Below are 128,662 nucleotides of genomic sequence, written 5' to 3'. Positions count from 1 at the left end.
AAGCAACATGCATTTCCTGAATTAAGTCTGCTGTTTGTTTCCTCTTTGATATAATTTTTATTTGTTAGTATGACACCAACTCATCCAGTTTTTCTTTTATTATTATTAGTTTTTGCGCGCGCTTGTGTGTCTCGTTGAACCTGGCTCTGCGTTCATCTGTTTGAACTTGACGACAATGAAGGAGAGAGTACGGTGTATTCTGTGGAACCACGAAAGTAAATTGCCTGTGACAGCGTACAGCTTAGAATAGAGTATATACGAGATCTTCGAGATGTTAAAGGTTTTCATAGCATGGTGTGCAAAGTTTAAGGAGACTGGTAGTGTTGGTGACATGCCGAGAACACATTGAGACAAATTGAATATTTATTGCACAGTGGTTCGCATCCAACTTTAAACTGTAGGTCTAGTCCTAGTTAGCCTATCTGTCAAACTGAGTATCGTATAGACCAGGGATTCCCAACCTTTTTATGTTCGAGACATCCTTGGGAACAAGATTAAAAACTTGGAGCACCCTTGTTACAATTCTTTTAAAATTTTTAATCTTAAATCGAAGTGGAATATGTTATCAGGAGCAAGTTACATTTATTGTCAAATAAATACCTACTCCAGTACAAATATTATTCATTTATTGAAATATAAGGAACAAACATCAGAATAGAATAGGATCAGAATTTTGCCTACTTCGTATAATAATATTTTTATTCCTTTTTTTTCGTTTGCCCCTAAAATATCTCGCGGCACCCAGGTTGGGAATCACTGGTGTAGACGTTCTCCGTGCAACATGTTGAAGTTTATGAGTAAAATAACGAACTGTGATTTTTTTTAATTAGGGGCAATTAGAATACAGATCTCTGTGCCTAACATAACACAACTTTTTGAGTTTTGATGCCAAGAAAACACATCTCTACGTAGGATACTTTTTATGCAATAAATGTTTGAAATTAGGGAAAGACTTTATGCTCACCTTGTATATATTAAAGTAGCTGTAATAACATAGTCATAATAACATTTATACTTATAACACATATGCTTTTAGAAACTTACCCCAATAACAGCAGCTACTAGAAGCGCGCAGAGATATCTCGAAGCCATTCTTCTTGTTGCTATCTGCGTTACCAAATGAGCACCTATTATCTGCTATTTGAATGTCATCGGCTTTAATTTTAGCAAAAACTACCAACTAGACACAACGTTATTGAGTGTTCATTGTTACCATACAATCATTGTTCAACCTGTTGGCTTTAACTTCAATAAAGAAAGATGTCCATAAAAATAGGTAACGTACTCATTATTTATGCACGGTGGAGAATGTTTCTTGAGTTTTTGTTTTATATCGCGAAGTAGAGCATGTACAAGTGTTTATAGTTGTCTAGTGGCAAGATGACAATGACCAGGCAAGTATCGTTCAATATCTGTTTAATTGGCTACGACATGTGAAACTGCTTATTAAATGTCTCATGACGAAATCCACAAGTTGACACATTGCAGGGAGATGTATTTTGAGACTATGAACACTAAAATCATGCAAGTAAAACATCTATATTGTCCACCTTGCAAAGTGTGAGGTGGCAATAAAGTTTATGTACGGTACAGTGGCAGTACCTTTGTCTTCTTGTTTCAAAAACACACTATCTACGAGTTAGAGCTCAATATTGCATTGTTAGTTAACCTTAAGAAAGTATTGTGTTTGCATTGTAACACGTGCAATTTATACTGATACCATGTGTGTCATCGCGATATTCTTCATGGGTTTCTTGGCCACCAATAACCGGTTTTTTAATGTTCTGACAGACTTACCAAAGCTTTACACCGCATTGATATAAAATCATTTTGCCCTTGCACTCTTCTACGTCACATAATGTACAAGGAGAACATGCATAGAAAACAAAAAATAGCTATTGTACTCGTACGTATATTGAATAAGCGTTAGTTGCCGATATCCATTGTTGATTTGCACTTAAAGTTAAACGGACAGTGGAGTTCATTTATGCGCATTTCGATACGTTATTCTATAAAGAAATCTTACCTCTTTTTAGGTTTTGCCGTACAGTATCATTGACTTATGCAGTCAAATAATTTATATCTTAAAAATATTTCAATACTCACGACACGAAATTCTAGGTATTATATTTAATTTGTTTATCATTTATGGCAGAATGAAATACTTGATCTTGATCAAAATGTTGTCGAAGCTTGCAGAAATATGTACAGCTAAGAGTTCTTCAGTAACTGTCCGTTGAAGCACTGACCCAAAGGATGGAAATAATTATTCAAGACTCGTAAATATCCAGGTCGCCCAAAGAAAATTTAGAAATACTATGGAAAAATGAAGAGAGGGTGATCAATTTGGGATGTTTACAACTGAATTTAGTTTCTGAAGAAAATTAGAATGTGTAAAAATTGCTTCATTGTTCTTTTTTTTTTTGAAGGTATGGGATGTTCTGCTTTCAACTAGGGATGCCCAGATCCGGATCCTAGCGGATCCGAAATCCGGATCCGGTTGGTTCCTAAAATTTTTCGGATCCGGATCCAGAACTTTCGGATCCGGATCCGGTACTTTCGGATCTGGATCCGGTACTTTCGGATCTGGATCCGGTACTTTCGGATCTGGATCCGGTACTTTCGGATCCGGATCCGGTACTTTTGGATCCGGATCCGGATCCGGAATTTTTGGATCCGGATCCGTTTTGCCATCCCACATGCGCTTCTTTGGAAAGTAAGAATGTGCTTATAACATATTGTTACCTGCTAATATACATATATATATAATAAACATACACACATATATATATAGTGTGTGTGCGCGCGTGCGCGATTTGTAATTAATTAATACACTTACAAGGGAGGTCTAAGTCTCCCCCTCCGATTTCCATGAAACTTGCAGGGCCCAAATGAAGAAACGCGTGTTTTTTTGTTTCGGCAAAAAATTTGTTCTAGGGGGCAAACACCTCTCAAATGTCAAGATGAGGACAAATTGAAGTGGGATCTGACTCCTGTGTTCCCCTCCGATTTCCATGAAACGTGGCAGGTGTATAGTAGGGATGGCCAGATCCGGATCCTAGCGGATCCGAAATCCAGATCCAGAACTTTTTTATTTTAATTTGTAGAACTGTAACTGTAGAACAATTGTATAATTTTTGTATAACATTTCTATCTTGTTATATGTGTTAAAGGTTTCATCCTGGAATGGAATGTCTCACATTTATGTGTGTTTTCATTCCCCCCTCTCAAATGTCAAGATGAGGAGAAATTGAAGTGGGGATCTGACCCCGAAACCACGTAAATATGGCATAGAAAGAAACAGGGGGCATACGGCCTCTCTATACACCTATCAAATTTCATGAGAATCGGAGGGGGACACAGGGGTTAGATGATCCTCATGTCAATTTGTCTTCATCGTGACATTTGAGGCGGGTTTTGCCCACTAAAACAGTTTTTTAGCCGAAACAAAAAAAAAACACACATTTCTTCCTTTGGGCCCCTCTATACACCTGCCAAGTTTCATGAAAATCGGAGGGGGACACAGGGGTCAGATCCTTACTTCAATTTGTCCTCATCTTGACATTGAGGGGATTTTGCCCCCTAAAACAGTTTTTAGCTAAAACAAAAAAAACACGTAATTCTTCCTTTGGGCCCCTCTATACACCTGCCAAGTTTTATGGAAATCGGAGGGGGACACATAAGTCAAATGCCCACTAAAATTTGTCCTCATATTGACATTTGAGGGGGGGGGGGGTTGCCCCCTAAAACAGTTTTTTAGCCGAAACAAAAGAAACACGTATTTCTTCATTTGGGCCGGTTTATACACACACCTGCCAAGTATCATGGAAATCGGAGGGGGACACAGGGGTCCGATCCTCACTTCAATTTGTCCTCATCTTGACATTTGAGGGTTTTTTGCCCCCTAAACCCGTTTTTTAGCTGAAACAAAAAACAAGTATTTCTTCCATTGGGCCCCACTATACACCTGCCAAGTTTTATGGAAATCGGAGGGACACAGGGGTCAGATCCTCACTTCAATTTGTCCTCATCTTGACATTTGAGGGGGTTTTGCCCCCTAAAACCGTTTTTTAACTGAAACAAAAAACACGTAATTCTTCCTTTGGGCCCCACTATACTGCCAAGTTTCATGGAAATCGGAGGGGGATACTTAGATAACCTCCCTTGTTAGTCTTACACTTTGTAATTATTTAACACTGCATATATTATAATGTTGTATTTTAATTTGTAGAACTGTAACTGTAGAACAATTGTATAATTTTTGTATAACATTTCTATCTTGTTATATGTGTTAAAGGTTTCATCCTGGAATGGAATGTCTCACATTTATGTGTGTTTTCATTTCCAATACATTCGAATGAATACATATTGGTTTCAATGGCATTTACAAAATCACCTCTAACATTTTATGTTAAACAAGTAAGATTATTTTTGTGCACGAGTGTGTTAGCCGATGCGTAGCAAAGTATTTTAGGAACAACACTTGAAAAAAATTCTTATAGGACTAACGAAAAATTTCTTTGTAATCGAAGATCATAATACCTTTTAAGGTGTGGTAATATTATAATGGGATTGAGATACGAAACTCTCAGATCCGGATCCGGATTTTCGGATCCGGATCCAGATCCGAATCTTTCAGACCCGGATCAGGAACTTTCGGATCCGGATCCAGATCCGAAACCTTCAGACCCGGATCCGGATCCGGATCCGTTTGGCCATCCCTACTTTCAACACTACAGTTTTATATTCGTACTTTGTCTCTCCCCTCTTTCTTGCCTTATGCTTCTCTCTTTCCGTTCTTCCCTCTTTCTTTGTCCTTTCCACTTACCCTCACTCGCTCTCTGTTTGTCTAAGTCCTCTTCCCCTGTTTCTGCCTCTCTTTCTCTCTGTTACCCCTTTTAATATCTTTTTCTGTCCACCATTTGCTTTTATGTCTTTTTCTTTCTTTCTTTCTCACCCTCTCTCTGATTTCCTAGAAGCAAAACCTCAGTTGTGCATTCCGAACTAATTAATGTAACAAACTGAACTTGTAGGAGGAAGCTTGATCATATTTTCTCTCAATTATCGTGTAGTTTCTTTAACATCGGAGGCAAAAAACAAAAAGTGCAAAGTTAATGTGAGGGAAATAAAAGTTTGCATAATGAATATGTAATGAAACAATTTTATACAGACTTTTTTATTCAAGTCCCCAGTATTCTTTAGTAAAATAACTCTTTTTATTGCAGCGCTAGATTTGGTTTATCAGTGTTGCCAATTCTGAGTTCTTCCCCCTTGAATTTAAATACGATTTGTTGCAAAGTATTTCAGTGATTTTGTTGTTGTTATTTTACAATATCTAGAAATGAGGCGCAAAAGTGAAACTTTTTACTTCGTTTCTTGGATCAGAATGTTGATTCACGAGTACATGACCCATGGTCAGTTGAGCACCATCATTGCCGAGGTAGTTTCCTTGACTGACACCAAGGTTCTTTGATGTCGATTGGTGCGTACCACTACTTGTAGGTGTTTGTGTTTTGGTTCTAGTGCACACCAATCGTACCATTGTATTTAATTTTAATTTTACCCGTGGGAGCAAGTCTGTGTACGGTAGGCGTAATGGGGTTATGTATGCGCTTGTTTGCGTAAATACGTCACTAGTATGACGTAATAAGTATGTGCAATTATTGATCTATTTTTTTCTATTCTCCCATTTTTCTCCTACTAGCTCTTCACCTAATTCAGAGCCACCAGACGTCGCTGAAGTATGATTGAAAACTTAGAGGCTACTGCTTGGGGAAAGACACGAGAATGCTCCCATATGTAAGTCTGACAATAATTTATACAAATATTGGTTGGTTGATTGATTTGGTGTTTTAAGTCCACTTTATGCACAGTAAGGTTAATTGGGACTGGACCTACAGTTTAAAGTGGGATCCAATTGATACAAAGACAATCAGAAAGTGCATTACAGTGTTTATGGGTCATGGTAAATCAACCAATAAAAAAATATTTTTGAACCTTCAGGATTCAAATTCTTAACATTTTTTTGTTTTTTCATTGTACCTATAAAGAGGACAAAAACTACCAAATTTTAGATCTTTTGCGCGCATATATGTTTTGAGTTATTGGCTTTAAATAAAGCCAAAATCCCAAAATTTGACGACATTTTGAAATCTTTAAACAGCAGTAGATCAAACACTATTTGACCTAGAGAGCTCAAATTAATGTCATTCTCTTCTTCTTTTAATGAGCTTTAATTTAAAATGAAACATAGCAGTGCTATTTCAATTTTGTAGTTCTTATAAAACTCGAAAAACGTTTTTTCGAAAATCTCAAAAACACCCCTTTTAATATTTTTTTTTTTTTTTTGGAAAAATATATGTTTTGAAGACATCAATTGACTATTTCTGTCAAAATTTCATAATGGGACGACAATGGGTTCCTGTGGAAATTAATTATTTTGTCTTGTAATGCTTGTGAAATTTGCTGACTTCCATGTACCATAACTATAAGCTGGGTGGTTGATGTCAAGGTTCAGACCATTGGTTGATTTGACATGGAATGACCCTTATGGAAAATCTGAAGCATATTGTGTGTGACACACAGAATCAGTTCTATTCGTGCAATTCAAGAATCGATGATTGTAAATATTTCATTGTGTGTGTTCGCTTGGATTGTCCATTGAAAAGGACAATATTCGAAGTTTGTCTTAAATCAATTTTATTCTCAGATGGGCTTCGGCTACTTGGGATTCGACCTACCACGTGCATCAATGCACTGTATTTTTTATATTATCTCAAATTAATATTAATACAAGGCTCTACGACGACAGGAATCCAGGGTTCGAATCTCGGCCGGGCATGGGCGTATTTTGTGAATGTCTCTTCACCAGTTTCTTCATGCCTTTACTCGTCCTTATCGTCGCGATTAGCCAAATGTGGCTTAAAAACGACGCTAAATCATTGTTATTATAATGGCTTGAGTAGTTTGTGAATGATTACTTTCTAGTAGTTATGATGTGCTCAGGTTAGCGTAGTAGTGTTATTTTGTTTATTAGATTGTTGTCTTTGTCAAATCAAAACTTATATTCACTCTGTTACGCTGAAATGAAAAACTCAATATGCTGACCAAGGCAGAAATTTGTAGAATGTTCTAGAACAACTTTCTAATAGTCTGGAGGGGAGTAATGTTTGTGTATATATATCGTCCTGTCTTGTATTGATTCAGTTGTACTTGGTACAGAGTCTGAAGAAGACCTTGCTAGAAGGTTGAAACGTTACGTTTAGTTTATGTTTTATAATAAATTAAATTTCTGCCTTGGTCATCATATTGAGTTTTTTATCTCACGGAAACAAGGCTTAATGGTGTTATAGCTGAAATGAATACCAAAAACTGAAAAGGGAGAAAAAGTAATAATAGTAGTACTGTTAGTTTTATTCTTTCATTGTAATTATTGATAATTACACAAGACAGCACATCAGAAGTTTGAATGTCTTAACCAGTCTCAGCTTTAAATAAACTGGTGCCATTAAAAGGGAAGTTAGTTAATAGTCCAAGATCACCGAGTTGTTTCTTGATGTCGGAGGATATTCTTTCGAAGTAGCTGTTCACTTTCTGCATGGCTTGCTGAACAGGTTGGTCCACCAAACTCTTCTCCAATTGACTGGCGTCCACCGCGTGGTTGAATAGGACCTGCTTCGGTTTGCTCAGCAGAGTCTTCATTTGTTGAGTATCGGAGGTGGCTTTGGTCTGCAACGTGTCCCTCAGACTGGCCAGGCGTTTGCCAACTTTCTGCAGCTTGGGGATGTCCACGCCTGACTTCCTGTTGTGCTTTATCTTGGAGGCTAACTTCCCGAGCAAGGTGTCGGCCGCCCGAGACAGACCGCGCAGTTTGTTGTAGTAGCCGTCGATCGTGGAGTCCCAAGACTTCATATACTTCTCGGACTGGAACACCAGGTAGCCTGCTTCCTTCTCGAACTTGTCCAGTATGTTCGGCACCATGTCCTCAGTCTTGTTGGCGCTCAGCAGAAACCGGCTGGCGCTGGACAGAAGCGTTTCCGAGGCAGAGTGGAAAACATTTCTCGACCTCCTTACAACGTGATCCTTGGTTTCTTGAAACTCCTTCTGCATGCTTTCGAAGAGGGAGTTGGCGTTGTTCTCCCATTTCCAGAAGTCAACGAACAGGTTCGAGTCGAAGGCGCTCAACGCGTTCTTTATCTCTTTGCTGGAGCTGGAGATGTTCTTCTGCAGAATTGTCGTGGTGCTGTTCGCTTTGGATGCTACCGCAATCGCTACGTTTTCTTGCAGGTTGCCTGCCGTGGAGATGGCCGTTGCGCTCTGACCAATCACTCGTCCGAATTCGTCCTTTATCTCATCTACGCCGGCGAACATGGAGCCATTGGTCACGTTCTGGAACGAGGAGAAGGTAAAGCTAAGGCCATGAAAATAGTCCAGTCAAGGTCACACTGCCCATCCGCAGTGTTGTCAATGTAACAATCTCAACCGACGATATCAACCGCACACGTAAAGTCACGGACATTGCCGGCTTGTAACGATTCCATTGAAAGTCAATGTATTCCTTACAAGCCGGCAGTATCCGTGACTGTACAACGCGCGACTGAGCAGCTTAGAAGAAGCGTGACAACACTGGAAGGACAGGGGTGTGGAGGAGGCAAGGGAAGCTCCGACCTTGACTGGTTTATTTTCGTGGAGAGAGCAATAGCTCGTATAATACTACAGTGTCGCTCGAACGAAGCTTATGTAGCTCAGGTGCAGCTAACTACATAGATGAGGCTTTTGAGAACTTGTTTTCCATTTCCACATTAACAATGGAGGAGAGGAAGGCAACCGAGCTAGGGATTGCCAAATCCGGATAAAATTTTATCCGGGTATCGGATACTTGAAATGTTCTGATATTCGGATTATCCGAAATGTCCGGATAGATATGATTTTACAATACCGGACACTTTCCCAATTTCTTTCATATTTCGCATACACACTAATTTAGACCTCTTAATAACGAATCTGCAGTTAAAATTTGTCGCTCAGGTGCGGAACTTGCAAAATAATGTGTAGAAGGTTGCGATTTTACAATACAAAAGAAAGGCATAAGTTTCGTTAATAATTCGAATACTCACTAATTATGGAGTCCTGATGACGTATCTGCAGTTAAGATTTGGTGGTCACGTGTAGAAATTGTAAATTAACGTGTAGAAGGTGTAAAATAACGTTGTGAATAACCACGCTGATTCTCGATACATAAATAACAATGGGAGCCATTTTTCTCATGTGAACAAGTGACGTTCGCAATTCGTTACGTTGTGTTCAGTACCCAAGGTTGTTAAAGTGTTGTGCTATATGCGAGACCTGTTATTCGTTACGTTTCGTTTACACAAGGTTGCTAAAGTGTTGTGCGATAAGTGAGACCCTCAGTTGTTCATGTGAGGAAGATGGCGTCTTTTGAAGGAAGGAAGTAATGTCAATTTTTCCGTAAGTTTTGCTTTGGAATAAGCCATTTTTTAGTTAGTTTCGGTTGGGTAAATATTAATAATACGGAGGAATTCGTTCATATTTCGCATACTCACTAATTTAGGACACTTGATCACGATTATGTGGTTGAAATTTGTCGCTCAAGTGCTACGAAACTGACATTTTTTGACGGTGTCTGGTCGCAATTAGCCTTAAACCCCTCTAACCATGCACGGGTAGCCCCACGAACCATGCACGCGTAGCCCCACAAACCATTTACTGATAGCCCCACAAACCATTCACGGATAGCCCCACGAACCATGCACGGCAAGGTTAGGTTAGGTTAGGTTAGGCAAACATAGTTAAATTTTGGGGTCGTAGTAATATCAGGAATATATATATTTCGTTCTTTAAGTATTCTAAACGCAAAATCTTGCGATAAATAATGAGCAATTGTGCATTGTCGGTTGCGATCACGGACCCCCTTATTTTGCAAGTTCCACACGTGAGCGCCAAATTTTATCTGCAGATTCGTGATTAGGGAGTCCTAACTTATTGAGTATGCGAAATATCAACGAAATTGGGGAAGTGCCGGGAAAGTTTTTCGTTTATGCTATTCACATATTCTTATATTCGTCATGTTCGTATTTCACTGTTAGGATTTTCTACAAATACTTAATCAAATCTGTACTATCTGGATATTTGGGTTTCCGTTGCATCCGAAACGGATATCGGATGTGTGGTCGTCCTATACAACCGACACAGAGGGAACAGATATTTCAGATGACGAGTGGAAAAAGAATTTGCGCCCTTCAATTTCGAATTTTTAAAACGGAATTTACTGAAACTAAATATTTCCACTACAAAATACTAGTTATATTTTATTCAAACTATATGGTTAATTTTTGAGAATAGGATTTGTCTATAGTACAGGTTTCAGAAAATAAAATGAACTGAATTAAGGAGGCTCGTTCTGAGGAAATTGGGGGAAACTTTAAACTATTGAAAATTATATTATTATCAAGCCGTCTACGAGATTCGAACCCACGATAATTAGTTTCGTTCAGATGTGACAACTCTCCGGAGGGCGACCCTCACAGGACAGACCTCACCCTCACCTTCCGGAGATTTGTGAGGGTGAGGGAGGTTGAACAAAAATGACCATCTCTGGTTTCGTTACGGCAACGACTCCACAACAGAGACTCACTCCAATGGATGTGATATCACAAGCAGCCTTCTATTTAATATTCTTCCATACTGTCCCATATCAGCAAGGCCATGGAAGGAATGATCCTCCGTAGACTACAGCCACTGGCAGATGAACATCACATAATTCCAAACTTCCAGCACGGCTTCAGAACTGGACTAAGAGCAACAACGAAACTCACAAGAGTGGTCGACTTGCTCACCAGCCAGCAGAGCCATCGTAAGTTAGCAGTAAAACGCCGCTACCTGACTGCTACATCCATCTACTACAGAGCTACCTAGGCTACCTAGAAGACCGTTCATTTATATCCAGATTCCAAGGAGCAGAAACACATACTGGCCCGGTGTGTGCGGGTGTTCCACAAGGATCCACGCTTGGACCAATCTTATACTTCCTATACACAGCATATGCGCCTGTTGAACCAGCTTGCTTCCCAGCGTACAACGCCGACGACGCAGCATACTTTGTCTCTAGAAGAACCTTCCAATGGAGCTGCAGAGCCTTAAATAAACAACTACAAGGCTTAGGATCCTGGTCGACCAATAGGAGAATCAATATAAATAGCTCCAAGCGCATGGCAGTTCACTTCCAAAGAACGAGAAGATGCAATCGGCAACCGGAACTTACCTAGGTCAACCAGTTCCATTTGTGGGTTCAGCCAGATACCTAGGGCTCACTCTGGACCACAGCCTGACGTTCAGACAACATGTTGAAGAAATCAAACACCGAGGCAACCAACGTCTCCTCGGCCTATACACCATATTTATAAACCTAGGCCTGCCCATGGAAACGAGGCTACAAATATACAAGATGATGATTAGACCCATAATCCTGTATGTCATACCAGCTTAGAACAACATTGCTCCTACCAATCTCAAAAAGCTGCAAGTAATTCAAGATAGAGCTGCAAGAATCATCAGTGGTCACTCTAGAACAGAGGCGTCTCCTGAACGCATGCGTAGCATGCACCTCATGCGTTCAGGAGATGCCTCTGTTCTAGAAGAACAACCAACCTACAGATTCACGAAGACATGGAACTTGAAACTTTACCGTACCTAATAGCAAGAGACGTCCAAAAATTCTGGAGAACGTTACCAACACATATCAAACCTACAGTCGGCGAGATAGGCAGACAACCACTAGGAAGGGCCAACACCAGGTAATACCCAAGACTTTCACCACTTCAAGTAGACCCTTCTAAGGACCACAATGGCGAACTCTTCAGAGACCCACCACTACCACAGCAACGCAGATGTAAACTCCAAGCGACAGAGGCAGGGGTGATAGAGGACATGTCAACAAAAGCATAACGTCAATGGGTTAAATCCTCTTATTACAAATAGAAGCCAGGCTCAATGCGACACTTCACAAATAAACACCTATTATATTTCCTTCCATCCATACTGAGGGGAAAAAAAACTAGGTATGAAGTACACACTATACAGCATTATTGCACTCATAATACTGGAAACATTGATTTAACTACACATTCGAACACACCACCACCAAACTTTTCCGCGACACACATTACAATTTTTCCCAAAGGTCTAATTGATGGTCATTTTGGCACTAAATTCACCTCTACATCACCTAAAATGTAGCTACACCCCATCCTAGATTGAAAATTCAGGAAATGACGCTGATTAGAATTGCATAATTACAGATCTCATACTGCCCCACTGATTAGAATAAAGGCCGGATGGTGTCGTCGCCTTTCAATCAAAGGGTCCCGGGTTCGATACCCGGTGCGGGCTCATGGTGGTTTGGAATCCACTTGAAACTGTATGTCCAGTCCCGATTGGCCTATCTGCGATTAAAGTGGGCTTATAACAAAGACTAATTCGAATAATTAATATAATTTAAGAAGTTTAAATTTATGAAAGAACCGTATCAACTCAGTAATGATTTGGGCCTCCCTGATGGCATAGCGGTAACGTGGTTGCCTAGTAATCAAGGGGTCCCGGGTTCGATACCCGGTGGACTCACATAGTGGTTCGGATTCCACTTTAACCTGTAGGTCCAGTCCCGATTAGCCTATCTGTGCATAAAAGTGGACTTAAACACTCATACCCAGTAATGTTTTACGTATTCTATTGAGTCGAAAATTTAGACACATTTGCACATAGTACTTTCCTTCTCAACATCAATTTGGCCTTTAAAAAAAAACTTAAATTAATGAAGTGCACTGACCTAGTCTTGATTGTAATTTATTGCAAATTTAATTCCGACCTCTAAACATTCTAATATTCTCATGTTTGTTTGTGCGTGTGTGATATATTTCGTCCTTTAATTAATGAAGAACGCAGGTACACGCATTTTTGCGCTTCCGTCACGTGTTTTAATTACTATATTAAATTGAAGAGGTTAACGCAAGAAGGGTCTATCCAACTCTCCGCTGAAAAACCATCTTCGTACTGGAGTTGGAAGCTGGTGCCACCTAGTATCTCTTGTGCAAACTACAAGGTTGTAGATTATGCCCAGTAACCTGTATTGTGTTATCTGCGAGTCACGTATTGTAAGAAATTTCAAAGTACCTTTACTGTTCTTCGTTTGTAAAAGATGTGCGATATAACTTCTTGTATTCCACAGTTGAAAATAGGTACATTCTACTTCGTAAAGTTTCATTATTTTTTAGCGACCCACCCTGACACTCAGAATGTGCATCTTAATAAAGATGAAAAACATCTATTTTTTCAACTTTAATGTGTTACTTCCTTGCAATGCACGGGGCACATACTGAGTTTAGGGATATGGTCTTACACATTCTCAGTGAACCGACGTTCCTGGGTTCGAGTCCGGCCTTGGCATGGGCGTTCTTTGTGGGTGTCCTTTCGTCAGTTCCGTCTTCATCCTCATCGTTGCGATTAGCCAAAATCTGTAAAAAAAAGCGACGTAAAATAATAAGCAAATCAATTCATCGACTTAGGAGTTGATGCGATCAGCACCACTCTCCGGCAGCCGTTACTCCTCCTGGAAGAGCCTGGAAGAACCCGGAACCGCTAAATGCAAGGATATTGTCATTCATCTCGGGAATCGAACCCATGTCTCCTACATGGCAGTCAGACGTATAGTATCAATAGGTTAAACGTAACAAAATCCCCACCGTATTCAAATGCAGGAGCAATTGGCCTGTTGAGGCAAAGCTCATTGCAGATGGCAGCACCTATATTATACCGTGCACTTATGATTATAGCAAGTGTTATCCCATTTAAAAACAGGCATGAGGGAATTCGATAATGGTCGTGAAATTGTTAGGCTATGTTAAACCTGAGAATTCTTAGAACGCCAGTGTAAAAAAACTAGAATTTAAGGTAACAGTATGGTATAGTGAAAACACATTTCACTCGTTTATTTCCTAATTATTTACATTTGTACTTACCTTATATGCATAGCGGAACATTTTTGAGCGAGGGAGTTTGCTTTTTTGATTGAAAAAAGCGTATTTTTTCACATTACAAGCATTTATTGTTCGTTGCTAATTCGCGGGCAAATCTTGACTCACGTTGTCTATCGTCAGCTGATATTCAGTGCTTCCAAACTTATTAACCGAAAAATGCCGCACAAACTATTCACAGAAGGTTTTTAAGCGAAAATTGATCCACAAACCATTCACGGAAGGTTAGGTTAGGTTCAGTTTGGTTAGACAAACAGAAAATTAAATTTGAAAAAAAAAAAAAAACTCACACGTCATCTTGTAAAACTACCGCGTGGTTGCTACACTAACAGGGGGTTACATAATCGAACGCACGGAACATTTGATTCACCTAGTCGACGGTAATGGTGGCAAGAGCTATCGTGCATCGGAGATACATTAATGTCGAAAAATACATGATTTACCGGCCGAATAAGTTGAACGAAGGGAGAAAACACTTCCACGAGCTTCCAAAAGTCTACAGAAACTCAGTTCCGTAAGTAGTTTATCTTGTAAATTTGAAGAAATGTGTTTTCACTACACCATACTGTTACCGAATTTAAAAAGAGAAGCTTGTAAACTACATGGTAGATATAAAATATTTGATTTAATTTGATTTAATTTATCTTCGCTTTTGGTGTTTTCGTGCCACTTTTGGCTAATTTGCGAAGATGGGAATGAGTGATGACATGATGAAATTGATGAATGGACACTCACAAATACCCATGTCCAGGCTAGGATTCGAACCCAGGACCCCTAGCGTCGTAGCGCGATGTGCTAACCACTCCGCGATATAAAATATAAAACTAACGTTAATATTATCATGGTATTTGCTTACGTCATATAAATTTTCACAGTTTGAGTACTTTATTGTTGAGCTCACTGCGTTAAATGATAATATAATTATTTGCTCCGTCTGTGGTTTGGTTTTCATAGACTTTATTTATAATTGGCGTTTTTAAAACCACAAGCTATACCACTTTTCAACACGGGTATGAAAAATGATACTTTTATATGTACATTCCTAAAACACACACACACATCCCATGGATGTCCGGAAAGGGGGGCAAGGAGGGCGACGGTCCACCCTGGAAAACGAATGACAATCTCAATGTTATATATTATTAGTGCGTATTACCCAATATAAGAATGCTGGGTAATACGCACTAGTCAAGTTCACAACTGACTTCCACTAGGCTAGGCAAAACAAAGTTTAACGATTGCTAGTGACAACTGACTTATGGCCCACCCGGTATATACAGTATTTCACTTACATAATTCATTTTAATCACAGTAATTTATGTTAATTACTGTAGGAACATGGCAACTTCAGACAGAATTATTATTATATATATATTTTAAAGAGAGCAACGCTCTTATGGAGGAAAATATGCCTCGTTTGCCCCTTTGGAAAAAAAATACCTTGCTTGTCCCTCCCTGTTAACGTCCATGACACACACACATTTCTTGTCTCGTAAGTCGTAAAACTCGAATGTATTCAAGTTTGAAACCACTGTAAACAGAGAGAAAGGGGGTAGAAAGTACATAAAAATCTACTGACACAAAGAAGGCGATTTTATTATTGGGAAACGGTATAGTGTATGACTCTTAGTACATTTTCTGGATTATTTAGGGGTTCGCTATACCAAAGTTCATAGATGTTCCTGGTTCGAAGGCTTGCGTGTCATTGTGTTTTCCCCATCACCCATTTCCTCATTTCATCATTCTTCCTCGTCGTCGCGATTAAGCCTAGAGGTTGTCACAGTCAGATTTATCGTCGACCTGCATCATTATTATTATTCTAATCCTTGGCCGTGCACATTTTTTTTTCAAGGTGTTGAGTGTTTTTATTTGTATGTATATATATTTGATCTGCCAAGCCAACGGGAGTAAGGGAGGAAGTCGCGAGTCTGACGGACGAGCACCAGAAAGCTCACGTTTTGCATCTGAAACTTAGGAAATTCGGCCTTAACGACAGCCATTCAAATATCTCGGGTTCCAGCAGCCGGACTGAAATGAATTTTTTACCAGCGCAGCAACATGTATGCAAGGACGGATGTGTGTAGATTCGTCGCAATCAAGCAAGAATTACGGATGTCAGATCGAATTGGTTGTAATCGATCAGTTTATGAACACAGATTGCAGTTGAGCCGTTGGCGCGAGGCTGACCCCCACCTAATCCTAACGTACCCTAGCAGAAGCACGCTTTGTCGAGGCTGGGAGACAATGGAGCGAAGAGGAATGACCTCGTGGGAAGCGTACCCTAAACGACTGTGAAGCGTTCTTTTTCGAAATCCTCATAAAACGAAAGGACCTGCCATTTCGACACACACTTTTACCGCGAGTTCTAAGGAGAACACATCCACGCGCTCCGAACGTTGAGACTACCATTGTGCCGACTCGTCGTGTGTTGTTACCTTTTTGGTGTGAGGACGAGCGGAAGTGCGCCAGCCTACTGTAGTCTTCAGAGCGAGTTTGTGAGAAGTGGCCGTAGGCGAGATTTTGTCTTTTTTGTGAAGTGAAACGCCCATAAGGATGGCCGGCTGACAGTAAAAGAGAGGAGGAGGGCCACCATCGGTCCGCCCCGATGCCAGACGAGACGCCCGACGAATGCCTACATCATGCTGAAACCCCGAGCCTATGAGATGCCACAGAGGGAGAGAGAGATGCTGAACGCTGCCATATCGACGTCCCGACGCTTGAGATCGTCCGACGGTGCTGGAGAAGTCGCCGACGACGCCCATGAATGACCCCCTACCGCCCAGATGCGACGTCCGAATGACGCCTGACCACAGAGATGCTCACTGACCCCGAGAGGAAGAAATGCCGAGGCCCCTGACATTTCCCGAGCGACGCCGACGACCCGTCGTCACTGATCCGCCGAGGACCCCGATGCATGAACGCTCTTCATCTTCTCGTCGTCGCGATCGTGGAAGAATAGGAAAACCTTTCGAGTGCATACTAAGTGATTTCAATCGCCCGCGAAGACGCCAGGATGCGCCGTGGAACCAGAGAGATGGTAACGTATTCATCTGTATGATTGTCAACACGTACCGGCTCGATTGATATTTAGAGAATGCCCTAGAAATTCGTCGACGTTTTGCAAACGCCCACACACCTCGAAACTTCGCATCAGACTCCCGTTGCGCTTAATATTTGTATTTAATTGTCTCAGGTCAATTTTACTCACTTCTTGTGATTATTGATGTTCTTAAGTTCACTGTTGTTTGTGCTCCTTTTGTATTGATTGAAGTGCGTACTGCTAGAGTAAAGCGCCGCCCGCTTAATTGTTTAATCAATTTGAGGTTTGTTCATTTTAGTATGTGTCAGCGCTGTGTCGCTGCTAGCTACGTCAGGTCGCGTATGTGATTATTGTTAAAGTATTTGCCTGGTAATATTAATTGATCGTCGCGGCGAAGTGTTGAAGTCCCGCCCGCTTGAGAGTATATGTTTGCGTCACTCAACGGAGGTTATTGTTATGTTTAGGACCACGTGAGGTCGAGTAAAAATGAAAAACGTCCACCCACGTGAGCGTAATTGCTGTTGAGACGCTTTGTTTATTCTGGATAAATAATGTATTGTCACCGCACCGACTTATTTTTAAAGGTAAACTTAACTAAGGGCTGGCTAGTGATTTGAAGTAGCACTGGAGCAATTCATGAATGACCTGATTAAACAAAAGTCAATGTAAAAGTAAATGTGAATGCAATAATTAGGGCTCGTCGTCAAAAACCTGTGCATTTTATGTATTATTTTTGTTGATGTGCCCCGTAAGCTGGATGTGTGAGTGAATGAGAGAATGCAAGAGGAGGAGCTGTATTGAATTGATAGAATATACTTTTTACTTTTTATGTTAATTTGGGCAATATCATTTCATACGTATGTCGCTACCCGTGATTTTCAGGTATGCAGCTAGCCGCTTCCCGGCTATGGGTAAAAGTCTGGTAATTGAACGTATATGTGTTTTTTTCTGATATGGCTAATCGCTATGCACTGTTGGTCACCGTCCCTATACACGAACTCAACCTGGACCGTTAAGCACTTTCACTTGTCCGAGGGAGATTTTGCCGCCTCTATCTCGGTAGTGGTAGTTTTTGTTTTCCCGGGCAAGGGAGGGCGTTTACAAGGTAAGAAACAAGAAAGAACGAATGAAGAATCCCGATGCCCGTGATCGAAATACACACAAATAGTTGTAAACCAGAAAAGAACATAAAAAGCAGAATGAGCCAAATGACACCTAGTTCAATGTTCCTTGATAGCCATACGCTACCTAGAAGGTCGGGAGCTACTCTACCTTTGCGCTTTAATGTATTGCTACACTGCTACACAGCTTCATAAGAATGACACCCTTGGAAACCTGTGACTCGCTACAATTGCGATGAACACTGAAGTGAAAGGGCGGGTGGACAATTGCGATGACATTTTAAATCTTCTATCAAATTGAAGGCGGACTTAACACCCCGTAAATACCTCTTACAAGAGAATTATGTGGAATATTGATATTTCGGCTGGTAATTTGGTTGAATCAAGTTTTTGAACACGGGCTAGAGCCAACAGACACTTTTTGAAGCTACCCGTTTCCTCATGTGTGTGAATACACCTTCCAACTCTCTCGTCGATTTTAATGTCACGGTTCTTCCTTTTCTCACCTTCTAAATTAAGTTCCATCCGCATGTTCTTGATGTTGGTGTCTTCTGATTGGCTCTTGAGGCAGGCCAGAACATCATGATTCTTGAATGCGGTCTTCCAAGCCAACTATTTATTTTGTTGTTCCAACCTTCTACAGCATTATTAGTTCTGTGGCGCCTTTGGTTAGGTTAGGTTAGGTTAGGTCCTGATCGTCGGAATTGTCCTACCATTAATTTGAAAAATGACTTTCATCGTCAAAATCATCGCAATTATTCTTGATTTTAGCTTCATCGCAATTGTCCTAGATTCGGATAATGTACAGCATCGTGAGTCAGTGTAAAAACCATGCTTCATGAAGCGCAAACGAAACATTTAACATTTTCCACCTAAAACACTGCTTCAGTTAAAGTTACCGTGTTCTTGTAACGATTTGTACGTACCAATCTCACTTCAAATGACCAGTCATTTATAATAATTAACACAAATTACTGTGACTGAAATTATGCTGAATTTGTGAAATATAACGGACGCCCGTGCACATGGCAACCAGATGAGAAAGATGGCCTCTTCGGACACAAGAACGCTATCGTTTCCAAAGCAAAGAAAAGGTTTAGCAGTGAACAGTCAACAAGACTGCAGTGCCTGTGGTAGGGGAGGGGTAACAACATTCAACAGTAAGTAGCTTGTGAAACAGATCTATATTTGTGATTTTCTTGAGCGTGCATATATATATATATCTCTCTCTCTATTCAATCTCTTTTATCTCACTTCACTTGTTCTTCCCTTTCCCTCTCTTTCGTTCTTATCTCAATCTATATTTCTCTTTATTTTTACATGTTTCTATCTTCTTATTGTCCGCTTCTCCAAGGAATCATTTTCCATTTCTCTCATTTCTATATTTTTCTGTCTTGACTTATCTTCCGCTTTTCTAAAATATGATTCTCTGTCTCTCTCTCTCTCTCTCTATCTCTCTCTCTCTCTCTCTCTGTGTGTGTGTGTGTGTGTCAGTGTGTCATTTTTTCTGTTTCTTTCCCTCTCCTCCCAGTCACTTGTTTTCTTTCTTTCTCTCTCTCTGTTTTTCTCTTTCACTCTTTCACTTCAACCCTCGAAAGAGTTTCTTTCTAAATCTTACTTTATTTATTATCTCTCTCTGTCTCTCTTTCTCCCCTTACCCCTCTCTCCTTTACTCTTTTCCGTTTAAGGGCATGCGGAACAGTTTTAACGGGGCTCTTCCCAAGCTCTTCCCCCTGTGGCAGTGTTGCCAATTTAGCTCTCTTGGAGCCAGATCTGGCTCTTTCGTGCACTCGTTTGGCTGTGAACTGGGGCACTTGCCCCCGTGCTCCCACTGTGATGCCATCAGTTGTTCCGGCCCATATAGACGAACTTTTGCCATGATTATACATTTTGCACGTGACGTGATATTGTTATATTGGCAGCGTCGCCCCACCCCTTCTTATATCCCCAGTTAACTTTTTTTTATAGCGCCGTGTTGACATGAAATTGACATAATATTGTTATCAGGGAATCCTTTATTTTGGATTTCATACTACCATCGGTGGATTATTGAGATGGGTGATGCTGTCGGATCTTGATGGTGAAAGAATAAATTGTCATCAATTTAGTTCCCCACCCTTCGACAAGTAACATTACTCTAGGAGGCACTTTATCCAACCTTCGTAAATCTAGCTCCTTGAAAGTCAGTTTTAACTCCATTTAAGGTGAAATTTAGCTTTTTTATGAGCATCAGGAGTGCGGCAAAATTTTGTGTAGAGGCTATGAAGACCATGAGAAAGTAATTGCTGATAAAAAAGTTCAAATTTTCACCACCAGGTTCAAATGTGGCACTGAAGTAATAACTAGTAATTTGAATTTATGTCTACGGCAGTGTTCAATATGTAGCGTGTTCCACAAGTTCCAATGTTTCGTACATCTAGTCTCAATTAGGCTATTTGAGCTTAAAGCCGGTTGTAGAGTAATATAATAAATGTGTTATTAAAATTCAAGGTACAATGTTATCTCAGTAAAATGTTACGGACATTATGCAATGCTATCTTGAACTCAAATTACCCAATCCTGTTGTTCTCACAAAAAATGAACGTTATTTTATCATTTGAAGGCAAGGGTTTAAATAAAGTGATAATTGTGCCACAAACTATTCAACTATAACATTAATACGTTATTGCATAGTTGTGGTTTCGGCAATGACACATGGTTTTATTTATTTTGATTGCAATATTATGAAATACAATTATTAATTAATGACATTAATTATTTAAATTTTTATAGCCCATTATTTTATTTATTTAGTTATCTACTACTTTATTTATTTATTTATTTACATAATATTCTCAATTACATATCTACAAATTTATGTGTATTACAGAGTAAGGTATTATTAAGAATTTTAGAGGTTTAATATTTGTTCATTATTAGTTAATTTTCTTTATTTTTTGGCTTTAAATTATGTGATAGATAATAAATATTAGACAATTTATTAATTAAAAATTGTTCTTTACATTTTAGTGTTTCCATTAATAGCTATGTTGTTAAGGGCTCTACCCTAGAAAAGTTGTGTTATTCATCAAATTACTTCACTTGTGCAGGACGTTTGATGAACTAGTTAAAATTTGGTTTCAAACATTTATTACGAGTTGTAACAACTAATAGTTTGGAATAGTTTCTTTTAGCTTTTCCGCTCATTTTAACAAAGTTCAAAATTTGCTCTATCACAACCCATGAAAACAACCAACCAAAGTTACTGTTACTATTTTAATTAGATCTTCACGATGTTGATTTTTAATTTTACAAATAATTGTTATTTTTGTTTAGTGTTATTATTATTTATTAAACTTATTTGAACATGTAATAACATCCTGATATTACATTCAAATGACTGTACATATTATTATTTTCCTTAAGACTTACATTAGTATTTAATTTGTTATTTTAGTGTTCATAATGTATTTTTAATATTGTAATAGAGCAAATTGGGACATATGACATAGGAGGAAGTAACGCTTTTTGTTTACTTTTGAGACCACTTTTTACCAACTCTACATGTACTCTACTTGGACTTTAGTGACGCCAAACGTAAACGTACATAAATAATGTTGTGCTTATTTGCTTTAAGGACGGATCTATAAAGCAATGAATCTAAGACTACTTTTAAGATCAGGACAAAAGTGTGCGAATTAGCAATTTTAAAATTGACAGAGTAATGCACAACATGTGTTTATATCCGACTCATGTGTGCGAATAGGATTAACAGTATAGAACTTCAATACTATTTAAAGAAAAGTACGAAAGTTATCTGTACCACTTATTTTCTTGACTTCTTCGCTCATTTTCATTGCCATATTGTTCAATTGCTTTTTGACATTATATATACTGTCCATGACAGGCTGGTCAAACAAGGTATTCTTGATGATGGTGAAGGAATCCAAATTCTTCTTGAGTAAGATGTGCGAACGTTTCAAAAGATTACCAATGTCGTACGAATCGTAGTTAGCTCTTTGCTTGATCGCTTGACTCAGGTTTTGCAAAATCGGAATGGCTCTTCTCACGTCGTCGTTACCTCGTCTCTTTATCTTCTCGACAAGCCTGTCCGCACCACGGGACAAATTGCGTAAGCTTTCCCCGTAGTTGTCCACCGCCGTACTCATGTGACTCAGCAGGCGATTATTATCTTCCGCTATGCTCTGCGCCTCCTTGTGGAACTTGGTTAAAATGTCGTGTATAATGGATTGCGTTTCGGAAGCGTCGAACGTCTGACGTCGCATCCATTGGTCCATGTCTTCAGATATCCTACTCCTCATGTTGAAAAAGTTGTTCCGTTTTGTAGCGAAAAGGAAGTCTTTAGCCAGAGCCAGGTCCCTGGGTGCAGAGTTTAAAACGTTGTCGAATCTCTCGTCCCACCTCCAGAAGTCGATGAACAAGCCTGGGTCTGCTTTCAACATCTGCTGGACGTCGCGGATTGAACCGTTCGTATTTCCTCGCAGTTCTGTCGTGCTGTTGTCCACCTTTTGCACAACGGCGTAAGCCGTACCGTTCTGCAGTTCCCCGGCATTTGCTATGGCGACTGAACTGGTTCCAATGACCTCCCCAAGTTCGTTCTTGATTTCCTCCACGTGCACGTATACTGGACTCGGAATGGCAGCATTCTGGAAAATAAAAGGTTAATTAACATTCGTTACCTATGTACATTTTCCAAGTTTAATTCATATAATTCAAGATCGGTCAATACAGAACTGGTAAGATATTGTACGAAAAACAACAACACTGAAACGACTTGTGAGAGAAGATCGTTTGCTGAAGAATACTTTGGAAGGTACAGTGGGTGCATAAGTATTACCAAGCATATTGTTCATCACCATGTTTACTCTCTCCGTTCTATGCAATGAGATATTCCAGAATTGGAACCAAACGCCAAACAAGTGGCTAATAACCCTTTCACCAGCACATATAAAAATCCATTCCTTAAATACCCGTAGGATGCAAGAGAAAGAATAATGAAAGTAGTCATGGACAATTTGGCGAGTAATGCTTGTGCATCCCACTGTATGTAGGAAATAAACACAGGAAGAAACAAAATGCTGTTTCAAACAAGGAAGGTTTCTAGCCATATAGAGAAATATACACGGCATGAAAGGGCAACACTGAAGAATTGGTGCCACAGTAATATGCAACACATTGAATAGCACAACAAGACTGTCTCTCTTGAAAATTAAGTATCCATTTTAATAGGTCGGTATTGCTGCTACAACTATTTTTCGTCCTCTTGTTCTTCCAACGCTCCAAAATTCTTCTTTTAGTCTGTGCTAAGAGAACCAAACCCAAGAAGCCTAACCTAACCAGGTGTTTAAGTTGTGTCCGATAAGTGAGACCACCAGCCAATGGCAATGCTTAAAACAGTTGTAGCAGCAATCACTACCGTTTTAATATAATTAGAAGTGTTAAGTTTAACATTTGTTATGTATGTTATTATTTGCAAACAATAGGGTTCTTCTTCACATATATTTTCGAATTGAACTCTATAATAAGTAGATATAGTAATATCTTCCGATTTAAATAATCACTTAGCTAGTGATCATGTAAGAACAGACAATCTCGATATTTTAGTTCCTATTTAACTTATTAAGTAGAAAATGTATTGCCTAGCACAAAAATTAAATTATTTTTACATTAAGAAAGTTATTCAACTTTAAACTCAAGACTTGATTAGTCACTTTTTTGGATTCTTCATTGCATTTTAAGCAAGCGATTTCAGATCGTCATGTATTCCACTCACAGATCTCTAGTTTCAGAGCGGAAATATTGCCCAAATATTTTAGCTTACGCAGCTGGGAGAAATGCGTTGGTGCAACATATGGGAAAGGCAAAGCAAGTGAGTGTCAAGAATCTCCGGTTACCGCACACAATATGGCAACGTTTAACACGCAGTATTGTCGAGTTCACGTACCAACTTTCTCACCAAAAGAAAATAGAACGTTTCCATTTGTGACCTTTACAACAGATATTGATGCCACGTTTGTATCACGTATATTACAGACACAGGCTGAAATCCAGTTGTGAGCAACAATCTGGCAACAGCGCACGTTCTGACAGCCACCTAATCTCCTGTATCCGATTGTAGGTTCTACCTCGTCAAATTTCCTTCTACTATTCCGCGTTTGGTAGAACCTGTCGACAGTTTCGGTGCCAATGAGAAACGAGGAAAAAATCGTCTGCTGGGCAGCGAGGAGCGAATGGAAGCCAGAAGAGAGGCGCTTACGTAGGCGCTGTTGCGACGTTGCGTATTTTAATTGGCTGCCTGGCTTTGACTTTCCCCAGCACGGAAAAAAGCCAGCGATCGCCTAGCGCGGGAACCGGGACAGGTTGTAACAAACGCGGTATAGTGTCTGGTTTCTTTCTATTCATTTGCATTACATGTCATCGTCATCTGTTGGTCACTTTTCCCTGCATACAAATGGTATTTCCGGCCTGGTATTAGATTTTTAAGTTTCCACGTCTTGGATTTGTCTCGTTCATATGAGCAATTATAGTCTATGTTTCGTACATAATATTAATACTTATAAACCATTAATAAAAAATAACCCGAAACTGAATAGCTATTGCGAGCACTTACATCAAAACTTATACAGAAAGAAGAAAAAAGAAATTATTTCATCATTCATCCATTTCTCATTATATTAGTATTCCATACTAATTCAACTTACCATAGATTACAATTGTTAACTATAAATAGAGCAGAAAATCAGAAAAAGCTTTCATGTTTCTTAATCTAGAATCATGTTTATCTCTTAGCAACATTGACAGCAAAAAGTCGAAAATGGTACATTATTGTCAATAATCTTTTCAATTGTTAAAAGTCAATTCCCTATATGTTTCTGTAACAATGATAATATAATTATAATGATAATATAATAAGACTAGCAAGTACGAAACAATGCAAGTACAGAAATAAATATATCACAGAAATCACTGAATAAATTTCCGATAAATTTGACAATTTTTTTGTGTGGATCATATATTCGAGTAGGATATAATTTCTTGATCATATTTCTTAAAAAAGTGATGTGCTGATATAGGGGTTTGTTACATTGTGACATGTGATAAAAAATAGAAATATAAAAATATTGTTATGTAGAATAAAATGTATATATTTTGTAATATTTATAATTTGTAGATCAGATGGCTAGTTATTTCTAATAATCTTCTACTACATATCAAATACACACACTCACAAACACAAACACAAACAAACATACACACGCACATTATTTTGTGGTCCTTTTCAAAGATTTTTCTCTAGACGAGACCTGTTGTAGCTTCGAGCCCCCTAAATCCGAGCCTTAAAAATAGAGGACTTTCTGGACATAAATGACTAAGTAATCAATGATTCAAGCTATTAGGTCCAGAATAAATTAATTAAATCCATACCAAAAGGTAACGTTGATTGATTTGGAAAAAAATAATAAATCAACACTAATTATTGATATTAATTACTTGTATCTAAGCACACCATTTCTATTAGATCTTTCTACACGTCTTTCTACAGTTCTAGTTATGTTACTATAGTATAGTTTAAAAAATATTATGAATGTAAGCTAACGTCTTTACAAAAATCTATAGTTTTGTTGTGACTTACTCTAAACAAACAAGAAAGTTGTTCGGAATTGTGAAATGTTTTTCAAACAGTACAAACCTGTTTAGCTGCATTTTAAAACTATCATTTACTAATAAAGTCCATCTTATGTACTGCATTCTTTGATAATTCAACAAGAGCAAAAATAAGAGAAAATATTTGAAATCACAAACTGAACATCCGTACGCTTGTTTATGTCCACAAAATTTAATACATCAGTTCGAGTCACGTCTGGAATCTAAACGAGTCCCAAGAATGAAGTCAAACTAATTGTGAATAGAAATGTTTAAGTTTATTGTTTCCATTGTGCTTCAGGAATTTACGACGAGGAATACAATGTAATCAAAATGGGCCTTTCTCTCTCTCTCTCAGTTTAGTACAGAATATAATCTATTTCACCGATTTCTCGAATGAACTCAAGCCAAAACAATGGTACTATTTCTTTCCTCATCTTGACAAAAAATAAGAGCTGATAAGTTAGCATCAAAAGACCAAGAATGGTTCTGAAAAACTCCATGACCGCATCAATGTCAGTGATGAAAGAATTGTAGAAACCAACCATATTGTGATATTTTAACTGACCAGTAATTGAAATTTACACGCTCACACACGGTCGAGCAGATTAAATCCACATAAAAATGTACGAAACGGAACATTTTTAATTGGGGTTCAACCGTGAATGACTTCAGTAACGTGGCGAAATAACTTATTGACAACTAGTTCTTTAAAATGTTTAGGAGTGTTTAATCTTAGACTTTCACAACTGTAGTTCGAAAAGTCGTTTTCTTCCATCGTTGTTAGGTTATGACATTTTATTCAGTTTATGTAGAGAAATAGAGTTTAATATTTTCAAATATTTTTTAAGTTATAAACACCAACAATCCTGTATTTCCCTCAAATAATATTAAAATTTTATATGCATTTAGGAACAATTTATTTAAGGATTGTTTTTTTAAATAAACAGTAACACAATTTATTAAAAAATCTTTTATTATTTATTCATTTATACTTTATTTATACCTTCTGTAAAATAATTTACACAAGTTATATGTTTCATGAAATGTATTTATAATATTAATAAGTATATCAAAATTTATTTGGATACTATATTATTTGTTACTATTAAAGCTAAACAAGCAGATATCCTTCCGTCTTAGAAGATATGGCAAAAAGTTAATTATAAAGTTTCTCACTCTTCACAATATTTTTATTGTTTACACTTTCTTACATTTACAATATTAATTAATGTTAAATCAGTTTATAATAAAAATATTTAATTAAAACAATTTATTTTATTTGTTGTACCTCAATAATAATAATAATTTATGGGAATTTTAAACGCATGTATTTTTATCTAATTTATCAAATTTATTTAAAACAATCATTTTGATTTTCATTTCCTTGGAAAATATATCAATTTTATATATTCTTGCAGTGATTTAAGTTTTACAAGCTACTAACGAATTTTACCTTATTATTATGTGCAGTTATCCTCATAATATGGAATTATTGTGTATCAGTGATTATTTATTTTTAATATAAAGACGGCAAGATTTTTCTTGGAAAGTTCAAGAAGTTATTATAATATTGGCCCCAATTCATTTTTATTTAAATTTCGATTTTTTGAGAATTTTTATTTATCAGATATCTTGTGAAGATTTCTCCATTTTTCACTGTTAAATTAGTTATGATTATTAGTTAATTAGCAAAGTATTATTGGGTCATTTTTATCTTTTAAAACGTTTTATAGTTATTCTATATTTATAGAATATGGCCCATGTTTTCTTCGCTCACAACAATCTATGTATAATGAAATATAAACCAATATAAATATACGATCTGCATTATCCATGCTCACGTCATGTTCAGTTTACTCAAGTAAATCATTTCACTTTCTAATGTTCCTAAAAGTGACTCGAACAAAAAAAAGAAACATAATTACGTATTATTTTACTAAATATTGTTAATTTCAATGTTGACAAATATTGACTTAATCTACGTTCTACTACGACTGAATTTTGATTTGATTTGTAATTAGCGCACGTTTCCTTCGCGGAAGACATCAATTAAACTTAAATTTCATTTGAATCAATCACATCTATTCACCTATATTAGTCTATTACTTACGACATCATTCACCTTTTTTTGTCCTCTTTAAAATAATAGCTAAATTGTGGTACCTTGAAATGTTTTCTTGTAGTATCTTGGTTCATAATACCTGAAATAAAAGAACGAAATTTTATTTATATATTAATATGCAAAATATCATATAATTCATATCTCATTCAAAATGACATCCCCTTTATTACAAACAAAACATTATGTAGGAGTTGTGTATAATCATTAATAAAGTATACTTGGTGTTTGCAAATATAGCATTCCAACTTTGTAACTGAGAATAATTTAAGTTTAGTAAGGAATTATGTAAAATATACTAACTTGCGTGAGTTTTCCCTATACCATTTCTTGCAACAGCAACAGAACAGATTCTTCTCTGATTTTTCACAGCACACAATTATTCGCAATCAGAAAACTCGCCGTAGGAAGTATGCGATGGTGAATCAAATTTTGTTTTATCCAACATGGAAGTTCTAAAACTAAACTAAACTAACTTCGTTGGTGCAACAGTCCTTATTTTGAAGGGCAATAGCTACCAGACTTTTTTTTTCTTTTTACATTTGTAAAATTGTGGTGGCTGTTTTACAGATTCACTAAACTTTCCGTTTTGGCTATTCTTAATAAGATCTTATTCGTCGCAGTTGTACGTACCTTCCGTAATTATCCCTCAATATTATTCCTTTCTCGCTTATTCTTTTCGGAATTCTTTTTTAGAGAGTTAAGTTTCACGTCTCTACGCCGAACTCCGTGGCGGAGTGGTTGGCACGACACCAGGGGTCCCAAGTTCGAATCCCGGCTGGGAATGGGTGTTCTTTGTGAGTGTTCCATCCATCAATTTCATTATATCGTCAATCCTCATCATCTTCGTGATTAGCCAAAAGTGACCGAAAAGCAAAGTAAAATAAAACCAATTGAATCTATCATTCAATTCACGCTTCTTCATTGCATTAATTTTTTTCTGCTTAATATTCAACATTTCTTATTCTAACGATTATCCCCTTTTCCTCAATCATTAATTTGATTTTTGTTTTCGCTATAATTATTTTCTTTCGAAGTGTTACACTTTTATTCCATCTAAGTCTGAGATTATGTTTACTATTACTAAAATCTTGTCCTTCTTCGCGCGTAACCTCTATCACATTTATTCCATCTCGTTTATTCCGTCAGAACTCAACTCGTTATGTCGGTGGAGGCACATAGTGGTTCGGATAATCGGATTCCACTTTAAACTGTAGGTCCAGTCCAGATTAGCCTTATTGTGCATAAAGTGGACTTAAAACAGCAAATCAATCAATCAATTAACTCGTTATGTGGTTATTCCGAATTATTCTGCCTTCTTTTCAAACAATACTCGACCACTGTTGCACTTTTGTTGTTGGAGTTCCAGCAGTACAAATCTTCCACCATTCCATCTGATTCCAAAAAAGAAATTCCGAAGGCTTAAAGTATAATTCTAGTGGCAACGGCAGTGTCTTTTTTATTTGTAAAGCAACGACGGTTGATTAGTTTCGGTTCTTGAAGAGAATGGAATGTCTATTGTGATGATTCCTTTATGGCCTTTCCCTCCAACAAACAGAATTGATTGTCCTCCAGAGCATGGCTAATGTGCCTCTTTTTAGTACCCCATTCTACTTTCAACGTCTTCGTGCATGGGATTCAAGTCTGAAAAGTGATATCTTTGTATTATGAGAGAACGTAACAATGCCTATTGTACGTTGAAGAAAAGTCTGATTTGTTGTCCCAGTGGTGGCCCTTGCCCCACAAACCTTTAGATATCTCTTGATCCGTCATTTTTTAACAATACGGTTTAACCCTATTTAACAGTAGAACTGACTGAACTACACATTATGGACTACACGGATTATCTGCAAGCAGTTAACAGTGGATTATCAGACTGCGCATTACTTAATTTTCCTTCCACCCATTCAATCCAACCTTGCACGTATTGTCTCCACTATTATTGTTGCGTTTTTATTACTAACAATTTTATACTACACTAAAGTATAAAGAGTGGAGAACATCTTGGGTTTTCTGTGATGTTCACAGCTACTAGACTGGAGGGTCACATTGTTCCCATTGCACAGTTGGGTAGAAGTAACCATTATTGATATACGTCTACACGTAAACAATACTAGTTTACATTCAGCCAATGTGAACTACGCGTGACATGTAGATAATGTAAGCTATGAATACATGGCGGCACGCTATGGCTTAACAAAGGACGTTCTAGACATTAAATTCAATGGTGCAAAAGCGCGAACTTATATCAAGTTTTGGGAGGGGGCAAGGTTGGCATAAAAATATTTTATGTGTGTAAATATATATAATATCTGTCCCTCTGTGAATTGGGAAGGGGGGAGAAAATGCCTTGTCCCCCTAAAGTCGGCACTTATATCACGTTTGTTAGAACCTGTCCCGCTTCCCGCACTTGCTGATCGCTGGCTTTTCTAGCAGAAACCACGCGGCATTGCGGCTGCATACCGCGTGAACTCCGTGCTGGGGAAAGCCGAAGCCAGGCTGTGAATAAAATACGCGGAAATGCACAAATATACACAATTCCCCTTCCTGAATGTTCCAGCTAAGTTGACACTAAACACAAAAAGGACACAAACAAATATCACCAGAATAAATTACATCCTGAATATTTCAAAACGCATACTAATCAGCACCACGCTTACAAAACAAGCTTCTTTAACAAGACACAAACAAAACACGTGAGTTAGACCGCAACGTGGCAACAGCGTCTACGTAAGCGCCTCTCTTCTTGCTCCCATTCGCTCCCCGCTGACCAGCAGACGACTTTTGCCTAGTTTCTCATTGGCACCGAAACTGTCGAGTGATCGCTAGCGCGGGAAACGGGACAGGTTCTAACAAACGCAGTGCTGCCTTGCATAACGGACGCCTCGCACAACGAACGTGCGCATGGACCGGAAAATGTCCCGCATAACGAACCCGGTACCGCATTACGAACCACAGGCGAATATAGCCACACGATTAACCCCTCAGCAGGCGCGCGCTTCATTATCTTACACGAGTAGGCGCGTGGGGTACTGTACTTTATACACAAGTAGCAACCTGGTAGCAATTCATGTAAAAAACGATTGTTAAAAATGCTCTGAAAGAAATACCGACCAACGCGTCGAAAGCCGAAATAACAATGAACGAGATATTCCGTACTACATAATACTGTTGTGTAGGCTACGTATTTTTTATAACTGTATTGTACGTATTACTGTACTGCATTTTCTATGACTTAAAAATTAATAAATTCCTAGCATTTCCTACATTGGTGTCTTTGATATTCCCTGCAATTTTTCAGGATGTTTCGCGATTTTGGAGCGGCCTCGGCAACGGATTAAAATTATTCGCATAGTAACCTATGGGAAACAGCGTCCCTCATAACGAACGTCGTCCTTGAACGGAGGTGCGAGACACCACTGCAGATTTATAAAGAATTCAATTGTTGAAGAAGTGTTAGAAGTGTCTTGCACTCTTCCTTAAATTTACGAACAAATTTTCACCGAGGAAATAAGCTACATATGAAATATCCTCGTGATTCATGGGAAAATGTTACTTTGTCTCATGACTATCATGTTTTTGTCTACATATTCATTACAGTCAAGGCTTGGAATAGAATGCTTGATTTTGTTTCCTTGTAAATGATTGTTTTCAGCACACAAGATTGAAAAATAGCATTTTTACTTCACTGTGTCAGGATTTCTCAAACCATATGTTAAAGTTACTAAATTTCCAACTATATTTTGCTTTGTAATATGCACAAATGTGAAATTTGTACAGATGGAGACCTCTACGGTAACAGTTCGTTATATCGGAGACACATTTCTTTATTTTTACAGAAGAAACTACTTACGGAAATGAGTTTCTCTAAGGTTTCCAACGTTCGTCGAGGTATTTTCTTTCATCGTGGAATCTATTTCACGGGGAAATGATGTATATTTTTCACGAGAAATATCTCACCGACGCACAAGCGCCATTGCTTTCGCTACGTGAAGCGGATGCTGCATACGTTTGATGACGTAACCCCCTGTCAGTGTTTAAAACCCCTTTTTTTAACTATGCTTGCTAACCTAACCTTATCGGAAATGTTTCGTGGGGCTATCCGTCAGCTACCCGTGCATAATGTACAATTTGCACACGTGACGGACACGATAGTAGGAATTTTTCGGTGAAGAAGGTTGGAAACACTGCATACCTACAAGGCTAGTCAAACTCTGCCCGCTATATTGTGTGTTAAGGAAGCGAAAAAGGGAATAACAAAAACTACTTTCGGTACTACTTTACTATACCTGAGACACCTGGGAATGATCTCTTTCGCACTTTTTGACATTGCTAACGTACTATTATGCATTCCGGAACACTTATTTAGGTGAAATAGTGGAATTTGTTAGGAAAATAATGTACATTTCTTACATTTACGAGTACTTACTGTTCTTGTTTATTTCCACACACAACATGGCGATAGCTTACCGTTGATCGTTCGTTGAGCCAGTGTTTTGTCGATTTGGAGTGTGCATGCAGTGTTGCAAGCTCCTTTACCGAAAAATACCTACTTTCGGGGCGGATTTCAAAGCATGCTCAAATAAAAAAAAATTAAAAATTAAAAAAAAACACGTCAGGAACAAACCATTGACATAATGTTAGGTTAGGTTAGGCAAGCATAGTTTCAACAATTTTTAAAAAATTAAAAAAATAGGAATTTTAAATTAACTTTTTTACTTACTTATATCACTTTTTCAGCTTCATTACAATATAAATCGTGTTTGAAAATTTGGTATACCGAAAATTTATAGTTACATGTACTGTATGGTAGCGGCTTTCTTAAAGAATTCACGCATTCTTCTATTCAGCGGAAAATTACTCTTGAAAATGTACTCAGACAAGTAGCCCGTGAAGTGATATCTTTTGCGTCCAAAAACTGGAATTGAATGTCTTACATTGCGCCAAGCTCTTTCTATGTTCCGAGAGTGAACTGGAATTTCGTCGTTCATCATTCGCTGCTGGTTCTGTTGATGAATGTGTCCACTTGCCGGTGTATCGATGAACTCCACACTATGGTTAACTCTCAGGTGTCTGTAGCCTGCTCCGTGTAAGTTGATATATGCCTTCCAGCAGTCGGAGATTACAGTTGTTCCAGGAAGAATGAACTTCCGGATGACTTCGAGTAAAGTTTCCTCGTTTCGGTTTTGTACAGGAACCATGAAAAAACGTGTAGGGTTTCCCCTCTCGATTCCTCCAAACACCCACTGTCCGTCAAGAGGACGTGCCCTCCTATTAACACATTTCTTTGATTTTCCAAACTTTGCTTCATCTATTTCTACAATCACTCCCTGACCTCCTATCGGTGATGAATTTTCAATTACCCATTCTTCACATACTTGTCTACAGTAGTTAGACCAGTCCACAACTGTTTTTGAGCTCATGTCCAGTTCATATTCTATTAGAGTATTCTTGGGTATGGCAAAAACAGCCACATATTACAGAATTTTACAATTTTCGGAACTGGAAGTTTACTTCCTCCTATAAATGTACCCTTTCTGGCATATTGCTTAAATCCACACGGAATTCTTTTGTATTTTAACTTTCCACGTCCCTGGACTCTCTTCGAACACATGTATATCCAGTCACCATTTTCTGCAATGTGCAGTTTGCATACACTCCCACATTTTCCGCAATCCATTTCTTTCTTCACGATTCCATGTTGAATTAAAAATTCTACCGCATCTTCCACACCTGGCAACATCTTCACGGCGCATCCTCGACACGTCATCTTGTAGAGATAACACCGCGTGGCTTGAAACACTGACTACGGGGCCGTGCTACGAGGATTACGCGTACGACGCATTGTACTCTCGTCCACAAAGCAAATGGCCGCGCAGCAATAGCGCGTACAGTGCTCTCGTGTAAAAAAGCAATGGCGGGAGCAGGAATAGCACGTCGGAGAGAGATTTTCGTATAAAACCACATGGATTCGCATTAAAATGGACCAAAACTACATTCCGGAACATCTACAACGCTTCAGAAAATGATTTCCGTAAGTACTTTCTCCTGTAAATTTGAAGGAATCCGTCTCAGGTATAGTAAAGTGTTACCCTACTCTCTATGTAAAAACTTGTGTTTGTTTTCGTGTAAAAAGCATAATGACACCTTGAACTATGTACCGCAATACACAATTGGTAAGTACAAACCATGCAAAACACAAATATCCGATTTAAATTGACTGCCACCGTGTAACTGAAAATGTATCTCTTCTGGGCCAATCCGATTTTCTTGTTACTGACCGACTGTGAATGAAATATGTATGCATAATATCTCAATACAATTGAAATTAAGCCCATTGTTGAGGTTTTTGTGGTGTGTATGCATTTCTATACACGCGGCGTAGGTTTTTAATTTGACGTTGTATGCCATGTGTATATGATTTCATACACGTAATTATTCGCTTTGTGTTACCACATTTTGTCTTGTTCTTTCCGAATATCACGCTGTTTTAAAATTTTGTGGTGATCAGACTACTGGAGCACTAGTGTTTTGTTTGATTTTCCTCTTCCCCGAAGTATAATGAGTAGAAACAGATTTGAACTGCTTCTACGAATGTGGCATTTTGCAGACAATTCACGTGCTGTCCCTAATGATAGATTACATAAAATTACGAACATCACCAACAAACTCATTTCACAATTCCATGAAATATACACACCAGGGGAAAAATTGTGTCGACGAAAGTATGATACCATGGCGGGGAAGACTTTCATTTCGGCAGTACATCCCTTCCAAAAAGAATAAATACGGAGTGAAAGTTTTCAAGTTGTGTGCCAGCAGGGGCTATACATGGAACATTATTCTTTATGTTGGAAATATAAACGGCCGGTAACATGTCAGTTCCTGAAACTGTTGTGTTACAGCTTGTAAGAGATCTTCTCGGTGAAGGCCGGCGTCTTTACACAGATAATTATTACACCAGCGTTCCTCTTGCTTACCTTGCCATTGACAATAATACCCATCTGATCGGTACAATTAGGTCTAACCGTAAATATTTACCAGCAGATGTTGTTCAAGATAAATTGAGGAAAAACTCAACCTCATCACTTGATAAACAAAGTATGGGATAATGGAAGAAAGAAGCAAGGACGCTGTGAACATTGCTACAAAATCTATGGCAGAAGTGGAAATTCTGACTCGACAGGGAGGAAGTTTGCCAGGTGGGTGAAGACAGTATTTGACAAATGTCCCAAAAATCCTTTTATGTGCCGGGAGTGTTTCAACAAAAATGATTGAACTTCCAAAGTGTTCGGTATAAAGTATGTCATCCTTATATCTATCTATATATCTACAAGGAACATAAGTTTACAAAAAAATATTATCGTATAACGAATCGTTTTGTAAGAATTATGATGTACTAGCAATGTATTCCATAATGTATAATCGTTTGCTGTGAATTCCAACCAGAAAAAAAATGTATTTACACATTTACCCTTCTCTTTTAGTTGTCAATACATTTGTACGTACTAGTGAAAAGAATACGTAAGCGTAAATAAAGTTTTGAAGATTTTTTTACTCTTGTAAGACATTACAGAAATTAAAATTATTACTGCCCCATCTTAGCTGTACGCACGGCTATTTAACAGTCATATAGTTTTGCTTGAACTGTGTATGCGTTTCCATACACGCGGCCAAAAATCAGGTTCTTGTTTGTGTATGGAGTAGCATACACGTGGCCCAGAAGCAAGAAGCCATGTGTATGACATATCATACACACGGCAGTCAATGTGTTAATGTGTCTCCGATATAACGAACTGTTACCGACATCTACTATATTCGAAGATAGAGCATTCCATGGGGGATATTTTTATGAAATTAATTTGCATTCCATTCGGAGACATGTTTTGAATTGAACCGGTGAGGCCAAGAAGGGAAATATTACACTTTTTGGACAAAATGGGCTGAATACTTTGAATACATATCAGAACTAAAATAAAGGTTTTAAAAACAAACCACTTATGGAATATTGTTACTATGGTTATGATGAATTAGCTTGTAATTGTAAGTTTCTTCATCCGGCTTTTAGTTTTGGTTGCTATGTTGTTGTTTATTATTGTTTGATTTTTTAATTTTTTTTTCCCCCCGAAAGTAAGGTCGAGTGGAATCTTTCCCTTCTTGGTCTTACCGATTCAATTGATCTTCGCAAGCGCCTTAATTGGATAACCACGATTCCGAACTGTAGTTCCATGTTAAGTTGTGAGTACCTTCCAATTTAAGACTGAATCACACGAGGCTACATTTCCTCTTGGGTTGTTGCTTGGACTTACAATTAGACTATAGTATGTGGTACTATCTCATCTGCTGATTTGCGTCTCACACGATACGTACCGCCAGCCCTACAAAAAAAGTCGGGCCGCGATAAGAAGCGGTGTGCAATCAGAACGCAAAACGGCAGAACGTGACCAAATTCTGTCTCCTCGTTGGCTGCCATGTGGCTGGGGGTTTTCTGCGTTGCCACGTTCGCACAAACAGGCGGACAGGCTAATCAGCTGTTGGCAAGCTCGGGAAAAAATAAAACGTCTCGCGAAATTAAGCACGTACGTATCAGTATGCTAATATATGTTATTTCCGTCGTAAAGCGATAAATTAACGAATCTAGAAGTTTGAATCTGAAGTTTCTTGTAGATTAACGTGAACTTCCCGTGTGAATTTTACTTTCTGGCAAGCATGAAACATTTTCTCTTTCTGTTCTACACAGCAACCGAAAACCTTCATTGAAAGAACCTCTGTTGTGTTTTTATTATGGTATGGTATTATATACATTGCAAGCAACAGCTACCGGCATCTTTTTACTTGTGTTGTATCGTATCACAATTACCTACAAAAGAAAATGCTTCTTGTGTTATGAACAACTTTGACAAATCGTTCTCCTTTGATTTCATGCCGCCTCTCTTTGCCTTTGTCACACCGCAGCGTTCGTCTTTTTCGCAACTCAATACCGACCGCAGCTATGCCCGCCTATTGTTTTTGTATACGAAACTCGCCCTTTGTTTTGTAACGACATGGAATTTATTCTTCTGTGACATTGTTGAAGCTTCAGAACGTACAAATGAAATGTATTTCTTGAAAATTAGGGCGAATTACGTATAAACAAATTTCGTCCAACTTGGTTTCGTTAACACGTTTTTAAATTATATTTTGCGGAACCTACAAAAAATTACCTCTAAAACAGAATTTCGCAGAGCTGATTTGCTGTATTACGGAGAAGAATTTATCAAGAACAAATCAATTGTGTGTGAATTGATTGATTGAGTTGGTGTTTTAAAGTCCACTTTATGCACACTACGGCTAATCTGGAATGGACCTACAGTTGGAAGTGGGATCTGAACCACTATGTGCCTCGACAGGGTATCGAACCCAGGACTACTTGATTACAAGGCGACGACGCTTACCCTACCACTGTACCATCGGGGAGGCACATGTGGGTGTGTGAAGTGAGATAATACGGGAAGCTAGCTACATGAGAATACAGGCTATGGTAATACAGAGTTAAATAAAAATTACAACGAAACGCTTGGCAATTGCGATTGGTGATTTCCTTAACATTAATGATACATTTGGTACATGTGTAATTACTGCTTCGAGCTACCTGTATGTAAAAACATAAAAAAATGAATGAAAGAACAGAAGTAGTACAGTGCGTCCATTTCGATCTTCAGCCGAGAGATCGGGAGAAGCGTGGCGGGCGGCGCTGGCGGAGATGCCGACATTTGCGGCCTGTAATGCCCGCTTATTTTTATGGACATATGCAGACATTTATATAAATATTGCAAAACGAGCACTAACCTGTGTTATAATTTATCATCTGTAATTCATCCAAGTTTTGCCCTTATATACACAAAAAAATACGCTTTAAAAAACAATGTAAAGAGCCACAGATAATAAAACATTTTAATCATAGTTTTGACCAGTAACGTCCTGCTTAAGTTTATATCCTTGAAAGAGTTTTGTGTCGATGGGGATCGTTTGGAGGTTTCGAATGTGCAACACTGTATCAAGATTACGCTGTAGACGAAACCGTTAAAAGTCAATGGTGTTCGTGAGCTTCCTTGCAATCCGAAATCTCCGAGCTCCAGTGTTTTGTTCCTTCGCGACAGAGCTGTGAATATAGTGGCGAGCAGATGTAAACCAAGAGCGTGTTAATTTCGTACTGTGCGCAAGAGTGTTATTATTGGTTACTTGCCGTTACTTGTTTGTGTTATTGAAGTGTGTATGTGTGTTGTGTCAGTAAGAGGATTGGAATGCCAGCCGCAAGGTTCACGTTACGAGGGGGACTGATAAGTTCTCGGCCCGACCCAGAAGGACTTTAGCTACAGGCACGAAAGTTTCAGGCTATTCAACGTAATCTCCCCGAAAGTCTACACTTGGCACTTGGTGGATATCAGTTTGGAACAACTCTTATAACACAGGTTAGTGCTCGTTTTGCAATATTTATATAAATGTCTGCATATGTCCATAAAAATAAGCGGGCATTACAGGCCGCAAATGTCGGCATCTCCGTCAGCGCCGCCCGCCAACCTTCTTCCGATCTCTCGGCTGAAGATCGAAATGGACGCACGGTAGTTAAAGAATTAGTTGTTTTTTGCTGAGAATGAGAACAATGGAAGTGTCCCGTTGTTGACTGTTTAACCAGATGTTTAATCCTACACGTGTTCCTGTGGGCTCGCGAAAATCCTGAAGTAGGTCAATCCGGCAACATCGCGTCGCTACCAGAGGGGGTGGTTCCACGCCGGTTGCTAGCGCGTCCCGAGTGTAATTGTTGGTAGACAAGGAAAAAAGATAGACGGGCGAGCGACTTGAAGACGAACGTCGAAGGAGAATAGGCAGTGCTGCTACTTTCCTTACAATTGCCAAAATCAAAGGTTTAAGAAGAAAAAGAAAAGCATGGGCTAGAAATTGTCTCGAAAAAGATGGTAATCAAAATGTACTCAACGTGTTTTTTTTAATGAACTCGGACATATATGAGATTCACAGAATTCTTTCTTACAAAAATGTTCGATAGTAATAATAGACGTCCACGTCTGTCATGTACAAATATCATTGCTATAGATACATTTCTAAATATTAATAAACACGAATGCACCTCATCTTTTTAACGAACAGCGAAAAAAATTTGTACAACCAAAACTCAAAAATCCTTGCCAAACTCTCAGATTAACCTCACATGACCAAACGTTTGCTTTGATTGGTTGCACCTAGCAGAGAAGCAAGTTGCAATTAGAACACGTTCTAGTCGCAAAAACCAGTCTAGCAGCCAGCCTAGTGGCCAGTCCAGCACCAACTAGGGCATTCCAGTAGGAAATTAAGCTACGTGTGATTCAGCCTTTACATAACACATGAATACGCTGAATATTCTTGAACACACACACACACACACAAACGTACAAAATGAATGGATTCATTATTAGCCTTATATATGCACCTTGGTATGCACGACTCGATTTTATCGCTGTTTTCAATAGTACTTCATACTGAGAATATTTACTTCTGTGTTGAATTCAATACCCAATGATTGTATCTATGCGATTATAAACTGGAAAAAACGCTAATCAACTATGAATATATTAATTTGCCATTCGTTTACGAAACATTGAATGGGCGTGCCACTTACATATCCTTCGCTAACAGCTAGCAGTGGAAAAAACAAGAGAAACCAGCCAGATATCATTTTGCTTCCTCTTTTCGGAAAACGTCAGGCAGACAGACACTACTCTAATACATCGACGCCTATCCTTAAACAGTAACAGCTTCTGAAAAGAAGAAATCAAACACTTTGTGCACACTGCCGATTGGTAATAGCGTATCCTTCACATCTGCAATGCAATTTAAGAGCCCAATTATTACTTATTGTTCTTTCTTTCTTGACAAATGAAGCGCACAATTGTAGTTCATCAATATCTTCCACAGTAATGACTCCGGCATGTAAGCTTTGCGAGGTTGCTGCCACAAATTTTATCTTTGATGTCAATATTTGGCTCTGTACCAATGCTGCTCAAGACGAAACATGGAAGAAATGCTGCAACGAAATCGCTGGTAATTAGACAATGCATCTGAAGAAGAATAATCGAAAACAATCAACTGCACTCGAAAGATCAACACGATTCAGCTACGGAATCCTGCACACTGATGTATTCATTTCTGACAACTCATTGCTCGTAATTGATAAATTGTCATCATAAAACGATGTAACAGTTTTTGTCCACTTGACCAACTGTAGAGTTTTATCTGTCTTATGTGAATCAACAGTGTTCTTAATTGAATCACAATTTATACTTCATGTACGTACAACACCGATGAGATGTCCATTAATTTTGTAACACCAATATAACGTTTACATACTTAGAAGATAGAAAACTGTAACCTTTGTCAGAATAGTTACAGGATTGAGTTATTAATTCCCAAACTGTGATATTGTAAAACGCGAATTGGGTGTTATTTAGTCATTTGATATGGGTTGTGAATATGTCCTTGGAAGTGGTTCCGCGTAACCACCACCAGGTGGCAGTGCTGCGCCTAGCAACACACTGTTCGTCCTGTTGGCTCCTTTAGTTGGAGTTACACAAGTGACGTAATGGACACGGATTTGGAGCAGAGAGTTAACCCCTTACTGCATGATTTTTTGTTTTATTGCAAAAAAAAAAAAAACATTTGTTGTGATAAACGTTTCACAAGAACTTAAAATACAACATAAAACTTGAATTTTAAATTTTGCACTTCATGCCATGGAGAATTAAGTGCGTGCCATAAATGGCACAAGGTAAACTTTCATCCAAGTACACATAAAAGAAATTGTGCCATATGTGTCACATCATGCACTAATGTCTACATTTATCTTTCAGTTATCCATTATTATTATATTATTCCTGTATTGTACTAGATTAAATGGCAATAATGGAATGCAAAAATAATGTGAAATATACACAAATACTTATTTCTAAACAGAAATGTTTGAGAAAAAATTCTTATAAATGTGATTTCAGTTAAACCTCATTTTTATTGCATATTTTTACATTGTAATTGTGATTACATACTCTGTAAAATAACATGTTTTGTAAATATTATTCTTTATAATATTTTGATTAGTCTCTGTTGTTTGTATGCTAATTATTTCAACTCTGAATTTGAAATTGTGAATAATATTAGGGCAATATTGCAACCTATTTCTGTTTGACACTTTCTAAAAAAAAATTAACAATTGATATTTTCCTAAATATCTACTGCACTGACTAAAGTGCTTACAATGACCATTACTTATTTGAATTTCAAAAAATCCCTGCATAGTCACTTACATCATTCTAGATGCCGAAAAATAAATGAAATGAGTTCTTGTTTCTTATGGGCATTCTACTGTCTATGAAATCTGAAGAAACAATTTCTGTCTTTGTTTAGACACAAGTTGACTTTACATTTTTGGCACACAATAAAAGATTTGCTGACACACTGAGGAAATTTGCATCGTTGTCTCTCTTCCATCCAAATTGGAAAGTGACCCATGCCATCCAGCCTAACGTCAAGAATTGGGACAGCAACTGTTTTGCCTTTTTTCTTCTTCTCATTCAACTGCTTCTCAACTTCATTGCTGGGTCTCCCACGTTTCCTTAAACTGACTTGTTACTCTTGCACAAAGCATCTGCTAATGACAATTTGAAGTCCACCAGGGGCATCACGTCTCCTGTTTTTCTCCTCCAAAGAAGCCAACTGTTGACGCAAACTAAATCGAATGAGTGAAACATTATTTTATGGTACCACTTCTTGGACCTAATATTTATCCTGTAGTATCCAAGCATTGAGTCCAGAAGATCAACACCCCTCATATAACTGTTATAAACTGAGATAGATTATGGACATGGAACCATCTTGTAGGTCTTCTCTTTTCTGAAATATCTCCGTTTCTCCCCTGTTGGTCTGCTCCCTGCATATGCCGACAAGGTATTTACGACTTTGTTGTACCACGTCACAATTGAAAGTTCGACATCATCCACTATAGCCACTTTTTCCTTCATGGATCCCCGTCCTTCTCGCTTCATTTCAGATTCTGTAGGAATATCGCAATTTGGAATACGAGTTGCACGCACTGTTCCTAGTGATAGGATGCCTTCCTTCTTGAGATAAACTTGTAGTGGTACACTCGTAAACCAATTATCAAAGAATATTTTGTAATTTACATTACGAGGTACACTTTGACACAATCTAACAACAACATTATTACTAGCACCTAAATCTGGTGTACCAGCAGGGACAACATTGCTTTGAGCCCAGAAAATATTTCAAAATCGTAACTATATCCAGAAATACCACTGAGAACAAATGCTTTATAACCCCATTTGTGAGGCTTCTTGGCATTATATTGTTTGATAGATGACCTGCACTTCGTTGGAATGATTTGCTCATCCACTGCCAAAAATTCTTCTTGAGGTACGAGAACTAGACGTTCTCGTATCCGTTCAAGAAGTGGTCTGATTTTGTGAAGTTTGTCATGGCCAGGATGTCCCGCAGGAACAAACGTCGTATTGTCGTTAAAGTGAATAAATCGTTTGATTTCTTCCCACCGATTACAGTCCATCACTTCACTTACACATTGATGACCAAGTCTCCCGCTCCAGTAATGCCTAGTAGCTGGAAGTTGAATCACAGACATATAGAGAGTCATGCCAATAAACTGTTCAAGTTCATTTATGGTTAGACACAATGGTTTTGTTGGTCGAGATTGAGTTGCGTATAGATTGGATTGTTCAACTACATACTGAAGTATCTCATATGTAAAAAAAATACTTGAAATAATCAATAGGTGTTGATAATTGTTGTATTTCTTCAGGTAGATCCTGATGTCCTTCGAACTTTACTTCTTCTTTGGACTTTTCCATATTTCTTTGCCTCCACTTCAATTTTTTTAAATCTCCTAATGATGTAGACCTTTTATCATGAGAGTTGCGAATGAGGCAGAGAGGAACATCATCTGCATCTGAATCTAGTGCATCATCTGAATCTGGTATCACGATCCTTTCAGTAGGACGAGAAACTGAATCTTCATCCGAGTCTGGAACCAAAACAGTTTGTGAACGAAGTGCTGATTCGTCGTCAGATAAATCAGACGCCTCACTGTCATTACCGTTAGGCAGTTCCCTAACACCTACTGACGACGACCCATAAAAAAGCCTTGCATCCATTGCTGTAATAGAATTGAAGAAATACTGCAGTAGTTGTTCACTTTTACACTTCACAAGAAGACAAAAGTACCCGTAAACGCATGGCGTGACACATGTGGCACATACCGTTTTTTTCACATAACTTCAAGACAAACCAACAAAATGATGAATATAAAAGGAACATATATTTTTCATGCACTTACCTTGATTATGATATTTCTTGTTCACCGAAATTGCACTCACTTCATCGGACAAAACAACTTTTTTTTACAACGTAAACTCACTCGTCCACAAAAAGCACATGTCAACTACTTCCCGCTCAATTCAACTCGCAAAACAAACACCAGAGGGCAGAAAAACTGCTTGGTTATACGTCATCACTTCGGCCAGCAGACAAAACACAAACTTGACGTGTTCGATAATTCACTGTTGTTCCGCATCGAAAAAAATAGTATGTTCCATATATGGCACGTGATGCAGTAAGGGGTTAACATTTTGTTTGTTTGAATGGCTCAAGAGATTTCGGGAAGATAGGGTTTCAGTGAAAGACGATCAGGTCAGCCTTCAACAGCAAATACTGCTGAAAATGTGGAACATGTGAGGAACTTACTTCGAGAAAAGCCATGGTGTTACTGTTCATATGCTATCATGTGCGGAAATTGAATAGGGATGTCTGTGATCAAATTTTACTCGTTGATTTAGGGAAACGTAAGTTCCTTTCAAAAATCACCCCTCATCCACTGACAGAGGAATAGAAAAACAATTGCGGTCGAACTGTTGGAAAAGGCCAGAAATTGATGTTCAACATTTTGCCGAAGATGAAAGTGGGTGCTACGAATATGACCCTAAAAGGAAGCGGCAAAGGGTGGAATGTTGAGACCATGGTTCACCAGCCTCGAAGAAAGTGAAGCAATAACCATCAAAATCAAGGACAATGTTGATTGCGTTTATTGACGCAAGAGGTGTTGTCCACCATGAATTTGTGCCTCACGGACAGACGACGAACTATAACTTTTACATTGAGGTGAAACTTTGCGTAAGGCAATTCGGCATCGCGGACCTGACTTGTGAGTAGGGCAATGGATCTTCTTGCATTGTAATGCAAGGCCCCATACTGCTGTATCTGTACAGGAATATCTGCTCAAACGTCATGTCCTCCTTGCTCTTTCACATCTTCCATATCCGCCCGATCTGTCTCCCTTGCGATTTCTTTGCTTTCCCAGAAGAGGTTTCTCAGCTGCCGAGACCTCCAGAGAAGCTGGCAGCTGTGTATAGATAGCGGAGGGGACAAAACCAAGGATTATTAGTTGGTGAGTTGAATATATTATTTTTTACATCAGTGCTGGAACTTTTCAGAAAGATGATTAGGTTAAGCTACTGAAAAAAAAACTCTCCTCGTAAGCAAATTAATTCACTCAAGCGAAGAATATCATATCTACAAACATCATAGGTTCCGTAGAAAAAAAAACTGGCGAAGTTGTTCAAGCGGTTTGATATTTATGGCTTTTGAAGTATTTACTAGAAAAAAATTAAGAGTTTTGCAAAATTGCATAATTATGAAAAATTCAGATCACATGAATTTATGACAGGTTATATAATGCCGTCAGTAAATAGAGCATAAAAAATACAGGTTAATGATTTCACTGTTTGAAATTTTTGAGTTTTACGTTCTGTAAATTTGGTAACATCTCGCAACGCAGCGTGGTAGAGAAGGACAGAGCTATTGGCTATTGGAGAGGGAAGTACTCCAATTACTTCCATACTGACTTTTAAGGTTGAGACACTCTATAGATGAGTCGACAGCTAAACGCGGTCGCGCACCGAGGATGTTTACAGATCAGATCCACCCCTCTGTTGATATGTTCATGATAAATTCATGCAAGGAATGCGAGTGTATTAGATAATATAGCAGTAGTTCGAAAAAGGTTCCTTGCTTAGGAAATTGAACTTGTTCCTTGATTTAAGGGACATATGAACTGGAACGACATTCCTTTTCATTCCGAGGCTTATTGACTACTTAATCTCACATTTTGTACTCTTATGGTAATCGCGAGGGTGAGAATAAATGGATATACTGTATAAGGAAAGACATATACAATCGGAAACGAAAATACATTATTGAATTATTACTTCGTAAAAGGTAAAAAAAAAGTAAAAGGTAAAGTGCTCCCCTGTGCTTAGCACCACGCCATGAAGGCGTATAGGGGGTGTGGGGGTAACGCCCCACACTTTCTTGATCCGGTCGTGAGTGGGGGTGATGTGATCAGCATCACGCCCCTGACCGCCTTTACCCCCCAGGGTTTCCCCCAGGGTTTCCCCCAGGTACCCATGTTATTCGACGCTGGGTGGGCGCCGGGGCCGCTTCCAACGTTAGAAAAGTTCCCGGATTTGAACCGGCCGGGGATCGAACCCGGGATCTTAGCATGGTAGTCAGACGCGTTACCGACTGAGCCACCGCGTTGATATCTTATTTGAACTTTTGACCTTTTGTCCGAGCCCTCTCTCTACCTACAATATATTTTTGGAGCCTTGGTATTAATATTAAATTTTCTTCTACTAATCTGCATTTGAATATAAATGAGTTTTTAACCTTTCAGTTCTAATAAATAACATAACATGTATTATAACAATTTGCTATGTACAAATAAATAAATAAATACTTCATTCTATATAAAATTTTTAATACGTGCAGAAAGTAAAGCATGGGATTTTTTCTGAAGAATAGGGAAATATTGGCCACACGGGAGGGAAATTCTACGATTACGTCATCGGACCACCTGAAAGAGGCTCGCACACTAGCCCGCCCTCACTTTCGTGCTTCGCTGCGAAGAACTCCATGTAGAACAGGTTGATCCGTCGTTTGGCTTCTTTATCTAATCGAATTGCGTATGGGAATTGCACGTCGGCGAAATTAATGTAAGTATCTCTTCTCGAACCTAGCCCATGTTCTTGTTTTTCTTTTAGCGAAAGTTCCTTTATCATTTATGTTGGCAGATATGTTAACAATACGATAGCAAAAGAAATTAACCTTGTGTAACATTCGGCACTCTTTGCTCTTATGGACTTTGTCAAGTGCTTGAGATTACGTATTATTTCTGACTTTTATTCCCGTCGTTGATCGATATAAATGCTGTACATTTAGTACATAAAGTGTTGTACCAATTGAAGCAAACTGGTAGAATTGTGTCTACAAAAATTGTCATTGCGCGAAGTTTGATAGGTCATAATACCCTAACAATTGTAAGCTTGGAAGGCACGGGACGGTGCTGTAAAGGTCACTGTGACATGGTTAGTTCTTAGCCGACACAGACATCAGGTTTCCTGATCCAGCTGATAAAATGCCAGTTTCGAATTTGCGTTATGGTTACGTGGTTTTGTAGAGTTTTCATAGCCCCATTCGCCTCGATAACGTGCAGATGTAGGCTGTCGCGTGAATCGGAAAGTTTTACTCTAAAAAAAAGTGGTTGAATTTGCTTTAAATCGGCAGCTTGTTGGCATGTCTTTGAAGATTTAAAATCTGAAACTGTATGAAAGCAGAATGTCGGGGGGTATCTTTCTCTTTGGGTCCAACTACATAGACCAGCCACCTTCAGTTCTAGGATGTAGATAGAGGTCCGCCTTAACTTTTAAAAAGTTATCACGGCTCTACGACACCAGGGTTCCCGGTTAGAATCCCGACATGGGTGTTCTTTGTGATTGTAACTTCATCAGCTGGATCATATCGCTCATCCACATCTTCGCGATTAGCCAAAACTGGCAGAAAGGCGAAGTAAAATAAGCCGAATCAATCAAGTAGTAAGCAAACACTGAAAATATACCTTAGTCTGAACTTGTTATTTCGTGTCCGATTTCTTAGCTTTTAAAGTATATACTAATTTTTTATACACATATAAAAAAATCATGTAAGTGTCCACCTAAAGTAGTTTTCACGTTCAGAAGACGTTGTGTGGAGAAACCGTACAGTGTTGCCAATACAGCGCTAGCTCATGTCGCCGGGAAATGATGAGCTTCCTTCACAATGAAGGTGTTACATATTTTGTATATATAATGATAATTATAAATAATTATTAATATTATACTGTGAACATTACAGTTCATTAGCATGTCATTTTGCCATTAGATTTAATTTAATACACAGGCACATTTAATATTCATTCGTCTTTCTCTGTAATTATTTTAAAGAATAACATTGAGATATGGTAATGTGTTACATATATATAAATAAATTCATTATTGTCTATGAATTTATGTGTACGTTGGAAACTGAAAGGTGATCTTCATTTCAGTATTAATGTCGACACTAATGTAAACAAAAACAACGTGTATTAGCGACAGCACTAATGTTGCTCACAACATCAGCATTGGAAATAATTCGTCAATTATTAAATTAAAGTAATTGCAATTCTATTATAACAAACTGCATGAAGTTAATATTTTTACTGAATGGAAATAAAATAACAACTCGAAAACTTGGTGGTGATTAGCCGGAATGCTGCGGTGAGTCAGCTCAAGATGGCCAGACAACGTCTCCTTACTTCGCGCGCGGTTCAGGTTAAAAAGAAACTCCAAATGCATGGAAGTAATATTTCTGAGAACCTTTGAGTGGTTATAAAAAATAATTTCATTATTTTCTTCACAACTTTGTCGCTGGAAGTTTTTACTTGGAATTACAGAACAAAAAATGGCCAGCGACGACATTTTCTACTGCACGAATATAAAAAATCTCCACAAACTTTATTTGAATATTTTTTAATGCGAATATGCTTTAAAGTATTGATAAATTCTGAGCCCCACCATCACCTATGACAATTAGAAAACTGTGTCAATTTTTTTCATAATGAATGCTTGAATTTTACGGCAGGTTTCAACGTTAGGAATGAAAAAATGTAAAAATTTTGTTTTCACAGAAAATTTGCGTTTTTAATTTATCTAAAAATATGTAAGCAAGTTACCAGTTTTTTGTGCTCACCATCGTATTCTCTACAAAATTTCCTGCAAAACTGCAGGTACCGATTTTACGTAAGCTAAATTTGTAAATCGAGAAATTTCACAACAGCGCGCTCGTATTTTCCCATAAGAAAAGCATTGTCCATAAGAGCCCATTGTGTCTTCTGAACGTGAAAACGACTTTAGACTTCGTGCACACAAGTGAATTCGATGAACCCAATTTTCGATGACTTTGTGCAATAACTGGCCTAATGATATATATATATATCAAACTGTTCGTGCAATACGTTCATAGTGGCATTAGCAGTGTGACATGTGGCACCGTCTTGTTGGAACCACATGTCCTCCAGATCAATTTCATCTAAATTTGGCTTCGTGAAGAGTAAAAATCCCTTTCAAAGTTTTCAACGATTCGACGAATAGCAAGCACAGAAGGGCGATTATGTGGACCATAGGGTAAATGTTTACTATCCTTCGTACACCTGTGGGGCTATGCGAGAATGGTGTGTGGGGCTACGCATATTTTTTTCGAAACCAATTTTTAACTATTGTAACCTATACGTGACCCTACCTAACCTAACCTTACCGGAAATGGTTCGTGGGGCTATGTACGAAATCTGTCCGAATGATAGTAAACAAGAACCGAATTTCTAACTAAAATAATGTCTATTTCTTACATTTACGAGTACTTACTGTTCTTCCTTTTCTCTGTTCTCTAACACGCAATATGGCGATATCGTACTGGTTCATCGCGTCATGTGGCAAGTGTTTTGTCGATTTGGAGTGTGAATGCAGTGTTTCAACCTTATTCACCGAAAAATACCTAATTTCATGGCCGAATTGGAAATTATGCTAATATCTCGTTAGCCCCACAAACCATCGGCGTTAGCCCCACAAACCATTTCCGGTAAGGTTAGGTTCGGTTAGGTTAGGCAAACATAGTTAAAAAACTCACGACGCATCCAAGAGAAGTCATCTTCTTGCGAAAACACGGCGTGGTTTGCAACACTTATTGGGGGTTATGTCCTCTAAAACACGTGAACATCGTGTTCAAGTGCAGAAAGCAAATGGCAGCAACAGAAATTCCGTGCCGGAGAGATATATTCCCAGAAGAAAACCTGAATTGGCGTTGAAAAGGATAAAAACTACATTCCCGAACCTCAACAACGCTACAGAAAAGGGTTTCGTAAGTACTTTCTTCTGTAAAAAGTAAGAAATCCGTCTCCACTATACGGAAGTGTTACCAGTAATGGAAGAGACTGGATTTCCGCATGTATTATGTGTTGTATAAATCTATGCAAAAAAATCTGAGTTAAGCCCATCCAATGTTTTTCAAAAGTGGGCGCCAATGGGGGTGGGGGTGGCTCGAGAATAGCAGAGACCACAAACGTGACAAACTTTCGGACCAGCGCCTCTCTGTTCTGCATCCCATGCAGATCCAATGAACGTTTTGGAAAAGGTGAATTGCCTAAATCTCTGAATAAAGTTTCCTACATAGGGAACCAAATGGTTCACAGATCAGGAAGGCTAAAATGACACTGGGGAAACTGCTGGGTGGCCTGAATGCTAGAACATCCAAAACCTACCTGTCTAGTTTCGCTTGATATGAAATGCAAAGTCGCAAACTCTCGCTCTTTTTCTCTGTCTATAGAATGGTGCTTCGGCAGCCCTTATTTAATTGTAGAATCGCCCCTGTATAGTTAGAGGTGTTTTGAAAACCAACCAGTGAGGTTTGTTGCGTGAGAAGTCATTAAAATTTGAAACAAGTGGAAAGATGTGAGTCTTTCACTTTTTTGTGCACCAGTCCAGGGATATTTTTTAAAAACTGAGAATATTTCTTCCTAGAAGTTTTCTTTTTGTAAACCAACATGGCCAGATGTATTATACGTACTATTAAAAATTATTTAAAATCTGTAGCTCCCGTTACAGAGCCATAGCTCGGATGTTACAGTGGCCTATGAAGTTACTATTATTGTCAATTACATTACAATATTTTTGAAAATAAGGCTACAGAGTGATTAATAAAATTATGTGCAGGGCATTTCCGAAATAGATAATTCAATATCGGCATATGCGTTTAACTTTGAAGGTCTGTGTGTGTGCGTACGCCTGCCTTTTGGTACAGTGTAACTGAATCAAAAGGCATAAAATTAGTCTCTGTATTGAACAACGCCCATTGGAATACTATTTAAGGAAGATGTGATTTTTTTTTTAAATATTCCTAAATTGTATCAGTGTACTATTGTATGATTACTTCTGAGTATGCTGTGATAATTTGTCAATACCTCGCCTCGATATATTGCCACCGAGGTCCCAAGTTAGATTCCTGACGTTTCTTGAAGTTCCATCAGTTTTATCTAAGCCCCGCGACAAGTTAAGTTTGCAGCAACTTTTCACCCATGTAGACCCAAACGTGCGCGCAGAATATAGTTCCGCTGCAATACTGCAGATTTTCTCAATGTCTGTGATATGAACAGCTCGCCGGTCGAGGCAAAACTCGCGCAGTAATTGCTGAACGCCGTTCTCGCGCGGTTTAATACATAAAACCTTCTGCAAACTTAACCTGTCAAGGTGTATAGTCTTCATCACTCATCCTCATTGTCGTGATTAGCTTAAGGACGCGGGAAAACTCATACAATATGATGAACAATACTACACTACACAGTAATATCTGAACTTACAATTGAGAAACAGATTTTTATTGACAAACGCACAGAGACGAAATAAAGGATTTTTACTGTAGTTGCTTTAGGAGTCTAGGCGGATCTAGAATCTTCTGAGTGGGTCATAGAAGCATATGTATATTTACATTAGGGTTTTTTTGTGGGGAGGGGGGGGTTACGTTTGACAAAGGTTGTTTTAGATGCACTCTGTGTTCACGTAAGAAAATTAAGATCTTTACTTTCAAATAGAATCAAACCACTTCACCGGGGAACTAACCGGGTAATCTTGGATACAGTGCTTGTATAAATATTACTAAGGAATAAAAATAAGAAAGATACACGCTTGAGTTTTACATTCGTAGGAAAGTTTTCACTCCATCAATGCAAAGTTACGTACAATATCTTTCTACATTGTTCTTTTATATTCCCCTATGGTGTAATAAGCTGTTCCGGATTTGATTTGCTGTTGTGGCACATTTTAGTGCTATTTGTGCTAAACCTTGCTTTATTTTTTGTCTGTAAAACTATATTACATACTTTTAGAGTATAATAATTTAGGATTCCACATTACATTACAGAACACTTCATGTCCCTTTGGAAATGACTTTTCATAATTATGTAGTGATGCCTTTTGGGAAGTCACTTGCCCCTCCCGCTAAATCCGCCAGCTGGTCGAGATGTCGTTTGTGCGCAAGCATTGAAAAGATGTATAACTATTACAATAGCATTTGTCTTGCTCTGGATGCAGTAATCTGTAGCTGATGTTCTGCTGCTCCAGCCGCATGCAGCGATTTATCCACATATACATTTTTTTCATTACTCAGTTTAAGGTTATTTTGGAGATAAATTTAGCCTTAAGCCTCTAAAACAACCTTATGCTTCCTTTTGTGGAAAATTCCGGATTTCTGGCCATGTGGTATATGTAGTTTGACCCCTTTGCAATAAAAGGAAACTACAATAGATTCTGTTCTGTCCTTTATCTCTGCATGAAGTATAGATGGAGCAAGATGGCCGTCAGCTGTAGAAAGCTATCGGATCGCGCTCCGCATAAGATTGGATTTTCTGTGTTCTCAGTTTATTTCTCTATTGTGGTACTTTGCACGGGTGTTAAGGTATTGCTTTTGAACAGTGCCGACGGTAAAAAAATTAACCCGAGTGAGTGGAAATGCAGTGAGAGGTGTTTTATTGTTCCAGCGGCAGGCGTCCTCCCGACGCTTTTCTCTGCTTCGCCGAGGGAGACACGTGCAACGGACAGCGGCCAAGGTAAGACCCCGCCTCACCGGCTCTTCTTGTGCTGCTGTGTGGAGACATTAAGTTAAACCCAGGCCCCTGGCCAATGGAAAACAAATTCAGTGCATACTACCATAATGCCCAGAGCATAAAGAATAAACTTTCTCACTGCACTTCGGAATTGGGAGAATTTATGGAGCAGGACTGTATTGCAATAACCGAAACGTGGCTCAACGACAATGTACTGGATTCCGAACTGCCTTTTTCAAAACATTTCACTATGTACAGGAAAGACCGAGGCTCAAGGGGCGGGGGAGTGATGCTTTGCATAAATAACAAATGGAAAAGTGTGGTGCGAAGTGACCTGGATCGCGACTGTGAAATTCTGTGGGTTGAGGTGCTTCTAGGCAAGAAAAACAAACTTTTCATTGGTTGTTTTTACACGCACACGCAAAACTTGCCCCGTAGCAGTTCTGGAGGCTTGCTACGATTCTGTGCTGTCGGCATCCTCTATGGGCGACGTAATTCTTTTCGGAGACTTCAATCTCTCAATTTCCTGGACAGACCCCACGCATGGCTTTACAAAAGACAAGAACGACACGTACTTCGTGGATCACTTCATACATGGCCTCAGACTTCAACAGCACAATATGTTCAATACACGAAAAGACAATAACCTGGACTACATTCTCTCATCACTCCCTTTAACGCACATCACCCCAATCTGTGTTGATGATCTTCCAGAATATCTTTCCGATTCATGCAAAAACCTTCTCTTGTTCGCTGACGATTGCAAAATGTAAAGTAAAATCTCCAATTTCAGTGACATGACACTTCTGCAAAAGAATTTAGATTCTCTAATAAAGTGGTGTGAATTATGGAACTTAAAACTCAACCCTCAAAAATGTACCATGATGACCTTCTCCTTAAAGAAAAACACATTTAATACTAAATATTTCATAAAAAATAATTATGTTCAAAGAGTTGCCGCACAAAAGGACCTGGGCGTCATATTTGACGAGAAACTTTCCTTTTCTGAGCACATCTCTACAGTCACAAGGGGTTCAATGCGTATGCTGGGTCTTCTCTATCGTTTCACGGAAATAAACAACTTGATTGCCCTCAGCACCTTTTACAAATCTTTTGTGTCACCTAAAATTGAATACTGTTCTCCGATCTGGTCTATGGCATGCCCCTCAAATTCAGATAGACTAAATTCCGTCCTAAATTTCTTCCTGGCCATTGTTGGACTCCGAATCCCGTCCACAAAACACTTGCAAAAGTCTATCCTCCTGGAAATGTTGAATATCCAAACTCCTTAAGAGAGACATAGACTGGCTGACCATATATTTCTACACAAAATAGTGAATGACAACATCAGAAGTGACCGCCTTCTTCAGGAAATTCACTTTCGTGTGCCTGCCCGCTCAACAAGAAGCACTCAACTTTTTGCTTCTCAGAAGCCGAGATTGTGCCTCATGCAGCCCGCTCTGTTCCATAGACTGCCCAGTGAATACAATAATCTAGGAAGCGAAATAGACATTTTTGAAAATCTGGACCGTTTTAGAAGAAAGTTAGCTAAAAGTATGTAAGTCTCTTAACCACATGTAATTTTTCTATGTTATTTTTTTTTGTTGTATTGTTATTTTTTTGTCCTTATGTTCTATAAAATCGTTCCAATGGAAAATGGCTAACGCTGTATTTGGAATCTTCTATTAAATAAATAAATAAATAAATAAATATGTTTTGCTCAAATCCACGAAGTGCAATAAACCTCTTTTTTTCGTTTCAGACTTTATCGAACTACTAGTCAGGGGGCAGGCTGAAACATCTTTTGTGAGTTCTGTGGAAACTTCGATGGATATTTGAAAAGCTTTCCAAATGCTTAAACTAAGTGAGTATGTGAAGTTATAGCTTCATAGCAGCACATGTAAACGCACACAGGCCTGCGATTACCTACAGTTCTTTGTGTCGGGACATTGGCAGAAAAATGCATATCTGTGGTGTAGTCTGAGATTCTACTGACTGGACTGCTGCTGCTCTTAGGCCATTTTATTAGTGCCTTTTTATTTTCAACTTAATTGGATTATTAAGGCATTAGATTCCTTGGACGTACCCAGGCGCTTTCTAGGAGCGCAATGATTTATTTTGAATTATTTGAAAATGGAATAACATTTTACTTTCCGCGTAAGGGGTGGATATTTCTACCACTGGTTGTCATGGGGGTTAAGCCCCCATGCTCCCCGCTGAATACACCTATATTAGATACTATGATAATTAATATTGCGCTAGTTTAAAAAAAATCACTACTAAATGCAAATGAAACACGCAAAAAAATAATCTGGATCTTTGAACTTGACGAATCCAGTAATCTCAAGTCTTTAGGAACAAGGTAAATGCACGGTCAGTGTTTAATATCTGTAACGTTTACATACGGTGGCTGATAGGACTAGTCTGACAGCAATGCTCTATTTTATAAGCTTTATTATTAGCCATTTTGTAAGGGCAGTATAGTTTCTGCAGGTTGGCCAATAATACAATTTTCGCAATAAACCTGCCACCAGTCCATGTATTTGGTACGAGAGTCAACTTTATATTGAACGTGACTTTAGGAACAAATAAGGAATTTTGAAATATTCATAAAGAGAACTTTCAGAATTCACCCAGGCTATTTAGGGTTTAAACAAAATTTTGGAGTTTACTTAAATTGTATAGTTATTCTCAAATATCACATTTCACAGCAAGTGTGAAAAAATAGTGTTTATGCTTTGCTACAGTGGTGGCGATTGGGTTCTAGAACTGGGAGGAGGACTTTCCTTTGGTAGATAAGGTTTAGCATAGTGGCGAGGGAAAAGTGGCAAAATGTGAGGGCAACTGCCCCCCCCCCAATAGCGCGCCACTGCTAACTTAGTGTAAACATTGTCAAGCTATTTTTTTTCTACATGTGAATCATCCCATTTCTGCATTTACAAAAGATTTCAGCTTTTGGCTCTTTAAGCATGCAAATATTAATATAAATATTTGTTGGTACAATGGGATACATAAGTATCGCTCGGCAAATTGTCCACGGCTATTTTCATTATTTTTTTCTTTGTTCTACGTGTTGTTACAGAAGTTAGTTTTGCTCTAATTCTCAATCCACTCTTTGCGTAAAACAGAGAATAAACATGGATATGGAAAATTTGCCCAGTAATACTTATGCATCCCACTGTACTAATGGTTGATAATTGTCAAAAGGATAAAAGTTCACTTTTTTACTTCAGAGTAAATATTAATTTCAAAAATTATAAGCAATTGAATATTTTGTTTGGCATCCGCATTTTCATTCCTCGAAGCTGAATACAAGAATAATTTATATTTTCAGCCAGATGTGATTAATTTGACTGCTCACCAAAGAGAAGCTGAATTGTTACGAATACAGTACGAGAACAGTCGCAGAAACATCTTCATCACTGGATGATTCTTGGATGCACAAGAGCCTGAAGTCTGTTCCAGAATTCTCGAAACGAGTTTACATGCGAGTTTGCTGTTTTGTTACTATTTTCTCTTAACGCCATCTGCAATTAGGATAATATTGATTTAGTAATTCTTGTTCTGTGCACTCTATACCAGCCTTGAGCCATCGCTCCGTGCGGTGCAACCTTCCTGTCTGCACACTGCACCTCGAGGCCAGTAAGCAGAAGTGGGGGAGCCGTTTGCGTTGAGAGGTAAAAACACTGGGGTAAAGCACCCAGCTTTTCAGAGAATCATCCCCTGCTTGTTCTGCCATGAATACAATGCCACTCTGCACGAATCAGGTGACGAAAGATTTCCCACTGCACGAGCGTGACCGACGAAGCCTCTTGTCTCGCACACTCCCTCCTTTCCACCCCTCTTAAGGCGAAGAGGAACAATTACGCACCAGGCATGCATTTATTCCAATATCGTCGGAATGAGCAATGATACTAAAAATATCTCCGCCAGAAATGAAGAGTATGAATTTCTCCCCATGTGGCAAGTGGAAGCGGTTTCCCAAGTTGATTATTAAGCCTTATACGATTTTTGAAAAATATGATGAATTAGTATTTACCGAATCCCATGTATTCCTTATGGGACATCAACTTCAAGTTACGGCTCATCAAATGGGAGTTTCGACTTTTCCTACTACTATGACATAGTTCAACGTGTCCTTTTTCCGTCCATGTACTTTTCTACGTCATTGGATGTTTGATATTCCCGAGAGAACGAATAAAATAATGGTCCCATAAGCCTAGTGCATTTCTCCTTGCCTCCTACGGCCATCCTGGCAGTGTTGCCAAACCCGATGTGCATAATAGAGCTAAATTTCACCATCAATATAGCTAAAGAGGAATTTCAAGGAGCTAGATTAACGAAGGCTGCATAAAGTGCCTACTAAGGTAATTTTAGTTGTCAGAGGTGTGGGGGAGCTGCTATTACCGTTAGCTTTAAAGTGATGGCAATTTATTCTTAGTTTTCACCGCCTAGATTTGGCGGAATCACCCATCTCAATAATCCAATGATGCACAGAAAAAACTGGTTTGTTTGGAATTACCAAAAAAGTTTGGTTGAGCTGTTTGGTTATGTTTTTTGTTTCCGATAACCAAATGTTGCTTGTAATTACTAAATAATTTTGTTTAAGAATACCAAAAAATTTGGTCAGACAAAATATGGTACTCGTAAACAAAATGATACATATGTAAGTAAAGATAAACAAAACGTTTGGTTAAATTTACTATATGTGCGTGAGCGTGCTTCCGAATTTGAAATAACGATTGTCCAGTTTCTTCGAGTGTAGTATGGAAGTCCCTTGTCGAAAATTGAAACTCATGTAAATAGGTAATTACTTGAAGCGAGTCTTTATGTTGCTGTGTAACCTAACATTCTGAAAAAAAGCTCAGAATATACTTACTTTACCCTGAGTTTCCTACACCGGCCGCTAGATGGTTCTGTCAAAACGTGTACAAGAAACATAAGTTTTTGTACAACAAATAATGGTACGTTTGATTGTAATCATAGTGAAAAATTGTGCTTTAACATTCTTCGAAATATATGTGAACATCAAAGCTACAAATTAAAGATAAAAATGTACTGCAGTGAATAAAAGTGAATCTCCCATGAGCAACCTTTTGATTCTGGACTATATAAGTAGAACGTAAGTGTGTCGCAGAAAAACAAAGACGCTCGAAAATCGGTTACTTCAAGTGAACTTTCTATTCTGAATGTGTATTTTGAGATCAGTTAGTTTCTACAAACTATCCACCCTAGCTAAAATTAGCCAGATTATAACATAAGTAATTATGAATAAATTTATTTAACAAATCGTTTGGTAATTTTGACTAAATTATTTGGTTTTCCTAAACAAATGGGCTGCATTTTGTTAGATTTACCAAAATAATATTTGGTTTTGGTAACCAAAAAATTGTTTACGACAAACAAATAGACCCTGACCAAATCTTTTGGTAATGGTGAACAATTGTTTGGTTGATGCCTATTTAAACAAACGTTTTGTTCACCACTACCATTTTTTTGGTTAATCCAAACAAACATTTTTTTCTGTGTTAATATAAAATCGAAAATAAAGGGTTCCCGGATAACAAAATTGTCATCTTTATCTTAGCCACAGCGCTATATATAAAAATACATGGGGAGGAAAGAAGAGTTGGGTGACGCAGCCTATAGCTATACGAATATCACTTCACGTGCAAAATGTACACTCATGGCAAAAGTTGGTATTTATGGGCCGGAGCCAGTGGTGGCATCGTAGTGGGGCAGAGGGCGGGTGCCACAGTTCAGTCAAACGAGTGCACGAAAGAGCCAGATCTGGCTCCAAAAGAGCGAACTTGACAACAGTGATCAGCAGCTGCCCCAGCGAGAAAGACCTAGGGGAAATTGTCCCTCCTCGCCTTAACAACTCTACATTGCGTCTGCGGGTGACGTTTGTTGCCTTTCCTCACCACCATGTCGCTGCTGGTCGGGGAGTGCAAAATGTGTGGGAAACTTCAAAAGGAAAACAAAAATAATAAAGGATTTGAACAAATAATTGAGAAAGTGAAATTCATGGGAATTTGGTAACGTGTTATTTTATTATGACCATGAATGTAAAATGTATGATATTGGGAAAATGTAAAGTCCGGTAATGCAAATAGGCTTTCAAGGAAATGTTGAAATGTATAGAAATTTTAATAAATTATTCCTGGAATAATTTGCATGATGTTTCAAGGGGGGTGTACGTGGTCCACCATAGCATTGTCACTGTTATGTAATTGTCCAGTCTATGGTTACCAGTGAGTTTAAATAATCAAGGACCGTTGAAACTTGATACCTACTCTGTCCGTCGTAATAAGTGAATGTAAACAAATGATGCACGTGTAGTGTGGGAAACCCTGTTGGTTTTATTCCATTAGCAGCTGTTTAGGAATCTAGTGTGCATGAATATAGTGTATGTGATTAGGTCATGCCAGTCAATATAAGTCTGAACTTCAACATAGCAGTTTTTATTACAATCAATATATTAATGGGCAAGATAATAACTGAACCAGCACAACAGCAAAGGAACTATTTCTCGCTCACGTGGTTTTCTTTACATTAACTTCGTTCTTACAGTACATGGAGAATAGTGAGAGTACATTTCACTGATTCGGATTCATTGAATCCCTAGGCTCAGTCCTGATTTCCTTGTGTTAAATGAATCATTGATAATTAACATTTCATGTAAAATAGATTGATTTACACACCTTAACAACTCTAATGCTTCCTGTTGATCTCTACTACTTTAGGTTAGTGTTGCCCACGGGACGAGACGGGACAGGCTTTTAAAAATTCGAGACGAGACGAGATTGACCATGTGTCATAAGACAAACGAATATTTTCGGGACGAGACAGCATTTCCACGAGACTCCACGAGACGAGACAGGCCAAAGTCTCGTCTCGTTAGCAACGCTACTTTAGGTATGTAATGAAGAGCATGGACAAAGTTCAATACGCACTTATGGGAGTTTTATTGTTTGAAATTTTGTTTCATTCTTTTATTCGGAAAAGGATGCTCAAACATTTTTCGTTCGTTATAATGTAATCCTATTTAAAAAAAAAAAAATAGTAATTCTTTTGGGAGGGGCACATACCCCCGAACCCAGTGACGTACACTCAGAAGTAGCGAGTCTAGCAGTGATAGATCAATCAATATTACAGCTCTTATTATTTTCAAATTGCAATATTTGTTGTCGAAGTCATAGTTCATATGCGACACTTTTTCAAGCGTTTCTCACCCCTCTGCGCGATCAGCAGGCGACCGGTTTCACTTTCAAGTAGAATCTGCCACCGAAAGGAAAACTGAACAGTTTATACTTGCCCTCATCCTAGTCTCCAACCTGCCCGCCGCTGCAAAAGTTGAAAGGGCGCACGGTTTGAGGAATATTCCAATCTATCACCTATAGAGGGTTGATTTCCATCGATACTCGATTCCCTTTCATTTCGTCCTCTGAACTTCAGATAGTAAATTTAATATAATAATAATATTTACGGCAGAATTTTTACACATTATATTTGTATATAAACAGTACGGTACATTCATTTGGCTTCGTCATTTTTACTTATGAAATGAGAAAGTATGTATTTTGTGTGCGGACAAATGACTGGATTTTTTCCTGTGTGGATGAACACGTAAAAAACAAAATTCTCCTTTTCGTTTTGCTAGTATTGTCTTACACATATATACTCGTCTCTTACCCCTAAGTCGAGAGCTAATCAATATACAGGGTGTCCCAAAAGTCCCTTAACAGCCGCCCTAGAGACGTGTAGTGCAGAGATTGACATGATTTGAGTATATAGTAATACTGTAGGGGTAGGGGGAACATGATTGCTGTGGGTGACCATGGCGGCGGCCATCTTGGTATCCGCCATATTGGATGGAGGTCAAATTTTTTAAATGGGAAGGTATATCTGTGGCACATAATTTTAGGCTAGAATTGCACCAGAAACAAGAATATGAAGTCAGTTTTCAGATATCTTTAATCTGTGAAAAGTTATTGCGCTACAAAATGTGCTCAGTGTGCTCGCCATGCTCCCGTAAACACATCCGTAAGCAAGTCTCTCATGCACGCGAACATTCAAAAGAGTTTCGGGAGTGACAGCGGCACAGGCCTCAGTGATTCGTTGACGAAAATGACGCATATCACGTATTGGAACTGCATAAACCATGGCCTTAAAATGGCCCCACAAGTAAAAATCAAGAGGAGTAAGGTCTGGGGACCTGGCTGGCCACTCTCTTGGTCCTCGTCTGCCAATCCACCTACCAGGAAATTGGACATAAGGTACTGCCGAACAATGTTCCCATAATGAGGTGGTGCACCACCATGTTGAAAAAATTCTGGGAAAGACCCATCCGGCATACACACAGAAGGTAAGACAAGATCGCGTAGCAACTGCAGGTAGGTCTCTCCATTCATTGTCCCCTCAATGAAAAATTGACCTATGATTTGGGTATTCCAAATTCCACATCACACCATAATTTTTGCTGGCCCAACCACGTTCCCCGGGTTTACCCAGTGCGGGTTCTCAGAGGACCAATACCGCAAGTTTTGACGGTTGACCTCACCATTGGTATAAAAAAGTGCCTCATCGCTATGCAGAATGTTTCGCCAGAAGTCAGGGTCACGTTCAAGTTGCACGACACACCACTCACAAAATTCCACCCTCCTATGAAGATCATCTTCACTGAGATGTTGTTGCGTTTGCATCTTGTAGGGATGCCACTTGTGTTCTGGCATAATCCTGCTAATCGAACTCTTGCTAACACCACATTGGGCGGATAGTCGTCGAATACTTTTTTTTGGGTGAATACTTTTTTCACGAATGATGCCAGAAATGCCGTTGTTGTTTCTTCATCCGTGGCTGTTTTTGGTCTTCCCGATCGACGTCTATCGTGCACTGCACCCGTTTCTTTAAACCGCTTCATCACATTGGCCACACTAACATGCGACACTGGCGGCCTAAGCGGATGTCTTTGATTGAAGTCATTGGCAATGTCCCGTGAACTCCTTTCGGCGGAAATGAGGATGATCTCAATTCGTTCCTCATTGGATAACATCATGTTCTTTGTCACTTACACTTGCAACAAAAGAGATATGATATCAGTTATCACGATTTCCATACTTTATCATACGTCATCATTTATTCAACATTGCATCAATAACTTTTCACAGATTAAAGATATCTGAAAACTGACTTCATATTCTTGTTTCTGGTGCAATTCTAGCCTAAAATTATGTGCCACACATATACCTTCCCATTTAAAAAAATTGACCTCCATCCAATATGACGGATACCAAGATGGCCGCTGCCATGGTCACCCACAGCAATCATGTTCCCCCTACCCCTACAGTATTACTATATACTCAAATCATGTCAATCTCTGCACTACACGTCTGTAGGACGGCTGTTAAGGGACTTTTGGGACACCCTGTATTTTATTAAGCATAATAAATCCGAAATATGTATATGTGTGGCGGGGAAGAGTGCATTATACTTTGTGTGAAACAATTGAATAATGTTCGTCACAAACTGTTCAATTGCACAAAACGTGTTATCAAGTGGTCTCGGCACCCCCATTAGCCTTTATGCATAAAGTGGACTTACAACAACAAAACGATCATTTTTTTCCATTGCACGTCACTTTTCTGGTTTCCGAACTTAGCGTTCGGCGGGCGGAAGTTGACGTCACGTCTTACAGAGTGAACGCGTCCGGGCATTCAGACGGATAACAGCCATCTTGCAGCCGGAGGAAGTCAAGAGTTGACTCGTTACGTCTGCACAAGATCTTGCAAGATGGCGGCGTCCGTGGAGATATATGCGATTTGGGATAATGTTATTGCGGAGATGGCTATAGTTATACTTGGCGATGTCTGACAACATTCTTTGTATTAAAGATAAATAAATGATACTTTGAAAATGTTGAAATATTGGTTTCAAGTGAGAAATTCTTTGTTTTTATATGAAGACCACGCCCACTGAATATCTCGTTCTCGTCTGCTTCAAAGAACGAAGAGTGTGACTTCGACACAAGATTGAAAATTACAATTTACTTCAATGAATGCTAAGTATATATCCATAATTAGACCTAACGTGGTAACATTGTTTTCAGAACAAATATTTTGACAACTCGGAATATTATGAAGTTGAATATAAAAATGAACTCAAAATTGATTTTAATTACTTAAATACAATTAATCGTATGACTAAAGATATACCATATTTACTCCCTTTCCGAGAATAGTAGCTATTTTTTTCATTCTTTCCTAAATATATTTATTCTCCTTAATTTTACCCTTTGCAGCTTGTACACTAGTTGTTCCGTTGACTAGTTTCATCCACAGACTGCGTGTGACTCTTCTTAATCGTATGGCGATTCAGCTATTATCTTAAGCCGGAAGTTGATAGTCACGTGTTTCCTCTCAGATGCACCTTGCAGTTGTCTGGCTCACCGAATGGGGCTGTGTTTGCATGTGTGCTTGCTTGCACAGGCGTAATCAAAATGCTTTTAAATGCTGAAAAAGTATTTTGACTTAGGGGAAAAAATGGAACAAAATAATTTACTTATTTTTTCAATAAAATTAAGTCTATACGTATTGCTTGCATGTGTTCAAGTGTATAGCAAATGTGTGGAGAAAATTAAAAGCTACTGAAGTAAGGTACAATCCATACATCATGTTTAGTCGCCAGAAGTATACGCCTGAAGTTCGTATTTTGATTTTGAACTATAACTTTAGATGTATATCACGTATAATATTTAAATAAAAACATCACAGAGGATTGAGGCATTTACAGACAGGGAAACAAATAAAATTAATTCAGGTTTCGTGCCAAATTACCATTTCATTGAAATAGCTAAATTATTTCGTCTGCATTGAAAGAACACTGCAATCTTATGAATGTGTGTTGAGGGGAGGGGACGCTTGAAACATTTAGCCGAAATAAGTTGCTAGTTTCTACCCATAAGCGCCGATGTCGCCGCACGTCGCTGCCCGTGCCCCTCCCGCTAAATCTGCAAATGCCATGTCTAGTCATTTTTTTTAAAGCCATTGCTCCAATTGTTTATATATATATCTCTCTATCCCTTCTAGATTATTTTTTATCACTTACTTGTATTGTGTAGTTCCTTCCAATTGACCAATATGGGTTTCTAATGTTTCACAAATTTCTTGCTTTCCAGAGTCTGAATGATTCACAACAGAAGGTGATTGATTACATCAATTCCTCGAGGACTGCGCATCTTGAAAAAGCAGGAAGTGAATATCTGAAGCAACCATATTTGGACAACCTCTATGGTGGAGTGGTGAGCACAGTGCGCTACGACGACAGGGGACCAGAGTTCGAATCCCGATCTAGGTCTTTCGGAGTCACGCTCCATCATAATGATGACCCAAAATAACTATCAAATCAATCTTATTGGCATGTGCCTTGTAGAAAAAAAGTTTTGTGATATTTTTATTTTGTACTTTGGGTACCAAAAAAAAATAGATTTCCAAATATATTGTCAATATGTTTACTTTAATGTGTGTTCCTTCTTTCAAATCTCAATTTTATGTTCAGCAGTATATGTTACTCTTGACATTTCCAAAAGAGGCTTGCTTCATTTATAGTTTCCAGAACATAAAAATTCTCTTATCAAAACAGTGCTATAAAACATTATTTTCCTTTATGGCTGAGTAAATATCAGTATGTCAGCACCAGAAATACTCGTATTGGAATAATTTTGACATTATTATATTGACGTATCAGCTGGTATATATTATACTACTATCAATGGATTTTCCTGGACTAGGGAATCGACAGTATTTATTAACTATTAATAGCAACTTCAGGTTACTGTAATGTGAGTACAACATTGGTGCAGATAGTTACTTGCTCAGTCCTACTTTACGTTGATGTGCTGTGCTGCACAAACTACATGGATTTGCGTACGTAATACCAGGTATCCAAAAAAGTTCGTGCCGCTGGAACGAAAAGTGAAAGTCAAACGGTATGTGTCGGCAATCCTGTCTGGATGACATCTAGTGTTGTCCACGGGACGAGACGGGACAGGCTTTTAAAAATTCGAGACGAGAAGAGATTGACCATGTGTCATGAGACAAACTAATATTTTCGAGACGAGACAGCATTTCCACGAGACGAGACAGGCCAAAGTCTCGTCTCGTGGGCAACACTAATGACATCAGAAGTTTACATTCCCGGCAACCGTCAGTCCGTGCAGAGTTTGGAGGCGTGTCGGTCGCACAGACAGCAGGTCTGTAGGAACTACAATCCTGAAGAGAACATGTCAGTGTCAAAGGACGTTTTACGGCCGTGTTTAATGTATGAGTTCAAATTTGGCAGCAAGGCTGCAGCCACTGCTCGAAAGATATGCTCCGCGTTTGGAGAGGCATCAGTGAGTGAGCGCACAGCACAAAAGTGGTTCAGTCGATTTGCATCGGGCGATGAGAGCCTCCAGGACAAGCCTCGAGCTGGACGCCCCGCCACTATCGACGAAGCCCTGCTAAAGGAGACCTTCGAACGTGATTTACAGCAAACGTGCAAAGAACTTGCACAAGGGTTTGGAGTGTCGGAGGAAACCATTCGATTGCATCTGCATAACCTTGGGAAGACTTGGAAGCTCAGTAAGTGGGTTCCTCACGTTTTGTCCGAGGAAAACAAACTCCTGTGGCTCACCATTTGCGCATCATTGCTGTCACGCCACTAGAATGAACCATTCCTGGACCAGATATTGACATGTGACGAGAAATGGTTGTTATACAGTAACCGCAAAAGAAAACATCATTGGTCGTCCCCTGGTTCTGTTCCATTGACCCCCAAAGAAAACATTCATCAACAGAAGGTACTGCTCTGTGTTTGGTGGACCAGCGCTGGCGTTGTGCACTTTGGATTGCTAGAGCATGACAAAACCATCACATCCGAGGGGTACTCGTCCCAGTTGCAAAGGGTTGCAGCTGCACTGCGTCCGAAGCAGCCAGCACTAGTCAACAGGAAAGGAGTGATCCTTCTTCAAGACAACGCTAGACCTCATACGGCGAAAGCGACCAAGGAGGTAATTAACACACTTCGATGGGAAATTTTACCTCATCCTCCTTACTCCCCGGACATTCCCCCATCCTACTTTCATTTGTTTTTGGCCATGGATAATCATTTGCGTGAGCAACAGTTCCTAAACAGAGATGTCACGCAGGTCATAGGACAATTTTTTTGCTTCTTGGGACCAGAACTTTTACAAACGCGGGATTTATACGCTTGTATCTCGTTCGGAACACATAATTGAAGCTGAAGGAGCTTATTTTGTTGAATAAAACACATTTGCCAGAAATTAGTCTTTATTTCTCACTGCAAAATACGGCTTGAACTTTTTGGATACCTGATAGTTTTCATGATGCTGCTTTGAAAGTTCATACTTTCTAAAATGAACTTTCCTGGTATTGGAGTCAAATGTTTTTGAAAAATATAAATATAAAGAATTTTACAAAATCACTGAACTGATTTGTTTCATTCTAACTTGAGAACAAGAAAGTAACTTCACACTTTTTTCCATAAAGATATATTATGCATTGGACTAAAATGGCGATAAATAACTTTACTGGCAAGAATGTTGGATCAACTTAAAGCTTAAGTTTTTAAAAATATGCCGGAGTTAGTGTTCAGAAGAATACCAGAAGAAATATTAGAATATTTTTCCATGACAAAAATATCATTGTGGCTCAAGCAAATCACTGTTCTTCACGCAGACTGAAAATAAGAACACTGAATTCAAAATGTTTTTATTCATATCATTGGCTAATTCAAACAGAAGCATTTTTTTGTTGTATTTTACTGGAATTTGACACCATGAATTCTATTTAAATCAAATAATGTTAAAAACATTAATAAAACTGTCATATCTTGCCTACAGACTAAACTAATGCAACTGGGTTAAATTATTCTCGAGTGAATAGATATTTTTTAATGTAGTCATCTTTTGTTTGCCAGAGAGCAGCCATCAAAGTTTTGATCTTTCCATGTGGATAAATTAATTTTTCAACGTAGCTACTCTCCCCTGCTGATTGAAAGACTGTCCCAACAAAGATATTGCTCTTGGAAAAAGGAAGTCAATTTTGCATTATGGCAGCTTGCTTCTCTCTGTAATATACTATTCTGCTCGACTATGTTGCATGCGGGAGAAAGCATCATTCGACACGGACGCCACCTATGGCCTACAGAATGAACCAATTTAAGGTCGCGCTCAGAGATTTGGAGGTCATTTGAAGGGCATTGCGGCCAGAACACCTGTAATTAGGTCATTCGGTCAAAAATCGAGGAATTAGCAGATTTTACCAATTTCTTGAATTTGACCTTGAACGTGGTTACCTTCCTTCCCCTCGGCAAAATGAACTTTCCGGACAAGTCCATTTTCTCAGAGGGGGAGTTGCTGATACCGAGGGAGGGGAGGTAGTGTTGGTACAGAAAATTGCAAGTGAGAAGGGACTATTTCAGCATACAGTTCGTCCTGCAGACTGTAGGTGGCATCCGTATCGGAAGATGCCAATATATTTCGCCACCTGTTGTCTTAAAAACAAACTATCAAAACAGGCTCTCCCCTGGTCTCTTCACACCCTGATACCTTGGACTCCCCTCTGCGGAAATGGACTCGTCTGGAAGAGTCCACTTTGCTGAGGGGAGGAAGGCAACGACGTTCAAGGTCAAATCCAAAAAGTTTGTAAAATCTGCTAATTCCTCGGATTTTGACCGAATGACCTAATTACAGGCGTTTTGGCCGCAATGCCCTTCAAATGACCTTCAAGTTCTTGGGTGCGACCTTAAATTAGTTCGTTCTTCAGGCGCTAGGTGGTGTCTGTGTCGAATGATATGCAGAGAGAGGAGCAAGCCGCTGCATTGGAAAACTGGCTTTCATTTTTCAGAAGGGAGAGAGCGGCCATGTTGGAAAACGAATTTGTCTACATGGAGGGAATGAAACTGGTGCAATGGAACCCTTCTTTTTTTTATTTTCTTTTCTTATTTTGTCGAGTGTAGTCATGTGGGAAAATGGCTTCGGCCAATTAGAGTGAAGCAGCGGAGTTTAATTAGTTCTTACTACAGGCACCAGAGGGTAGGCCGCGAGCAATCGCCCCTCCCTAGCTATAGCAAAAGAAAACTAGGCAAATAAATGTATTTTTAATCCATATATACATTTTTTCATTGTTTTTAGTGGCATATTTTGTCCCCAACCCCCTCAGATGTTTTTTTTCTTTTTGAGGTTACTGAAGAGATGGTAGTTTAAGAAACTAATGTATCAACTTTATTTGGAAAACTTACTTAGGAATGTACTTACATCTTTAGGTAATAGAGTATTCAATCACATTTATTTTCAAGATATTCTGAATAGTCTGTAGCGAAGATTATAATAGGAAAACCTTTGTGTATCATTTACTTGATCACTTTGCAGGGCAGGCCTCAAGAATTTAAGCACCAAATAATATCCCAGCAACAGTAAAATTTCATTCCTTAAAATCAAAGATATAAAAGAAATGAATGAAAGTGTTTGTAGCTTATAATCTTACCTGCTATCCGTATACTAAATATTAATAGTAACTTACGAACCCTTTTTTTCCTTCCTGTCAATTTCGATTACTTATTTATATCTAATCAGATTTATTGGCTTATACATCAATAAGAGATTCATCATGCTTGCATATTTAGAAAGGTCTAACAGACTGACTCCAATTAAAACACACTGGAAAATGCAATTTCTGTTCTTTCAGAGTAAAAGTATATTGTGCAGTTTTGACCTAAAATGCAACTTCTGCCTCTGAAGTGAGAATGTAACAACGTTTTGGCAACTTATTGACAAACAAATTCTAACGAAGTTTGCTCCCAAATGAAACTAATTTATCCTGGGTGAAAAGTTTAGTTAAAATTCCAATTTTAATGCAAATATATTTTGTTTCTTTTTACATATAGCCTATAGTTAAGGTTGAATTGGACTGAACCAACAGCACTGATCTGGACATCATGACGAAGTACTTTCGAATGCTATTATGTCGTGAACAAAAAGAAAATGTCCTTGTACGCAATCACTACTAGCATTCATTATCCAGGGGCAATAACAATACTCTGGAATTATGATCCGGACAATGACAAAAGCAAACTAAAGCATTCTTGCCTTTACCTGAAAATGAATATTTTACCTCGACATACTTCCTTACTTTCCTTCAGCTTTCCATGTCAGTTGAACATTTTCATATCAAAACCAATCTTCCCTTCACACACATATACATACACCTCCCCCCCCACACACAAAAAACAAGAAGCCACAGTATCAAATAAGCCAATTTTAGACAAGATTATGCCAAATTATCACCACCTGTCAAAATGAGCCCTAAGCACTATCTCTCCTGAAATGAATTTAAAACATGATGTGTGGCAAAATTCTTCCTCCTACAAACAAGATCATATCTTAAGTTGTACAGTTACGAGCACTTCTGGGTTGTAAAAATATTCAAATCCAATGGAATTCTTACAACCCAGAAGTGTCCGTGACTGTACACGTTTTACTAGTGGTTGGAAATTTTCCATTCATTCCTTTTCATACGAGTTATTCAATCATGCCACTTCTATTCGCCAATAAAAGGAGAGAGACACTCATTACTATGCTAAATATAAAGATAGACAGTGCACAATTTTAAGCTATTTTTATCATTATACTCGTATATGTACTGTTGGAATGATAGTTCAGTATTTGCATTTTAAAATTTAGCAACTGACATAGAACTCATGCACAGCAATAACTTTTTTCACAATCTACAAATGGAAATGATAGTTCATATAAATAAACAATGTGTTGTCATTATTTATTACAATATGAAAATACAAGGCAAATTGATCACACACAATAAGATAACCTTGCCTAACTAGATCTGAATGTATTTGCAATTTCGTTGCTTTGCTGTCTCTAAGTTAATTCACGATGAGGGCTCCTCCTGTCCACACCAGGACTCAAATCCAGAACCAGCAAGATCCCTCACGTCAAATTGGCTGGGTGCCACAATCTTGGTAGGGAAGAGACACGCATTAGCACCCTACCATATTGCTGACATATCCAAATGCTGCAGGAGCAAAACTGAAAAAAGAAATAAAGCAAAGTAAATAAAGTGCCACCTTCTTCCACAATAGGGGGAGGGGCGTGGGGAGGCATTTGCTCCCCTACTTTTGTCAATTTTTGCCCCCGCACTACGGCATATTAATGTTAAGCCTTGTCTACCAAGACAAAGTCAACTGTTCTTGCACCCACTCAGTTTTGGCACCCAATCGCCGCTAGTGTTCCACATGATGATAATTATTCCTAAGTAAAATATTAAAAAAATAAGCTGGTTCATTACGGTTATTCCACAGCAATTCTAAAACATATTCCACTTTACCAGATGACCCCTAGTGATCTTAATAGTCGAACTGAAAAATTAAAATTGTTGGTTGATGTGTAACTGGTTTGAAGTTTACAATATTATTAAAAATGAGTCCATAATTATAATTGTTAAAATTGTAATAATTATGGAAATTGCGTTTAAAGACAACTGACCCAGGGATCTGGGAGAGGTTTCAGTTTACAGTTTTTTATGGGCTTTCATTTGATATACAGAATATAAGGATTTGTAATATAAAGAAAATATATTTTTCAAAATCTCAAAATTTAGTTTCTTAACTTTGATTTCTCCTCTTAAAAATTTGAAATCTTAATGATTAAGTTGTATTTTTTCTTTCTTTCGTCGCTTTTCTTCCACTTATGGTTAATCGCGACGATTAGGATGAGGGTGATTAGATGAAATTGAAGAAGCGACACCCAAGGAATACCCATGCCAGGTCGGGACTCGAACCTGGGAACTTCGAAAGTTCACTACTTATCGCTCTCGTCTGCTCCACATTTACAGATTTCAAACGTGTCAACCTTATATTTATGAAACTTTACATACAAAATTCAGTAATTTTAGGTAATTGCTTGTGCTACAATTGTGATAAACTATTTGAAATAAGGTCTAGTGTGTGTAGTTGAGGAGGGGGGGGGGGCAGGAATTCAGTGTGAAATGACATTTTCTTCAGGCCGACACAAAATTGTAACTTTTGAGCAGAAATTTTCATAGCCATATGTTTGGAGGACTGGTCTGATATTTTCAAATGAATATTATTATGAGAGGAGTTCAGGTATAAATTGTAGGTTTATATTTAACCGAGTCAACAATTGTAAACAAAATTATTTTACACATACAATTGGACGGGTTAAATTTACAGTGGTGTAAGTCACTTTCTTAAAAAGACTCGCAGCACTTTGCTGATCAACACAATAGCTGTTTCCTTTATTACTAGACCTTAAACTGTCATCTGTTGACAGTTGAATGAATCTCTGATTTACTTCACGTTTTCTGTTAACAGATTGACTTATATAGATCTGGTTTCTGTGTGTAAGTTGTTTTTTTTTATTATTATTATTTTTTTATATTTTTAAAGTGACTTACACCACTGTAACTTCAACCTGTCCAATTGTGTATTTAGTTATCTTAACCCTTTGGAAGGATGGTATCTGCTTGAGATGGATGAGGAGGAATCTCCATTATCGCTGCTAATTTTGGCATTTTGGAGAAATATATACATTCCAGTGATTCATAGTTACTGTTATTCTTTCCCCTGAAAAGTCTTCACACACAACACTGTCCCCTTTTGTATTCTCTCCAATTATTCTTTCAAGCAATAACTGCCAACAAATTTTTAGAATTATACACACCCACACAATGACACCTAACGAGCAAAGAAAGTTTACAAAGAGTAAACTTCGCAGGACACAAAGTATTGGCACCCTGGTGTTTCAAAACATAGGCGTCGCCAGAAAATTTTTGTGTGGAGGTCAGGCATAATTACAATCGCGCTTATGATAATTATAAAATAAAATAACTAGCAATAACTAATAAAAATAAACAATTTTATTCAAAATTTATCATCATTATTATATAATTCTTTGGGAGACTTCGATATTAGATTAGCCAGATGAGTGGATATTCAGCACCAATGTTTTCACAATTTTTAAAGAAATGTAAAATCACTAAATTTTAACTTTTACACTCATTCAAGAAAAAGCTTTAAAATTTTAGGGGGGGATTTTATCGTAAATTTCATGTTTTGTGATCTCTCAAACAAAAATTTTATTTCTGAAATTTTGAAAACCGTGGAACTATTAATTCCTTCCAGTAAATTGTAGAATATTAAAATATAAACAAGTTCCTGTATTTTTTCGTTCGTTTATGTCGATCTCTCGCAGTATTTACTGTGGTTATTCCACTCAAATACTAAGTGACATGACTATTTCTGTAATTAACTAACATTACTTCACACAAACTTTCTCCTCTTATATAAATTGAAATGAAAGATTTCCAGAGGTGGTCGACGGAACGGTTCGACCCCCCCCCCCCTTCTCCTCCCGATACCCATGCAAACAGTTCTAACAATGCGCTGAACCTGATCTTTGTTTCCTCAAGCTTTCTTCTCTTCCCCCATGATGTGGTTGGTATACATGGTGCCAAATGATGGCTAAGTATAAGCAGTGTGTTTTGAAAATGGAAAACTCAATATCGGGGGTACTACAAGTGATATGAAAAAAGGATAAATTTCGAAATCAAAGGAGTTCTTAATTTTGTTCTTTCCATCAGGGTAGATTACATTTCTTTCCCACTTGGACAATATTTGCTATTGACACAAACCGGAAATAGACGAACAAAAAATCTACCATTTGGAGGGTTTTGTACACGCAGACGTAGATTAGCCATATGGAGTATTTTGTGTGTCCCAGTGAATAAGGAAAGTCACATGGTACCGTTCGTCAAAAGGAACAAAGCAGGAGGACCAAAAATCGCCGAAAGAAATAGAAAACGCTTCGAGTGTTGCGGGTTTGCCTACCTTCCATATTACGCTCCTTCTCCTCCAGCCACAGGCACATCTCGGACACAGCCAAAGTGCCAGCACGAAGGGCGTCGACATCCCAACGAATATTTGGTCCCATTTTGGAGATATTTAGGAGACATATGAACCTTAACTTCTAGCGTTACAAACATGTTTAAACATACTTCATCCACAAGTTAGAGGGCGCCACATCAAGTCGGCGACTTGTCGACAGTTGATTACATTAAATCTCCATCACTCTCTCGTTCAGCACTACATGAACATGTTAATGGACATTTCCACTCAATTTTTTTTACAACAATTTTAAAAACTACACCCTGGAAAAATTGCCCCTGCAAGTTCTCGCGTTTCTCTGCGTCCAGTTTAAGGCAGAAAAGAGACTTCAAAAGTTGCGAGGCTAGCGTTGCGCTGAAAACACACCGCCGCCATGTTACTACGTCACTCCTTAGAGAGAGCTCGTTTGTCGTCTGCTTCGAGCGTCCAGTTCCGGATGGGTAGCCCACGGTGAGCGAACACGTGCAGCAGTTTTGCAAATCTGTACCGATTTAAATAATGGAAGAAGGCGCGATAGGAGAAAGGAAAGCTATGCTTTGTAATGATCATTCTTCTATGAAATATCCGTGCTGCTCACGTGCAAGATAAATGAAAGGGTTCAGCTGCGTGTGTGTTCTCAGGCCATGGGAAAAATATTGCTTAAAAATTGGTTGCTGACCAGACACTCAAAAATATTTTTTAAACTTATATTTATCGATATTTACCGTAACCTATGTAGTGCAAAAAGGAATTTTCACATTCTTAACTTTATTTATAAAGCCTATTTAACTTTCTTTTCCATAAAGCAATTTCAGTTTGTGTTCCATTTCTGTTGCGCAAATTATGATCAAATATTTTTGTGCAGATAAGAGAAAATACACTGAGAAGATTACATTAGTTGCACAGTACATATCTATACTTAGTTTATGTATAATTATTACAATGAAGTAATGTGTAAAACCATGGGCGTATTTAAGGGGGATTCTACAGGTCCAACCCCTCTCTTTTTTTGGTTCACTAAAATTACCAGTTTCCTTGTTCTATCCGCTTGTTCATAAAAAATTCCTTCGGACTTGTTTCATTCTCTTAAATTGGAGACGTATAGGACGGGACTGCAGACCAAGATCTGCAATTTACTGTTAGTTTCGGAATTTCTGCGATAAGAAACTGCATTGAGACTATCAAATCAGTTATTTTTTCCCCCTCGAATCATATTAAAGAAATTTGTTTCTTAAAAACGTAGTGACACAAGATGAACAGAAAAGTATCAATACTTCGTGACTACAAACACACAACTTTGTCGGGTCCAACATCCTCTCCCCCCATGCTCCCCAACAAGCTTCCGGCCAGCAGTGTCCTGGATTTTCACTTACGAAATAAAGCAACCGTAATCATACCAAAAGTTGATCCATCCCTCCCCCAGTGAACTATATATACGCCCATGTGTATAACAATATTCCATTCTGAAATGGTACGATATTTTGAATTTTGTACTGCGAAAAAAGCCGCCTCATCTCGTTACCCCGAACGCATTAATAGGTTGGTTCACAACTTCACCACTAAGGATCCTATCGAGACGAAGTATGGCAGCCTTGGTCTCGTTCTCGTTGAGAGTTGTAATTGTCTGTCTCGTGTTTATTTGTAAATGTCTCATTGACAGTCTCGTCTCAAATTATAAACATCCGTCTCGGTTTGGGAGGGCAATTCTCGTTCTCGTCTCAAGTCTAGAAAAATGTAGAATCAACAACGTATGCAGAGGCTTATCATTATAAATACAAAAAAAACTTTCTTCTTCTTCTTCTTTTTTTTACTCCTCGTTTCGACGATACAGCCCTCGAAAACTAAATATTATCCTGCTTATATATGCAAACCAAACTGCAGATACAGAATTACCAGGAATGAACTGGCGTTGTAATTATTATACACAGAATTCATGATTTATCTGAGGAAGTCGCATGTTCCAGGGTTGACTCTCGACCTGGGCATAACTTTCCTTGTGAGTGACATTTCATTGAACTGGAAATTGTTACATGGGAGGCTGTTTGCTCGAGACTTTGGGGACAGCTAGGGGGATGCTTCTATTGTTAATGTTAGTGTTGCTCACGAGACGAGGCATGTTCCGTCTCGTCTCATAAAAGGAGATGGGACAAGTGAATGTTTTCGAAATGAGATGGGACAGAAGAAAAAGTTCGTCTCTTATCATGGCAGGTTGGGTGATACTTAGATTGTGCAGTTGGTGTTAGTATGTGTGGGGGGGGGGTGTACTCATGCACCCCGACTTCGAATACAGCTTGTAGTTATTCATCTTCATTGTAGGATTAGCCAAAAGTGGGAAGAAATGTGATGTTAGAGATGATACATAATAAATTAACCATGCGTTCTCATCGTTGCGGTTAAACAAAGTGAACGGAAAAGTGACGTAAAAGTAGGCTAAATATAAAAATTTGCAATATATATATATTAACTGAAGAAAACTGTCATTTACTGCAGGAAATTTAAAAACTCACCGTACCTTTTTATACCCTATCACCTCATATTGCAGAAATTGGCGTGTAAACCAGTGTGTTCTAAAAGTATTATCTTAAAATTTGTGAAGAAAATATTATCACGAAAATAACTAATTCCAGAAAAGGCATTCCTACAACATTACGTTCTTGCTAGTCAAAACTAACCTATGTATTCGCAATGAACAAGGCTGTTCACGTGTTCAGCCATTGACTGTTACAGGGTTTGCTTTGTCACCCTAATGGGAAAACCCTCTACCGAGTGGCTGAATTATAGTAAATAATTACTACTATACTGCTAGGGCATAATTCATCTCCAAGAAATGGAGCACAGATTTTTGCACTGGAAGTTGTAAGATACTCGTTTTACACAGTAACAAGTGACTTTGCTGTAGCTTCCTCGGGTCATGCTAATTTGACGGGACAAGCAGAAGTCCCGCCTGCACGCATTTCTAAGTGATGACGTCAGAGGACCTCCTGTCTGTGGAGAGGACGTTTTCAAATCCGTGACGTTGTAGGTGAATTTCAGCGATGTTTGAAGGCGTGTTTCTCTAGAACCGAAAGAAATATCGCCGAGATATTTTGAACATCTCATGTTTGTGTCATTATCTGTAAAATGAATGGATTTAAAACGTTTTTCATGTCAAAGTGGAAATGTCCATTAAAACTCAGTAATAGTTAATATTAACTATTCGTTTATTTATGAAATGAGACCATGATTTGAAAATATGCGATACAATATAAATTCACTTCAGCGTCAAAATTCAATGAAAAGTAAACAAGAGACTTATGATAGATAACGTTATTGTATAGGATTAAAAATAGTCGCTTTCATAGATAAAATTGAGCGATTTTACAATACCGGGAATTTCTCCATTTGGTTTGAAATTCGGCACACACACTAATTTTGGTCTACAGTTAAAATTTGGCGCTCACACGTGGAAATAGCAAAATAATCTAAATTAAGTTCTTATTTCGGACTTTTTTTTGTGAACATTATGTAATGTTAATTGTGAAGAACATAAATCTGGAGCGCGGAAAGAACTATTTACCAATTTATAGCCGACTGAAGGTCAGATATTGCCGTGTGAAATTTGAGTCCAAATTTCCCAGAGATTCTGGGCTCCGCCCCTGGGGTAATTGACCTACCGCCCCTAACCGCTAACGCGGCCCCGCCTCCGCTCCGCTCCAGCTCCCCGGCTTTCTATATAGAGTCCCTGTTAAAGGCATGTTAGAAATTGGCCGGATTCACCTGCCCCAAATAAGCGCCAAATTTTAAGTGCAGATTCGTGATTACGAGGCCCAAATTAGCAAGTATCCCAAATTTCAAACAAATTGGATAAATTCCCTGTATTGTTGGCAGCGGGGATAACAATTTCGCCTTTTCAATAGGCACACTTTATGAGCAAACGCTAATGTGGACTTTATTTTCAATCAACAAGATTAGGTACCAAAATTTAACTGGGACGCCCAAAAACTCCCGCACTGAACTGAACAATCCAGTTATCGTCAATGCCTCGAAGGACATAAGGTACTCCCTACATGACAAACCGTATTAAATTATTCATAGACATTACAATATTTATCCAATAATTAATAAATGAACATAATAAACATATCACGAATTTAGCACAAGGAAGAACTGTTACAGTTACTGTTACAAAAGTGGTAGACCTCCTACAAAAGCAGAAGGTATACGACGTATATCATCACTACTTTCCTCTACAAGACATTCAACTCGGTTGTTCCAAGCTAAGCACGAACTGTCAAATTCAGCTGGCTTTCGTAACAAACACAAATAGTTCAATTGTGTGTTATACATTATCGGAAACTTATACAAGAAGAAAGCTACCCCGCAAACAGTTAAACCTACACTTACAAAATATATATTCACCTGCTGTACAATCTATATTACACCACAGATATTACAACGAAACAATGCGTTTGTCGGAGTCAACTGCAGAATGCTTCAATGCTATCTGCTGAATGCTGCGACTACTTGCTCCACCTGTTACGCTAATGCCGAACTAACTCTGGGGCATCCTGGGAAAAGGCTGAAAAAAAGCTTTTTTCCCAGCCACTTTAATTTGTTTGTTGCTCTTTTCAATTTACGTAACAAAAGTTTTACAAAGTTTTATGTGTTCTAAGCTACTAGCATAGACGTGCGCATACGCTCTGATTAGGGGAGGGGGCAAGAGCCTAGATGAAAGTTTAGTCGTTTAGTTGGGAAAGAAGAATCACAGCCCATCTCGCAAATTCTGTATTGATCCGTACCAAACAACAACGTCCATGTTATCACAGCTCGCTACGATACCAAAGGTCCCGGGTTCGATTCTAGACCCGGGCATGGATGTTTGTTGTGAGTGTCCCTTTTTTAATTTCATCATAACATCACTCATCCTAATGAACGCGATTAGCCAGAAGGGGAAGAAGAAATGTGACATAAAATAACCATGGGCGTCCGGAAGGGGGGCAAGGGGGGCCGTGGCCCCTCCCTGGAAAATGAAAGTCAACCAAAAATTATGTATTTCACACATATAATTTCATTTTAGCCACAATAATATATGTTAATTATTGCATGAACACCATAAATTCAAACTTAAGTAATGTTTTTTTTAGGGAACAACACAATTTTGGGGGGAAAATGTGACTTGTTTGCTCCCCTGGAAAAAATACCTTTCTTGCCCCTCCCTGGAAAAAATCATCAATGATGCGTACAAAACAAGGATGTGTTATAGCCCGAAAAATTTCATTATTGTGTACATTTAGTGTAATTCTAACCTAGACGAAATTATATACATGTCATACTTCTAATGCAGAAATGGAAACTCATGTTTACTAACAGTATAGGGAATTCGAATCTAAACAAAATTCAAGGTTCTTCTTAAACTAAAACTTTCACCATACACACGCTTGCGAATTGAATGCTACATAGCTATATTTACAAATAGTGGGTAGCATATGAAACACCGTTGGTCCAACATTAGAATGAACTTCTGCAATGTTACGAATAGAGGCCAGCATAGTCTGCATTTTACCTACCCACTGCCCGCTTGCCCGTGAGGACAGGTATACCTGCTAGCCTGCCCACGGCAACGAGTCGACTTGCGTCTTTACCCGGGTTCTTCGTCTTCCAGGCGCTCTGCGCTTACAAGGTAACTGGGCATTCAACAAGACCCGGGCGCCTGCAAAACCTGCTGGAAGGAAACAGCCCTCCGGCAGCGTGTCGCTCCAGGTGTTTCATCACCACGTGGACAGCTTCAGCCAGTGTTGCCTACTTACGTAGCTCGTAAATCCTACGAGGTCCTAGGAGGAGCTCTCTCCTCCAAGGAGAATTTATATACTTAGCGATTTCAGTTCAGCGTAAGCAGTTTTTATCTTATTGCCAGGAAATGCACGCAGTATTACAGCTTCATTTATTTAAATGAATGATCGAGCAAACAAAAATCTCCTCACTGAAAACTAATTGCTTTTCATTGCATGGTGCCTTAACCAGGCACGCAGTGGCGCAACCAGAGGGGGTAGGGTGCATTGCTCACAAGCTTGGACGGAAATTAAGTCTAGCGGAAGGGTCAGGGTGGGGGTCAAACATTAAAGTACAAGAAAAAACAGACTAGCAGAATTTAAGAGTAGCAGGGCTAAAGGGTACTCAACATGGAATTAATTTTCATATTTTTCTTGCATTTTCCTTCCAGACGGCCAAGGGCACCTGCAGAGGGGGAATGGAGGGGTAATTGCAACCCCTTGATTTCAAATTTTATGAAAGTAGAAATATATTATAAAATATTATCCAGTCTCATCAAGTTCAATGCCGTAGCAAAGGGGTAGCGGGAGTCGGCCCTGAGCGCCGAACGATCTAAGTGAGAAAAGTTTTAAAACAGAGAATGCTATGGCGGCCCGTGATATTATTTGCTATTAATGTTGGTTTGTTACGAGTTGGATGAATTGATTATGTAATACGTCTCTCCATGTGAAAAGAAAATATTGTAGATGGAAATTTTACATGCCATATGTCTGTACATTCGGCATTTATCATGCACTTTCTTTCTTTCAAAAACAGTTTGTGTGCTTGTTTTCCATTATTAGCTAATGTGAAATTGACGTGTTGAAAAAAAATATTTCTAATCCTCTGTTTCAACACAAATGCGCGTGAGAACCGACTTCTACCCCCTTTTTGCGTGATTTATGAGGATTATAATGCCTTTCATGCTACTTTATTACTATTATTGTGATTGTTCTTGTTGGCACGTTTATCCAAGTACTTGGCCCTACCCCCCAAACGAGGGTAACGGCAATGGCCCTGGCTGGCTACGGCCCTGGTGTTCGCAGTAGAACAGTGTGTTGTTCGACTCGCGACCTCAGCGTCGAACGTGACATGTTTCAGTCCTGTCCTATATCACTATATATACGTATATTGGTTGTTTACGACATATACTTATGGATCCTGTGCCACGGAAAACCTATTTCAATGTGTGTGTGTGGGGGGGGGGGGGGTAGCAACATTCGTAAATCTCATTTCATTGGTGATGTGGCTTATGAAGCTTCGAGTTCCCTTTTTTAAGTAGTGAAAATCTATTGCAGTTGGCAACACTGCAGAACGGTGTGGGCCAGGTGCAGTTTCTACTCGAAGCAACTACGTCATGCAGAGGGAGGGGTCTGCAGTTGATGGAAAGAACGAACTGAGACCTACTAGGTATCGTAAGACTGCGGGTACCCGGCGGGTCTACAATGCCTGCCAGGAACGATCTGTGCAGGTGGGCATACAAGCTGCTCAAGCGAGGGTGTTGCGCAGGTTGCATGGCATTTCAGGAGCGATGTCTCGCGAACGGGTCTGCTCCAGGTCTTGTGCTGGCCTTTAGTTACGAAAATATCCTATCCCACAATGTTAGTCTTCGATCAGTTGGTACAGTCAACGGCAAAGACAATGGTAAGCAATTTGTCCACCGCTATTTTAATTACTTTTCATTCTACATCCTATGTTTTTTAAGGAATGAATCTATGTTGGTTCGAAGCATGCATTCGTCTCTGCTTATTGACGTCATTATTTCAATCCTTTGTTATCACATTGTGTAATACAGACCGAATGAAAATGGTGGTGGACAATTCACCCCATCTGCCTACTGTTTCTTTCGCCGTCGGGTATACAAATATGTGAGCGTGTTAACAACAAGCAGTGGCGGCGATTGGATTCCAAAACGAAGGGGGGGGGAGGGCATAGTTCGGGGGCAAGAGTGGCAGAAGTGGGGGCTAACTGCCCCCTCCTAATCACCGCCACTGACAACGAAGGAATATGCTACTGAACGAAGTGGGATAGTCCAATTAGATAAGAAATAATGCCTCCCTCCCTTTCTCTCATTGGTTGGAAAGGTAATCGGCTTGAAAATACTTCATCTTTTTCAAGATTGATTGAGGCCTCCCCGATGGCGCAGTGGTAGCGTCCTCGCCTTGTAATCATTGGGTCCCAGGTTCGATACCCGGTGGAGGTTCGGGTCCCATTTTAAACTGTAGGTCCAGTCCCGATTAGCCTTACTGTGCATAAAGTGGACTTAAAACACCAAATCAATCCAATCAAGATTGATTTGGTTTATTTTACTTTTGTCACTTTTGGCTATTCGCGAAGATGAGGATGAGTGATGATATGATTAAATTGATGAAGGGACACTCACAAAGAATACCAATGCCCAGGTCGGGATTCAAACCTGGAACCCCTGGCGTCGTAGCGCGCTGTGTATAATAACTACGATAAGATCTCTTTACACTAACCCCCCCCCCCACACACACACACACATACACAGGGTTCGCCGAAAACTACCAACAAAATCTGATACAGTTGCACCGTTTGCAACTGACATTTATTTTTCTGTTAGATAATTGATTTACTTTATTTTACGTCACTTATCTGTCACTTTTGGCAAATCGCAACGATGGAAATGATGGATGAAAGGACAATCATACATACACAACCACGAGCACGACTGATTGTGAGCCTAGAGGCCAGAACTTCGATAGTCTGCCAAATGAAGTCCAGGGTATACTACACTCTGTATCGGGAATCTGCGGAACAAGGCCGTACATAATGGTAAAGAATGGGAGAAAACGAGTAGGCTGTGCGAAGCAGTGCTTGCTGAGGCAAAGGACTGGTAGCTGCAGCCGCGTATTCCCCTCCATGCACTCACTTCCCCTATCATGCGTTCATGGGTCGAGCTCTGTCGAGTCACTACTTGCGCAGAAATTTGTTTTCGTTCTATTGGTCCAGAGAAGTGTACGTGGAAGAGAAGTTGAAATCTGGGTGTCTTGATAAAGAGTCACTCACCCCTTACACCCTTTTTATCCTGTTAGATAACAAACCGCCCTGGTCCATCACCTAGCATACACTGTGTGTGTGGGGGGTGTGTGTGTGTGTGTGTGTGTATGTGTGTGTGTGTGTGTGTGTGTGTGTGTGTGTGTGTGTTTTCGAGTACTTACGCTTTAATGTTCTAATTTCATACATCATCAAGATTTTTGGACTGTTGGCCAATATGGTAATCGCTTCTCAATTATTTTGTAATTAAGAACAGCTGACGAAATTGAGATCAAATGATTGACTGATTGGGTTTATTTTCTTCGTTTTTCTGTCACTTTGATTAATAGCGAAGATGAGGATGATTGATTGATTTGGTGTTTTAAGTCCACTTTATGCACAGTAAGTGGGATCCGAACCACTATGTGCCTTCACCGGGTATCGAATCCGGGATCCCTTGATTACAAGTCGACGACGCTACCACTGCGCCATTGGGGAGGCCCTCGAAGACATGATGAAACTGATGAAGGGACACTCACAAAGAACACCCGTGCCCATGCCGGGATTTGAACCCGGAACCCCTGGCGTCGTTGCGCACTGTAATAACCACTCCCACACGTAGGTCGGCTGAGATCAAATGAGGTAGAATATTTTGAAATTATTAATATCTATCTATATATTTTGATTCGTGTTACGATTGCATTTCGTGTTACAATTGCATTTGATACAGTTAGTTCAAAATCAGTGGTAAGCACATCGCGCTACGACGTCAGGGTCCCGAGTTCGAATCACGGCCTGGGTATAGATGTTTCGAGTGTCCATTCATCAATTTCATCACATCATCACTCATCCCCATCTTCGCAAATTAGCCAAAAGTGACATAAAAAGCGAAGTAAAATAAACCAAATAAAGTTCAGAGTACAGGAAGTGCCATTACTTTGAGAATGTAAATATCTGTTCATGGTCGATTCGTTTAATAAAGTTACAAACAGACAAAAGGCGGTTGAATTCTAATCTTACTGAAACTGTTAACGGTGACAAAATAAACATATAAAGATTTAAAACAACCTTCTTATGACTTTACTATAAAGTTGTTCCGAAACGTACAAATTGTAAAGATACTAATCTGCTTTGTTAAAACTCAGGGGAGGAATAACTTAATTCAAACAGTTTCGATAAATCTGCATGACTCAACTGCTGGTGGATGGTTGCAAGCACAGGCAAAGGGCCAGTTAATAAGTCCACTGAGATGGTCATATTTTGAGCTACTTCGTCCGCCAGTGAGTTCACCGTCTCAAAAAGTTCTGCAAGAGTGTCCGATACTGGAGGACGAACCTTCTCGAAGGCAGACATGAAGCCATTTTCTAGGATCGAGGACTGCTGCCTCAACGTAGAAGTACTTAAAGCAAGACGTAGCTCTGCTTCTTGGAAAATGTCAGCTGTTTCCTCTTTCAGCTTCCAGTACAAATTCGGTAGCACGCTGTTCATGTCTTGCAAGGATATACTGTCACTAGGTGATAAGACTTCTGCACGAGTCTTAACAAGATCATCTATCCGGTTTGAAATTTCCTGCAGCTGGTCAACGACGTCATCCAGCTTGGTTTTCGCCTTCTCTACGACTTCCGTTATCTTTGTGGTTTCATTCTCTACTATTCCCTCCATACTGCTGAACTCGCGGACCATTCTTTCCAACAACTCCTTCACGATGTCAGGCATGGCGTAATCCTGGAACTCTTCTGGAGTCTGATCCACCAGGAAGTCAAAGGAAAACACCTGGAGGCTCATGGAATCTTGTGAAGTCCTCGAGGCATTCTGCAACCTACCCAGAATCGTTCTTTCTTTGCTGAAGAACTCTGTCGGCAAGTCATTGAACACATGTCTCAGTGAGGTCTTCCACCTCTCAATGGCATCATTCAGAGAAGGGTCCATGTCATTCAATACTCTCTGGGCTGCAACTATCGATTCTTGAAGCTGGCTGTGTATGTCGATGATGATGTCGTTCAGCTGTTCCATGATAGACAAGGTGACGTTCTGGGCTGCATCCGAAAATATTTCAATAATGGGAAGGCTTGCTGGAACAATATTCTCCACGACCTCCTTGATGTTCTGCACAGCATCTGCATAGAAGTCAAACTCCAAATCTTCTTCCAAAGGATAACATTCTAGCTGAAAAGAAAATGATGTAAAATACAGATGTATCTATATTCTGTTAACACTATATCAGATAATTAATGTGTATACTCTTGTACATCTATGTTTCGAATAAATTTATACAGCCAAGCGTTTTGTTTCTGTGGGAGAAGCCAATATTTATATCGGCATGTGTCTCGGAAATATAATGAACATTACTCAAGGTGGAATTGGTAGATATGAGCCCCATTACAGAGCTTTTATGTTTGGGAACTGTCATGTAACGCACATTGAAAGCCCTCACAAATTTATACAAAATGTTTGTTCTGGAGTACTGTTTTAAATTATTAATAATAATAACTCTTTCCAAGGATAACTGCTTCAAATTGTTGTTATTATTCTGCATAGTTACATGACATGACTCCATACAACCCTGTTTGTTGAACATCTCAAATCGACTCATCTGCATAAATTCAATTTTGGTCATTACTAGGCTAGGTTCTTTTTAGAATCTAAAAATCCAATAAAAATAAAAATTCACTGATCTAAAATTTCCAAAAGTATGTACTAAAACATGAAAATATGCCCGACCATCTCAGCTTGAACATATTCAATAAATACTTACATGTTTAAAGAGAATAATGCATCGTTTAAAAGTCTATTTTGGCCTGGGCTTATGTGTTTTTCAGAGCTGTTGTAGTACAGTCGATAAAGGCCGTCTGACTACTACACGGGAGAGGAGGGGAGATTCCTTTAACGTGGCTGAATTCAGACCTCAACTTTTCATCTAATGTCACTGCATAAGCAGCTCCAGGGTTTACCCAGCATCTCATCGATGGGTGTCTGGAGGATGGCCATTGAAGAGCAATCTGACGATTATTGACAAGACTCGAACAAGTGTTCTCGGGTTACCACCCAGGTTAATTCAGGATAGGGGATGCTGTCCGCTCAGGTAAGAAAATTTTCATGAAGCACCCCCAGTTAATTTGCATAGGTATCCCCCACATACTGCACTGTCTACATGTTGCTACATACAATCATCTCCCCTATCTCTGAAGTCCACTAAGCATCAAGCTAGCAATTTTCACTTCAAGCACTGACTAAAATGCAACATTACTTGTGAGACACCCTATTAAATTAACCTTTCCATGTTTATCTTTGTTCTTGAAGAGATGAGGAGTTTGGCAGAATATTTATAGAATGAGAATTTCGATTTCACTAATCTTTCCATAATTGATAATAGAAGTTAGAAGCGTTTAGAAGCCAGGGGCGATTCCTCCATGTAGGAAGTGAGGAACTTCCTACAGTTCATTTACACTTATATCCAGTTTTCTACTTTTTTAGGACTTTAATGTACGTTATTAAATTATGAGCGCAATATGCGTACATTTTACTAGGTTTGCTACTGTTCGCTGTCACTCGCTTGCTCATGGCTTGCTCCATCTGCCGCCCAAAGACGACAGTTGTTCCTGCTGCTAAGGAACCTCCATCTTCCACCTACCGCGGGATGGGCGAGGGGTGTGGAAGGGAGTGGGACGGGGTTTCTCGGTTAAATGGCCAGCGAGGAACCATAGAGGGCTTCCTACATTCAGTGATGCCAACCCTGGATTATTGTTCTAAACCTAGCATAATTTGAACTTCGCTGGCATCCGGTACCCTGTGTTTGGGAGACAGAAATTTCATTCAAAGGAAGATACTTTGAGAAAATATATTTTATATCTCATTTGTACTTCTCTAGCGGGCTTGTTCCAAACAAGAGAAAGTATGCCGACTAAAGTACAAGGTTTTACAATCACATGTCGGTCCATCCTCTTGTTTTAATCTTTTCTTTATACTCCCCGATTAGGAAATGAACATTTTATGAAAGGAAATCTGTAGAAAGTTGGAGGTCACAAATAAAACATACGGGCCGCCGTTCCCAACCGTCGAATTTTCTCCAACTTTTTCAAGCACACTATACATTGTAATCGATTTGATGGGCGCAATTCTCAATGTTGCTTAACTGTGGTAAATAATGGATAACCCAAGTTCCACAACTCCAAAATAGCTGCATAAATTGAACTTAAAACTACATAATTAGTTGCATTTAGCATAATTTAAGAGTTGAAGCAGCAATTCTTCTTATCAGGAGGTTGGCAACGCTGTCCTCAATACACACGACAACAGGCAGGGAGGATCCCACGAATGTCGAACCACAGATAGACGCATATACATAATATCTGTGGTCGAACCAGCTTGGTTCACTCAAAAGTTCGAGGTTGTTATCGAAACAAGTGGCGCGGTGTGTGCATTTTTGCAAGCTAACTAGACCCATACTCATGATTTTTTTATTCTTTTAGTGAGGGAAGATTCGAAATTCTGGTGGAGCATTAGATGCGACAACGACGCTATGGTAGTATTGCAGCTAGACATTGCAGAGTTGGGAAAAAAATTAAAACTCCCCACAGACACCCCCTCCCCTCCCCTTTCCCAACCAGACAAACAAGCATCAACGCAATCGCTTACAGACCAAGGCTATCACACAGAGTACAGTTTGGTGCTTCTTGTTTACACTCAATTCTCGGAAGTATTAGAATAGTACTGTATTCCGCAAATTGTCATATTTTCAAATTTCCTTTAATTTTCTTTTACCAGTATCATTGAACAGCCACGATAATTCTATATTTAGAAAATAATATATTTATAAATTAAATGATGTAGGCCTACGTATTAGCAATGATTCTTGTAATGAATTTAAATCGGGTATCGGGACGTCTGGTAGCCTCCCATCAATTGTTAAAAAATTAAAACGACCAAATATTGCAGACTGCAGAGTTCTGGAGCTTGCCTATCTCCACAAACAACCCATTCATTCAAGAAAGAGAAAAATCGAAATTCTATCACAATATGAAAAATTGTCAATGTTATATTTTCGTATGTATTTTTAGGTTCGCATATAAATATTTTATTGGCCCCCTTGGGTACAGGGTTGCAGCTAACATTGTAAATGCAGTGGACAGTACAAGTGATACGTGTGCCTGTTTAATTGAACACATTTTCAAAGTCTTTTCTTTGTTCTTTCTTGTTGTCTGTTGATCATAACTTCCTACATCTATGAAAAGCCACGAGTCGCCACTGTTAGAAGCTTAGGCTTAATTTCTGCTCAAAAAACAGGTCAAACGATTGTATTCATTCATTTGGGTACATGCGAAAGGGAAACAATTTCTCACTGGGACTTTAACTCTCGAATAAATTTATAAACTTACTTGGCTACAAAGAAACAATATTGTATATGCTGTTAACAGCTTGTGATCCATGATGCTCCCAGCACTCAACTCCTATACAAAAGGACGTTCTCCAAGTATGGACCCTAAAAATATATGAAAGAAAACAAGTAATGAATTCTAAAATAGTCATCTTGTTATTATTTCACCTCTCTCTCTTATACACGCACATATCTACTTTTGCCAATTGAGAGTACGCCCTGTGTTTTAGGATTTTTCCATATCTGACTTGAGGGCCTCCCCGATGGCGCAGTGGTAGCGTCGTCGCCTTCTAATCAAGGGGTCCGGGTTCGAGACCCGGTGGAGCCACATAGTGGTTCGGATCCCACTTTAAACTGTAGGTCCAGTCACGATTACCTATACTGTGCATAAAGTGGACTTAAAACAACAAATCAATCAATATTTGACTGGGTGTAGTGTAATTTTTTTAGTACTTTATTACGTAAATATATTCACGAAATTCTTATCTTTCTACATATGTGACTAATTGGTCCTCTATAAGAGTAGACTCTGATTTCATAAGCTACATAAATGTCTTAAAATTTACCTTTACAACCCCCGAAATAGCAACATACATTCTCCAGTAGGACAATTCTGTATAAACTCCTGTATATGTGGAAACATGTGGCAAATAGTGAACATCCCCCCTCTCCAGTTTCAGTTAAAACATTTAGGCCAAGTACAGATTTACCTCCCATGGGAAAGGATTGGATACCCCTAGTTAAAAGCATAATTTTAATGATTTGATTCCAGCGCCATCAATGGGAAATTGTTGAATTACATATTATTTTCCTCCCTTTGGAAAAGTTTGCATACTTCATATTAAAAGAGTGATTTTAATGTAGTTGATTCCAGCGCCAACATGATAAAATTGCTGAACTATACATTACTTACCTTCCATGGGAATAGATTGGATAACTCCATGTTAAAAGCGTGATATTAATATTTTGATTCCAGCGCTATCATCGGGAAATGGCTGAAGTATAGATTATTTACGACCAATGGGAAAGATTGGAAACCTCCATGTTAAAAGTGTAATATTAATATATTTTATCCCAGCGCCATCATCGGGAAAATGTTGAACTACAGAAAATTTACCTACCTTTGGGAAAGATTGGACACTCCTTGTTGGTGATTTTAATATAGTTGATTCCAGCGCCAACGTCGTGAAATTGCTGAACTACACATTACTGACCTCCCTTGAGAAAAGATTGGATAACTCCATGTCAAAACCCATGATTTTAATATATGTGATTTCAGCGCCATCATCGGGCAATAGTTGAACTACAGATTTATGTCCCATGGGACAAGATTGGATACCTCCATGATAAAAGCGTAATTTTAATATATTAGATTCCAGCGCCATTATCGCTAAATTGTTGAACTACATATAATTTACCACCCTTTAGAAAAACTTGATTTTAATATATTCAATTACAGCGCCATCATCGGGAAGTAGCAGAACTACAAATCATGTACCTCCCTTTTGAGGTATATATCCTTTCTCAGAAGTTCTGCTACTTCCCGATGATGGCGCTGAAATCAAATATACTAAAAACTCGATTTAAATATGAAGTGTCCAATCTTTCCCATAGGAGGTAAACAATTTGTAGTTCAGTAATCAAATATTTTTAAATTACGTTTTTAAAATGGAGGTATCCAATCTTTTCCCAAAGGAGGTAAATAATATGTAGTTCAGCCATTTCCCGATGATGGCGCTGGAATTAAATATATTAAAATCACGGTTTTAACATAGAGGCATGATAGAGGTATCAAATCTTTTCCCAAGGGAGGTAAGTGATGTGTAGTTCAGCAATTTCATGATGTTGGCGCTGGAATCAACTATATTAAAATCATGGTTTAAAACATGGAGGTATCCAATCTTTTCCCAAGGAAGGTAAATAATTTGTAGTTCAGAAATTCCTCGATAATGGCGCTAGAATCAAATATATTTAAATTACGCTCTTACGGAGGTATCCAATATTTTCCCAAGGGAGGTAAATAATACGTATGTATTCAGCCATTTCCCGATGATAGCGCTGGAATCAAATATATTAAAATCCCGGTTTTAACACAGTGATATCCAATCTTTTCCCAAGGAAGGTAAATAATTTGAGGTTCAGCAACTGAAGATCCCGGTGCAAGAACCAGACAGTTCCAAATTATAAAAGTTTTCAGGAGACACGAAAAACTGAATAAAAGAATGAAATGTCGAAGAAGTAATTTACCAACTTTCAATGAAAAAATCATAAAAATGGGAACTCTTTACACATATTCTATAATGTAATTCACCCAGGAACATGAAATGACTTTCTTTCGGTTGAGAAAGGACGATTCTTTGAAAATAAGGCTAAAGTTTGCGTCCCCTTCCAAAAATAGCGGGGAAGAGGGGGCAAGCTCCCTTATTTTTATGATTTTTTCATTGAAAGTTGGGGCCGCGGCCCACCCAACCCCTCTTATTGCCTTTTGTGTTATGATTCCTGCACCAGTGACCCATCGGCCAACTACGCCTATATTTTCTGTGGGTTACATGTGACCCATTGTCCGAGTAAATGTTAAATAACAATAAATGGGTAACGGGGTAAACAAGCAACCCTGGGAGAGGGAGTAAAGGCGGTCGGAGCGTGGTGCTGATCACAGCACCCTCAAAACGAGGGGGCGAGATCGAGAATCTGTGTTTGGGATTCCGAACAGTCGAGAAATTCCAAATTATCATATATAACAGTGACCAAATCTTGCGTAGTTTCTGCACTTAAAAGGTCTGGAATTTCTTTAAATGGCCAATTTTTATTGCAGATGTGCAAAATCAATCACTTTGGGGGGGAAGTTCAATTCTAGATTTTCACAGTGTTGGGAAATTTCGAAAAATTTACGACCTAGTCGGGGAAATGGAGATTTTCTCAATACCGGAAATCAGAATTATATAAAAAAAAATCCCTTCCCAATGCCATTACAGCAGTGAACATGATTCTAATAACAGCTGAAAACAGTCTCCCAAGATTTTGTAGGACATGGTAGCAAATTGCTGAAACTTTACAGCCTGTAAATCACAGAAAACAAAATAATTTTCATTAAATATCGCTTCAATTTAACCATTCGAATTCCATGAAATTTTTCCAGATATCTCAAAGGGGTAAGTGCCCCCCTGGTCCCCTTCTGTCGGTCCCCTTGCTGAGAGATACCTCTGCGTTGAGCCAAGAAGCATCAATGATAGCTAAAATGTAAAAATGTTGCACCCTTCGGACTACGCAATACGTTCTAATGGCGACTTGAACTCCAGGCTTGCTGCAAGTGTGATACGCAAGTATCAGGCAAATTGTCACTTATACACCTGCTGCAAATTTATATTCACTTAAAATGCAAACTCATGGTTCCTGCACACTTACAGTGAACTTGCATTCAACTTGAAGTGCCAAGCAAGTCTCGCAAGACAAATGCAAATCAAGTGCAAACTTGCACTTAACTTACGTGCTATCTGGGAAGGGGCATTCACGTGCAATAGCTGGAAGCAACTGTAACATACATATTGAAGAGTGCGGTTTCGATAGCAACTGCTGCACGCCGCCGAGTGCCCGAACCAGTAGCGTACGCAGGATTTCATCAAGGGGGGTATTATTTCTAAAACTTTTTTCCAAATTCACATTACCATTGTTCTATTATACTTTAATTAAATAATAATAATCACAATTAATTAATGTTACTTATTATTAATTAATTAGCTAAATTAATACTAATAATACTACTAATACCACTACCACTACTATTAAGTAGTAGAGATCTACATAAATATAGTATTTATGAAAACATCAGAACGAAATTACTTTCTAGTCATTCGATTTTTATCAAATCCTGGGAGCATTTTTTTGTTTCTTTGTTACGAAATAATTGTCTGGTCAACAAGGTGAGACATTTCAAGGATGAAGAAGATCCATAAATACAAGAAAATATATTAAAATAAATTGAAATAATCAAAGTATGGAACTCATCCAAGGAGCTGCGGTGATCTGGTCGGTAGAGCGTCTGACAAGTGACAATCACGCGAAATTGGTTGGAATTTTTCCGGCTTCTTCCCCGCGTAAATGTCCCCGATAATTCACATCTGGATTATCTCGCTGTTCTTACCAATAGTTAAGCTTATTGTCGTTTGAATAATTGTCTAGTCAACAAGGTGACACATTTTAAATAGAGACATTCAAACGTGCTGCGGTAAACAATACAATGGGAAGGCGAATTGGTGACTATTCTTGTCCGCCTAGCCTTTGTCTATACATTAGCCTCTTACAACGTACCAACAACTTTATTTGGTTAATTCTCATTGTTCACACAAAAAAATACATGTTCGTTGAACACTGGCGTACGTAGAGGGTTGGCCGATGGTGTTCCAGCCCCTACCGAAATTTTGAGAAAATCAGAATTTTCAAATAAAAATCCGTTAAGAACTTTAAAAAAATCAAAATGTGTAAATGCGAAACCTCTTTTAAAGTGAATCCCGATGACCATTTTTGTCTTTGAATACAATTTTAATAGACTGAAAAGCTCCAAAAATACGAAATATTTTATTATGCATCCTGCCCTCCAAAGTGAAGCCATGTGCTATCCACATTTACTATTCCAGCCCCTCCCGAAAAAAAAATCCTGCGTACGGCAGTGTATTGAACATTGTTGCAACTGAGATACAAAACAACTTTTTTTCCTCTTTTAAATCATAGTTACCCTAACTTAACCTCATAAACTTGTGTTTATTTTCAAGGCATCACTCTGAAAGACGCGTGTGTTTGGAATGCTGTGCTTTTCTCCATGCTGCATGGAAATAATAATTCAAATTATTATTATTATTAGTAGTAGTAGTAGTAGTAGTAGTAGAAGTAGTAATAGTAATATTATTGTCCCAGATCTTTGACTGTGAAAAATTGACCATTTAATATTTTTCCACAGCATTTTTCATAATATTTCACAAGCTCAAGGGGGGGTTTAAACCCCGTAACCCCCCCCCCCTTGCGTACGCCACTGGCCCGAACACTGAACTATAGCCATAGAATATAGCCGCTGCAAGAACGAGACTACTTCAGGAGCTGTCTGCGACGATGCGCCAGCAGAAACACGCAGACAACTACTTTTCCATTCCTACTTCGCAACAAATCTGTGGAGCTGTCTGATTCTTGCACCAGCAGATAGATGATAGATTACAGCAAAAAAACAATTTTGACCAAAAAGTGGAACTGTCTGGTAATAATTATATCTTTATTGAGCGGGCGAGGTTCAGCGAACGCTGTTCTCCCACCTAACCCTTGTCAGAATACAGTCTACAGTTACAAACGGTATATACAGTACAGGCGCGGAGCGTCCATGTAAGCCGTGTAAGCCGGGCTTACACTTTATTAGTTCTAGTAAAATATATGTAATTATATGGCAAAATTAATAAAAACTTCAAAGTTCAACTCGCCCGATACCAGTCTTCGAGATCCTGTTTGTTAGATTGCAACACTTCAGCACCAGACGGCACATGAGAACTCCCGCCTTTTGCTTGGGGAAAGTTGTAAGCCGTCTGAATGTTGCCTTACAAATTTCTGACCGCGAAGGAGCAGTGCCTACCGTCGCCCACCGTATCTGGAAGGAGAAGAGCAAGGAATATAGGGAGAAAAGCGCGTCGAAACCCTAGGTGTGTAAACCTACGGGCAGAGGCTTACAACAGCGTTGCAAACCTCATGTTTAGAAAAAGTGTTGTTCATGGACGTCCGCAGTATTTCTTTTCACCAGGGAGGATTAAGCAAAGTATTTTTTTTCAGGGGTTAGGGTAAACTAGGTATATTTCCCTTCTCAAAATATACTAATTCAATTTGAAGTTAACATTTTTCTGCAACGCCCTTACAATAATTAACAATTTGATGTGACTGAAATGAAATTATATGTGTGAAAATGGTTGACATTCATTTTTCAGGAAGTGTCTCCTCCCCTTGCCCCTTCTGGACATCCATGATGTCGTTTAAACTCCGAAATTATGCTACATACTACAAACGACTTTTTAAACTTGTGCGAGATTTTGCACCATTATTCTTGGGTTGGCTTCACTGAATACGCGCCAGCGAGACAGGTCCTGCAAGAGGAGGGGCTCCAGAGTTGTCGGGTATGAATGGTTGACTGCAAAGGAAATTTGAGCCGGTGGTGCTTCAAGGAGGTTTTTTTTCCAGGAACAGGGAATTCTGAAGCAAAAATCTAACAGGAAGGGGAAAAAGGAGAAACCTAGAAATGAGCGGGATACGGGAAAACTAGATACACATTGATGTGCTAAATTCTTGTTGTTTCTGTTTTTCGCTTGTAGGAGAGCATAAACATTAGACATATTAAGACTCTGTTTTCCGTTTATGTATGAACTCAGCTGGTAATAATTGAGCTAAAAAGTGAAATAAATGTTAATGAAAACTGAAGATTGAACCAATTTTACAAATTTCATGTCAAATGTGAACCAAATATTATTAATTACATAGTCCGTGATTCAAACACTCTTCGAACAACCTACGAAAAGCCTGTTTATGATCTTTTAGGTGCTAGATTTGCTTTTACACTATCCTAAGAAAGCACTTACATGTCCTTTGATAGAAATTTCTGGATATATCCCTACAATTTGTGAGCATTTCTTTTATATTGTATTTTTTTTTACTAAATATAGGGAATTTTAAGGCAAGAGAGGGAATTTATTTATATCTGAAAGGGATATTCCCCTCACAGTCCGAAAGATCACTGCTTTGAGCAGTGACCGATTTTGGATCTGGTTTCTTTTTGTTTCCCCCTTCTTGCTGTGTTTGTTAAAGTCTCGAGGTATTGCTTTTGCGAATTCCATCTATTGAAAAGCGGACTGTCTTCCCTGTGCTGTGGTGTGATACAGTAGTGAAGTGCATTATGGAATAAAATGAGTGTGATTGTGCGGTGGGGTGGAGAACTTGTTGAAGACGCCGTTGTCCAGCAAGGATTTTGTGGCCAAGAAGAAACCTTTGGATATAGGTAGGCCCACCCCTTCCTTCTCTAGCAGACATAGTAACAGAAACGAAAAATAAAGTGCGCCGATTTTGCGATTCATGATACGGAGCTGATACTTGGTTATGCGGTTGTAAAAAGTATTCAGCACTTTTCTGTTTCCTTCTGTTTTCGTTTGTTTATTATTATTCATTTTATCTAACTTTGCATATTTTTTATCGATACGTTACTCATTGTGATAGGAATAACACTGACTTAATTATCAGATATCCAGAATTTTTAATTTGGTGAAAAATTCCAGGGAAGTGTTCTGAAAAAATTGGGGGGGGGGTGTTTTTTTGGATAAATCACTAACCATGTCAGCCCAAAAATAAGCACAACGGGAAATAGCCTTCGTCATGCTAGGCTTACACTGTTGGAAAGGTCACGCTCCGCCACTGATACAGTATGTAACATTCTTGTTCGTACACACGGATTTTCAAAGAAAATGCTTTAATATCTGAAAGGAAATACACTCTTTTGAAATTGTTTCTTTACAATTCAATAACTAATGTCATTAGGAACATAAAATCTTACCCAAATTCTGTATAACCAATGACAATAACAAATTTAAATGAAACTGAAAGAGAAACATGCCATTTTTTGTACAACTTTTCTATTCGTACACTTAATAATATAAAAGAAAAAAGTATATTCAGAGCAAATTGACTGACAGTTCTAATACTTCGATGCGTATCCTTTGACTCTAATTACTGCTTGACACCTGTTCTTCATAGAATTAACGAGTTTCCGACATGTTTCAGAGCTTATTTTATTCCACTCGGCTTGCACAACAGTTTTCAACTCTTGTTTGGACTTGATGCCTGCTTTATGGACTCGCCTCTTCAAAATTGTTCATAAATGCTCAATGGGATTTAAGTCTGGACTTTGAGCTGTTGTTTGTAGTAGTTTGGGCACATTCCATATTAGCCAATTCATGTTAACTCGCACCTTATGCTTACTGTCATTGTCTTGGAATCTGTAGATAGGCGGCATGTCCATTTTTTGGGCACTGTTTTACATTGTTCTTCAATTTGTCGAAATAGACATGTGCATCCATGATACCATCAATAAACTGGATGGTACCAACACCTTTGGACGACATACAGCCCCAAATCATTAGGGTTACCAGACGTCCGGATTTTCCCGGACATGTCCTACATTTTAGCCTTATGTCCGGCGTCCGGGAGGAATTTGAAAAATATCATAAATGTCCTACATTTTGAGCGTCAAATAATATTAATTATGAAAATATGTTACAGAAAAAATCATGCAAGTTACAAATCTATGGATTGCGCTTCCAAACTCAATAGTGAAATTTATTTTGATTCAGTCATTGAGTCATTGCCCAAAAAGAAAAAAAGTTTGTCCTGCCATTAAACAAACGGGAAAACGGAAGCAATAATGAACAAAGTTTTGGGGGATCACTTTCTGATAACGTCACTCTTCAATGCCTGAGCAGAATTTCTTGCCTTATGCTTTATACTGATGGAACAAGGTGTTGCTCATTCTTACTCAATATTCAATATAAATTGATTTGAAAGCAGGGGTTTAGAGATCAAACTTATTCAGAGTGTCTGCCAGTCAAGAAAATCATAGAAGTCAAGAAAAAGTAAATAAATCAACAAATAGGTCAAGAGATCAATAAAAAGGCAAAAAATTATTCTTGTGGTCAAGAATTTTTGCTGCCATAATGACTGATTTGTTGGTTTAGTTTATTTTACTTCACCTTTTTTCTGTCCCTTTGGCTAATCGCGAAGATGAGGATGGAAGGTGGTAAGATAAGATGGACGAAGGAACAATCACAAACATATAGGGACAACCGACACAAGCCCCACATAAGATTATGCTGCCTGTGAGTCCAGATGCCAAAGACTCGCTTGTCTGCCAAATACAGTTCAGGATGCATTAATACGAGAAAGCAGATCTAATTCTCTTCTTAAATTCAGCTTCAGTTTTTATCTTAACTGGTCCTTTGGTAGGGGTTTTCATTAAATAAATATTTATTTTCTTAATTACTAATTTCCAAATTTACCTAAGTAAAGGTCGAATAAATAAACGTTAAGAAAAACGGAAAAAATGTCTAGAAAAGTCCAGAATTCTGGATGTGTTATTTTCGTAGACACTCTGTTATTGAACTAAAAACTACCCAAAGTGAAACTTCTGGAACCATTTTAAATTACGATAATTGCTGAATATTTGTTTGCCATTACAGGTCATAATTCAAATGTTGATAGAGTTCTTTCATTACAATCAACACAGACTCACGAGAGAAATTATTTTTTCATAAAGTCTGTGAAATGTTTGGTACTGGTCTCTATAATTTCAAAGAGTTTGACTATCCACTCCAACATCAATATATTTTGACTAAACCTTAAATTTTGATAAAAATTGTCTCCTCTGAGAAGAATCACTTAAATCATGTAGTAAGAGGTGCATTGATTAGTATGATTGCAAGTTTTGAAATTTAAAAATTCATTAAGAATTCATTTTTTTAAAACTGAAAAGTGTCATTTTTCAGCTGCTTTCTAACGTGTTCTATAGAAATATGTATTATTTATTGAGAATGTTTTGTGTCCTACATTTTGACTTAATGTCCTACATTTTAGGACAGCATGTCCTACATTTCCCTTACAGCGATCTGGTAACCCTATTAATGACCCACCACCGTGTTTAACTGTTGGAACTGTGTTAATGTGATCATTGTCTTTATTTGATTTTCTCCAGACCCTATTTATCCCATCTGACCCGTATATATTAATCTTGGACTCGTCTGACCATATGACACAATCCCAAAATTCCTGGTCCTTGTGGATGTTCTCTTTCGCGAATGAAAGTCTATTCCTGCGATTCACCTTATTTACATATGGCCTCTTTCATGGTATTCTGCCATGATATCCGTGCTTCCACAAGGCACGTCGGACAGTTTGATCGGACATCATCTTACCAGCAACATTTTCTACTAACGGTCGTAACTGAGGAACACTTAGTTGGGAGTTTTCTCGCACTCTTTTTGAAATAAAGCGTTCATCACGTTTATTCAACCGTCTCTCTTTTGGTTTTCTCGGCACATTCTGTTTTGAACCTTCCTGTCTAAATTTGTTTACTATGCAGTGATCTGTGGAGTGTGATTTATTGACTGTTTGTCCAATTTTTCTTAACGAATAACCTCTAAGGGTGAAATTTATAACAACATCCTTCAGATCGGAACTAAGTTCCTTCACCTTGCCCATTTCGAACATGCTGATAGATAGACGATAGGCTTACAACAATACCTACGCCAGCATTCCGCTTGACGGGGAGCGGGCCTGCATGTTCAAACTTGTTACGAAGTTGCAAACTGCACGAAATCGCCCGAATAGCGGTGGCGCTGTATGCGAGGAAGATTGAAACTTTTGCCTGTATTATAACAATGTTGCATGAAACAGCGTGGTTTTCTCTTTTCACACAAATTATATGCTCTTATATGCACTTTGAACATACATTTTTATTGACATTTGTTGGTGAAACCTTCATTAACATTAATTTCCAGGTGCATATGAAAATTATTATATTTACTAGTAGATATGACATTTTCTCCTAGGAAATTCTATGTGTACGAATAAGAATGTTACATACTGTATATCCAATAAGAAAAAAAAACATCTCGATGATGGCGCTAGAATCAAATATATTTAAATTATGCTTTTAACATGAAGGTATCCAATCGTTTCCCAAGGGAGGTAAATAATATGTAGTTCAGCCAATTCACGTGACGGTTTTAACACAGAGGTATCCAATCTTTTCCCAAGGAAGGTAAAAAAATTGTAGTTCAGCAATTTTCCGATGATGGCGCTAGAATCAAATATATCAAGATCACGCTTTTAAGATGGAGAAATCCAATCTTTTCTCAAGGAAGGTAAATAAATAATCTGTAGATCTGCCATTTCCCGATGATGGAAATGTCTCAAAAAATATTTAAAAAAATACAATTGTGCTGGATAATCATTCATGTGGTGGAACGAGTTGAAAAGTCTCTCCTAGCATATAATAATAATAATAATAATAATAGTGATAATAAATTGGGTTACTAGTTCATAATTATAATAATTATAAGCACACTACTACTACTACTACTAGTTATTATTATTATCATTCCTTCTATTATTATTAAAGCTTTATCATTGGGCTGATCTCCAATAAAAAATTCTGGCAACGCCAATGGATCTAAATACTTAGTCTCCCCAGACAAGAATTTGTGGTAGCACCTCTGACTCCTTGTTCCCCCATACCTACCCATATATGTGTACATATATACAGCATGTTTTAAAACTCCTGCAGGATTCTAAAAAGCTATACATAATGTTGATAATTTTCTTAATGGTTTGAGAAAATTCTGACATTTGGGCCCCCTTAACTGATCAAACTTAACTACGTCCCTGGACTAGTTATGTTAGGTGGTTAGTTTTTAATATTTGTGTGTACCACATTTCAAATGTGTTTTTTAAAATTTTATTATTATTATTTAGCCATTTCCAAAACAATTTTCCTCCCTTGCAGGAGGAAACCTGGAGCTGTGGCACCTCAAGCCCCTCACTAAATGCCTGATTCAAAAGCTGCTTAAGGCATAGATGTGTCATTGTGTTTGTTTAGTCATCTATTTCAAGTTCATCATTCATAATCACAGATCACAAGTGGTTTAATCTCTTTAAGCTATTGAATATCCCATACAGCACACAAATATCCAGGAGACACCTAATGGATGTCTTCTAGATAGACATACATTGGAAATCCCCATGATATCCAAATGTCCCTCCAGGGGACATGCATAGGATATCCAGGAAGGATATGCTTTGGACATTCTGTGGATCATTTTTGAACATGTTTTGGACATTCTGTGGATTATTTTTAGACATGTTTTGGACATTCTATGGATGAATTTTGGACATATTTCGGACATAGGTTCACGTGATTGGGATGTTATCTGGATGTTTTCATTGTGGATAAGGATATATTCTGGACTAAAATTGTACCTAATCTGGACATTATGCAAATATTTTTCGCACATACTTTGGATATAAAAAGGACATTCCTGGACTAGATTTACACATATCTAAGACCTCGGGTACACATATGCTTATAACAAGTAATCCTCTCTCTTTCTCTCTCTCTCTCTCACAAACACACACAAACTGACACACACAAATTCACACACACACACATTTAAACATCCGAATAAAAATGCTTTCTCTTTACATGTGTATCAATGAGCAGAGTATGCAGAGCTTATTCTTCACTACCACAGCCAGTGACGTGCGGTGACGTCGACACTTGGGGTAGCAGTCAGTGGTGTGCTCGAGGGAGGGGGGGGGGTTGGTGTGGATCACACCCCTATCCCTAAAAAAAGGAATGTCAATAACGGGAAAAAAATGCAAAATGATGAAAGAGTACTAAAAAAAAGTACACCTAACCCCCACCCACATTCAAAAATAAAAAACTATTTGATTTGACTAAGTCAGAGATCCTGGGTTCAAATCTCGGCTTGGCCATGTGTATTCTTTGTGTGTGTCCTTTCATCAATTTTATCGTATCATCTTCGCGATTAGCCAAAAGTGGCGGAAAAGAGACGTAAAATAAACCAAATCAAGCAATCAATCAATGATTTGATTTCATTTTTGTTACTGAGCATCGCTTTTTTTGTCACATTTGGTTAAGTGCGAAGATGATACGATAAAATTAATGAAGGGACACACACAAAGAACACCCACGCCCAGGTATGGGTTCAAATTCGGAACTCCTGGTGTCGTAGCGTGCTGTGATAACCCCCCCCCCCCCAGTTGGTTAATTTGGTGTTTTAAGTACACTTTGTGCACAGAAACAAAATACACTTTTTGTAGTTTTTTCAATTATATTCATTTGGCTTTCTGAGTTCTGAGATACATTTTTCATTCCAAATTATTTCATTATTCACTGCAGAGTACAACACATAGGACAAGAATGCGTACTCATCACGGGTTCGAAACCTGGCCTGGATTGTTCATATAAGGTCCCTTCATCAATTTCATCATATCATCACTCATCCTCATTTTCTCGATAACCAAATGTGGCAGAAAAGCGAAGTAAAATAAACCAAACAAACAACAATATGCCCAAATAAATACATCCGTTTTTATGACTGTTAGAGGCCAAGAGTAGTATATTTAAATAAAACACTACTGAAACGAGAGTGAGAGAGAGCCCGAGCACATATTTGTAATTTAATCATTATATATTCCATACTTGAAAAAATAAAAAATAAAGAAAGCATAAGATTATTGTCTCCACATAACACGTTCCCATTTCATAAATAATAAAACTACATCCCATACTATACATACATATTGTACAGTGGGATCCACTAGTATTGCTCGGCAAATTGCCCATGACTATTTTCATTAATCTTTCTCTTACATCGTACGTGTTTATAACCGATGGATTTTTATGAATGCTGGTGCAGAAGTTGTCAACAGCTTGTTTTGAGTTTTCTTTTAATTCTTGAAGCTCTTAATGGGTCAAATAAAGTGCACGAACATGGTGATGGACAATTTGCACGGTATTACTCATAGATCCCACTGTACAACGTGTAAAAGGTTGTGTAAATACAGAGAACATAAGTCCTGAGTTCTTTAGAGGATTTACAAAAAAAAATCTATGAGAAACCAATCCCCTATCTCTCCTATAGGAGATAGACTAGGGGACCTGAAAGCCTGGGCTTTCAACCATTGCAGCGGGGGGCGAGGGGGCAAGAGAGGTAGAGGTAAAAATCTTCCTTTTTCCTTCGGCCGGCTGTTTCTACCTGGAAACTGGTCAGGCGGAAGAAGAGCGAGCTAGGGTATCCAGCCAGCTTTGCCCGCGGATCACACCGATGGACGAGAAGTACATGGAAAAGAAAGTGTTGCATATGAACTTTGGCTTTAACAAGACAATAAATATTGTGATTTGAATATAATTCCACATGTGAGATTGATTGATCTATCTCTGCTAGACTAACTACTCCTCAGTGCATGTCACTGACCACAGCTAGCCAAGTTAACATTCTCAATGCAATGGTGTTATGTTCGAGACACAAAGGAAGCCTCGTGGCAAAGGAAGTTTCACCTGGCCTGGCATGAGTGACTTGCTGAAAAGACAATGGGTCTACGGATGACACAATTCCTCTAGAAGATGTTCTTAAGTTATGATTTATTACTACATCACAGAGTTTGAGTTCTAACATAATTAACTTGAGACTAGATACTATGAATGAATCTCTGCATGAATATCAAAACATTTATGCCAAATTTTTAATAAAACGACAACGTAATACCACATATCCCATAAACATCCAGGACAGGAGATCCCCTGGATATCTAAAATGACAGATTATATGGATATCCAGGATGGGACATGGCATATCCACAATATCCATGGATCTGAGATTTGTGTTGGGATATAGACTAAGTTGAATGTAAATGTAAGAAGTGTGCCTTGCAAATATTCGCAAAATAATCAATGTGCATTTTTTTTAATGAAGTTTGACCCATGCCCCCCCCAAGGATTTATATAGTTTTTTCCATCTAGGGGGTTGTAAGGATAAATTTAGAGCCAAAATGACCATCAATTTGACCTTTGTGAAGATATATAGGAGGGTTAGGTTGTGTGTGTGTGTGGATAAATCACTTCATTCACCAACTTTGGAGTTCATGTTAGATCTTGTTGAAATCATTCAAATATTCTTGTTGTTCATACATATAAAGCTATTATTACATATTAATAAAACTTAATATGGTACATAACCGAATGGTTAGCACTCTTGTCTTTGGTGCAAGTGGTCCCAGGTTCAAATCACAGTGGGAGCTCCAGAAATGTTGGCGATGGGAGTTGATGCGCAGACCATTCATCACTGAAAAAGCTGCTTGACACGAGCTTGGCCCTTGGAGGGCTGTTGAGACATGAAGTTTAGTTTTATGTAATAAATATTACTAATATACAAAATGCAATATACATGATTCATATATAACTTATATAATTTGACCCTCCAAATACATCAGCCTAACTACGTCCTTGATACATTTTAAAATGTTGACGTAAAAATTGTGCAGGATAGGACAACAATCAAATGAAGTATTAAAGATGAACTTACCATATACAACTTTAGTTACAGGAGGTGTGAATGTGTTCCAAAATTGTTTGAACTCCATTTTACATTACAAAGAATATTACACAATTCTGGAAGCCCTGACTTAAAATCATAGAGTTACAGATAAGGCATAAAAGGAGTTAGCAAAAAAGTGTCCTTATGTCATGGTCAATAAGAATACACAATTGTTACTAACTCTTTGGAAATCTTATTGTCTACATTGGCAATTTAATCGGTTATTGAAATTTTGTGAAACTAAACCAATCAAAAAATGTGAACACACAATGTGTGAAATAACAATCAAACTATTGTCTTTCAAACATTATGATCTTTTGCTTGTTTGTAAATATAAAAATTTGAGCTGTGTTCATGGAAGAATGATTCAATAGAGTTTTTTAGCATGTCAATGCTGATTCGAGACCGATAATTGGTAAAAAAAAATCTTCAGATTCTTCAATGAATTCGTATTCACTTCCTTGTCAAAGTAACACCATTATACAAATGTTAAGAAAAGAAAGAAGAAACATTATTTTTGACTCCTAATTTATTCTCAACACCCTTCATAAATACATATTTTCATGTTTTGGCTCCTTTTTTGTAAGTTACTAAAAATTAGGCCATACTGTCAACTGCATTTAACTACTTACTACTGAAAAACTCATTTTTTTTATTGTTCATGTAAACTTCTTGCAAGTTAGTAATCGATTTTTTAATCCTTAAAAAATCAAGAATCTAAGTGGGGTCTTTCAACCAAACCTTAAACATAAAATGGGAGTATGAAATAAATGGAAACATGATACACTGAATCTTAAATATGTTCACTTTTATTAGTATAGGAAAACCTACGTAAAGTTCACATGAATGCACAGCCTTATAAAGTTGTTCAGGGTTCATGAAAAAAATAATCATGTAACATTAACATATTTTTTTATTATTAACATCGAGATTTTTTATTTCATTTTTAGTTGGCTTGTAAGCCACAAATGACTTTGTACAAAAAACATTTACAAATCAATTCAAATTCCACTATAGACATGAAACTTAACAACCTGTAGGCTTTTTTTTCAGTCAGACTGCACAACAGAATTCACACATTAAATTCAGATCTGACAACATATGGACCAGGTCAAAAGTTATACGGGATACTGCAATTTCGCCAACGAAAAAATCATTTAAAGTGTCAATATCCCAAATCGTACAAGTTGCTCACATTCGTAAACGCAAATGAGCTGAGCAACCGAAAAAAATATCAACACACACTTCCTGCTAACTCCAAATCAAATCTCTCGGTGTAAGATAGCATAAGACAGTTTGTTTCATTTAAACTACTTGGTACAAAAATCTGAAAGTAGTAAACTTTCACATGGAGATCTCAATATGATAAATGCTGAAAATTCACATTGCAAATTTGTTCATAATGTTGGCAGCAATTTGCCAACTTTAAGTTGAAAATTAGTTTGAAGTTATGTCAGCATTCAGGAAGGACCTTTAAAAAAAAAACAGAATGCCACCACTTTTTATGTATATATATATAATTCTTCAGGCAGTATACAACAAATATTGCATGGCTCATGATTTATGAGATATATTTACATAGAAATGTGACTGTAATATAAAGAAAGGCACATGAAAAAGTTGAATAAAAGAGGCAACAATAGTGGTACATAAGGTGAAAAAATGGCTACTTCTCGAAACGAGGTCGGGAAATATATTTTTGTTATTTCTTCTTCTGGATATATTTAGTCACATAATCACATGCACCTTGAACAGAATAATGATGCTCCTGATTGACGCTCGAGGAGCGGTAAGTGGTCTCGTCACAAAAACAGAAAGTATATCGAATCCTCATTATATTATTTTAAAAATCGATAGGTTTGTGCTGAGTTCTAACTTCCAACAATGGAAGGGGGAGGAGGAGGGGCCTACACAACAAGCTAGACAGGATATGCATGCCACAAGAGTAGGTGCATTTTATTGGGACACAGTAGAAGCTGTTATCATAAGTTTTGATGGTGTTTTCAGTTCGCAAGGAACAAGGATGAAAAAAAAAATCAAGAGCACCTATTCATGCAAGATAAAGGTGCGTAAAAGTCCACCATTCACTGATATAATAGAGAAAGGCATATGTAATTTGATTTATGGAATAGGGCCACATTTTTCCAATACAGCAATCCTCAGGCATTGGAAACACTTACTGGCATTCAAAGCTAAATTCAAGTTTTATCCCAAGATTTGTGCTTTCAATATTGTACTTCCTGTACTATAATTTTTATAAATCTGTAAGATTTTTTTAATGACTTTTTTAAAGCCAGATCCAGGTAAAACACATATTGAATATATATTGTATATTACATGTATACATATTATATTATTATGCATAACTATTGGACTTTTTAGTTTATAGTAGTAACTGTTGCAAGAGCTAATATTTATTTTCTTCGTTTAACTTCTTCCTCTTGCTGTTATGCACAAATTTCATAATTTTAGAAGCTAATAATGTTCAGAAATACTTACTTTACAAGGAGGATAGGTTAGCACAATGTGCCAATACAATGTTAACAACCATTAGAGATATATTTCAAAGCTTGGTTTTGCAGTGAATTTGAAGTAGTGTCTCATGTAAACAGATGGTCAGATGGTCCAAAAACCTTAACTTACTTTTCAGTTCTGACTCAACGAAGACTTGGCAACCAAAAGAAACGCTATGCTGGATGACCATACGAGAAGAGTTCCTTCTTGGTGCTGTTGAAACTAATCTCCATCAAATAAGGCTGGATTGGTTTCCCGAAGAGCAGCATAGAAAAACCAACCACCAGGTAAAGAGCAACATCCACAAAAACTTTCAACCGCTTCCGACAATGTGGCTTGGCCTCAGTAACCACAGTCCATCATGATATGTAACGTTCTCTCATGCTGATGTCAAACAGTGGCTTCCTTGCTCCCAAAAATTAATGCGGAAAGAACAATACGTGATATCTTTCATCATAGGTGCTAGTCCTATAATCCGAACTTCTTAAAGATCAGTTCTTTACCTTTTGAAATGATATTATCGACTGACGCTTCACCACCACCGGTAATTTCGGAGAACTTTTGCATAAAGTTGGGGGCTTCCGGAAGCTTCGGAGCAAATGAAGTAGGGGCTACGGGGGCTGTTGGGGATTCCTTGTTGGGGATAACAAAATCTGGGACTACTTGCGGGACACCTTTCAGAGGTTTGCTCGGTGCTGCTTTGGCTTGGGTGGTTGTGGTCGTGGTGGCAGTGGTGGTCGGTTGCGTGGTTCCTGGCAGATGTTCACCAGCAGTCTTTTGATCCATGTCTTCCGGTCGCATATGTCGATCTCCTGGTGGCGGCCCATGACCTGGTCCCATATCTGGGCCTGGCCCGTGTCCGCCGGGTGGAGGAGGGCCAGGACGACGATGGGGCGGTGGACCTTCAGGACCCCAATCTTGGCCAGGTCCACCACGGTAGTCTCTAGGAGGAGGCCCTCGTCCACGGTGATGGTCCCATCCAGGGTGGCCTCTACCACCTCTCCTGTCGTCTCGGTACGGTCTCATTGGGTCCTGCAACAAGTCACATAGTGAACACAAAACCCTAAGAAAATTTCTAACCAACCTGTATCATATAAAATCGACGTGTATAATTTTTCTCCAACAAAATTCAGTAGTTCCCATTGTAGAATATGCATAATTGAAATGTAAACTCAAAATAGGAACCAAGTACTATTGTAGCTTTTACTGAGCCATACACACCCATCAATTATATTAAAGTAGCAGTAAATGAGTACAACAATAACCGAAAAATTTACATTTAGATTTTATTAATGCAGATTCACAACTTAATTGTGATAAAATATACACTGTAAACTTTAAAAACAACTGAAGATTGTATAAGTTTCAAGTGTAATATAGGGATGGATCACACAATCTGATCCTGAACATAGTACAGAGAAGGCTTAATATAAAAAATGACACACTGGAACATTTCAAGTATTTAATGTCAATGGACCAATGGTTGAAACAAGACCTGTACAGAGGCGAAGCGTTCGGTCATCGGGAGATGCAGCGATGACAAAGCAAAATATTAAAAAAAAATGCTTTTTAAATATTTTAAAGAAGTAAAAAATAAGTCAGAATAATCGCATATTTGAGCAAAATTAGTCACTCGACGCCATGAAACAGCTAGAAATACGCAAGAGATTTGCTAAGTTTAGCGAATCGAAAGGACAGCCCAGTTCTACCCCCGTGCCCAGCCATCCCGCGACGTTTCCTGTTGAGTGCAATGGTGTCAGGCGAGCCAACTCATCGCAGCAGGTCTGCGAATCCAAGGTCCTTTGACCACTTTTTCCCCACTTTTGAAGGTCTGGTCATAAGAGGCCTTTTTTTCAGCCCCCTTGTTTAGAAACACGGCAGGCTTTCAGTGACGTCATAAGTAAGCAAAAGCATAAATTTCCCCACGGTTAGTGCTAGAAAGAGCTGGGGGGAAAAAGCAGTTCTGGATCCATTGTATTTCCTTCACAGTATTTCTCCTTTTCATTTTTTTTCTTTCTTTTGATCCTGCGGTTCAAATATCGTTTTCTGAAAATAATGTTCTTACTTTACAAAATGCGAAGTACTTCAATGTTGTTTTGTGTTACTATGGTTACGAATGACAAGACTGATCAAGATTTTTGTTCTCGAGGTTACAGACATACTTACTTAGACAGAACCTTTTCCCTAACATATCTTACTTTCACACCAGGGATGGTAAACAACATCAGGATTCCGGAAAATTTAAAATCTCGATTCTGAAATTTTACTGCCCGGATTTTAGAGAGAGATGTTTAACAATTTTTCCATTTTTCAGGTAGAATTTAAGAAAGTTTAGTCTTCCTTATTTTACGATCATATACAACATAGAAGAAAATGAATTTGGCTATCTCTACTTCACACATCTGTACGAACACTGTTATCATCATTATCAATGTAGAAATCCCCCCCCTCCCCCTCCACGGTTGAAAGATTGACCCTGGCGTTTGGCAAGTCTTGCGATGACTACGTAAAAATGTCACGCTTTGCCACTGACCGTGTACACTAGAGATGGAGGTCCAAATCTGAATCCAAACCCTGGATCCTGATTGCAGGATTCAAACTTTGGATCCTATATCCAAACTTGAGATCATATAGGTTCTATATCTGAATCCATATTACCACACTTTGCACGTATTTATCATAGCCATATTAAGATTCAGTTTACTGAGTTATGCGGAATGAGTAGTCCTTGTTTTCTTGGGGGAGTGAAGTAACGAGATTATGGTGTTATTCTATACATTGGTTTCTGCGGTTTAGTTTTCCAAGAAAGTTCTCAATGTCCTACCCTTTTTAAATTCCTTGACATGCTGCTGGCTGAGACATTGCAAGCTGACCCTATATAAAGGACCACAATCATCAGAAACAATAAATATGCAAAAAAAAAAACTTCCAGCCACATTTACATTTTACTTACCTTCTTACCTGTTACCATATCTTGATATAAATCTATTATTCTGAAAAGCATACACGTGATTTTCTTTATAGTGACATAATAGGCAATGTATATGAAAACTGTGGTGCTTTTTCACGTCAGCTTATATTTTCTCCAAAACTACATTCAAAGTCATGTGATATATATTCAGTACACTTAATGAATTATACTTCATTATGTTACAAACTGATGATTGTATTAGATAGGGTGCTCATCTGGTAGGCCAAAGCAGGGGAATTCACCATGACTAAGAACAACGAACTACAAACTGAAGCCATTCAACTGAATATCACAATTCAAAGATATTTCCAAGTGCAGCAAGCCTTTGGCATAGGTGACTCTTGACCCAGTGGAGCCAGTTTCAGCAACATGGATTCATGACAGCTGTTCAACACAGCAATGTTCCATCATGAAAATGTCTACAATATGCACGTCGTATTTGAAATATGAACTGGTAATATTCATAATACAGAGTGTCTCACATAAAACCAGTATACCTGTACTGAACGATACAGTGCGTACCAGTTTCATGTGGGACACACTGTTTAACTAGATGACTTTCATTTGTTGTTCGGTGGTGTCCTTAACTAAGATGAATTTCCCTGCTCTGGTCAGTAAGTATCTGATAAATGAACAAACTATTAGTTCAGTAAGGAGAATCATTTACATGTGAAACCCCTTGGTGATTTCTGGGGCACCCTGTATTTATAAGCTCCTGTTAGTTGCTTTCCACAACTGATAGTACACCTAACACCAACTTCTCTATGATACTTTCCCCATAATTGTCACAGGATTTGAATAACAATGAATGCATAGAGAAGTTCTCAGTAGTTTTAATAGATGGGGCATCAACTAAGTGTTTTGTACAATATGCCTTGTGCAATACAGCAATATTTTTTGACATTAAATTTTTTTTGTAATTATTGGAGTGTCCCCCACTCATGGGTTGGAATTCTATTGTTCCACTTTAAGTCTATCATACGAAAGATAACAGTAGAAATTGCATACCTCGAGGACCTAAGAAAACACTAAAAATCTTTCTGCTCTCTTAATTCTATGCATGTGGATGTAATTTGCTTTTTCTACAATCAAATTCTCTTGAGTCATTATAATCACTTACACACCGCAGGCCCGTAGCCAGGCAGGGGCCAGGGGGGGCTGAGCCCCCCTGGAACTACTGTCAGCCCCCCTGGCACTGAGGTCAGCCCCCTTGACATTAGGTAAAACTATTTTGTGTAATTTGTTTGCAGTGAAAACTGAAAATGTAGACAGCAGATATTATTTCCCTCACAACTTTGATGAAGGATAAATTCAGGGAGCATGAACAGCAGCTATTACATTTTTCATCTTATTTATAAGAAGAAGTCTTAAGTAGCAGCAAGTATTTAGGAGAGTCTCCTCTCTAGACTTCAGAAAGTTTCTTCACAGGGGAGCTTCTTTATCTGTACCTTCCTTGCCCCTGTTACGACCCCCCATCTATACAAAAATCTCTGACTTTGATGTCATTATGCTAATTCCCTCCGCATCTGCGTGAAAGGTTAACAGCTCCCAAGTTTTGGGAACGAAGGGGAGTTTTATTGTTTCGGGCAGGGAGTGGAATGTACGGTAGGCACTATGATTGATATCATCAAATGTAGTATGGAGGGTATAGTAAGGAATGATTTCAGTAGAAGCCAATTAACACTTCAAGTGATATTTTAAATGGTATAAAAAATGTAGTATTTGTGTGATATTTCTAAAATTTATGTAACTTAATGCCCCCCCCACACACACACATAATTTACCTTCATTTAACACTGTTAAACTTTTGAAAAATTGGCTTGATTTACAAAGCCCCCCCTGATAACCCGTGAGCCCCCCCTGGAGATCAATTTTGGCTACGGGCCTGACACACCGTAACATGAATAATAATAACTCTATAGGTTTCTATTTGCAGTCAGTACTGAAATGTCATGATCTCTCGGTACAGTTCCTCCAAGTGTCATTCTTTTACACCTTAACTTAGGTGCCAAAATCAATACATTCATTCATTCATTGTTTTCTGCCTAATTGGCAGGTTTTTCACTGCAATCTCCAGCTTTCCCTGTTCTCTGCCTTACGCTTCGTAATAGCATACGACCCAGTTAATTTAATATCATCCATAAGCTGATATCTCTTTCTTCCACGGACTTTTCTTCCTTCAACCATTCCCTCCAAGGCATCTCTTAGCAGGCAGTTTCTTCTTAGACAGTGTCCTAACCAGTTTCTTTTCCTCTTCTTGATGGTCTCCAGTATAGATCTTTTTTCACCAACTCTTTTCAGTACGGCTTCGTTTCTTACCTTGTCCGTCCATTTTACACGCTCCATTTTTCGCCATGTCCACATTTCAAAAGCTTCGAGTCGTTTCTCTTCATTTCTTCTCAACGTCCAGGTTTCTGCACCATATAGTGCTACACTCCACACAAAACATTTCACTAATCTCTTCCTTAGACCTATGTCCATGGGTCCACAAAAAACATTTTTTCTTCTATTGAAAGCTTCTTTTGCTATTGCGATTCTCATTTTCACTTCTTGGTTGCAGCTCATGTCACTGCTTATAGTGCATCCGAGGTACTTGAAGCTATCCACTTGCTGGATTCTTTCACTGTTTGCTCTCACATTAATATTCCTTGGTTTCCGTCCTATAACCATTGCCTTTGTCTTCTTTACATTAATCTTCATCCCATACTGCTCACAGCTGCTGTTTAACTCTTCTAACATACTATTTATGGTTATTTCATCCTCAGCGAATAATGCCATGTCATCAGCAAATCTTATGCAGTATATTCTTCTTCCTCCTAATTTGACACCTCCTGTGCCCTGGAAACAAGTTTTCACTATATCTTCTAAATAAATATTAAACAAAGTAGGCGATAGGCAGCATCCTTGTCGTACTCCTCTTCCAATTTCACAGCCTTCTGTCATTTCGTCTCCTGTTCTCACTTTAACTCGTTGATTCATGTATAAGTTGCTTAGAAGTCTTCTCTCTTTCCAATCTACACCAATTTTCTTCAGAATTTCTAAAAGTTTAACCCAATTCACTCTATCAAAGGCTTTCTCCAGGTCTACAAATACTACAAACACCTCCTTTCCTTTCTCTAAATATCTTTCCCCAATGGTCCTCAGTAAACCAATTGCATCCCTTGTACCTCTTCCTTTCCTGAAACCAAACTGTTCTTCCTCTAACTCGCCACTGACCTTCGAGTATAGGCGTCTGTTCAGAATTCTTAGAAGAATTTTTGCCGAGTGAGATATCAAACTGATTGTCCTGTACTCAGAACATTTTCTGGCATTGCTTTTCTTCTGCAGAGGTACCAAAACAGTCTCCGTGAAATCTTGTGGCCAATCCCCTTTCTCATAGATTTCATTGCATAAGTGCAGTATTTCTCTTTTTCCATCTCCCAGGCATTTGATAAGTTCAACAGGAATTTCATCAGTGCCCGTTGCTTTCCCATTCCTCATTTCTTTGAGTGCTTGCTCAAATTCTTCATTCAGGATATAGTATCCTTTCTCATCGTCAGGCACGTCTTCTTCATTTTCTACATTCAGACTGTCTGGGCGATTCTCTTTCTGGTAGAGCTCTTCAACGTACTTTCCCCACACATTCGATATTCCTTTTTTGTCTGTGATTTCACATCCTTCCTCGTCTTCTATCATCCACATTGTTTTCCATTTCTTCTTTTGGAAGCCCAAGCAGTTTATTTCACGATACATCAAGTCATACCTTCCTCTTTTTTCCAGTTCTTCAATTTCTTCACATTTTTGTTTCATCCATTGTTCTTTTGCCCTGTCAGTTTCTCTTCTTAGCTGGTTATTCAGTATCTTGTAATTATGTCTTCCCTCTTCTGTATTTACATTCTTCCATTTTCTCCGTTCCTCCATTTTTTCCAGCATACTTTCAGTAATCCATGGTTTCTTTGCACTTTTCCTTTCCCTGTAGCCTATTGTTTCATCCACTGCCTTCTGTAAGCAGTTTTTTATTCCATCCCACATCTCATCCTTATTGTTACAACTAGCTTTAAACTTATTATAGTTTCCTTGGAAATGTTCTGCAAATTTTTGTCTTTCGTCTTCTTCCCTTAGCTTCTCTAAGTGGGGTTTCTTGCTCACCTGGTTTTGGGTTATCTTCTTCAATGTAAGATTGATTTCTCCTATTAGCAAGATGTGGTCTGAATTAATGTCAGCTCCTGGCAATGTCTTCGCATTTTTCAAACAATTTCGAAATCTTTCTTGAACCAGTATGTAATCTATCTGGTATCTTTTACAATCTCTTGGACATATCCAGGTGTACCTCCTTCTCTTATGTTGCTGGAACAGTGTGTTTCCAACAATTAGGGAGTTTCTTTTACAGAAATTTACCAGGCTTTCCCCTCTCTCATTTCTCTCGCCTAATCCATATCTTTCTACTGTACTTCCATCCTGCATTTCTCCTACTACAGCATTCCAATCACCCATTACGATAATGCACGAACCCTTTCTCTCTTTTTCCATCAATTCCTCTATCTTCTCATAGTTTTCCTCCACTTCTTCTTCTGACAACCCACTATGTGGCATATACACTTGAATTAACACTAAGTCTTTCTTCTTTCCTTGAAGTTTCACCATTATAATCCTGTCATCCACATAACGCACTGCTATAACTTTATGTTTCACACGTGGTCCTAGCACTATTCCCACACCACGGTTTCCTTGTTGATCACCTCCAGAATAAAACATCTTGAACTCATCACTCACTATTTCACCATTTTGTTCCCACCTCACTTCTGCAAAAACCCTGATGGAACTGATATGCAACCTATATCCAAACACCATACGTTTGGTGCAGTGAATTTCGGTGAAGTCCGGAGGGCTCATTTAGTCAAATCCACTCTCCTCACCTCCTCGTTGGGGCCCCCTGGGATCTTTCAAGATGCGAAAGAGAGAGTGGTGTGCGGAAAGCAACGGGAAGCTACCGCATATATCTTTTCCCTAGAAAAACTGCAATCATGATGAGTCATTCCAAGGCAAAATATTCTGGACGTAAACTAGCCCCCCATTCGGATGTCCGGGAGGGGGATGTCTGGGAAGGACACGTTATGACAAAGGACACTGATGGGGAAAAGAGAAGCAAACAGAAGGTAAGATTAAGGATTGGAACGTGGAATGTCAGAACCCTGTTACAGTCGGGAAAGCTAGAAAATCAATACAAGTTATATAAATTCGTCAGCATTGGAGTTAGGGTTAAAATCATATACTTTCCTGCTTGCAATATGTGTATTAAAAATCACAAATTGATTGTTACATTTCAACTTGGCATATCCACGTAATGCAATGAATTCCATTGCATGTGGAATCAGATGGGAATTTAGCAGAGAAAAAATTACAAATGCAAAAATATTTTACGTAGAAACCTTAAGATTTCAGCATGCAATCGTAACTTGCAATTATCAATTGTCTATTTTGATTTTGAAATAACCTAATGCTAAGTTTTGGGAAAGCATCTCTTTGTCTTCATTTGTCAATGGTAGGGTGCTATCAGTGCCGTGCCCAGGATTTTCGAAAGGGCGGGGGGGGGGGGGGGTGGTTACGTATATTTTTTTTAGTAGTCAGTCCTCATTTTACCATCTTTTTCTGCCTTTGACATTTTTTTTCCAGAAATACCGAGCCAAAGGCCCTCCAACCCCCCTTTTTTGTTTTAACTCCACTTTATGATAGGCTAATTGGGACTGGATCTACAGTTTAAAGTGGGATCCGAATCACTATGTGCCTCCACTGAGTATTGATTACAAAGTGACGACACTACCACTATGCCATCGAGGAGGCCCTCCTTCTTCAGATGGTAAGACAGACAAACAAAGATAATCAAACTAAGTCACTATTATGATAATTTTAATATCTTTTGGTGTGAATGATAGCTACTTCAGTGAAAGCCATAGGGATTTATGTACAAATATTGTAGTTCTCGAACCATAGCTAGAAAAGTAAACTATAAATCCACTAGAGGAGAATATATGAAAGATCCAATTTGCACTATAGTTCAATATATATATATATATATATATATATATATATATATATATATATATATAAAAAACAATATCTTCCTCATGTGTAAAATCATGAGTGCATTCAAACATCACACATTTTTTACAATAAACCTCTAATTGAAATTATCATAAATTCTTATTTTTTTAAAAAAAATTCAAAATTGATTTTAAAAATCTGTTCAATATAATCCTTCAATATTTATAATATATTTCCTGCCACAGGTTACGATTTTAAACTTCCCATCTTCAAAATAGTAATCTATATTTTACATAAATATTATTAATGGTATTTTAAATTTAATTCACAAACACATGAAATAATTACATAAAACTACTACTTATTATGATTTGTTCAATGCATGCAGAAGCTTGTAATGTTTGTAATTAAAAAAAAAATCTACATAAAAATTTAATTAAAAAGGGATTAGTCTTTTGTTACTAAATATGGCTCAGAAAATAATAATTTGCACTACACATTCCACCAATCACAATCAAATCACAATTTCTTTTACCTAACTACTTTGGTTATTCAAAATAATACACTACGGTTTTAGGGATCTATTCATATATCATGTACTATGAATGTGGAAAAATCAGTATTTACATACATATTAGAACTGCAATATTTTTATATATATATTTTAGTTTAGCATTTCAGGATTATTGAAAAAAAATGATGGAACAGATAAACTAATATAAAATATTTTCTTACGTTTGTCCTCATGCATAAAAAAGTGCAATTGGAGAAGTATATCTCAGAAAATTATGCAATACCCATGCTCTGCTAAAACGAACAAATACTTATCCCTAGAATAAAATTGGCAACATTATTTGGTATTTTTATTTTTAAAAAAATCGTAAGGAATAAAATCAAAGTGTTTGGCGACAGCTACAATATGAATAAAAACTCACAACTGGGAGAGAGAAAAAAAAAGGTAGAAAAAAGCTTAAAATGAGAAGCATTTAGTTTGTGTTGCTGCTGTATGTAGATTTCAAAAAACACGTCACTGATGACACGCTATATGTTTCAGTAAGGGTGTGAGGGAGGATGCAATTTATTAAAATTTCTCTATTTTTTTTTATCTTCAAAAAAAATTCAAGGAGAGGGTAGAAGAAAAAATCACAGAATCACAAGCACAATCAATCAGGCAAAAAAGACAAGAGTGAGATTGTTTACAAGCAGGAGTCATGCTTTTTACTTACCTGGCGATCAGCTCTATTATCTATATGTGGGGGAGGGCAGGCATCTAGCAAAGAAATTGGGAGGCAGATATTAGTTTGAGAGCAAGGGCGAGGATCCATGGAAAAAAAATATGGCAAGAGATGAACGGAATAGCTACATTAAGCATGCATCCTTGAAACACCAGGTATACACCACAGCTTTCTATACACTGGAGACACAGTATCAAACCTGCAAGTGGCTGATGTTATGAGTGTAGCCCTGTGGTGTTACTTACTGCTTTACTTGTGACTGTGTAATATGAAACATATTTTCCAGTTCATTCAGTTCCCTAGAAATAGGTCGATTCAAAAAACCTAACGTAATGTTAAGTTTATGCATGCAAGTGCAGTGTTGCTAGATAACGTTTCTGCACAAATAAGTGAGTTTACCAAATTAAGTAATATTAGTAAAAATACTGTAATTTTCTTGGTTATTTCTTTTATGAATCTGGCAACACTGTTAATACATTATTTTAAACTGAAATTTTAATACTTCAAGCTTATTAATAACTGTACCTAATTTGTTTTTCAGATAATATTAATAATTATTTTTTTTAATCAAAGCCCTCGTTTCCTATCAAAGAATTATCAAAAAATTACAAGTTTTTGGAAAACTTTTATTTCAGGCACTATATGTGCACATAATTTGCCAAAAGTGTTAATATTTTGAGCAACGTTCAATTTTTTTAGTGTAATAGTTATATTTTGAGATCTATTAAGAATTTTTTTATGTAAAAATGCTTTTAATGTATTACCAGTACCCGTTTCTAATTTTTAGTACAAAACATCGATAGGAAACAAGGGTTGATACCAAAAACACTATGGTTTCATTTACTTAAAGAAAAAAAAAGCACTGAATGAACTTGGACTACAAGTGTATTTCCTCAACCCTGTTATCTGTCTGTCTACCAGCCACAACACACTGCCCACACGTAAACAAGACCATGAGACAGAAGAGTGAAAGAAAGCACAAATACACACAAAAGGGAAGCCTCCAGGGAAAAAAAAACATAAAAGCTTGTGAAAAAAGGGGAGGATATTCAGTGGGAGACACACATATCAACAGCATTGTAGCAAAGTTCTAAAAATAGTATACAGAGAAGATACAAGGTTTAGGAACACTACAGATGAAACAAAAACAAAATTCATAGCCTTTAAAAAATATCATTCCACAGATGATTACTGTTTCAATATGCAGCTTTGGATGCAATAATAGTTCACTTGAGTATATATGGATATATATATATATTCCTCCCCAGTGTATTGTGTTAGCTTGTTCATGTACATAGGTCATTCTCATTGCACAAAAAACATAGTCAAACGGTTTCCTCTCGAACAACTCCATAGGGGACGAAAACAAAAATGTAAAAACAAACAAGAAAGGAAACACATCGTGTGAACACAAACACCCATACGGAGTGAAGAAAAATATGGACAGAAAGAACACTTAAAAAAAAAAAAAAGGAAAAGAACTTCTACTCTTTCTAAGACTTCAGAAGGCATTTTAAAAAGTGGGACAAGCTGTGAAACGGGGTCAAGAACAGGACAGCATTGCCACAGAGACACAACCTGACCCGACCTGATCTTGTTCCGGCTATTTTTTTTCTACCTGCTCGTAAGGGTTTTTTAGGGTTGGAGTAAAAGGTATGCAGTCTCCTTAATGTTTTACTTGTTGCACAACTTCCTCATGGTATAATTTTGCACACAAATCAAGCTTATCTACAATAAATATACTGGTTATCAGATTTTGCTGGGAAAAAATAATACTGGATACAACAGCAACTACCAATTTTTATATACAGGGTTATTCAAAAAGAACTCCCTGGTTTCATGACTTTATTGCGGGGAAATTATGGAACATAGCATCAACCTATGGGTGTCCACAAGTTTTTATTCGAATAGTAATGCACATCACTGAGTCCGCATATGTTGCTAGGAGCATGCAATGCATCATGGCAGTATCTGGAGAACAGAAAGCATTCTGTGTTCTGCAATTCAATGAAACAAAGCCTGTTACAGTTGTATGACCACAGTGGAGGATGACATTTCAGAAAGAACCACATTTGTTGATTTATTTATTGATTGATTGATTGTTTTGGGGTTTTAAGCCCACTTTATGCACAGTAAGGCTAATTGGGACTAAAATGGTATTCAAACCACTATGTACCTGCACTGGGCATCGAACCTGGGACCCCTTGATTACAAGGTGACGATGCAACCACTGCACCATCAGGAGGCCCAGAAAGGCATTCGTAAGTGGTACAAACAATTCGTGGCTAATGGCTGTCTGTGTAAAGGAAAATCCAGTGTTCAACCATCAACATTGATTGAAATTGTGGAATGGGTTCGCGAAACTTTCCAATGAAGCCAACGGAAATCAACTAATCAGGCAAGTCGAAAGCGTCAGCTGTCACAAACAACTGTCTGGAGAATTGTCCAAAAGTGAATATGAATGAAGCAATACCACTGTAATTGCAATTGCTGCAAGTGATGGCTCCTCACCAGATGTGGCCAGACTGCATTGCATGCTCCTAGTGGTGAAGTGTGGAACCAGCAGTGTGTGGAACGATTCAAATAAAAGCGTGTGGACATCTGGCTCAGATGTACACCCATATGATGATGATATGTCCCATAAGTTAGCCACAATGAAATCACAAAACCAGGGAGTTCATTTTGAATAACCCTGTATATATGAAAAAATACACAAAAAACACATGACTTCAAATTTATGTGTTGTATATAATTATTTGTTTTCTCTCCTTACTTTAATGATTCACAATTATTTTCTGAGCTTAACCTGACAAAGAAAACAAACAAAGGTCATCGAAATTGGGGTCTTTAGAAAATCTAAAGACAGAAACTCAACTACACATTTGTTTTAGAATATAAATCCTACTGGTACAAAACACACACACATGAACTACATGGGGCTCAAAGGAGCAAAGTTATGTGAAATGGCTTAAATTAGATATAATTTCTTTTGGGTGGGGGATTTAAAATGAAGTACATAATACACACACACGCACACGCATACATTATTATAGATATATTATTATAGAAGCCATTATTCTTAAAATCTAAAAGTAAAATGTAATATATAACAAGTACACTACCATTGCACTGACACATTCAGAAATTTATAATTTTGTGAACTGATTTGATTAGCTCTGCAACATCATGTATAACATTACTGAAATTTAATGCAAATTGTTTTAACTACGTTCATCAGTATATGAGCATTAAATATATAGTGCAATGGTAGCTTTTGTACCTCAATTAAATGCGTTAAATTAAAGACTGCAAAATAAGAGTGTTTTATTAAGTATGATAAAGATATTCCACAAATTAACCACTTTTTCACCTTTCCTACCAAGGCAAGGGGTTTATTCGAGATTTTCAAACTGTATGAACAAAGAAGAAGTCAACACTATGTGGTTTTCTAACAATATATCAAAGAAGTGTTGATTCTATAGAAAGTTTGAACATGCATGAATAGTAGGTTATGTCAAAAGAATATGATAAGTTGGCTGCCAATAACAGTAAGCACACAATGCACAACAGGACTGGGTGTTGCAATTTTAAGCAAGGCATAGCCAAATATAAGTAGTTCTTGTTTCACTCTTATCATTTTAGGCACTTATGTAGTAAATTATTTGTGAGGTTTAGCCGATATCTATGTATCTTATGGCAGATATTAATCATATCCATATCAGGGTATTAGAATGAATTTAATGACTAATAGCAGTCAATATCACCAAGTTCAGATATCTTGTGAGGTATACCAAGTGTTAGTTATGGACCAAAATCCAGATGTTTTAAAAAAGTACAATTTATTTTTTCTCTCTAATAATGTACATCATGGCACAAAACTTGTGATATCGGATACTGCCTATAGAGCAAGAACATATTATTTGCAAACGAAATTTATGTAAAAAGTTGTCATAGCTTCTCACATGTGTTGCATGGTAATAATTTGCCTGGTTTCCAATAGAAGTCAGTCAATCATAGTACTGTGGTTAGGAGTCAGGTTTCCAATAGAGGTCCACCTGAGTGTTGCAGTTGTGAGGTAGACAGGTATTCTTGGCCTATTTCACTTTTTAATGTATCTTGTTCAGTTTAATACAGTTTCTACATTGATTACCGAATTTTCTTTCACAATAGTAATATTATATCAATATCCAATCGTGACTTCTGGCCCATTTTGTAGACAGATCACAGAACATTGAAAACTCTTGTAGAATGGCATGCGAGGCAAATTCGCAATGTAATAATTATTTCAATGCCCATGGATAGATACCAGACAAGAATTTATGCAGGATGTTTCAACATTAGGGTTTGTTATAAGAATATTTCTAGGTGAGGATGGAGGACTAGAGTAATATTGATATATAAATGGGACAGAAAAGGAGAATCTCCAAATAAGGACTCTTATATGTACGTTTGCAAGTAATTAAAAGAAATTAGTTCCAAAGTTTGAAAACTAAGGTCATGGGGGGGCACTTAAAAAAAGGGGGGGACAAAAATGTAATAACACAAAACATTTGCTGCGGTGTGGGTCATCAGAGCTTTGTTAGCATTTCCAGGCTCCTTTGCAAATAGAACAAAATATCAGGATTGGGCATAACCAAGCATTTGTTGACTATGAAGAAGTGTTATCCAATTGTGGATAATCTTTATCAGCTTTGATCTACAATCTAGTTAAAAAGATAAAAAGACAAATGAAAGTTATATGTTTCACTTTTCTTAAAATTTTATTAGTTTATAAAAGATTCTTATGTTGGCCTACCTTTTCTCCTGTCTCGTGGGTCCATCCTCATTCCGTCTCTAGGTGGAGGAGGTGGTCCCCGGGCCCCTGGACCATGGCCTCTGTCCCGCCCCCTATCGTGAGGACCTAAAGATTCTCTTCCATCTCTCCGCCGGCCATCGTAATCTGGAGGAGCCTCTGTCAAGAAGTTTGAGGGAACCAGCCCTCTCATCCCACTCAACTCTCCCATGTAAAATCCATCATCATCCATGTCCCCGTAAACATAGATGATATCACCCGTATTAAAGGATAGCTCCACCTGGGGATAACGATAGGACATCTACTATTATTGGTATCCACTAGTATTTCAAGGTCATATGCTTGCAGCAACCAAAATAAATAAAGCAAGTGAGGAAATAAAATTGGGAGGGTTAGTAAATGAAAGAAATGCATGTGAATTTGGAGAACACTCACTAATAATTATTCAATTTTGTGGAGGAATAGCATGTTCACCAGATGGAAGAAGAAAAGTCGATAAAGCCAGATCAAAAATTTATATTTAGTGGCATGCTGATTGATTGATTGATTTGGTTTATTTTACTTCACCTTTCTGCCACTTTGGGCTAATCGCAAATATGAGGATGAGTGATGAAATGACACTTGCAAAGAACACTCACACTCAGACCAGGATTTACATCTCGGACCCCTGGCATCATAACCACTCCATCATGGAGGTCAGCTATTTAGTGACATGTGTAGAACTAACTGTCAAGGTTTCTGGTTCATTTTGGTAAACAAATTCCCTGTATGTTCTAGGCAATTTTAGAATAAATTTTCAGAACATTCTGTGGTTTTTAACATGCTAATAATGCAGAGAATGAAGTTTATTCAATGATGTTCAAAATTAATTAACAAAAATTAACTAGAAAAACATTTGTATCTAGAATACATTCCATGAAGAAGTTAGTTCAAGAAAAAAGTGCAATTTGTTTTTATTCTCAACTCCTGCAATTAGAAATAACACTTGATCATACCTGGCTTTGCTCGCAGGTTGCTTTCCCTGACTTTTTCAGGATTTTTAGGTCTGTGAGAACCCTGTCAATGTATTATAGGGTGCAGAACTGGGCAGCAACATAAGGCAAGTAATACACAAGCTACTATTTTGGTAATTGTGTTAGTATCACATCACTGAAATTATATAAGTAATTGAATGTTGATAGGGGTACCCTATGATAAAAATTATTAAATTACAATTGAAAACATCATGGTTGTATGGCCAAGTACATCCAGGAACAAGCCTTGAAGGACAAAACTTATCTTTTTCTAAAAAGACAAGGAAAAAGGCTCCAAAGTGGTTTTAAAATCCAGAATACTTTTTCCTCTTGCCTAACTTTGATGAGGTATGATTAGTATGAAAGAGAACCAGAACCATGGTGTAGATCACATGATCATATTCTGAATTCTTGCCAGCTACCAGATAGTCACGGTGTACCTAAACATGAATTTCAATCCACACTTTTTATCTGGCTACATTGTTTCTATCCTTTGAGAAAGACGCAGACTGCTACAGCATGCATGATTTTTAATAATCACTGATGAGTGTTTTTCTGCTTCTTGAACATTTTTAACTCATCTGTGGGATGTCTTAAAAGTAACATATTTTGATTAATGTTCTAATGCTAGTAAAAACACAAAAAATATTGTGTTAAAACAGGTCTAGAATAATATATCAAAGATACTACTTTAAAAGTCCTCCATATGCAAGGAATCAAAAAAGCATTGTGCACAAAAAAGAAAAGTTGCAGTTCTATAAGCATTTTGACATGTAACTCATACCTTAGCAGCCTGGCAGAAGATCAATTTCTTGTTTTATTATCGCAGGGAAACAATTCCAGTTATTAAACTCTGATTAATCTAAATGAACAATTGCTTGAAATGCTGTAAAGTTCAAAATCACTTGAACCTATATTGTAACTTCATAATCTGATTACAAGAAAGTATTAATATACAAAAGAAGGTTGTGACAGTGGATGATTTCATACATATCATGCCATGATCCTTAAATTTGTTCTGGTTTTAACCAACGAGATATATATATAAACACTAGAGGGGGCCAAAACCGGTTTTCACGTGGCCAAGCTGTGACCATTTGAAGATGCAGCAGCCACATCCTGAGTGGTCAAAACATTGAGTGTTTACGAAGGAAGCACTGGTGTGGTCAGCGTGTAACTCCGCAAATACAAGTGATAAAACAAAATTAACGCCATATATTTCATAAATAATTATTGTATTACTGTTATTTATTATATTTTGAAGTATAGCAAGTAGAATTCGCACGAGAAAAGAGGAAAATTTCTGATTTGTTATGCCCATCCTTGTATCATAAGCAGTGTCGCACGTCTATGCATAGACAGTGTAGATCAAATGTAGATCAGAGCCGGCCCAAGGACGGGGGGAGGGGTCGGCAACCCTGAGCCTCCGTGTTTCAGGGGGACCCACAGGAAATAAAAATATTTGTTTCTGAGCTGTTTGTTACAAGTTTATGGGACGCCGGTGCTTCCAGTTAAGCAACTAATCTAATTTTTCCTGACTTTATGGATTGTTTTGACCTTCTTTAAAATATCAAAATGACTGCACCATATTCTAATCAAAGTACTACATAAAAATCGGATCCAAACATTTCAATCAAAAATACTATTCGTGAATTCATGGAGTTGAAATATTATTTTATATGAAACCATGTAAATTCACTTCAGCCTTAAAATTCAATGAAAAAGAAAGCAAGAGAGAATTATGATAGAGAATGTTATTGGATATAATATAAATTGCCACTTTTATACGTAAAGTATTAGTTTGATATTGAAATGAAAGACTAATTTAGAAACTCAGCATCCCATAATTCTTGATTTTAATCTAGAACGTGTTCATCTTATTGCTTCATGTAATAATACGAAATATGTACATAAATTAATTGTTTATTCATTATAATATTTTTGCTTTGTGATAATGTAGGACATCTGTACTTCAGACTAATTAACAAAAATCTGATTTTTTAAAGATCTTTAAAAAAATTTAATTAGAGGTTTACCCCAGGCCCCATATCCACCAACTATAGCTGGCTCTGATTATGACTGACTGATTACGACTCTGATCTGAACTATGCATATGGAATACATGTAGACAATGTAATCTATGTAATAATGTAAACTACTCGGCATCCAAGGAAGGCTAAAATAGTTTTTTTTTTGGAAGCAGAATTGAATTGTCTTTGGTTTGGACTTGTTGAATATGTCCGGGATACGAACATCTTGTTAAGTATCACATACTGAAAGCTGACGTTTGTCGCATGAATGCAACCTGTATTTACTGAACATTTCATTTTTCACCAAGAGTATATGCTTGCGAAAATTCTGACTTTGTTTCACTTTAATACAGGTTGGTCAGAGAAGGACCTGTATATAGGCGAACAAGGAGTCACCTAGAGACTACTCTTACAGGGGGCCTCGCAAAATCGATAATTTATACGTACCTATTTCTGATAAATTAGTAGAATATATTTCTTTCCACCATAACTGATAATTAACTTCAAACAAGTACAGTCATGGATACTTCTGGGTTGTAGCAATTCTATTGAAAGTATATGGGGCTATTACAATCCAGAAGTGTCCGTGACTGTACATTAGGTTTGGTGTTTTATGGTAGAGTATTATTATATGAATAATGAAATAGAAAAACGTACACAATGTTATATAGGTTTGAGACCTCTCAAATCTCAAGGCCACCACGGAAGTTAGCATTGTTCAAAAAAGAGGTGTTGTTCAAAACAGCACTTCACATTCGTTTTCTTGCAGGTTGCATTGTCTACATACAAAGTGGCAATTTTTTATCACAATCAATAACAATTTATCATAATTCTGTTTTGTTTACTTTCCATTGAATTTTGACGCTGTTCTGAAATGCTCTTTCATGTAAAATAATCTCACTTCATGGTTTCATTCTATAATTAAACGAATAGTACACATTAACAACTTTATATTAATATATTTGAACACGAATCTTATGTAGTTCTTTGTTTGGAATATGATTTCAGTGATTTTCGTTATATTTAAATCTGTGAAAAGAATCCGTGAAGTCAAGAAAAATTAGATTAGTTGCTTAATTGGAAGCACCAGCATCCTATAAACTCGTAAAAACTGGATATAGACAGTTATTTTATTTGGCGCGGGGCCCAAGGTGGCCCTCCCTAGGACCGGCTATGATAATATACTGCAGTTACATATTTATCGGAGCCTTGTGGAATAAGCACAAAGGAAGAAAGTATTTAATTCTCCAAGTTGTTTTGTGTCACGAAGGGGTTATCTTTCTGTGCAAAAGAGGAAAGTTCCGTGAGGCAATATGTGTGCAAATTTTGTATTAGCAGTTTATACAGCTTTAACCTTTCGCTAGAAAAGGTAAACAACTCATCTGTACGATAGTAGAAATATTTTATAATGTGTAAGTATTCCTTATTAAGTTTCAAGTTAGCTGTAATGCATGGGTTAAGGCTTGTTAATGTCTGCGCCACCGTCAGCTGTTCAGCCTGCCTGACCACTTATGGGCTACCTGCTCCCCGCTCAAATTGTTTCAAAGATGGCTGCCTCGTTGCCTCTCTAGTGTTTATATATATAGCTCGTTGGTTTTAACCCATGCACATTTAATCCTCTTCCTTCTCTGATGAAGAACATAAGTGAATTCACAATAGTTATTTACATTTTTGTAAACTTATGTGGCAAAACACTATTGATTAGTTTTATTGTGTGATTTTTTATGACTGGTCTTGATCATATCTAATTTACACACAAATCTTTGATAAAGGGAGCATAACACACACACACAAAAAATGTTTATGTTGCTTGTAACAAGAGACGAACTTGCTGGTCAGCTTACAATCTTACCACAAAAGATTCTGGGTTCAACTCCAAGGATAGTTATCCCATAGTGAACATTAATTTCATTTAATCATCATTCATCCTCATCACAATTAGCCTAAGAGGCAGAAAATTGGCATGAAAATAGGAAAAATTGAAGTACATAAAAGTAACAAAGGTCAGTGAAAGAATTATTTCAAGTGAACTTAAAGTAATTCTTCTATACTTCCATATCCTGTGGCAGCATTTGAACCAAAATAGAATTTCATATGAACAAGTAATTTTTTTCTGTTTATGCAAGTTCCAATTCAATAATCTGCATCAGAAACTGAAGAAGCTATTTGAGAATAGAAAAAAGGTGCACTGATAAAAATTATAGATTGTTTAAGAAACATATTCGAGATACACGTGTATTCGTTGAGTAAATATACAACAGCTGAACCTTTTATTGTAAATAATGCAAAAAGGAAAAATGATAGAACTATGCAAATGAAAGAAACTCAGTATTCATTCCCAATATTTACCTCTGCGTCAACATTTGGAGACAGTTCCTGCGGATCGTAGTCATACAGTGCTATCATTTTCTTCACAGGCATGTTGGCATATATATCACCCCATCTATCCCGACTATCCCGAGCATGCGGTCTGTTTGGTGGTGGACGACCTCGTCCAACAGGTTCACTGGTCTGTTGAGAGAAAAACTACATTTTCAAGTTTTACAACGGAGTAGGTCAGCTTGACGTACAATGAATATTTCTGAAATGTTTTCATTATCCAGAATAAAGAAACAAACCTATTTAACAAACAGTGGAAAGTTTGCACATAAGAAATACACATGTTACGGTAATTCTCTGCACAATTTATACATTAATATATGAAGTTTAATCAGGTTACATGAACTACCTTCTGTCTCATAGATTTTTTTAATAAAATAGAGATAGAAGAAAAAATGCAAACATTCAAAATGCAGTAAAATATTACATTACTTTCTACAAAATTTTAATCTTTTACACATACTTTGTTCTGCTTATTTTAGATATTTTAAGACCCATGGTACTCCAGTTGGTAGGGCATTGGGCTACCACACTCGAGACCCAGGTTCGATTCCTCGTGTAGGTGATGTCCAGGGTTTGGGGGTGGGGGGTTGCAACAATTTCCTGTATGGAGCAGAACTGGGGTTCACCCAATGCTAAAATGGGTTTTAGGGGTTGGAAGTGTAAAGGTGGTTGGAGCATGGTGCTGTTTACATCAGCTCCATATATAACCTAGGTCATGAATGGGTGGGATCCTAACTCCACATCCACCCATATGCCTTCATGATATGTTACAGTATTCTTTATATTTTAACATTTCTGGAAGTGGGTAACATTGTCATATATGTTACAGAGAAGTTGTTATGCACATATTTATTTCTCCAAGAATATCATGAATTTGTGAAATTTATATTTATAAATTAATAATACATTGTCCATGGAGAGGCATGTGGTCAAAGAGCTTATGATACAATGGTAATAATATATTCTCTTGTTCTAAAACAACTTTATATCTTATAACAGGGAGGCTATATGCTTCCTCTATTTTGATTTTCATCTATTCCATATTCAACATTCTTGTTTAAATCTATGGGCACATTAGTTGTTGTTCTTTATTTGTTCTGTTGACACCATTAAAAAATCCTCATCATATAAATAGAACAAGGAGATGAGAACTACTTTTGTAGCTGCATCAAAAAAATGACTGACTGTAAACAGAACTGCATATATGATCTCTCTCTCTGTGTGTGCGTGTGTGTGTAAGGCTTGCAAGGTAATCTTTTTGCAGGCAGTCCATATTTTCTCTGATGCACTGACAAATTTTATGTAAGTTTTAATTATATCTGTTTGTATCTTGCTTCAAAGTTAGAGAGCAAAATCATCATTGTATTACCTTCAAAAGTTCCTGAGCAACTCGTTCATCATCAACCTGGACTTCTGACACCATGTTGCATGGGACAAAGCCTCGCCTGCCACCAGATTCACCCCAGTAAAAGCCATCTGCATCTTTTTCTCCATAGATCTGAAATGTAATATAAATATTGACAGTGTTTAGCTACTCGAGAACATTACATGATTTTAAAAGTGTTTTTTTAGGTCCACTTAACCTTTTGCATCCCAAGCATCTCGATCAAGATTCTACATGTAACCCCTTGCATCCAGAGTGTCTCAATCGAGATCCTCTACCATGCTCGTAGTTTTTACATTATAATGTCACTATATTGTTAACACACATATTAAACAATTATGACTCTTGCACGGCTTGGTGTCGAACAAAAAAGGTGGGAAAATGGCAGCTTTTTTTGTGTTGCTTCCTCACAAAGGAAAAAGAATTCCGACAAACAAAGGCCAGATTTGTTAGCAATTCTTTTCTTCCATCACTGGAAACTAGACGGGTGAAAAGTTTGGTTCTCGGCACCCAAGGTCACAAGGAATTTTCCCCATGTCGCCACAAGGAAGGGGGGAGGGGGAAGAGGGGTTGAGGAAAACTGCGCTATTACAAAGAAAAATTCGAAAGCAAGATGAAAACAGGTCTTTGTTGCCAAGCACATGTTTTTCAAGTTGCTGCAATATGACCTGCATTGTCTGAAAATAGAAAGGTGCCGCAGATGCAAGAAAGGGGAAGGGCACGCTTTCATCACCCCTTTCCTGGCTATCATTGTTGTGACATCCTGTAGCCCAGCAGTGGTGGTTTCGTGCGTGCATCAGTTGACTTCTTTTGTGTGAAGTTTGTTATACGACCTCATCAATTAGTTTGTGAGTGTGTGTGTGTTTATGGGAACGAGCTGTTCAAGTGCTAATAGTGCTTGCAGTGTTTCCAAAAGGCTTATAGTCGACCATGACTTCTCCAAGTGATCTCTGTTCGGATGAAATTTGAGATGAACTTGAGGCAGTGGACACGGACTCCGAGTGGAAGAACGAACAACTTGACATTCCCTCTGACATATCATCAGAATCTGATGATATGTTACAAGGCGTGACACACGTTCCCCCTCCTCTCCTGCCCCTCACCCTGAACTGGAAGGACTACTCCCAACCTGCAACCTTTCCTAGGACAGACTGGACTGAAGGCTCGACATATTGACAACAATTCCTCTCACCTGGACTTTTTTACGCTGACTTTTTCAGAGGAAATCTTCCTTCATCTGATGACTGAGAGGTAAGAGCAGAGGTAAGTACAAAAGACATCATATTTGTACTTCTTTTCCAATGACTTTTTGACCAAATGTGCACTTACGTGTATTCTGAAAGAGTCAGTGGCACGCAGACATGTCGTTTTGGGGGTACAAGTCATGTTCTATTGCTCATATGATAATAGTGCAATTATTTTCATGTTCCTAAAACTCTAGCAATTATTTAAATGTGTATTTTTACAATGTCTTGTACTTTTTGTCAGGGTGGGGGAGGGGGGGGCGAAAACCCCATTTTTTAAAAAATCTTGAATTTTCAGGTTCATCCCCCTCTCCCTCCATATGTACGCCAAATGTGCATAAATTTTATATAGTCTGAATCTATGGTTCAATCCGAGTAAAACGATATATCATTTGTCTGTCTACAGCAATTAGCATCCGATCCACAGTCACATAAAAAACTCTGCATTTTGCTGAAAATCAGCTCGAGCAGCAAGGGGGTTACATGCGAAAGAGATTTGGGTGGCTACAGGTTAATGCTCAAATAGGCTAATCAGTACTGGATCTGCATTGGGTTCTCGCTCATCTTGTCACAACAAATTTCCTGATTCTCCCAATTTTAGCAGCTAATTCGAAAAAGTTTCTAAGCTAGCCTGTCTCTTAGTTGGAGATATTTCATATTCAAAATGTTTTTATGCTTTGTTCTTATTCATTTACTAATGTACTAAAGACTATTTTTTAATGGCATGCAAATGAAACCAGCAAAATTGTTTTAGTAGCATCATTTCACTTTTACGTACAAAGCTTCCATTAGGCTAAATAATTTTACAATGTATTTTCTACAACACTGCATGTATTGTATTTTTTTAAAATTTTAAATTGCTAAGGCCCTAGGCTAATTGCAACAATGAGGATGAATTATGATTAGATGAAACTGATGAAGGGACATTCACAAACCCTACACCAGGATTCAAAAAACGGATTGCCAGTGGTGAGATTGTGGGTTCAACACTCAACTGCTACAATGTGTATGTTGTTAACCTGTGTAGAAAATATATCACTGCAAAATCATTGAGCCTGATGGAAGTCCCATGAGCATAGGTGAAATGTTGATGGTTTAAATTTCGTATTGAAATTAGTATGGGTACTATGATGCATATTCAGTTTTGTAATTAAATACTACAAAAACTGATCATTTTTTTTCCTTCAGTGTTGAGGAAAGGAACAGCAACTGAACGTAAAAATATTTCTAAACACTACCTCTAACTAAGAAGCCTGTTGAAAGAAAAAAAAATATTTCAGTTTATTACTTCCGGTAATTGCAGAAAAAAAAATATGACACTCTTGCCAATACTGATAAAGTACCAATATTTACTGATATTCAGTGAATCCCGATAGGTCAGGATTCTTCCAGTCTAAACGTACCTTAATAAGCTGTCCTTCTCTGAATGGAAGTTCCTCATCACAAGCATCTGGATTTGGAGACATAGTGGGTGGATCATAGTCAAACAGCGCAACGAAGATCCTTGTCCTGTCATCTCTGTAGTGAGGATTCCCTCGACCACGCCCCATATACCCCCCTGGCCCGTGATAGCCTCTGTCCCGGTATTCATCACCACGGTGTCTTCCTCTTGGGTCTCTATCATAGGATGACATACCTCTCTCCCTATTATGCATGTCCCTGAAAAGTCGAAGACAAAATTTAGAGCATGTCCATCTCCACGATTATTGCCAGTATCAATTGTTGTTGATATATTTATAATAAT

The 128,662-nt window shown here is 38.1% G+C and overlaps 4 protein-coding genes and 1 long non-coding RNA gene across 25 annotated transcripts in view; 2 read left to right on the top strand and 3 right to left on the bottom strand.

Moving 5' to 3' along the window:
- Positions 1–7,392: 7,392 nt before the first annotated feature.
- Positions 7,393–39,986, bottom strand: LOC145992180 (uncharacterized). Of its 2 annotated transcripts, none has more exons than XM_083128497.1 (2): positions 39,629–39,916; positions 7,393–8,388 (listed from the first exon to the last, which is right to left on the bottom strand). In XM_083128497.1, exons 1-2 carry the CDS (start codon positions 39,683–39,685, stop codon positions 7,474–7,476), a joined length of 972 nt encoding a protein of 323 aa, XP_082984623.1. In that variant the 5' UTR covers positions 39,686–39,916; the 3' UTR covers positions 7,393–7,473. The 2 variants fall into 2 exon arrangements, with proteins under 2 accessions (XP_082984623.1, XP_082984624.1); XM_083128498.1 differs by lacking the exon at positions 7,393–8,388 and adding an exon at positions 21,172–22,855 and having other exon boundaries at positions 39,629–39,986.
- LOC145992181 (uncharacterized) lies at positions 33,765–63,499 on the top strand. Of its 5 annotated transcripts, none has more exons than XR_014442132.1 (3): positions 45,979–46,079; positions 53,796–53,897; positions 63,210–63,499. It is a non-coding gene; the product is annotated as an uncharacterized LOC145992181 (long non-coding RNA). The 5 variants fall into 5 exon arrangements; XR_014442133.1 differs by lacking the exon at positions 63,210–63,499 and adding an exon at positions 55,368–55,519; XR_014442131.1 differs by lacking the exons at positions 45,979–46,079; positions 53,796–53,897 and adding an exon at positions 33,765–34,009.
- Positions 63,500–64,205: 706 nt separating this feature from the next.
- LOC145992490 (histone-lysine N-methyltransferase SETMAR-like) lies at positions 64,206–64,736 on the top strand. The gene has a single exon (XM_083128871.1). It carries the CDS (start codon positions 64,206–64,208, stop codon positions 64,734–64,736), a length of 531 nt encoding a protein of 176 aa, XP_082984997.1.
- A 17,003-nt stretch (positions 64,737–81,739) lies between these two features.
- LOC145992757 (uncharacterized) lies at positions 81,740–101,407 on the bottom strand. The gene is made up of 3 exons (XM_083129145.1): positions 101,321–101,407; positions 86,152–86,255; positions 81,740–82,942 (listed from the first exon to the last, which is right to left on the bottom strand). The coding sequence occupies exons 2-3, from the start codon at positions 86,200–86,202 to the stop codon at positions 81,911–81,913; spliced, it is 1,083 nt and encodes a 360-aa protein (XP_082985271.1). The 5' UTR covers positions 86,203–86,255; positions 101,321–101,407; the 3' UTR covers positions 81,740–81,910.
- Positions 101,408–102,114: 707 nt separating this feature from the next.
- The window catches only part of Rbp (RIMS binding protein), a 390,147-nt gene continuing 363,599 nt past the window's right edge, over positions 102,115–128,662 (bottom strand). For 12 of the 16 annotated variants that reach the window (XM_083128480.1, XM_083128488.1, XM_083128490.1 and 9 more), the window contains 6 exons: positions 128,322–128,577; positions 125,660–125,788; positions 124,258–124,434; positions 118,869–119,166; positions 114,065–114,108; positions 102,115–104,878 (listed from right to left, as the gene is read on the bottom strand). In XM_083128480.1, coding sequence (XP_082984606.1) covers positions 104,315–104,878; positions 114,065–114,108; positions 118,869–119,166; positions 124,258–124,434; positions 125,660–125,788; positions 128,322–128,577 — 1,468 coding nt within the window. In that variant the 3' untranslated portion in view covers positions 102,115–104,314. The remainder of the gene's footprint in view (positions 104,879–114,064; positions 114,109–118,868; positions 119,167–124,257; positions 124,435–125,659; positions 125,789–128,321; positions 128,578–128,662) is intronic. The other 4 variants (XM_083128484.1, XM_083128496.1, XM_083128482.1 and 1 more) reach the window with 3 other exon arrangements.

The sequence above is a fragment of the Lepisma saccharinum genome, chromosome 9 (genome assembly GCF_977018435.1).
Source record: "Lepisma saccharinum chromosome 9, izLepSacc3.1, whole genome shotgun sequence".
Lineage (NCBI taxonomy): Eukaryota > Metazoa > Arthropoda > Insecta > Zygentoma > Lepismatidae > Lepisma > Lepisma saccharinum.
This window is presented reverse-complemented; position numbering and strand designations above follow the sequence as displayed.

What these genes read in the sequence shown, in the direction of transcription:
- LOC145992180 (XM_083128497.1), bottom strand. Translation starts at nt 39,685, where the DNA reads ATGATATCTGGCTGGTTTCTCTTGTTTTTTCCACTGCTAGCTGTTAGC. An exon ending in TAGCTGTTAGCGAAGGATAT is followed by an intron (nt 8,389 to 39,628) that starts GTAAGTGGCACG and finishes TCCTCGTTCCAG; the next exon opens with AACGTGACCAATGGCTCCAT.
- LOC145992490 (XM_083128871.1), top strand. Translation starts at nt 64,206, where the DNA reads ATGACATCAGAAGTTTACATTCCCGGCAACCGTCAGTCCGTGCAGAGT.
- LOC145992757 (XM_083129145.1), bottom strand. Translation starts at nt 86,202, where the DNA reads ATGGATCACAAGCTGTTAACAGCATATACAATATTGTTTCTTTGTAGC. An exon ending in TATTGTTTCTTTGTAGCCAA is followed by an intron (nt 82,943 to 86,151) that starts GTAAGTTTATAA and finishes TTTTCTTTTCAG; the next exon opens with CTAGAATGTTATCCTTTGGA.